Source organism: Cryptomeria japonica, chromosome 11, assembly GCF_030272615.1.
Source record: "Cryptomeria japonica chromosome 11, Sugi_1.0, whole genome shotgun sequence".
In the NCBI taxonomy this organism is placed as follows: Eukaryota; Viridiplantae; Streptophyta; class Pinopsida; order Cupressales; family Cupressaceae; genus Cryptomeria; species Cryptomeria japonica.
Window position 1 is genome coordinate 506,753,511 of NC_081415.1, and position 144,179 is coordinate 506,897,689.

The following is a 144,179-nucleotide window of genomic DNA, read 5'->3' on the forward strand; positions in this document are numbered from 1 at the left end:
ACTTGTACAAACTTCACTCTTTAAAGGCTCCTCCAAGGGCATCAAGGTCTACTTCATCCCATTTTCAACAATAGTGTATATGTTATTTCTCCCATCATGTATTGCCTGTTTATCAAACTGCTAAGGTCTACCCAACAAGATATGACAAATATCCATAGGCATAATATCACAAAATAATTCATCATGATAAGATCCAATTTTCAACTTCATCAAACATTGTTCACTTACTAGTATCTTATGATCATCCTGAATCCATGCTATCTGATAGGATTTGGGGTGCTTCAATCTTTCTAACTTTAGCTTATTCACCATATCTTCCAAAAGAAGATTATCTGGACTACCACTATCAATAATGACTTTACAACACTTACCATATACCTTACATCTGGTCTTGAATAAATTCCTCCTCTGTAAGGGCTCCTCATCATCTTTGGTGTGACACAAAGCTCTCCTCATCACCAACATTTCTCCATCTTTCAGTTTATTAGCTGATCTAATATGCTCTTCTTTCACCAATGTTGTCCTTCCACTATTCTCGGTCTTCTTACATTGAAAAGAACGATGTCCTTCTCCTCCACACTTAAATTAGGTTCATCTAAACAAACATCTTTTCCATAATTCTCATTCCGATAACCATTAGGTTCTCTTCTTCGGTAAATTTTTTTATCATCCTTCCGGTACGAACTTCCATCTCTGCTAGCTTCCTTGTATTTATTCTGATCTGTGCAGGGTCCCTTTCCTCTAGAATAGCTTCTTCATATTTGAAATCTTCCTCTAGAAAACCTTCCACCTTTACCTCTTTGCTTCTTCTCATGTCTTTTGTTCAAATTCTCCTATGCTTTCAGGGCATATTAATAAGCTTCCTCAACACTCTACAAGTTGATTAGACTGAGTTCATCTTTTATAGACATCTGGAACCCATTCAAGAACCTAGCAACTTGTTCAATCTCATTATTAGTATGTCTAGATCTCATATTAACTTGTAGAATGCTTCAGTATAATCCTTCACACTAGTTTCCTTCTGCTTCAGGTTTTGTAACTTCTAGAAAAAATTCACTTGATAATCTGCAGGCATAAACTTCGATTTAAATTTATTGACCATTCGCTCCCAAGATTTGATCTTCTCTTTACCTCTTCTTTGTCTATTTACCTGCAAATGTTCCCACCAAAAAGATGCATGACCTTTCAACTTAGTGCAAGCATATCTTACCTTCTTATCTTCTGCGGTGCCTTCAAAATCAAAATACTTTTCCATCTTCATGATCTAATCTAACAATTCATCCGAGTCAAACTTGCCATCATAATCCAATGGGGTAAAATGTTGTCTAGTATTCGCTCTTGACAATGCTCTTATAAATATCTCTTCAGCTATATCATTCACTGATGGATTTTCTCCTTGCTCTCCAACTACTTCTTCTTCTTCTTCTTCATCACTCACATCTTCAACATGTCAACCTCTTCTTTGGTCTATTTGAACAAATTCCAATCGGGCCGCAATTCCTCTCAACATTTCCATCACAACAAGGTCTACATTCCCATGCACTCCACCACCTCTAACATTTCCTCTTCGCTCCATCTTCACACCAGTCCTTTGTAGTTGCAGGATGGATCCTCAATCCACCACCTACAACAAAATCTTATAGGACTCTGCAATCTCTGGAACAAAAACTTGCTCTAATACCACTTGGTGCAGTCACGATAGGAGGGTCCTTTAAGGGAACAGTCTGAACTGTGCACCAAGAGTTAACACAACAGAAGTGAGACAATGTGATGCAGGCAATGCAAAAAAGACTATATTATATCATGAAATCAATTACAATCTGTCGGTGACATGCGAGCTCACAAGATTCAGCACACAAGCTTGATTACATACATGATCAAGTATAATATCCAGGCTCAAGTAAGGCTGCGAGACAACTCTAGACCTTCTAACCTTATGATTTATCTTCTATGTTCTAAGAAATGCCTTCTACATGCTTGATTACATTGATATATATGATCAATAATGATCTACGTCAACCCAAGATGAAACAATATCAATGAATAAGATGTAACGTGTAAAACAACAAGGTCGGCCTTCGCCAACGAGACCCTTCTGAAAAATCCATAGAATGAAGTGCGGACCTAAGGAAAGGTTGGCCACATGCCAAGGAACATTGGAAACAATGATCTGAAGCTCTACAAGCTACAAAAATGATCCGCAAGATTCACCAATAGTAAATAGGTCCAAGTGGTTCCAGTGGTCCAAGCCAGAAAACTATCTCAAATTCCAGAAGCAATAACTTGCCAGAAAAAGATCCAAACATCCCATGGACTTAGGATAAGATAGATGAACATGTCCATGAACAAAATCTATCTCCACAAGATGCGATGAGAAAATGTAAAGAAACACAGAAAGAAATGTTGAAACTGTAAAACATGAAACAAACTGGAAAGAAAATATTTTTGGTCGATGCAAGGTTTCCATGAACCAGGGATGCTCCTACATCAAATCTCCTTTGAATTTTTGGTAAACCCAACACAAAATCCACGCTGATGGATTCCTATGGTATATTAGGAATGGAAAAAGGCTGATAAAGACCTACATCAGTGCTTGAACCGACTTTTTGACAAACTACATAACTTTCAACAAACTTTCCGATGTCATTTTACATTTTGGGCCAATAGTAGTACCTTCTTACCTGCTCCAATATTTTATCTACATCAAAATGACCACTCAAACTACCACAATGCTTCTCCTTAAGAATATTTGTCCTCATTGATCACTTGGGAATGCATAATTGAGCCCCTTTTAACAACAATCCATCTTGCAACAGAAAAATAGAATCAATACCATGAAAGTGATTGCAAACATCATAGACATCTTTAAAGTCATCATCTTCTGCATACATACCTTTTAAGGAATCAATACCTATGCTTTGGAGTTGTATTTCTTGAACCAACAACATCCTTTGGCTTAGCGCATCTGCCACGTTGTTGGCTTGCCTTTTTTGGTGCTTGATCATGAAGGTGAAGCTTTGTAGATACTCCACCCATTTCACATGCCTATGAATGAGCTTATCCTGGCTGTTAAGAAATTGCAAAGCATGGTTGTTAGTGAAAACAATAAATTCTCTAGGATAGAGATAATGTCTCCATTTCTTACATGCTTGGACCATAACATGCATCTCTAAATCATAAGAAGAGTACTTCTTCTTTGATTCATTAAGTTTCTCACTGAAAAGGGCCACCGATTTGCCCTCTTGGCTCAAAACTACCCCAATGGCATACCCACTTGCATCACACTCAATTGTGAACACCTTGTTGAAATAGGTTAGGACAAATATGGGTTGTTGTGCCACTCTTTGCTTCAGATATTGAAAGATTTTCTCTGCTTCATCAGACCACATAAACCTTTTCCTCTTATCCCCTTTGATGGTATTAATAATTGGAGAGTAGAAATGGAAGAAATTCTTTATAAATTTCTTATTAAAACTAGCCAATCCATGAAAACTTCTTACCTCTGTTGGATATTAGAGTTATTGGAATGTGTTGTTGTTATTGATGTCAACATATTCCTGTGTTATTGCAGAGAATTTATTTGTTGCAAAGAGTTGGTTTGGTTGTAGATATGCTGATGCAGATTAATGGGTTTTGAGATAATTATCTCTAGTTGAATCAGTATGAGTTTCAATGTTCCAAAAGGTGATTTGACTGAGTTATGTGATCTGATGGATGATTGGTTTTTCTGTTCTGTATTGCATTATTGTAATTTTTGGTTTGTATTGCTCTGAAATTGATTCATTATGTTGTGTGAACTTCAGAGATTATTTGGGACATTCATGTATGTCCTCAGTTCGGATGGTTCATTATTTGGAACTTCACAAGCATATCTTTCTGTTTGTTGTTGGTGTTCTTGAGCTCCGATGATGAAATAATGATGATTCTTATTATTCGAGTTTTTGTGGAGGAATTCACGTTGCTTGTTGGTGTTCTTTGATCATGTTCTATGTGTTTTGGTGGTCCGTGTTATTAAAGATTTTATCAGTCCGATGGTATTCTTCGTGTTATACAACTTTCTGGCCGACTCGATGGTTGTTGCGTGTTTGAGGATTTGATTTGCGTCCATGCTATGTCCTTGCTGACATTGTATTGGTCTGCATATTGATTTATGTATCGTGCGATGTAATTTTGTAATGAGGTCTTATGTGTTGAGCTGACCTTGAGGTTAAGGTTGATGATTTTTATAATTAAGTGTTGTAATCATGTAATATGTATGTTTGCGATTGTGTCTGCGATCTTTGAGATGATTGTATGTGCAAATAAGTGAATTGATCTTTCGGTAGTGTGGAGAAGAGAAAATAAGTGTTACAGTGTAGACAATATGCTTAACCGGAACTGTGATCAGGCATTTGGAGATGCTATTCCTTTAGTTCATATAATCTAGATTGTTGTTCGATCTTTGTAAGGCAGTGAGCCTTCCCAGGGTTGTAGCCCTTTGTTTTTTTTGAGGAGTGAGCTCTAGGCAATGTGCCTGAATGCATGTGCATTCCCCACTATAATATTTACACATACTATTGCAGAGTATCATCATATTGTAGGTAGGTTCCCACCGTGGTTTTTCCCTTAACCAGGTTTTCCATGTCAAAAATTTGTGTGTTATGTGTGTTGTTGATGTGGTGTTTATCTTTGTTATGTTATTTTTAATTAGATATTAACTTGAGGTTAATTTGTTTAAGTTTGGTGAAAACTAATTCACCCCCCCCTCTCAATTTTCCTACATTGTTGTTGCCAACAACCTCCCCTACTGATTTTGGAGTAGGCCAATTGAGAATGGCTTCTGCTTTGTTGGGGTCCATCTTCAAAGAGACTTTTGAGATCACAAAACCAAGGTACACTAGTTCCTCCTTCATGAATTCACACTTCTTGAGGTTTATCATCAACTTCTCTTCATGTAGCCTCTTCAAGACAATGTCAAGGTGTTGCAAGTGTTCCTCCTTAGTCTGCTGAAAACAAGTATATCATCCAAGCAAACAACCACAAATTTACCTATGAAGGTTTTCAAGACCTTGTTCATCAACCTCATAAAGGTACTTGATGCATAGGAGAGCCCAAATGGCATAACAAGCCACTCATGTAATCCTTGATGAGATCCATACTGTAACAACTGTGACAAGAGGTATGTTGGTTGGTAAGCTTGGTGCTTTTGAATTGATTAAACTTGGTGAATCACATGGCAAAGATGGAACAACATTTAAAGCTATTGTATCCGAGAAGTAGAAGTATGACCCGGGAGAGAGTTCAACTAAGGTTTCTAGATATGAAAGGGAAATGAGAGAGATGGAAGAACATGAAAGAGAATTGGAAGAGCTTGAAGCACTTATTGCTTGAAGATTGCCTAAGGGAGCCGATAAGTATGAAGGGAAGTTACCTTTGAATTTTTTTTCATGCAATAAGATTGGTCATTTTGCTTCTAGGCGTCCTAAAAGAGCAGAAAGAGTGTCAAAGTATGATAAGCCTTACAAGCTTAATCACAAGTATAGATATAAGAAGAAACATTATTATGCTGCTGATGAAGATGTGACAAATGATGAGTTTGAGAAAGGGAATTCAGAAGATGAATTTGTGTTCATTGCTATCAAGAAAGATGATTTGATATCTCTTGATTCTACAAGCTGCATAGTTGAAAAGAAAGCCTTGGCTTCGAAGATTGAAGAGAAAGATGAATGGGTGATTGACAATGGTTGTTCAAATCACATGATAGGTGATAAAGGTAAATTTATGAATATGGATAAGTATGATGGTGGTGTAGTAAGATTTGGAGACAACAAAGCTTATGTAATTCATGGTAGAGGTTCTATTTCTCTTGATGGTAAGCATAATACTAATGATTTTTAATATGTTGAAGGATTGAAGCATAATCTTTTGAGTGTTGGACAAATGGCTGATAAGGGATATGATTTACAATTCAAGAATGGGAAATTTAAGATCTTGAATAGCTCAGGTATAGAAATTTCATCAAGAACTAAAACTAAAGGTAATATCTTTCATCTAAATGTTAGTGAGAAAAGTTGTTTGATTGCTCAGATTGATGAGAGTTGGTTGAATGAAGATGGAGAAGTTGTTAGAAACAAAGCAAGACTGGTATGTAAGGGATATTCACAAATGGAAGGTATTGATTTTGAGGAGACCTTTGCTCTGGTAGCTAGAATTGAAGTTGTTAGATTATTTCTTGCATATGTTACTCATAAGAAATTCAAGGTATATCAGATGGATGTGAAGTCAACCTATTTGAATGGTGAATTGGAAGAGGAAGTCTACATTGAGCAACCAGATGGATTTTCATTAACAGATGAAGAAGACTGTTGGCATTTTTGATGATGATGTTGTGATTGTCATTGATGGACACACACTTGCTTTGAGATCACTTTTTGTATGTATGAGTTATGCTCAACCGGTATTTGTTCCAACCGGTATTATGTATTATAGTCTTTAGACTATTGGTGTTTTGCAGAAAGTGTTTACTGATCTCAAGCGGTATGAAGACCTCAAGTGGTTTGAGGATCCCAAAGCAGTACGAAGGAACAAAGTAGTTGTTATCATTTTTCCCAGTCTTCATTTTGACAAACCGGCAATTGGTAAAATGTATGAACCGGTAATCAGTTAAATGTACGAACCGATATTACTCTGTGATGAGTTATCATCCACCAACACTTTGGCAGTGATTTTGTGCCATGTTACCAAATGTGTCTAGATGCACTGAACCTAGGAACTTGCAATGTAATCCTATTGGACCGACATGAAATCAGATTCTTTTATAAGGACATCATGTCTAGGGTTTTAGTAGTTGTTAGGGTTTAAGGTGATTGATGAGATTTTTGTATGTGCGATCATAGAAGAGAAGATTAGGTCTGTGTGAAGAAGTAGAGCGTGGAGATATTAAAGACTGAAGTAATGCTGAAATGCATTAACAATGAGCTATCAAGGATCTAACCAAGCATACTGTGCTAGTATTTAGATCACTCACTTGTTGATTACTCACATCTTCGACAAGTCTGAAACCCTTAACCTGGTAGGCCTGGCAAAGCCTTTGTAAATCCTCTAACAAGGTGGTTCACAACTATGTATCTAAAATCCTCTCACAAGATATTCTTTAGCAAGACTTATCTCCTAACAAAGATCTAGATCCCTAACAGGATCTATTCTGGTGAAGAACATTGTATGACCTTAACCGGCCTGGTTACTATTCTACAAATAGTTACTTGTGAGTTTCATCTCACCGTGTTTTTTCCCATTTGGGTTTCCATGTCAAAATCTCATGTTATGGTGATTGTGATCTTGTGGGCGAATGCTTTATTTTCTGTTTGGTTTGCATTTGTCTTAACCGGTTTGTTAGTAAATCTGTTATACCGATTAACTGCTAAACTGTTTAAGTGTTTGAGTTCAGTAATTTTTGGTATACTAATTCACCCCCCCTCTTAGTATTCATCAGAAGACATGGTATGCAGATTGAAGAAAGTGTATGGACTCAAACAAGTCCCTAGAGCTTGGTTTGCCAGATTGGACAGGTATTTGACAAAGTGGGGATTCTGTAAAGGTACTGCTGATAGTAATTTATACTTCAAGATTTATAATGATGATATTTTGATTGTTGAAGTTTTTCTTGATGAAATTATTTTTGGAGGAGATGATGATTTGAGTAAGAATTTTGCTGATGATATGCAAAAAGAATTTGAGATATCTATGATAGGTGAAATGAAATTCTTTTTGGGATTGCAAATTACACAGATTGATAAAGGTATTTTCATATTTCAATCAAAGTATGTGAAGGAATTGCTAAAGAAGTTTTGGTTAGATGATTCCAAACCTGTTGGAACTCCTATGGTGACTGGATGCAAGATGACAAAAGATGATGAATCTTCAAAGGCTAACCAGACCCTATATAGATCTATGATTGATGGACTATTATATTTGACTCAGACTAGACCTGACATTATGAATGTTGTATGTTTTGTTGCAAGATTATATGTTGATCCTAAGGAAAGTCATGTTACTGCTGTGAAGAGGATATTCATATATTTGAAGGAAACAATTGATTATGGTTTGTGGTATATGAAGAGTGATGATTTCACTTTAAATGCTTATACAGATGCTAATTGGGAAGGTGATGTTGATGACCAGAAGAGAACTATCGATAGAGAATTCTTTTGGGAAAAGAAGTTGATTTCTTGGGCAAGTAAGAAGTAATATGCCATCTCTTTATCTACTACAAAAGATGAATACATTACTACTGCTAGCAACTATACTCATGTACTTTGGATGAAGTAGATGTTGAAGGATATTAGAGTTGTTTATAATGAGCCTACTATTATATATTGTGACAATTCAAGTTCTATCAATATTTCTAAGAATCCGGTGTTGCATTCTAAGACAAAACATATATCAATCAAGTTTCATTTCTTGAGAGAGAAGGTGAATGAGAAAGAAGTCAGATTGGAGTATGTATCTACAAAGGAACAAATTGTAGACATCTTCACAAAGCCTTTGCCTGTAGATACATTTGTATAGTTGAGAGAGAAGTTAGGGGTGATTTCCCATCCTAATGTGAACTGATGCATTGAGTTGCATCAATCCGGTGTACTTCATAGTCTTATTCTGATATCTGGATTGATGAGTGGGTGCTGCTACTCAGGGGGAGTAGTCAGCGTGTTATTCAATTGTTCAGATTTGTGAGTGTGTGTCTAAGGGGAGAGATTATATGGTAAGAGAGTGAGAGAATAATGATTTGTATGTGTCTTTGGCATTGTCGTCAAAGGGGGATAAATGCATGTGAAAAATTGTCTTATCTATTTGAGGTAGAAAGTGATGTGTGCATGATCTCTGGGGGAGATTGTTGGAGTTGATTTCTTTCTTTGCATTGATTATTTTTCACATTCATATGTTGCCATCAATGCCAAAGGGGGAGATTGTTGGATATTAGAGTTGTTGGAATGTGTTGTTGTCATTGATGTCAACATATTTCTGTATTATTGCAGGGATTTTGTTTGTTGCAAAGAGTTGGTTTGGTTGCAGATATGTTGATGTGGATTAATGGGTTTTGAGATAATTATCTCTAGTTGATTCAGTATGAGTTCTAGTGTTTCAGAAGGTGATTCGATCGAGTTGTGTGATTCGGTGGATGATTGCTTTTTCTGTTTTGTATTGTAGTGTTGTGATTTCTGGTTTGTATTTTCTCCGGAATTGATTCTTCATGTTGTGTGGATTTTGGAGAGTATTTGGGACATTCATGTGTGTCCTCAGTTTGGATGGTTCATGATTTGGAACTTTACAAGCATATCTTTTAGTTTGTTGTTGGTGTTCTTGAGCTCTGGTGATGAAATAATGATGATTCTTGTTATCCGAGTTGTTGCGGTTGTTGTAGAGTAATTCACGTTGCTTGCTAATGTTCTTTGATCATTTTCTATGTGTTTTGGTGGTCCACGTTGATCATGGTGCACATTATTAAATATTTTATTGGTCCGGTGGTATTCTTTGTGTTATACAACTTTCTGGCCGACCCAATGGTTGTTGTGTGTTGTGGATGATCTTGGTGAAATATTTGGTGGTGTTGGGTGTTTGAGGATTTGATTTGGGTACATGCTATGTCCTTGCCAATATTTTATTGGTCCACATATTGATTTATGTATCATGTGATGTAATTTTGTAATGTGGTCTTATGTGTTGAGCCAACCTTGAGGCTAAGGTTGATGATTTGTATAAATAAGTGTTGTAATCATGTAAGATGTATGTCTGTGGTTGTGTTTGTGATATTTGAGAGTATTGTATGTGCGAACAAGTGAATTGATCTTTTAGTAGTATGAAGAAGAGAAGAGAAGTGTTGCAGTGTAGACAGTGTGCTTAATCAAAACCGTGATCATGCATTTGGAGATGCTATTCCTTCAGTTCATGTAATCTGGATTGTTGTCTGATCTTTGTAAGACAGTGAGCCTTCCCAGGGTTGTAGCCCTTTGTTATTTTTGAGGAGTGAGCTCTAGATAGTGTGCCTGAATGCATGTGCATTCCCCATTGTAATATTTACAAATACTTTGCAGAGTATCATCATATTGTGGGTAGCTTCCCACCGTGGTTTTTCCCTTAACCAGGTTTTCCATGTCAAAAATTTGTGTGTTATGTGTGTTGTTGATGTGGTGTTTATCTTTGTTATTGATATTCTTTATTATATTTGAACTTGAGGTTAATTTGTTTAAGTTTGGTAAAAACTTATTCACCCCCTCTTAGTTTTCCTGCATTGTTGTTGCCAACAACCTCCCCTATTGATTTTGGAGTAGGGCAACTGAGAATGGCTTCTACTTTTCTAGGGTCCATCTTCAAAGAGCCTTTTGAGATCATGAAACCAAGGTACACTAGTTCCTCCTTCATTAATTCACTCTTCTTGAGGTTTATCATCAACTTCTCTTTATGTAGCCTCTTCAAGACCATGTCAAGGTGTTGCAAGTGTTCCTCCTTAGTCCTGCTGAAAACAAGTATATCATCCAAGTAAACAACCACAAATTTACCTATGAAGGGTTTCAAGACCTCATTCATTAACCTCATAAAGGTACTCAATGCATTGGAAAGCCCAAATGGCATAACAAGCCACTCATGTAATCCTTCATTTGTCTTAAAGGCGGTCTTCCACTCATCTCCCTCTCTGATCCTAATATGATGGTAGCCACTTTTTAGGTCTATTTTTGAAAAATAACATGCCCCTCTAATAAAATCCATCAATTCCTCCATTCTAGGTATAGGGAACCGATATCTTATGGTGATTTTGTTAATGGCCCTTGAATTGGTGCATATTCTCCAATCTCCTCCATTTTTAGGTGCCAAAACGGTGGGAACAACACATAGGCTTAAACTCTCCCTTATTAGGCCTTTGTTTAACAACTCTTGGATCTACCTTCTTATCTCTTCATTCTATTTAGGAGTCATCTTATATGAAACTTTGTTGGGTAAGGTTGCACCAGGTATAATATCTACGTGATGGCTTACATCTCTCATAGGTGGCAAAGAGTTACAGAGCTCATCTATTGCAATGTCTTGGTATTTGTTCAAGAAAGCTTGAACCTCACTATGTATCTGATCACCCTTAGTTGTTGTCATGACTAATTTTGGTCTTATTACAATGGCATATCCTTGTCTTTGTTCTTCTTTAATGGGTTTCACAAACTCTTTCTCCCCAACCAACATTACACTAGACCCAATTTTCTTATCTACGACTTCATCTTGCAATGGTGTGAGTGTGAATTAAGTCCCATCCTTATCTATCACATATGTATTATTTTGCCCATCATGTTTAGCCCTCCTATCATACTGCCATGGTCTTGCTAAGAGGAGATGACATACATCCATTGGGATTATGTCACACGAGATTTTGTCTCTATACCCTCCAATGTTGAATTCTACCCATGTTTGATCATTAACTAAGACTTGTTGGCCCTTATTCAACCAGGATACCTTGTAAGGAGTGGAATGTGGGACTCTCTTCATGTTCAACTTTTCTACCATCTCTAAGGAAACCAAAATATCAGTAACATCAGAATCAACAATGACCTTACATACCTTGCCTCAAGATTTGCAAGTGGTTCTGAATAGGCATTTCCTTTGTGGAGGCTCTCTTGTTGTAGGCATTTTGATTAATGTCATCCTCACCATCAAAGACTGATGTACCTCTGGAGCAACATGTTGAGATGGGGAATTGACACTTTCATCGACTTCTTCATTCACCAATTGTGATCTCCTTTCACCCCCATGGGAATTTGTAGATTGTTTCTTTAGGCACTTCCATGCTTGATGAACAAATTGGTTACATTAATAGCATCTACCTGAGAAGGTATTTGATCCTCTTCCTTGTTCACCAAATATGCCTCTTGAGTTTGATTTCCTACCTCTAAAATTGCCTCTTGATTCCCCACTTTGTTCATTATGGTTGATTGTCTCTCGTTGTTGCTTTTGTGACTGTCCTCTTCCTCCAAAGTTGCCTCTACCTCTGAAATTATTCCCTCTACCTTTACCTTTCTTCTCTTGTATCCTTTTATCTTTTCCTCAACCTTGATTTCTAGCTTGTAGCATTATTCCACCATCCTTGGTGTGGTAAGACTTAAATTTTCTTGGATGTTATACCTCAGACCATTAAGATACCTTCCCACCATATCTTCTTTATCCTCTTCATTACCCATCCTTATATGCAACTTATAGAATTCCTCCATGTATGCTTGCACATCCATCTCCTTTTGTTTGAGATTTTGAAGCCTTCTGAACAACTGAATATTGTAATCACTTGGTAGGAACTTCCCTTCGAGTTTTTCCACCATCCTATCCCATGAGGTTATCTTATAATTCCCTCTCTTCCTCCTTTCAGTCTGCACAAAGTCCCACCAAAGTAGAGTATGTCCCTTCAATTTTGATTTTGCAACCTTTACCTTTTGATTTTCTTGTACATCTTCACACTCAAAATGGTTATCCAATTCTCCTATCCAAACTAGGAGTTCCTCTCCATCTCACCTTCCTCCATACATGGAAAAATCCACTTTGGTCTTGTCACCATCTTCTTTGATTGCTTTGAGGAGCCTTTCCATCCCTAGTTCCTTAGGATCCATCTCTTCCTCAGACCCTTCTTGGGAATCTCCCTCTTCCCCTTGGTCACTTATATCTCTCGTGACCTCATCTCTTCTCTGACTTGATTCTAGGGCTTCAAGCCTTGCAACCAACCTCTCTAATTACTCTTTCATTTCCTTAACATGCTTCTACTTCAACTCACTTACTTCCCTTGCAATGACATTTCCCTTTGAAGGCATCTTGTTCCCTTCAAATTGCACTTTTTTCCTCAAATGATCAAAACCTATGCTCTTATACCACTTGATGCAAAGAAGAAGATCAAAGACTTGTTTCCAACACAATTAAACAATTACTATTTTCTAGGAGCATGGATTAAACCTCTTTTCCTAAAAATTATGCCTCTAGCTTAGTAGCCCTCCTGAAGGGGCCAACATAACATCATTCTTAGACCAGGTTCCATATCAACAAATGGATACCACTTTTGGATACACTTTTGGGCACTAAACAACATATCAAGAAATGAGATAGGGTTGTTTCAGAACACATGGCTCAAAAACTGACTGCTACGTAGTGGACTGAGCTTAATTAGGTCACTTTTACAAAGCAAGTATGGGGTAGAATCTCTTCCAACCACCAACCTTTACTCCAAGGCTTCAAATGAGTCACATGAGGTTTGGAACAACTGGTTTCATCAATTGGTACGTCCACAACTCACCTATTCACAAAACCCTCCTTGAACCTAACACTTCTAAGCCTAATACATGAAGATATTAGGGTAAGGTGTCAACAAAAATACACCAAACTCCATCCCCTACTCCTACAAATTCAAAATCATTGAAAGCACATGCAAATCCTCAATTCCACCAATTTTGAGATTTGTTTTTAACGGTGGAATGGGTCAAAATTCATGATTTTGTGTACAAACCCTTAAAGCCCTAGGCTCACTGGTAGTTTTTAGAAAAAATGCTCTAACTTGGTCTGAACTCAATGAAAATAGCTCAAACCACTTGCAAAAGAAAGAATATTGACAACTCTATCCAACAAACTTGGTTTCACATCAGTATCTGATCGAAAACAGTAAAATTTACAGAGAACAAAATTGTTTTATTTGTTTTTCTTCATCCAAGGTGTCCAACCCCTATCTCAGGGTTCACACAACATATATAATACCTTACAGGACACCTACAATGGTTCCAAATTGCATTTCAACCAAATGATTGTTGAACTTCCCAATATGACAACATTTTCAAAATTTGCCAAGCAACTTTTACAACTAATAACAAAACATAACAAAATGTGTCCAAATTGATCCCATGAGACTTGTTACATTGTAAATGGTCTAAATAGACCTTATTACATCAATCAAAACTCAAAACACCCAAAAACCCAACTTGTGACCATATTTACAAAAATTGACTAGGTGCCCCTACACCAGATTTCTAGAAGGTACAAATAACAAGATGAAGATGAAGAAGTTTGGACCTTGCAAGATCATTTGGAAGTTTGACTTTGGAAAAGGCTATGAAGTGGAACTATCAGAAGGTGTTGGCATTTTATCGATCTTCAACATTGTGGATATCTACCGATTTCATGGAGCATAGGCCATGGAGAAGGACACAGAGGCATCATTTCATAATCAACTACCATTATTATCATTGGAGTGAATCAAACAGTTCCTAGACAGAGCCAGACTAGATGCAACACCTAGAGCAAGGAGTATAAAGAATATCTAGCCAAATGGAGGAAAAATCTCATTAAAGATGAAACATGGGCATCAAAGGTTAAACTGGAGCAGTTTGGAGCACACTTAGAAACATGAGGGGTGCACTTTTTAAATAACCCTTGGGGTCTAATGTAGGAGTGTCCCAAAAGTCCACAGATCAGATCCAAAGATGGAAGTGTGAAAGGCTTTCCCAAACCTTGTAGAGTCTATGGAGCATATCACATGATGAATATAAGGCTAGACAATACCCAAAAGGGTCCTCACCCATCTGCATCTTGTTTGGGCCCTCTTAAAGCACCAAATATGACTCACACATTACAATTCGACCTGGATCAAAAAAAAAGTTGACACGGATTGCTCTAGTGTTTAGAGCTGATATATAAACATTGAGAGAGCCTTTGGAAAGTATAATGGTAGCTAGGGAGTAGTTAGGGAGCAGGACATAGGGGAAGGTAGACCTTAAAACAATTGTTTCAATTTTTTCTTTACAATAAGCCCATGGCAAGTTGTGTGCTAGTATATGGGGCCAATGAATTGAATGTCTTGATCACGTGTCTTGTAAGTTTTCTACATTAATCAACAAAATTCATACTTTTGTTTGCATCCAATTTTTGTTGTGTTGTGTGTATAATTTGGTTGCAAGGCTAGACAATCTATTTTAGACCCTCCAACCTTGACTGCATCATCTTTGGAATCAAATTACATATAAATTAAAAATAAAATGGGTCAACCCTCTTTAAAGTGGAATCCTAAATCTATATGCTATGATTTATCTTTTTTTTATAGGGGTTGACCCCTTCATGAGCACCTAAGGGTTAATTTTAAAGGGTGCATATTAAATTGGAGTTGCCTCGCTTGGAGAGGTTGTGTTGTTTTGATGTGACCACCCCCTTTGGAGATAACATATATTTTCATTTGAGAGGTGGAGGAAGTGTGTGTGTTTTGTGCAAGTTTATCATACACCCACCATCCATTTGTGAGGGAAAAAAGAAATAAAAGAAGGATATTGAAACCAAATTTAGGGAATAAGTTATTGTATATTCAAGAGGAGAATATTAGCAATTTTGGAGTAGATTTTTTCTACAATAAATTTGAAGTCGATTTATAAGTATAGTTGGAGCAAGTTATTGAAGAAGATTTATATGCATAATTGGAGCATATTTTGTGAAGAATTAATGAGTAGATTTATAAAGATATTGTAAAGGAGCCGTGAGCAGATTTGTGAAGGATTTTTAATCAAGAGGAAGGATTGAAAGTGAAGTGATACAAGATTAATGAAATATATTATATTGTCTATCATCCATTGTAGAAGAACCATTCATAAGGTGATATTTTTTTTAGAACTTGGTGCTTCCTAAAGGAGAGATTCTCACCTCTCGCTAAGTTGGTGCTTAGCTATGGGGGTTGGTTCCTACGAATTGTGGGGATTGGGGCCTAAAAATCATATAAGAGTGGATTGGTGTCCCTGGTGGGTTGGTGCCTACAAATATTTCAATAGAGATTTATATATAAGCAATATTTTGTTGAGGTTATCTCCTATAAGGGTTTCCATATAAATCATGTGTTCTTGTTATCAATATTGTGCAATTGATATTATTGTGATTGTTAAGTTGAAAAAGTAAAAGATTGTATTGTATTAATTTACCCCCACTTCTAGTAAAGTTGTGTTCTCATCCCTGTTATCTTATTCTTCTTTTTGAGTAAAAGTAATATGATATTTAAAATAGTTTTAATTAGGGACATTTAAGTGCTTTACCTCCAAGAAAAAACTAAGTAATCTCTCGCTCATCTTCCTACCAGTAGTGACGAAACCTTTCAACAAGGGTAGTATATAATGATTTAGAGTAGTGCCTTAATAAACTACAAGATTTAAGTATATGTAATTACAACCAATATCACACGAAATTGGTCATGCAACTCCTAGATACCCTCTAGCTATTAACAAATTTTGAATACCATGCAATCTTGAGATTACAATGAACTAGAAATCTATACAACTATAATATCACTTTGTCCAAAGTGAAATAACAATCAAATTCTTATTATCTAAAAAATGTGGGTAATATATTCACAACGCTACTATCTCTAGTTTGGAAAATCAAAATAATTGTTAAAATATAAGACATAATCTAGAACATATTGTTACCAATAAAATATCATTTTCCAAGCTCCTAACATATCCTTCCCTTGAATGAGAAACTATATTATTGTTATACTATAAAGGTGGGTACATTTAATATGTCTATATAATGGGGTTACAATCTTAGGTAGGTCCATATATACATTCATACATAAATACATGCACACAAACACACACACACACACACACACATAATAGGTAGGTTTTATACTGTAACTATATATAGAAGTCTAAGATAAAAAAATTCTAGGAGATTATAGAGTTAAATACTAAATAATAATTCAAAATTGTGCATGAATAACAATAAACTCAATTATGAAATCAATATACTTATGTTATTGTAGAGCACAATGCTATTACTAAGAGGAGGCGTGAATCAATAGTAGATTAAACTTTCAAATCCCTAAACAATTTAATATTCTTAATAAACTAAACAACTCAAAATTAGAGCTAAAAAGAATGGCACACCAAGTAGAGATCTGTACACAAGAAATATGTGGAAAACCCAGAATGGGAAAAAACACGGTGAGAAGTGCTGCTTGGATCTATTGTCCTAATCCAACCTCACAAATCAATACTATATACAAAGTTTTACGACACCAACCCTAAGGAATCACCAAATTTCCTATTTGAGAGCACCAACTCTTATAAATCCACTTTTATCAATCTGAGCACCAACTTAGTGTCTTTGGGGGCACCAACCATAAAGAAATTACGATAAATTAACTTATTTCTTACTTCAAAACTGAATTATTACAAGTTAAAACATTAGATGTCTATCAACAAGTTATTCGTTGGATTTTGTTATATGATTTCCAATTTGTCAGCATCGATAACCTACAAACATGCTATTAAAATTCAAATTGATTTGAAACCTTGGTCACACCTTGAAACAATTCATTAATCTGAAAGCAAACTATTAGAAAAATGATCATTGTTATCTTGAACCCTGTTCACAACTTAGAGGAATTCATTATTGATAATATGCCATATTGAATTCGATTATACTTTAAATGTAGCAATGTTTAAATTTCTCATCAAGAATTTATTGTATACTCAAAAAAAGATATATCAATCATTCAAAGATATACCTCTACCAATAATTCTACAATTTTCATACCATCAATTCTCTTATCAGAGATATTCTACTGCATTCATAAGCTTTCTCAAAACAACCAATGCCTATTGTGATGCATTTTTGTTACTCACTTCAACATTCTTCTAATAAACAATTTTTCTCATACATACCTCTACATCGGCTTTTAAATCTTCTTAAATATATATCTCTTATGGCTAAACACTTTGGAGGAAGTTAAAACTATTTACAACTGATTGGAGGAAGTTAAAATTGTTTACAACTAATTGGAGGAAGTTAAAATTATATATAACTAATAGCTCAGTTATAAATAATCGTACCAACCACTCATATATTCAACATTTCAAATATTTAGAACATATACAATGATATTTGAACATACAAGTCACAATGAAAGAATTTTGTATGTGATGACATGTACGATGGTTTGCAACACATCTCAACATTAACTTATACCTATAAGTGAGTGTTCTAAAACTCAATGTAAATATGTTCAAAGATGAATATCTATTTTTGACATCAATGATAAAGTTTTCTAACAATCTCCCCCCTTGGCATTGATGTCAAAACTTGAATCTGAAACAAACTTGCCAAGTACCAATCAAACTGAATTTGAAACAAACTTGCCAAGTACCAATCAAATTGAATCCACAACATGTTAAAATCTGAATCAATAGTTTCAGCAACAATTAAAACCTCTGAGAATAATAATCTTCAATAATAAAACATCTGCAACAAACTCCACAACATGTTAAAATCTAAATCAATAGTTTCAACAACAATTAAAGCCTATAAGAATAATAATCTTCAATAATAAAATATCTGCAACAAAAAAATTGCAACAAATTTGCATCAATTTCTCCCCCTTTGACATTAATGACAATGGGTCAAGGGCATCAAATCAGACAAGGAAATACCCCCCCTGAGAAAATTCTTTCTCTTGAACTGAATTAGAGAGAAGAAGCCGAAACCTCGGGCTTCCATCTATGCCAAAACCAACTTGCATCAACTTTCCCTAACAAACAATGTTTACCTTGTACTTGTCTGAGATCATAAACATTGCTTTTTGTTCTTATTCTTTCAACAATTAACTTTCCTAATTTTAGAACCTCGAGCATTAAAATTTACCATGTATCCTTGTCACGCAATTGACTAACATTCAACAAATTATATTTTGATCCTTCAACATACCAAACATTATGCGTTTCTAATGAACCATTTATGCTCAAAGTACCTTTACCACAAATCTTGAATAATGATTTAAATCCAAACTTCATTGATCCACCATTCCAATTTGTGAACTAGATGAACTCTCTATTATCACTAGTCATGCAATTAGAGAAATCACTATATATTATCCAAAGGTTTTGCCTTTTTCCTTGCAAAGTAGTATGAACAATCATGAACTTTACTTCCTTTTTCTTCCACACTTTTTCTGCTTCTTTCTTGAAACTTTCAAGACCACTCAAGAACTTGATTCCATTTTTTCTTTGTTCTACAAAACTCATGTTACACTATCTTGCAATGTGACCAACATTTTGACACTTATAAAAAGTTATATTGAAATCTAGGTTTAAAGAATCAAAATAATTTCTACTAACAAAGTCAGTTCTCCTTCTTGACATAACTCTACAATCAATTGCTTTATGTCCAAAATAATTGCACATGTTACAATAACCATAAAAATAGGGATAAAATTTGTTGCTTGAAATTCTTTTTGCAGGAGGAAACCTTTGCGAATACCTTCTTTGCCTTTGGAATTTAAAAAAACCATCATAAAAAACATTCTTATTGAAAGCATTACTCGTGCCAGAGATTTGACCTTCGTCAAACCCAAACTAGATTAATTTTTTTCTAGCCTCTGATTGGCTAACATTTCATAACATATTAGAACTCTTCACAAATTTTAATCTTCTTTTAGTCTCACTTTTGTATTGTTCAAGATCATTTTGTAAGGCCACTATTTTATCTTCTAATATCAAATATTCTTCAGACTTAGACAAAAATTTAGAATGGATTACCTGTTCCCTTTTCTTAGCTTCTTCAAGTTTAGCTTCCAAAGAAATAATTACTTGATTTCTTTCTTTAAGGTATTTCTACACTGCTTCAATTTCTTCCAATGTAGAAATATTTTGTTGAGAACTCTCCTTCTTCAATCTCATTATTTCATCTAAGGCACATAATAAGATTCTCCTTCAAGATTTATCTCTCCTTCTTCAATATCATGCAAATCTTTATAATTATGAACTGTAGTGAGTGACCCAACTGCCATGAATTAAGTCTCACATTCTTCAACATTTGATACACTCTCATTGTTATCTTCTGAATTGGTGATGTCTTCTTCTTTGATGTACAAAATTTTCTTGTTCTTTCAATGCTTCTTGTGCTTGTAACAAAATTGATTTCTTCTTCTTCTTAAAGTCTTCTTCATCATCTTTGTCATTTCTACCATGAGGATATTTAGTAGCAAAGTGCCCAATCTTCCCACAACTGAAGCACTTAAAAGGAAGTTTTCCTTTATACTTGAGATGCTAAGAACATGGTAAATAGAAAGGCATACACATATAATGAGACAATAAAAAATAATGGAAAGATTAATTGAAAACCAAATTAAATATGCAAACAATAAGCCTTCCTTGAAATCTCCCATTTTCCTCTATTCTTGAGGACCTTGAAGGTGTTGGATTGATTGGCTCTCAGCGGAGTAATTACCTCCAAAGTGGAAACTCAAGAGTTGAGTAGCTACTTGATCATGATTGATTATGCAAATGATATGAAATGCATGATCTAAGAAACTGGATTAACATGCTATGATTAATCCAAAGTGCTAATTACTAGATGATTGAAATGAATGCAAGGGATCCTTATTGCTCCAAAATGGGGGATATTTAAAGGAATTCCAAGGCCAAAGCTGAGGTGGCAGGAATCGATGGTCCAGATTTGATCTAAAGATATCAAGGGCCAATATTGAGGAAGTTGGAGAAGAGGTTGGAGGAAGGGACACTTGTCATCTTTGTGGTGACAAGTGTCAAGGAGCCTTGTTCATGAGAGGGTCCAAGGGAGGATACATGTGGCAAAAGTGCCATGTGTCCCAAGGGGAGAATATCCACACCATAGGAGGCTAGGATGTGCAAGATAGGATAGGGTTAGTTAGACCCTAGGATTAGATAGAATGAGTTAGGTTAGGGGATGGTTAGGCTAGGTGGTTAAAAGTTAGGAGCCATGTGCTCATTTGAATTTAGAAATTCAAATAATTGGAAAATGGTAATTAATCTCGACAAACTTGACTTTGTTAGTTTTAATTAGGGATTAGAAGAATTGATTTAGATGCGGGGGGAAGGATAGGGATATGAAATGAACTATATAAATAAATCATGTAGATTTATTTACTAGTAGATGAATAAGGGAATTAATCAAATTTGCTTGTGAATTCGATTAATTGGGAAGAAGGATTAATTAAATAACTGCATATTTAATTAATTATCTTCTGACCATTTTTAGATGTATACATTTTGCCCCTCTTTGAAGCGATGTGTGACGACGCGTTGGTTCAAAGAAAATTCGATTGATGATGTTGCTGATATTGATTTTGATAGGATGCAGATTTGATCTTGATTTTGATGTGGATTCGATTTCGATATGATATTGATTCGATTTTGAGATGATAAATCTTGATATGATGCGGTTTCAATGTTTGAGATGATAAATCTTGATATGATGCCCCAGATGCTGACTGATAGATATTGATGCAAGGATGCCCCCTTGAGAGATGAATCAGATAATTTTTTCAATGTTTATGAATTTTTTCACGATTTTTTGATATTTTTGATATTTTTTTGAAATTTGTACAATGTTTAGATTTTTAATGATTGTCCGATTTTTAGAGATTTTTAGAGTCGATCCAATTCATTTCCCGATAAGAAAATTGAAAACATTGCCCTGCCAGAATAAATAGTTGATTAGATGAGTGAAAATAAGTGGAATAAAAATCCCACCAAAATGTCCCACTTTGAGTTTAAAAAGGTGAATTCCTTTTACCACTCTTCATTTGTGCATTTCAGTTGTTTGAAAATTTTTCTCTTGAGGAAGAAATGGCAATCCCGTACCACTAGCATAGGTTCGAGCAAGTTCAGCGACACGAGCGTCCTTCGACTTACGGTCCACTGGTACGTACTTCGAGAGAACTCAACTTTGTCAATTTTTAGTTGATTTTTGAAAAATTTAGCTATTTGTAGAAAAAATCATTTTTAGCATTTTCACTATGTGGGTTGTTAAAAAAATTATGTTTCCAAGATGGGTTTTTCGAATTATAAAATGGGTTTTCGGGGTTTTTTGAAAAGTTTTTAACTCACATCCCAAATTTTATTTATTTATTTATTATGTTTGTTGGTTTTTGAAAATTTTCAATTTAAAAAAAAAAATTAAAAATTTGGCTTTTGGGAGGGGGGCAGTGGTGTCATGGTAGCGCCACCACAAGGGCGGCAGATGACATCGATGCCATGAGCGGTGCCTTTGACACCACGGGCGGTGCTGTTGGCGCCACCGCAGGGTCGGGCCTAAAAAGAAATATTATTTATTTATTTTTTTAATTTTGTGATGTTTTTTATTTTTTTATAAATTTTTAAACATGTTTTTCTCAATTTTCGACCATGTTGGCTTGATTTTTCGATTTTTGAGAAAATGATTTGATTTTTCAATTTTTGCCATTTATTGAATTTTTTGATTATTGATGTGATTATTCGGATTTTTTGAGAACTCGATTTCTTGATTATTGATTTGATTTTTTATTTCGCGTTGATTGATTTATTGAATAATTTTTTTGATTGCAGATTAATGAGTTGACTTTTTGGATTGTTTTGATGAATTGATTTGATTTTTGATGTCAACTTTTGATGAGTTGATCATTTAAGTTTTTTGATTGAGATTGAATTTTTGATGAATTTGGATGATTTGATCTACTTTCCGGATGATTGATGTTTGATGATTTCGATAAAATTTTGGTTTTTATTTGATCCCCAACTGTCACAATGTTCGATAAAGAGGCTAGATTGCTGTCAATTCGATTTCTATAGGGTAAGATTTGTAGCTATCTAATTGATAAAATTAGACACTCCTGATTGATGAAACTTGATGATTAGTTCTGATTATCTTGATGTACATGCCAGATGAGATAGGATTGATAATGACCTCATGATAGATGAGCGTCATTGATAGGGGCTCAATGAGATTTGATAAAAATCTCAAGTGATCAAGATAAACTGATAGATAGATGGATTTGATAGATAGATAAATCGAGAGACTGATATGATGAGATGATTTGATTGCAGGAGCACTTTAGTGTCCTCCAGTCTCAAGAGCACTTCTCAAAGACATGGATGTTGATACCCTGCCTTAGCTAGGCAGAGCGAGACCACATTGACAGGTGTGGTTTATCTTCCCTTCTTGACATGCCCCAACCTTTGATTAATCAGGGATTATTGACAACCTTAACAGAGTGTTGGCATAGTGAGCATAATAATTTTCACTTACCGATGGGCGAGATGACGGTGACACCCAAGGATGTATACTGAATACTACGCATCCCTGTGATGGGTTAGCTAGTGTATTACGATCTTAGTGAGCAGGGTGGGATAGATGCACTCTGCCGAGTGTTCGAGGATGATGAGATAGCGGGATATTACATTGCATGGTAGGAGATGCTAGAGTTAGGTTATGCCACATTACCCACTGTTCTTGCTGGATTCATTAGAGGTTTCCTTTGTCCCGATCACAAGTCAAAGGGATTATCTGTTGGATGGGGTCATCTCCTTGAGCAGATGGTGACATAGGGGACCCGATTTGCATGGGGGTCATGCATGCTAGCGCACTTGTATCATTACCTGCACTGAGTTGTGTACCAGAGATCGACTGCATTATCAACAGGGGTTACTGTTCTCCAGATATGGGCCTGGGAGCACCTGCCTATCACACGACTATTGGCTGATAGAGATAGACCTGTAGGCAGGGCTTATGCTAACATGTATCTAGGCATCATTGTCCAACGAAAGATGGGAAAATTGGAGTATTGGAGATGAACACTAGATGATCTGGATACTGTGATATGGAGACCATACAAATATTGTAAGATCTGGCCCGAGGATATAGTGGAGATGTTGTATGTATTCTTGACGTGGTACTTGATCAGATCAACACCCTATGTTATCGAGCGATTCCTTTGTATGAGGGTGTTGAGATACTATGGCAGGATACAGGGGATACCACATGGTGCAACTCATTATGCTTGTAGGAGACTAGATGTGGCGACTTGGGGGCCCTCTATTTCATATGACCAGGCATGTGCAGAGTATCGATCATTGGGGCCATTGGATTTGGATTATCTTTCAGGTATGATAGATAGCGGGATGATAGATGAGTACACCGTATATTTTACTGCACATAGGTTTCCGAGGCTGACATGTCAGAATGAGCTAGAGCCAGTTATAGATGAGGATGATGAGAGGCTACGACACAAAGCTCCTAGACGATCGAGGGATGGTGGGGGGAGTGGAGGTGGGGGTGGATATGATGGCAAAGATGGAGGGGATGACAGAGATGGATATGAAGGAGATGCAGGAGATCATGGTGTTGGAGATGATGATGGGGGAGATGGTCGAGCAATGGCAGTGGCAATGGCATTGACAGTGGCAGGCACACTAGGAGCCAACAGTTCTAGATCTGCTAGAGATGTATATATTGATTGGATGACTTGGGTTGTCAGAAAAAGGAGATCAGGTCCATTGGATCAGGAGCATCAGGTCTCAGAGCAGGAAGTTCCCCAGGTTAAGCAAGTACATATAGGAGTATCACAGGTTGAGAAACCACAAGCAGAGGCACCTCGATGGATCCTCATTAGGATGACGTCTCATCTACAATAGGCTCAGATTATTGATTTGAAGGGTCAGGTTAAATAGCTAGAGAGTCGACTAGCAGAGAGAGACTCTTAGATAGCCTAGCTAGAGGTCCAGATAGCTTATCTCATGATTGAGAGAGATGTAGCTAGGGAAAGGTGTCGTCAGGCCAAGGCGCAGGTATAGATGTCAGGAGAGTCTAGTTCAGGGAAGGTTGCCTTGAAGATGATGTGCTAGACAGTTTGAGAGGCTGAGTATTACAAGACCTTATACTATACTATTGTTCCTACTGATTGAAGGGCTCCAAGATTTTCACAGTTGAGCAGGAGATTGGGACAGAGCCAGTCTAAGAGTCAAGGAGTGACATGACCACTTCAGAGAGATCCCCCAGGTGGGGACCTAGGTATAGGGGTATCAACTAGTGTTACTAGACCTACCGCATCAGGACAGAGTTCCGCTCTACATCTTAGTGGTCACATTGATATGAGACATTGATCCATTCATGCACACACCTTTTGTGATAAGATATTGACGATTCCCACAATGTATATGTGTGATGTATCTCATATATTTTTGTGATGTCATTGTACCTTGGACATTGATCTTTTTGATGATATGATATACAATCGATCCTATTCGCTCTATATGACCTATGAGATGATGGATGCATTCTATTTGACATATGATTATGTTGTGTAGTTACTTTCATGATGTATGTTGTATTTTCTATATACTTATGGATTTTAGATGATGGATGTATGCTTCTTACATGATCATGCAATATTTACATGATGTTATGCAAATGTGAATATGTATGGTGATGCTTATAAGTACTATGTGATGTATGTGCAATGCAATGCTTTCTATGTTTAGGATATTTTTATGATTTTCTCATGAATGTTAATATGATATGGATGCAATGCAATGCAATGATGCGACTTTATATGATTTGAGATAAGATGGATGCAATGCAATGATCTAACTAAATGAATGAATGATTGGATGTTTTATATGAATGATGTCTTAGTATGCAATGGTTATATGAGATGAACTAACTTATCATGTAGGATGAATGAATTGATTATTTTTGTTATTGTCCAATGTACTCAATCACGTAATAAGAGAGATAACACCATGTTGAAGTCTTTGGCCTTGGAAAAGATGAGTGTTGTGGTCCCATGCAAAATTAAATGCAAATCTACTTTAAAAATGCAAATGCAAAAATGAAATACAATGCGGCAATCAAACCGGTCACGTGGTCATTGCTTTGTTTCATCCTTGAGCCTTTAAAATGTGGGAAGTGAGTGAAAACATCAATGGTATAATTGAACCGTGATGACTTGAGCACTACTTTCTTGGATTTTGATATTGCAAGTTAGCACAAGCATCGAGGTATAATTGAACCAAGATGACATGAGTGTTGCTTGCATAAAACAGGTAGTATTAACTATTTCTATATGAAATTCCAAAATGTCTTCTATGATACTCTGATAATCATGTCCCGAGACAACTTTGCACATATTAACGATTAATTTACAGACAACAGACAGGAAAAATATCATGTTCCTTCCTTGTTCCTCTAGTCAAAGACATCTTGGAGTCACTCAAAAATCATGATAGCGAAAAATCAAGATAAAATAGTTGAACCATTATTGTCAAAGTGTTAAAATCATTCGTCAAAAGATACCATCCATTGATATGTGTTTGTCATGTTTAGACTGATATGTGATAGTTGATGGTTGAAAATTTGATCTTATGTTCAACATTGGATGTGTCTCAGTTTTTCGCATGCCAAGTGTTGCCTAACGATTTTTCTACTTGTTTTATTAAGCTCAAAACAATGCAATTTTTTTCCCCCAGCTAGGTTCAGGATTTTGCCCCCAATCTAGAAACAAACTTTATTATGACATATACAATGATCCAAACCATGACAAGAAATCACCTGCGATGCCTGCGTATGTACAAAGGCTTCATTATGGATATGAACAACGCTGGTGGAAAATGAATGCAAGTGAAAGGATGCATGAACCAATAGATGGAAGACCTAGCCGATAGATAGTGCCTGTTTGCCAGGTTTTCACCATCTGTTTTTATTGCACATTTTCTCATATTTGATTTTTTTTGTTTTTCACTATTTTCGTTGTTTTTATATTTTCTGCTTTTTCACTTTTTTGGATTTTTCACTTTTCCATTATTTTTGGAGTTTTTTGCTTTTTCACTGTTTTTGGATTTTCCGCTTTTTCACTATTTTTGGATTTTTCTACTTTTTCAGACATAAAAATTCTTCAGATGCATGCTATTGATGGGTCCCTCAAGCTAATCCCCATCTTGTGTTGATAGCTGATATGCTCCTGATCCACATACTATTGTGACCACAAACTGACCTAACCAGTTTGGTTCAAACTTCCCTTTCTTTTCTCGATCTGTTTGGTTTTGTGGATTTTCCTTTAGTACAAGTTCCCCAACTTGAAAGACACGTGGTTTGACCTTGTGATTATAACTTCGGCACATTCTTTGCTGATATACCTTTAAATGATCAAAGACATTTTGTCTTCATTCATGGATCAATTCTAACTCTTGCAATCTAGATACTTGTTGTTCTTCATTTGGGATATGACCTTTTAATGATACTCGTAGAGAAGGTATCTCTACTTCTATTGGCAGTATTGCTTCTAATCCATAAACAAGAGAGAAAGGTGTGGCACCTGTTGGTGTGCAGATACTGGTATGATAGGCCCATATAGCAGGGTTCAATTGAATATGCCAATCTCTTCCAGCATCATTCACTATCTATTTGAGGATTTTCAAAATAGTTTTGTTTGATGCTTCTGCTTGCCCATTCCCTTGTGGAAAGTAGGGTTTAGAAAATATGTGTTGGATCTTGAGTTTCTCACATAGCTCTTGTACATCCTGATTCTTGAATGGTCACCCATTATTAGTTATAATGGTCATGGGTATTCCATAGCGATAGATGATGTAGTTCAAGATAAATGCAACAATTTGTTTTCCTGTGATATTGATGAGAGGTATTGCCTTAATCCATTTTGTGAAATATTCTGTAGCTACAAGGATGAATTTGTGACCATTGGATGAAGAAGGATTTATCTTTCCTACTAGATCAAGACCCCATTGGCAGAAAGGCTAAGATGTTGTCAAAGCATGAAGTTCTTGTGTTGGTGCATGAATTAAATTTTCATGGATTTGACATTGTTTGTATGTTTTAGCTATCTGAAAAGAATCTCTTTCTATAGCTGGCCAATAATAGCCCAAGCGTATGAGTTTTTTCGAAAGGGTAAGACCACTCGAATGAGTGCCACAAATGTCATTATGAACTTCATTTAAGGCCTTCTCAGATTCTTCTTGCTCGAGACATCTTAAAAGAGTATCGTCCATACCTCGTTTAAAAAGGGTATCCACGACAAGAGTATAATGGGAGGATTGGCAAATAAAGTTTCTCTTTTGATTTTTTGAAAAATCGGGAGGTAGGGTGTTATCTTTCAGGTATGCATAAGTGTGGCCATAGTGGGAAGAATCATGCCCAACAAGGTGACAAATAGTTTGGGATTAGGACAATTATGAGTAGGGTAAAACAACTCTTCCACCAGGAATTCGTAACGCTATTGATTTTTCCATGTCTGAAGTAGAGAAGCAAGTGTTGCCATGACATCTGCTGCTTTGTTGTCATTCCTTGGAATTTTCTCAAAAGTGATTTCTAAAAAATACTTCATGAAATCATCTACCATCTTTTTATAAGGCATGAGTTTGTCATCCTTTGTTTGGTAATTGCCATTAGTTTGATTGATGATGAGTTGAGAGTCTCCAAAGAATTGAAGTTGTGTAATGTTCCATTCTATAGCCATTTGGATACTTGCAACCAAAGCTTCATATTCTGTTGTATTGTTGGTGCATGGAAAACTTAATTTGTACGCTTGCGGAATTGTATGACCTTGTGGCGTAATGAATAGAATACCTGCTCTTGATCCATGCTGTGTATATGAACCATCAAAGTATAATTGCCATGCTTTTGTGGTGACCGTTAGGATATTAGCATCAAGAAATTCAATGTGTAAAGGACGATCATCTTGAAGCGGTGCCTCTGCTAGTTGGTCTGCAATGACTTGCCCCTTAATAGATTTTTTGTCCACATACTCAATATCAAACTCACTCAGGATCATGATCCATTTTGCTAATCTTCCTGTTAATGTTGCCTTGCTGAGCAAATACTTCAATGGATCGATTTTAGCTATCAACTCGATTTTTTTTTAAAGCAATTTTATTCAGCTGATTCTTCAGAATGATAGGAATCCCATTCCCATTCATTAGAATCCGTCTCTTGCAGCTTGTAATCTACAAATTTGTTCATATAGCGTTTGATTGGTTTCTTCTATTTTTCTTGCTATATCTTTTCTTCTTTCATATTCAGCTTCTTCTGGACTGAGATTGAGTTTTGTCAACCTTGCTATGAGCTCTCCTTGATTAGTACTAGGTTCGTGCTTGTTTTGATTGAGAGTTAATGCTGCTTTGGAGGTACCGTTAGTTTTTTTTCCTGTTGATTTGAGGCTTGCTTCTTTTACCATTTCATGTTTGCTTGTGCTTGTTGCTTGGAAAATGCTTCTTCCCTTTCAATTGTAAGTTGTTCTTATATGTTTTCATATTCCTCTTGTTGTTGGCTAGAAGATGTGTCTTTTGGTAGAGTAACTTGTCCATACCCTAAGCCTTGTTTGTATGTAGCGTGCTGAGTATGATGTTGGATAGGTTCTAAGATACCTTCTTTTCTTTTTCCTATAGGACCTATTCCAGTGTATCCCATTTTTTGAAGGATGTTAAATCCTTTTCCATACTTTTCTGTAGGTATCCTGACATTCTTGATCTTTTGTTGGACTTCTTCATCCTTGTATAGCAACTATAACACATCTTTGTCTTCTATTTCCTCTGATAAGGCCCCAACACTAACAAATGCTCAATAAAATATTGGAAGATGTTTCACAATTGGTTGTTGTTTAGAGTGTGATGGTTTTCCATAGGATTTAGGAGAAAGTGGTAATTGGGATAGCGAATATTCCCCGTTCCCTCGATCTCTTAGCTGCATTTGTTTTTCCATACTTGAAAAAATTGAGGCAAATGATTTTTCTTTGGTTTGTGTGTTTGAAGATGATGCCTCCCTATTATGAGGAACAATGACCTCTTGAGCTGGTTTGAGATTACTACAGTACTGAAATGGATTTGAATCTACTGAGATCGTGATTTCCTGCCCATTGTAGGGAAATTTTAGGCACTGGTGATATGTTGATGGAACAAATTGTATGTCATGTATCCAGGGTCTTCCCAAGAGTATGTTGTATGATAAGTCCATGTCTAGAACTTGGCATGCTATGTTTTTCTGCAAAGGTCTCACTCTGATGGGTAATATCACAATTCCTTTAGAGGAACACTCTTCTTCATCATATGCTTTAATGGTGATCTTTTTTCGAGGATCAACTGCATCTTCTGAATAACCTAGAGCACATACAAGACTCAATGAGCAAATGTTTAAGCTAGCTCCACCATCTATTAGGACACGTTTAACACACATCTTGTGAATGAGGACTTCAATATGCAAGGGAGCTTTATGGGGATGTTGCAAGGACATGTTGTCTTCTTTGGTAAATGATAAGCAGTGAGGGGTTGTGAGGTGTCCCACCATGGTTTGGAATTGATCTATATCAAGATCTTTGGACACTATTGTATCTACTAATGCTCTTTCTAGAATTTCTTTGTGTGCAAGTGAAAGCTTTAAATTTTCTAAGATGGATATTTGCATGGGGGTCTTCTGTAGTTGGTCCACTAGACTGTATTGTTTTGTAGTGGATGACGTGTTAGTTGTAGTATCCGACAAAACAACTTTGTCTTTGCTTCTTGTGATAGCATGAGTGGGTTCTTGATGTTGTTTCTCTTTAACCACGATCATATTTACCACATTGTCATATGCATGAGCATAGTTCACCTTTGCTTTGCCTTTACCATTCTACTCTATTGATGATTCACCCTTCTCATAGTTAGGAAGCGAAGTTTTGAAAGTTGTGTGAGATTCATTTGTTGTATGTCCATCCACAATTATTACTCCATTATCAATCAAATCTTGGATGACATGTTTTAATCATTGATAAGCATCTGTTTGGTGTCCTTTGTTTCGATGGAAATCACAATAATGGTTGTCATTCCACCAAGCAGGTTTTACCTTGGGTTCCAAGTTTCTTACTTCTGGCAAGGTAATTAACTTGTTTGCGAGAAGCGTCTTTAATGCTGATCCAATTGGTTCACCAATGTTTGTAAATTTCCTTTGAAAGAAATTGTTGAAAGTTGATTTTTGACAATTGTTGGTTTGTTGAGCCACTGCTGAGTGATTTGACAAATTAAAAACTAGTTGATTTGGTTTTGCATTGTTGTTATCCACTATCCCATCGTTGACAACATTTCGATTTCTATTCCAAAATTTTGGCTTATCATTGTTGTTGTTGTTATTGTTATTAGGAGGATGAACTCCTTCTTTGTATATCTTCAACTCACCCCTTTTTATCATACTTCTTCCATTCTGATTCCGTTATCAATCATTTTTTCAAAATTTTGATGACATTGCATTTTCAGATTATTTCATTTGATCATTTAGGATGTTGATGAATATATCCATTTTCTTGTATTCTGGCACTGTACGAGGATATCATGAATCTAACCATCTCCATCTTTGTAGAAAGTTCATGAAAGGTTCTCCACTCTTTTGTTTAGTATTACATAGGTCGAGCATTGTGACCTCATGTTGAATGTTGTAAGAGTATCGCGAAACAAACTTATCCACCAATTCTGTGAATGATCTAATTCCAGGTGGAAGTTTGGAGAACCATTCCATAGCTAGTCCACTTAAGCTCTTTGGAAATAATCTCATCAGGTATGTATCCTCATGTGAAAAATCCATACTCATCGTGCAAAATTCTTGTATATGATCTTGGGGATCAGTGCTTCCATTATATTTATCATATCTTAGAGTTTCACAACCTGTAGGACAAATTTCCTGAAGCGAATATTTTCTAACAGTTCCTCTCCGTATATCTTGAATTTGTGTTTGCAGCATTTGTATTTGTTGTGTAAGAGATGTGATAGGATTATCAACATGATTTGTTCTTATATAACCATGAGTGTGTGTTCTAGTATGATCTTGATCTCTTCTTGTATCATCTCGACTCTTTCTTGCGTCCTCATTAGATTTAGCTTTGTTGATAATTTATACGTCATCCTTTTTAGGAATGGAAGTTTCCTCATTAGTTCTTGTGTTATCAGGAATTAATGTGTCGTCATTTTTGTGACCAAAAATATCCTCATGTTGTTCGTTATCATGGAAAGAGTCACTTCTCTTTAGTCCTAATTTACTCACATCAAAATCTCGGGGGAGTGTAGCACCAGATTTAGCTAACATTAGGAAATATTTTTCTTTTTCTCCCTCCAATATTTTCACCATTAATTTATCGAATTTAGGATCTTGTTTGATTTCTCTGAGATGTTGTTCTGTTATTTCCCCTTCTTGTATTTCGTTTTCGTGTTCCATGTTACTATAATCTTCAGTTATTTCAAATATTTCAATTTTCGTTTCTACGATCTTCTGTCTCTGCGCTCTAGTTAAAATGGGCATACACATGTTCTGAATGTTTTGCGAGGTTTAATACTTATATAATGTGTAGCAATATGTGATCAATTGTTGAGGTAAATAGTATAGATGGATAGACACGAAATGATCTTTTCAAGTATTTGGTTGTTTGCAAGTTTTTCGATCTTAGTTTTGGAGTGCAAATTTTGTGATTTTTGTTATGACCAAGTTCAATAGGAATGATATATCTTATGATAGAGAACGAGGTTAATCTGATCAAGCATTGTAGTTTCGTGATAAAGGATGATAGATCCTGATGAGAAACTATGTTTGAACGATCAATTTATCAAAGAAAATGTGATGTTGCACTTTAAGATGTTAGATCTTGAACTTGTTTGAGGTGAATACTTGAGAACCTTAGTGTGTCTAGCTTTGAATTTGTTTTGATAGAAGATAACCTGATAGAGTGACCCAAGAAGATGACCTAGTCTCTATGTTTGATTATCTAAGAAATGGGTTATTTTTGTCTTCTGATTTCGATGCAGTTTACCAGAAACGCTGAATAAATGACCAGAAACACTGACAAAATGACCAGAAACACTCCTATACTGACCAGAAACGCTAACAAACTAACAAAAAATGCTATTCTGCAATGCAATGTAGTGACTCTAAAGTCCAAAATAGTGATGTTTAGACTCAACAAATTGAGTGTTTGAACTTAGGAGGTTGTTGTTTTGACCCAACTTTGTGATTTTCAGAATCAGATAATTGATATTTAGACCTAGCAAGTGCAAACTAGGAGATCTAGTGTCGAAACATGAGCAATTTGACATTCAACCCCAAAAGAGTTGTTGATTAGACCAAGGGAGCTGACATTTAGACCAAGAGAGCTACTGTTTAGACTAAGAACTCTGTTGTTTATACCAGGAACTCTATTGTTTAGACCAAGAGAGCTCTTGTTTGAACTAGAAACTCTACTGTTTATACCAGAAACTCTACTATTCAGACCAGGAGAGCTACTATTTGGACTAGAAATTCTGTTGTTTAGACCAAAAACTTTGAAGTTTAACTAGTGATGCTAGAACTTAGACAATGGTTATTTTGACCCCAAGAATGTGTAGACTGAGAAAATTGATGTGTATACCTAGCAAGCTCAACCTTGGAGAGTTAATGTTAAAATATGAGAAAGTTAACATTCATACCAAGAGAGAGGACGTTTGGATCGAAAGTGTGACTGTTTGGACCGAAAGAGCTATTGTTTGGACTGTGAGAGCAACTGTTTGGACCATGAGAGCTATTGTTTGGACTGAAAGTGTGACTGTTTGGACTGCAAGAGCTACTGTTTGGACCAAAAGAGCTACTATTTGGATTGAAAGTGCAACTGTTTGGACCGTACGAGCTACTGTTTGGACTGAAAGTGTGACTTTTTGGACCATAAGAGCTACTGTTTGGACTAAAACAACCAGTCTGCTATGAAACTTGTAAATTTGACAATTTGAAATTTGAGTTTGCAATTTTTGTTGTATTTCAATGGATGATATCTTGACTTGACTTACAAACATAGAATTCAGATTGCAATTTTGTCCCAAAGGACACATAAAGTGTATGTTCAAGAAGCTTTAAAGAAAGCTTGAGTTTTCACGAATTTTGAACAATTGAAAACACATAATTCAGTCTATCCTAAGGAGATTGGCTTCATTATTAGTTCTTAGCTCACACTTGGTACCCTGTTAGCTCACACAACCTTGTCACCCCCTAAAGGGTGCCTGTGTTTTTGCCTTTGTGAGAGCTAGTGGAGTCTCATTATGAGCCTAGCAATAAGGTCTCAAAAGGGGAGTTCACACATACACTCAAGAGGGACATATGGTGAGTGTCTTAAGGAGAGATTCTTCCCCCTCCATGCACTAAGAATTTAATAATGTTTGGAGGTAAACTGGGTAGCTTCTAATTTTAATTGGAATTAGTAAGGGATCCGTTCGACGCATGGTGTATAAACTCAATTAAGAGGTCTCCCAGCCTAGAAAACCAAGGTTTGATATACCCGAAGGTACGAAGGAGAGCTATTCCCGAGCACTGCCGTTAACTCGATTTTCATCAAATCACATTTATTTTATAGTGGGTTGGAGTACTTGGTGTTAGCCGTTCCCACTTGGGTCATTCCCCTCTCACCGACCTTAATGGCTTTGGCCTTATAGGCTCCTTGGGAGGGCAGGCCTGCTAAAGATATGCACTATTGAAAGAAAAAGATGAGTCTAGCTTTCTGATCACCTAAGAAAGTTTGAGAGCATACTCACCTATCATCAAAACACACAAGACATGTTTGTTCATTTCCATTGTAATTAGTCTATGTGCCTAATTTAACAAAAATAAGTGAAAAATACCGTGGTTGCAAACAAAGTTAGTAGTTTATATTGCATTCTTTGATGATGAAATGGTTTATGCCTCCGGTCTCTCACAATGAAATAAGTACCTACAAAACCAATAATCTGCAAATTAGGTTACGGAAAATGACAGTCTAGAAGCAGAAATAAGAAATGCAAAATACCACATGGACCAAGAATGCCATCATATGTGCCAAGAATGCTACCAAATGGACCCAAAATGCCTGTACACCAGAAATGCTGTTGAATTAACCAAAAATTCTATTAAATCGACTAAAAACGCTATCAAATATACTAGAAACGCTACAGGACATACCAAAAACACTAAAGTATAGATTGAAAACACTAAAAACATAAAAACAGAGTCGAGAAATCTCCCATAAACGCCATTTGAGGTGCCAGGACGCTACAATAGAGACCAAGAACGCAATTTGGGAGCCCAAGAGAGATAATCTGCACACCAAAAGAGCTAATCAACCTACCAATGAAATTTCCTTCAAGCAAACTTGTTAAAGATCAAAGGGGCTAGGACCCATAGTGGGTGCCAATTAATGTGATGCTTAAAATGTGGTAAATAGAAAGGCATACACATATAATGAGAATAAAACATAATGGAAAGCTTAATTGAAAACTAAATTAAAGATGCAAGCCATAAGCCTTCCTTGAAATGTCCCATTTTCCTCTGTTCTTGAGGACCTTGAAGGTGTTGGATTGATTGGCTCTCAGTGGAACAATGACCTCCAAAGTGGCAACTCAAGAGTTGAGTAGCTACTTGATCATGATTGATTATGCAAATGATATGAAATGCGTGATCTAAGAAACTAGATTAACATGCTATGATTAATCCAAAATGCAAATTACTAGATGATTGAAATGAAAATGCCTATAGTAATGATGCTAAAACTATGAATGCAAGGGATCCTTATTGCTCCAAAATGGGGGATATTTATAGGAATTCCAAGGCTAAAGATGAGGTGGCAGGAATCGACGATCTAGATCCGATTTGAAGATATCAAGGGCCAATATTGAGGAATTTGGAGAAGAGGTTGGAGGATGGGACACTTGTCATCTTTGTGTGACAAGTGTTAAGGAGCCTTTCTCATGAGAGGGCAAGTGTCGAAGGGAGGATACATGTGGGAAAAGTGCCATGTGTCCCAAGGGGAGATTATCCACACCATAGGAGGTTAGGATAAGGAGGTTAGGGTGTGCAAGATAGGATAGGGTTAGTTAGACCCTAGGATTAGATAGAATGAGTTAGGTTAAGGGATGGCTAGGTTAGGTGGTTAAAAGTTAGGAGCCATGTGCTCATTTGAATTTATAAATTCAAATAATTGGAAAATGGTAATTAATCTTAACAAACTTGAGTTTGTTAATTTAAATTAGGGATTAGAAGAATTGATTTAGATGTGGGGGAAGGATTAATTAATTTAAATTAATTAATCAAAAGGGATATGAAATGAACTATATAAATAAATCATGTAGATTTATTTACTAGTAGATGAATAAGGGAATTAATCAAATTTGCTTGTGAATTCGATTAATTGGGAAGGAGGATTAATTAAATAATTGCATATTTAATTAATTATCTTCAAACCATTTTTAGGTGTATACAATACCTACCAAAACCCCTTTTAAATTTTCTAATAAGATTTACAACTTCATCAGTATCACAATCTGATTCAGAACTTGTCTCCTTTGCTTTCCTTGTAGCCTTGAATGCAACTTCTCTTTTGAGAGTATCTTCATTTACAATTCTCATTTCAAAGGTTGTAAAATACCATATAAGTCATCAATTGTGATTTTAGTAAGATCTCTTGCTTCTTCAATTGCAAAAATCTTAGAATCATACCTTAGAGACAATGATCTCAAAACCTTCTGAACTACAACAATATCTTTTATATCTTCTCCAAGGGCTTTAATGGAACTAACAACCTCATCAACCCTAAGAATATATTTAGCAATTTTCTCCTCTTCTTTCATTTTTAAGCCCTCAAATTTTTCCTTGTGTCTTTGCAAATTTGCTTGTTTCACTTTGTCATCACCTTTGTAGATGATTTTTAATTTATCCCAAATCACATTTGTTGTTTGACAATGCATCACTTTAACAAATTCAGTGTTAGACAAACCACAGAGAATTGTATTTTTTTTATGTAGCATTATTCCCATAATCTCTTATTTGTAGGATTAGTCAAAGGAGATGTAGGCATTGTGTAATTATTTACAACCAACATTCACTAATCAAACCCTAAAGTAGAAATATAAGTTTCCATTTTGATTTTCTAGAAAGCATTGTTGGTACCATCAAACAATGGTGCCTTATTAGAATATGATCCTTCCAAACAAGTCATGCATTCTATTACCAAGATCTACTTAGACTGATTAAGTCTTTCCAAGAACCTATATTTGATACCAATTGTAGAATTCAATGCTAATACTGAAAGGTGGGGGGCATTGAATCGGTAGTAGATTAAACTTTCAAATCTTTAAACAATGAAATATTCTTAATAAATTGAACAACTCAAAATTAAAACTAAAAAGAATACCACAATAAATAGAGACCAGTACATAAAAAATAAGTGGAAAACTTGAATGGGAAAAACCACAATGAGAAGTGCTGCTACGATCTACTATCCTAATTCACCCTCACAAATCAATAGTGTATACAAATTTATTGTTGAATATGAATATCTGGGCAACTGAGAGGGGGGGTGAATCAATTGACATCAAATTTAACAATTTTAACCTTAATGCACAGATCCAGAATATTAAGCAGAATTAACAAAATTAGGAAACACATGCAAAATTCAGATCAGACACTAGTGACACTAGAATTTATGTGAAAAACCCAAGAAGGGAAAAAACATGGAGAATGCTAATTCTCAATATATAAACATCGATTAAGGTGACTTTTACAATGGGTGGCTCATTGCTAATGTGCTCACTGTGGGTGGGCTCATTGCTTTGAAAGGCTCACTGCCAATATGCTTATTATAGATGGGCTCATTACCTTGAAAGGCTCACTAGCGAAGAAGAAAGAAAGATAAAGATAATCCACCACAAGAAAAATATAGTTTGTACTGTTGGAACTACTTCCAGTAAATATCTCACACAATCATTGGACTCCTTCAATCCCGCATGTCTTTATCACAAAAATCCATATGTGAAATCATCAAATTAAAATCCTATATATACAGTCTCTAGAAATCATAATTCTCAATGTTGGCTAAGAGAGGGATCTAAAATAGGTCTCCACTAAACATTTTGGTGGTGGTGAGAAATGAAAAGTAAACCATATCATGTCGTTCCTCCTCGAACAAATCTACACGCTACATACATCTCCAAGGCTAGACCTAAAACGCATCCGCACACTATGCAATCTCAATATTTGGTCCAAGGCCTCGAGCTCCAGATCACGACGGACCCAAATATAATATTGAAAAAAATCTTCTGAGAAACCAAACGCATCCTGGGAAATTGGGGAGCCTTTAAGCACACAATATACCTAAAACAAACACTCCTGCTCATCATGCCACATCTAGACTTAATCCGGACCGAAGGATTTGACATCAATGACAACACATAACACAATGCTAACAATTTCACCAATTTTTTTGTTTGAGAGTGTCAACTCTTACAAATTCACTTTTCAATTTGAGCACCAACTTAGAGTCTTTGTAGCATCAACCATAAAGAAATTACAAGAAAATAACTTATTTATTACTTCAAAAAAAAAGTATTACAAGTTACTACATTAGATGTCTATAAACAAGTTATTCTTTGGATTTTGTTATATAATTTCCAACTTGTCAACACTAATAACTTGCAAACATGTTGTTAAAATTGAGTCCCAATACTATTGATTTGAAACATTGGTCACACCTTGAAAGAGTTCATTAATTTGAAAATAAATTGCTAAAAATCTAATCGTTGTTATCCTAAACCCTATTCACAACTAAGAGGAATTCATTACTAATAATATGCCATATTGAATTTGATTACACTTGAAACATAGAAATGTTTAACTTTCTCATCACAAATTGATTATATACTTTTAAATAGATCTATCAATTATTCAAAGATATACCTCTGGTAATAATTCTGCAATTTTCACAACGATTCTCTCATTAGAGATATTCTATTGCATTCATAAACTTTCTCAAAACAACCAATGTCAAATGTGATGCATTTTTGTTACTCACTTCAACATTTTTCTAATAAACAATTTTACTCACACATACCTCTACATCAGCTTTTAAATCTTCTTAATAGATATCTCTTATGGTTAAATAGTTTGGAGGAAGTTAAAACTGTTTACAACTGATTGGAGGAAGTTAAAACTATATATAATTGATAACTTCATTATAAATAATCATACCAACCACTTAAATCTTCAACATTTGAAATCCTTAGAGCATATACAATTATATTTGAACATACAAGATCACAATGAATGAATTTTGTATGTGATGATATGTACAATGGTCTGTAACTCATCTCAACATTAACTTATGCCTGACATTCATTGAGGATAGAACCTCTAGCTTTGGAGGTTATTTCCAATTATGTTGAGCCATACATCACCTCCCAAATTCTGTTCAAAGTTTTCAAATTCATAAATTTAATATAATATGTCATTACATCTCTTATATATTTTTTAAGGTTTTTTCTAAAGTGTTTATGTTTCTTTTCTACATCATGGTATCTAATTATTTTGCAAAAGAAGCAATATAAGCCACTCTTGGTCACAACACATCTAAACCCTAATTTTGATGTTGTACCCCATATTATTGTTGGGAATTGAACTTGTGGTATGAGAGAAAGATTCTTATCTCAACATTTATAGGCACTTTGTCTTTGTAAGCACAATCATAATATAGGATGTAGATGAAGCTCAATGTAAATCTCTTCAAAGATGAATATTTTCTTTTGACATCACTGACAATGTTTTCTAGTAGTTATTTGGTCATTGCCTATATATTATCTTGGTTATATACCTTGGTGACTCTTGAAACTATGTTAGGGAACATTGAATGTTTGTTAACTTGCCAAAAAAATGTTATGCATGACTATTATATGCATGTATGTATGTAAATGTAAATGTATATATGCATATGAATATATATATACTTGTGTGTGTAGATGCAACGATATGTACATACACACACATATATGCATGAACATAATGACATATATGAAAATAAACTAGATTTATTCCAAATTCATGTTGTAGGTGTTGGAATCAAGGAACACTGAGGGGGGGGGGGTGGGTGAATCAATGTCTTGCAAACTTTTAACTTTGTTAATATGTTCTTTCAACCATTTAATACATTGAACCAAAAGAAAAATCCAAGAACACAAAGCAATCGACCACAACACCATAACACAAATAATTAATACATGGAAAACTCGGTCAAGGGAAAAACCATGGTGGGGTTGAGACCCATAGATGAGTATACTCAAATATAAAATTTTACAATGAGAATGCACATGCATTTAGGCACACTGCCTAGAGCTCACTGCTTAAGAAAGAGAGGTTCACTACCTACAAATGAATTACAATAGATCACTGAAGTATATGAACTAAATAATAGCATCTACAAATGCCTGATTATAGTTCCGGTTAAGCACATTTTACAAACATTTCATATTCTGCCTTACACTGCTCTGATTCAATGTTTTGCAATAATTCGGAGCACAAATCTCTAACCCGCACACGTGAAATTGTGCATGATCAATCACCAAAACCTTTCGCATACCCATCGATATCCAAATGATCATAACAATCGATCTTATATATCGGCAACAAGAAATCACATCCATCGGTAGCCGACTCAAGAACACTTAGAATATTATTGAAATGTGTCCACATAGTCGGCTCACTCTGAACTCAAATACTAATGCAGACAAAAACAATTGTCCACACAATACCTCAAACCTTAGACAAAAAATCTATATCATAAAAACCATCACCAAAATTGATCCACATAATCTGCATAAGGATTATCAACACAAGACTGCCATCCTGTATTGGCAAACTGAAAACCGACACATAGAGGCTTCTAAGTCACAAACCAATCACTACTAGAGGCTAAAACTTTGGAATAGGGTAATATAGACATCCATCTACCTTCCTTGAAATCTACAATACAAAATGATAACCTCAAAAGATGTAAGAGTGAAAATATTGAGCTTTGCCAGATACTCTGTTCAAGCTTGCTGGACTTGAACCAATCTCCAATCTGACTTTTGATAGGATCAAATCACACATTGTGGATGGGATAAGTGACTTGGGTTGCGATCAATGATAACATGAAATAACCTATGTAGTGTCTCTTACGAATAATCGCCCCCTTTGGCATTGATGGAAATACTTAGTGAAAAATGGTTGTGTCAGAATCAGTACCAAAATATACATACACTGCAAAACTCAAAAATCAAAACTCCAAAACTCCCAAAGCTCTCTCAGGATGATTATAACATTTTTCACTACCCTACACTCCCCCTTTGACATCAATGGCAGAGGCAGGGTTCCACATACCAAAACTTGTACAAAAAGCTTATGAATAGACCACATATGTGCAAATAGACTTCATCAACTTACAAAAACTTAAATACATCTGCAAAAATGTTTTTCAATAAGCTCAAATCACTGTCCCAACCTTTCTTGAGACTCTCCAAAATTGAGATGTGACCACTGAAAATATGTCTATTGGAGCATTGACAACCATGGCATCTTGAGCTTCATTCAAAGCACTGAACATTGTCTCCATCTTAGGACCACTTAGACTTCGAAGCTCACCAACCCTATTGACAACCTTGTCCTTATCATGCATTAAACTCTTAATCTTGTCAAGGAAAGAAATGACTTGCCCTTCTTAACTAGCCACTGAGACAGTCAAAGGATCAAAAGATTGAGATATACCTACCAATTGTTTTTCATGCTCCTTAATCTGCTTCTCAATATACTCAATAAATTTAGACAATGGAAAACATGATTTATAGACACTTCCTCCTTTAGATAAGGCATCTTGAATACTCTTAACACAAGTGTCTAACAAAACTCTATCATTTGCAATCATTCCTTTCAAATGATTGAATCTTTTTGCATCAAACTCATTTCGGACCTTGACCTTTGTTGATTTCTCAAGAGATTCAAAATGAGTACTTACAAATTTTATTAGATTCTTCAGCTGGACGGAGGGAGTATCAGATGAATCCTTGACAAATGTAGGCATGATCTTCTCCAAGACACCGGATGCAAGACTCAACAATTCATTATCCTCAATGTGAGATTTCAGCATCTCTTCCCTTTCCTTAGCCTAATAAAATAATGCTAATTGTAGCATCTAAATAGGGGATAGAGTGGCTAAGTTGATAGGGCCTTGAACCACTTCAAGATCAAACAATTCTTGCTGATCCTTCTCCAAGAACTCCTTCACTACCCCTGCAGTGTCTCTTTCTTCTATAATAGGTTCTTTAGCCTCAATCTCCTTCTCCTTAGACACTTTCTCTTCTTCTTCCTTTTCTGGGAATTTATTCTTCATAGATGTCTTAGCTTGCACTACCAAAGGATTCTAAGTATCCTCAACTACATCTTCTTTCACCAATACATTACGACCTTTATTCAACTCTCCTTCTCCCGGAATAGAAGAAACATTTACCTCAACCCGTTCATCTTTTGATTGCATTCCATGAGCTTTTGGAACAAATAACTCACCACCAACATGAGATCCTTCTGAGACAACATTAAATTTGTTCCTAAGTAGGACTGACTTTAATATCTTTTTCGTTTCTTTGATCACTTCCTTAGTCTACCCAATCATAAGCTTGTTAATCCTTGTTTTTCTTCTAAACTCTTTCTTGGCTTCTTTGAATATCTTATTCATTTCTTCCATATATATTACCGAACATAGATTGACTAAGATAAACTCTCTTAGTCTATCATCCTCAACTTAAGCACTAATTCTTCTCATCTCCAAAACATCATAGACTTTTCAGAATTTCTGACATAATCTGAAGAAGAGCTCTGTTGAATGTGTTCAAATAATCAATGGTGGCTTCATTTAGAATTCTTTGACCAACATCATTAAATTTATCATAAAACTCAGAGAGAGGCTTCAGATTACCTTGCACAGTAAGAGATTTTTCTACTTCATTTACTAACATACGAGAATTGTCAGAATCAGTCTTCATTTTCTTACTTGTTTTCTCTCTATCGAAGGGCTTGTCCTTAGAGAATTTTGATGCTTTGGTGCCCTTGGACTTCATCTTCTTCACATATTCATCAGATTCGATCTCTTCATCATCATGAACAACAATATGCACCCTTGTGCCCTTATCTTTCTTCCTCTTCCCTTCTCTACCGAATGATTTGGCTTCAGATTTTGCAGAGCTTGTTGGCTTCTAAGAATCAAAGGAGGGCGTAAATCTTCTGGATTGTCTTGAATTTGTGGAGGAGGCTTCCAGATTAGCTTTCTTAACCTTGACTGGATCCTCTGCAACTAACATATTCCTCTTCCTAGCTTCCCAGACTGCTTCAACAGTAATGCCAATGCTCTATGCATAAAGATCCACTTCCTTCCTCACCTTCCTTACAATGTCCAACTTCTTAAACCGAGCATGCAATTTTAAATCCTTCTCAATGAAAGTGCCAAATCTTTCCTCAAAGGAATCAATGGGTTTTTTCAACAAATGTTGAACATACATTTCCAGAATCTTCTCCTCTATCTCATACCCCATGGGCATGACCCATACTATTCTAGGCTCAACTGCTTCCATTAAGCATTGATCAATTTCAACCATGAAAATTATATCTTGGTATTTCTCCACAACCGATTTAGGTATCCTTTCCCTAGACTACATCATACTTTGGAAATTCTTAAAGTAACCCCAAAGTGCAGTTCTTCGGGCCCTGCTATCTCTAATGCTATACAAAAGATCTCTGATTTGTATTGCTACCGGTCTGTCAGTTGCCCATTTCATATTACCAATACCCAAAATCTCATTCATAAAATAGAAGAATAGGCATAAGATCAAAGTACCATATTTGAATGTCCAAGGGGTTGAGCTTAATTGGTTAAAACACTGGGTTCTCACTGTGGAGACCCAAGTTCAATTCCCAATAAGGACATCTAAAATGAATTCTAAGTTGTGAGTCTTTGCCTTCCATAAAAATGGGGAAGGTCTAGGGTCAATCTAATCAAACATAATAATAATAATTCAAAATACTGCAGCTTCGACCTATTACCTACAAAAAAGAAAAAAGAAAAAAGAAAAAAAAGTACCATATTTGAATGTATTCTTCTTTTCCTTCTTGATTGAAGTGAGATTCTCCATCAACTGGCTTTGGAGTAGCTCACACAGATCATACTCCTTGTTCTTCTTCACCATCTGGTATGCAACATAGATTGCTGTACCGGTTACCGCGTTCTCCCTACAAGAGTGATAAACCTTGTACACAACAACCATAGAAGAAAAATTTACATATGGCTCAATAATATCATTGATCTTCATAGCCCTTTTGTCAAATTTGGAACTGGTTGCATCGGTAACCATTTGATTCTTCATAGACTAGAGCATGGGCAAACCACCAAATGAGCTAAAACCTGTTACAGTTTAGACTGAATCCTTAGTGTTTTTTAATGACTAATTCAACCACATGAATTATTCATGAATTTATCTCTAAACATACCAGATCCACTCATTCTCATCGAACACTAGAAACCTAACGACCTGCATAAAGTTCTTCTCCTTTAAAGCATTGAAATCGGGCTTGATCTTGAAATTCTCTCCCAAAATGTGATTGGAGTACATATTTAGCAACTGGGATCCTCCCAACTCCTCAACATTTGTGTGAATATATACCTTAATATCCTCAACATGAAGAACACCATATGAAACCAATAAAAATATTCCTAGCGGATCATCTTCTATCGATTTGTATGGGTGATTCTTGAACTTCAGGCGTGATCTCTTAGTAATATCAAGTATCAACATGGTATCCTTTTCCAGAAATCAAATTCACAAGCTCTTCAAAAAAAAAAAACCTTCGCCAGATTAGGGTTTCATGCGAAAATATTCTTCACTTTGATCAATGGGAAATTTGCTTGTAGAGCACTCTAAACCTCTTTCTCTTTGAATGCAAAGTGACAAATGAGGGTTAAGTTGTTTTTTATCATTCACATATCTAACTTTTTGGTGTAATAAATGCGCTTGCCCTAAACCTTTTGAATACCCTACTTTCATAGAATTCTCACAAAAATTCTCATGTGGATCATCAATAACACTTAATCTCTTCCAAAACATCTGCAATACCATAATACAACTATTGACAATTTGTTGATCTTCTGACACCAACTGCTAGCAGAGGAGAATAAGATTTTCTTGAAAACTCCCCCTAGGCTAGAGGCCTTAAACTAATTCCTAGAGGAATTCCAGCACCAGATTCAGGTGTGGATCGATTTCTTGCATCAGAATCACTCTTCTTTACCCATTTCTTCTTCATTTGATCCCCAATCTCAACCACTTTCACTTTTCCTTTATCATCTATCTGTACATTCTTGTTCTTGTCTGCCAAACCATTCCTGCCTACATTCTTGCTTCTACAAAATCTTGCAATGTGACCGGATTTGTTGTAGTTATAGCACACAATATTTTTGTCTATAATTCCCTTGATTTCCTCTTGATATGCACTGATTAGCAATATGGCCAAATCTATTTCATGCATAACATCTAACATTCCTTCTATTTGGAAAGTTATTCATCATAATTCTGCATTCACTTGATTTATGACCATACTTATTGCAATTGAAACACTGACCAAAAAAAGATGGACCATTTTGATTCATTCTACTTCTACATAGATCTATGACCAAATTTATTGCAAAAAAAGAAAAACCATTGAACTTTGGAGCATTAGGTTATCTTACCAAAGACCTTTTAGCTTTGTTCTTCTGTTTTGCTAACCTAGGATTGCTTTGACTAGATCCAAAACTTTCACCTTTCTCAAATCCAAGACCTTGCCTATTATCTTCCTTCCTCTGGTTTCCAAACATCTCATCAAGTTTAGTTGAGCTGATCTTGAACTTCTCCTTGTACTCATTTGCAATAGAAAGTTAATCCCTAAAAATGACAATCTTCCTTTCAAGTTCTTCCTCATTGTTTTTGGATTGTTTCAGTTCAAGCTTTAGCCTATCATTCTCACAATTAAGTTTGCAATATTTATCAGATCTATCATTCAAGGATTGAGTAAGATTCTCTTCATTTTTATTTCTTCCCTCAATCTCCTTGGTCAACCCATCACTATAGATTCCATCTCATGCTTCAGGACAACATTGTCTTTTGCAAGCTTCTCACTTTCTTCTGTCTTTTCCTTTAAGGTTTGACTCAAGTGATCATCATCTATGCTTTGGCTTTCTTTTTGCTTTAGTTTATCACAAAGTTCCTTTCTCTTCTCCCTAGACTCATTTAGTTTCTCTTTCAATGACTGAATGAAATTTCCAGCATCCTTAAGATTCATTTTCAATTCCTGGACTTCACCTTTGGATTGATCAAGATCATCAAGTGTAACTAGAAGTTGATCCTCCTCAAGCTGTTAGACTTCTTCCGAGGAACCTGGCTCTGATACCAATTGTTGGAATCAAGGAACATTAAGAGGGGGGGGGGGGGGGGTGAATCAATGTTCTACAAGCTTGAACTTTGTTAGTCTATTCTTTCAACCACTTAATACATTGAATGAAAAGAAAGATGGAAGAACACAAAGAAATCAAACACGACACCATAGCACAATGATTTTATACATGGAAAACCCGGTCAAGGGAAAAACCATGGTGGGGGTGAGATCCACAGATGAGTATACTCAAATATAAAGTTTTACAATGAGAATGCACATGCATTCAACCACACTTCCTAGAGCTCACTGCTCAAGCAAGAGAGGCTCACTGCCTACAAATTAATTACAATAGATCATTGAAGTATATGAACTAAATAATAGCATCTACAAATGCTTGATTATAGTTCTGGTCAAGCACATTTTACAAACATTTCATATTCTATCTTATACTGCTCTGATTCACTGTTTTGCAATAATCCGGAGCACAAATCTCTAACCTACACATGAAACTACGCACAATAGATCACCAACACCTTTTGCATACCCACCAATATCCAAATGATCATAATAATAAATCTTATATATCTGCAACAAGAAATCACATCCATCGCTAGTTGGATCAAGAACACTTACAACATTATTGAAACGTGTCCACATAGTTGGGTCAATCCAAACTCAAATACCAATGCGGACAAAAAAATTGTTCACACGCTACCTCAACCCTCGAAAAAAATACCTAGATCACAAAAACCATCACCAAAATTGATCCACATAATTCACATAAGGATTATCAACACAAGACTTCCATCCTGTATTGCCAAACTGAAAACCGATACAAAGAGGCTTGTAAGTCACTAACCAAGAACTATTGGAGGCTAAAACTTTGGAATAGGGCAATCCAGACATCCATCTACCTTCCCTGAAATCTAAAATACAAAATGATAACCCAAAAACATGTACCTATCAAAATACTGAGCTCTGTCAGATACTTTGTTCAGGCTTGTCGAACTTGAACCAATCTCCAATCTAACTTTTGGTAGAATCAAATCACACAGTGCAGATGGGATAACTGACTTGGGTTGCCATCAATGACAACACTGGATGACCTGTGTAGTATTTCTAAGAATTTGGTGTTTCATTCCAAGACTAAGCATATATCTATCAAGTTTCACATGATATGTTGCCATCAATGCCAAAGGGGGAGATTGTTGGATGTTTGGGGAGATTGCTGGTAGTATGCTGCAAATATGTGCTTTAGTGATCTCTGAGATATGTGTTGTCATTGATGTCAACATATTTCTCTGTCTGTGTAAGTGTTGCAATGAGCTCAGTGAGTTGGTTTGTTTAGTATGTTGATGATCAAAGTTTACAGATTAAATGGTTTGTAGAGGATTGTGTGTAGACGATTCAGTGTAATTTTCAGAGGTCCACATGAAGATTTGAGTGAGTTATGGATATATGTGTTGTGACTATTTTTTCTGTTATTCAGTTGTGACAAAGAGTCAGTACTTTGATCTGCATTGCTTCATATTGTAATATTCTGATTTGCAGATCTGAAGATATGTTTGGGACATTGATGTGTATCTTCAGTTCAGATGGTTCATGGTGTAGAGCTTCACAAGTGATTTTTCCAGGTTGAGAGTCATTGTAGTTAGTGTTTTTGAAGTTCGGTATAATGATGATATGATTCTAGTAATTTGAGTTGTTGCAAATGTTGTGGTGGTAATTCATGGTGCTTGTGGATGTTTCTGGATCATGTGCCTTTTGTGTTGGTGGTTCGCATCGATTGTTGTGTGTGTAATTTCTGATTTTCTCCAATGTGTTAGTGTTCTTCATTGTTTTGGTCGACTAAATGCTTGTAGCGTGTTGCAGATGTTCGGTGCATAATTCTTGGAGGTGTTTTATGTTCGAGGCATGTGATATGAGTCAGTGATATGTCTTAGCCGACATTGCTTGGTCTGCATGTGATATTGTATAATGTGTGATTATATTTTTGTAATTAGGTGGTGAGTGTTGAGCCGACCTTGTGAAGAGTTGATTTCATGTATAAATAAAAAATGTAATATCTTTGTAATTGAGTGTGTATGGATGAGAATCAGAAGTGTATGTGCATTGAATGTATACATCTTTTAGAGGCACTGAAGAAGTGTGAGAAGAATTTATTATATGCTTAACCATAACTGTAACCAGGCATTAGAGATGCTATTTCTTCAGTTCATGATATTTCAAATGTGATTCGAATCTATTTGTAAGACAGTGAGTCTTCCCTAGGCAGTGAGCTCTAGGCAGTGTGCTTGAATGCATGTGCATTCCCCATTGTAATATTTCATATACTTCTAATAGAGTATCATCATATTGTGGGTAGGTTCCCACCATGGTTTTTCCCTTGATCGGGTTTTCCATGTCAAAAATCTTGGTGTTATGTGTGTTCTATATGTGTTGCTAATTTGTGCTTTTATGGTTAATTATCAAATCTGAGATTAAGTTTAATTTGTGTAAGTTTTTGTGACAACTGATTCACAATTTAATAATTATTTTTTATATTAAAAAATAGGTTAAATTCAAATTCAGATAAACAAATATCAATTGATATTTGATATTATCAGCTGTATTTGGCATTGGTATATATTTTTAGTGTATATTTACGCTTAGATTATGTGTTTGTGTGCTTGGTACACAAACATGCATGCGTGCGCGCGCACACACACACACGCACACGCACACATGCACACACACACACACACATGCACACACACGCGTGCACACACACACACACACACATGCATACACAAACACACTTCTCACAATAACATGAAACAAATGATGCTAAAATCCAAGAAAAAACATGTTTCCATAGGAGTTAGTTTCCTCATATTAATACCTACAAAAAATGTCCATATTTTTGGCACTTGTCATGTTCCTATGGAATTCATGGTAGAGTATTCCAAAAAACACAATGTCATGAAAAAAATTGTGATTCCTGTTGTGAATTTGGCCTTGTTAACCACCACAACCCCCTAAATACTACAATGCCCATCATATTTTTCTTGCATGATAACTTCTTGTGATTTTTCCATCACAATGGTTAAGATTTTTCTTCACAAAATCCTAGTTTTCTACTTCACTAACCCAATAAAAAGCCTTGAGAAATTGTTAAATATAATTGAACATGGTGATATTTTTTTATTTGAGTTTATTTTAAAGTATTGAAATATTTTTAGAGCAATTTTTGGTGGTGCTAGGCAATATGAATCCCTTCATCTTTAGTTTCCTCATAATGGTGTAATACTGTTAGGATTTTTTTTTGAAAGATAACTCAACTATGAAACAACATAGAACACCATGTTTAAACAAACAAATACAATGAAATCATGAGATTGAGACTTCAAATGCAACCATATTAAGGAAATAAAATACTTCATACACAATCTCACGACAACACTGAAGTAGACCCCTACATGCCTATAATGCATAAACATATAATTAAGCTATAATTTATGTGAGTGTGTGGGTTCTACAAGTGTAGGGTACACATGTCCCATTATTGAAATATGCATCCCTATCTTGAATTATGTTCTACCTCAACAATAAAGAGAGGTAAAATATAACTTGCATCCACCTCATGCCAAAATATTTAGTTAGTCCATGTCAAGATTAAAAAGTCATAATCACAAACTAGTAATAACAAATAAACAACCACTTGTATATAATTTACAAAAATAATCAATTTCATACTACCACTTGTATATAATTTACAAAAATAATAAATTTCATACTACCACTTGTATATAATTTACAAAAATAATCAATTTTTTTTATATTAGATAGATCATTTAGTAAAAAAATGATAACATATTCAAAACACTTAGATTGATAAGAGACCAATTCAAATCATGGATATTCTATGAAATAGAATACTAATTATCATAAGAACATACAAAGCAAAGAGTCACTACATTTAGTACATCATATCAAAACATTGAACATGCACTCACTTAACTATTTATTTAAACATAAAAAAATATGTCCATAATGCATAAATAAAAACATAGATGTAAAAATGTGTATGCTCTTCCCTTCGAACTTTGACATTACTTCATTAAACAAGGATCCACATTCTCATGCTGGAATGGTACTTCTTCTCAAACATGTAACTATACTTCTCATTTCTCTAAGGCTTTTGATGTTGACTCTCCTTCTCCATTTGATTTAGAGAAATATTACACAATTGGCTTTAAAATTATTTTTTAAGCATGGATACAAAGGAAATGGTCTTGTACACATGGAGCAAGGATTTAATGTCCCCGTGGAATTTACACCATACTTTTTTACAGTGGGCTTAGGTTATCACCTTCTCCTTTGTCTACATCCCCTCCATTATTTAATGTTTGTATGAATTCTTTTGAGAAGATAAATATTTATCCACAAAAGAAACAATTGCTTCCTTTTACGTATCCTCTACTTAACAAGAGAGTATCCTATTGAGGCTTCTCAAATCCCACTTAACCAATCTTCTGTTAGGGTTCCCACAGATATTGAGAGGGGGGGGGGGTGAATCAGTATTTGATCGGTAATGAGATTTTCTTAAAATTGAATATGCAGAACATAAAGTAACAGTATACCGGTATGCAAGAATTAATGTAAGTAACAGAATCAAAAACATCCACATGAAAGGAACACCATAAGACAAGATGTTTAACGAGGAAACCCGGTGTGGGAAAAACCTCGGTGGGATTTGTGACCCACAATATTCACTTACTAGCCAATAAGAGAATATTACTTACAATAGGGGCCTGCACATGCAGGAAGGCCAACTGCCTAGAGCACACTGCTCAATAAGAAGTCACACTGACTTACAATGAGGATTTACACAAATCCAATATTCTGTACTGCTTTACAATAGCATCTTCAATGCCAGATTCAATACCGGTTCTTGCTCTGTTCTTTTGCATATACCCTTGACCTATATTTCGCACATTAGGTCTGCCTTATAATTTTCTTTTTGCTTCCTATCCATATCCTACAAATGTCTACATTGATCTCTTTTATATACAAGAGTCATTTTACAATTTGCCAAGTCGGCTTACAATAAATAAACAAAATATTACATATCAAAAATCTTGTCGGCCTCTGTGCCAGTATACATATTTTCTTCTGTGCCAGTGTACATCTTCTGTGCCCGTGCCAGTGTAGAGTGATCTTGCTGATGCCGGTGCACTGTCTTGCTTGAATAATTTTTTGTCGGTATAATGTCTTGCCGGTGCCATAGGATTGCAAGGTTGCCTGTGTAATGCTTTGCCGGTATAATGTCTTGCCAGTGCCATAGGATTGCAAGGTTGCCATCAATGGCAAAACCTTCAATCACACACAATGTCTCATTGGAGTGTCCATATGCCAACAATCTCCCCCTTTGGCGTTGATGGCAACACTCATGAGAAATTTCAAAAGATATCCAAAAAATGTGTAGACCAAAAATGTTACCAAAAATGTGAGAGCTCCCCCTGAGCATGTGATCCCTGTGTTTTGAATTTTCTCATCCTACTACTCCCCCTTTGGCATCAATGACAAAGGTTAGTAGAGTTTGTAGTTGTACTAGTCCATAACCTCAACCTTGTAGTTGGGTAGTTATTATCTGAAGAATATCTCCCAAAATTAAGTTTATACCATCCATAAACTTCTTATTGTCTTTTATTGCTAACTCAGTTCTGTATACTGTACCGGTGAGATGCTGCAAGTGCTCTGCCAGTGTTTTGCTTCCCTGTGTTAGTGCCTCTGAGATTTCCTTCTGCAGAGATGCTAAATAGTCCAATCTTGGACTTAGTTTAGATCTCAAGAATTTTGCCTTTTTTATTATTTTCTCTTTCTCTCTTTCCAATTTGAGCAATTCTTCCTCAAAATTTGTTATCTTTTCCTCAAAAACTGATAATGTATCGGATGAGTTAACAAAATTATCTGCAAGTTTATTGATCTCTTCCTATACCTTGCTCATCTTTTTGTCTGCATCTATGGTCAAAAATTTTATCTTATAGGTGTCTTTGTACAGAGTTTTATACTCTTTCAATAAATTACACAGTTCCGGTAGAAGTGTGTCAAATTCCCTATTACACTTCTTTATTCCTTCCTCAAAGAATTTCTGTTTCTCTTTTTCTACAATTTCCTTTACAGATTCTACCTTTGTTTGCTCAAAATTTCCAGAAATATATTTACAAAGTGTATCCAACTGGCCTAAAGAATCTTTGTTGTCTATATTACAATTAGGAGCTATTGATTTCAAAAATGGAATTGAATCATCTATCACTTTATAAGCTTGTGAGCTATAATTAGTTATTTTCTTGATAGATTCAAGTAATACCTCAGTCACATTTGATGGTGACCCAACAAACTGAGTACCGGTGGAAGTGACCAAGCTTGTATTGACCTCTGGTAGGTCTGTTTGTGTCTGCATTTCTTTAAGCACTGGTTTTCCTGCTTCATTTCTTACCGGTGGCATCTGTTATGGAGCCTTTAGCTCTGTTGGTTTCTCTGTTTGTGTTCCAGATTCCATCTTTTTCTCTGTATCTGCTGCCGGTTGCTCTGTGTTTCCTGTTGCCGGAGGCTCTTTGGCTATACCTGATTTATCTGGTGTATCCTTATAGACCACTATGTTGATCTTCTAAGTATCAACATTCACAGTGTATAGGACTTCAGGATTAGGATTATTATCCTCTGTATCCATACTCTTAGCTGCCGGTTGATCTTCTGTAGTTGTTGTTTTTACCGGTGGAGTATTTAAAGGAGGTGGGGGTAAGTTGTCTCTAATCTTGATACTTGGTGGTCCACCAACTTTACCTTTCCCTCTGTCCTTCTGATATACCAGAACGGGCTTGGGATTCCTATATTCTTCTTGTTTTTCTTTTTCAACCAAGAATATATCCCAACCATTTTCTGTTTCCTTTGAAACTTCTGTAACTCTACCTACCATTAGTGAAATTTGCTGGTGTGCAGTGGAAAAAATTGTTCGGTTGGCCTGAGCTATCAGATCATCAATTTCCTTAGGTGAGTTAACTGGGTATACTGCAAGTAATTTTTCTATTTTAATTTTCTTATCCAACTCAATTATTCCTTGCCTTCTGGCCTCAAGTCATTTGTATAGATCATCAGGAATTTCATTTAGGACTTGCATCAAAAACTTTTTATACATGTCCATGTGTAATATAACACTCTCCTCAACTTGTACTTTCTCATCATCTGTTAAAGTGTCATACATTTTCTCTATGTTTTTCAATTTACCTTCCTCTGTGATCTCATTCAGTAATATGTCAAGAGGGGCCAAGTCAATGTTTGTCTTCTTCTTCTTTTTGGGGGTCAGCTTCTTCTTAGGTGTGACTTTCTTGACCGGAAATCTCACGGCTTGTTGCTTCTGTCTTGTCCTTCTAGGTGAAGGAGTGGTTGCCGGTGAGGGGTCTCTTTTCCTAACAACTCTTTTGAAGGTTGTTGGCATATCTCCTTCTGAGGAGGTACCTACCCGTGATAGATGAGCTTCAGGTTGTTGAGCTGCCAACTCATCTTTAGTTACGCCAGTTTTCTTTAATATGTCTTCCTTTATGATTTTTACTTGTCTGGATCCTTTCCTCACAAATGCCTCAACTTTCTTCACTCTCTTCTTAGACTGAATATGTCTTTCTATGGTCTCAGCACTACCAAATACTTCTTCCTTTGGTTCCTTGGGTGCTTCCAGAAGTGCTATGGCATAAGTTTCAATAATATGATCATCGGTCTCATAACCCATCTCTGTTACGCAAATTGTTCTTGGGATGACTGCTTCCATCCAGATTTCATCCTTTTTAATTACAAAACATATATCATCCTTGTATTTGTTGACAATTTCCTGTGATAGTTTGATTCTTTTATTCATTCTGACCTTTAGTGCTTGAAAATACTCATTGATATTCTTTTCTTTGTTTTCACTCATGTTGTTGAATAAATCAGATAATTGTTTTCCTACCGGTATGTCAAATCCAAAATCCTTGTTGCCTATACCGGGAGCCTGTTTGGTTATATGTAGCATTAAGCATACAAGTAAATTTCCAAATCTAAAGGTTCCTTTCTTATCCTTCTTGATTTTTGCTAAATTGTCAATTAACTCATCCTTTAACCATTCACAGATATCAATTTTTACATTGTCCTTAACCATGTCATAAGCACTCTTTATGCATAAACTGGAAACTGAGTTAAGCCTATTAGCATGAGTTGCTTTGTAACCTAAAATCATGCTAACAAATCTAACATTTGTATCGGTCACATCATTAACCCTCAATGATCTCTTATCGGATGTTGCACTAGTTAAGTTCATTACTAAGTCATTGGAGACCTTCTTGGTTTTGTCGGGTCTGCTACTGGTGGAGGGTAACCCTGTTACTGCTTTCATAGCTTCCTTTGTAATTTTATGCACTGAGTCAAGCCAAAAGAATGAACCATGTACCCCGCTCAGAACTATCCTAACCACTTCCTTGGGAAATTCAGGAATGCAGAGGATTTTAGTGAATCCTAGGGTTTCAACAATTTTATGCTCAGGTTTCACATTTCTGGAATTGTCACATATGACAGGCTTATACATGTTTTTAATTTCTTCATCACCTAATTCCTCTATGTTGTAATGAATATACATTCTAGGGTCTTCTGCATAAACAACACCTTTTGGAATTTTTGAAAAAGCACCTGTGTTGTCATCTTTCTTAGCTACCTCGGGAACTAGCTGAAACATGGGCCTAGGTCATTTTATAACTTTGACTACTGTAGGGTTTGCTATGAATTTAGGTGTAGAGGAGGATGCCATGATGATAAATACCTTTTTCTGCCTTTGGATGGATTGATTGTTGAAGTGCTTTGCCTCTTTGCTTGGAATGCCTTAGCTCAGAAATCTTCGCGCTCTCTGAAAGTTTGAATTCACGGTGAAATGAAATGGAGCCAAACACCTTATTTTATAAAGTCTTTTCTGCTACCTACCACATTAATTGCTTGCCGGTAATGTATTAGCTTAACTTTATTTGCCGGTAATGAATGATTTTCAACTTCTTTTCTCTAACCGAGGGAATAATAGCACGTGTCATTAGATTGCCAAACCCTCAAGATAATTTTCTTCAATTTGATGAAGAACATCCTGCCGGTGGAGCATTACTCTGTCCTGTCGGTGGAGCATCACATTGTCCTGCCGGTGGAGCATTTGTTGGTTCTATTGGTGGAGAAGTATCCCTAATATTTAGATCACCTTTTCTAATCCATTGCTTTGAGAATTCTTGCTTAACCTCTTCAACCTTTTCTTTACCTTTCAAACTAGTACTTTTGTTATCTACCGGTGTACCTTTACTTCTACAAAATTTAGCAATATGACCAATCTTGTTACATGCATAATAAGTTACATTATTTTTTTGAATAACTTTCCCATAACCTATGCCAGTTTGTGTCCTGCATTGATTTGATAAATGACCAAATCTTCCACATACATAACATCTTACATTCATTCTGTAGTTTTCAGAGTTATGACCAATTTTGTTGCATTTGGAGCATTGATCGGTGGGAGGATTGATATTCTGATAATTCCTAGATCTACATTCATTTGCCCTATGACCATATTTGTTACAATTAAAGCATTTTCCATTGAATTTGTAAGTATTAGAAGGTCTTACCAGTTTTCTGTGATCCTGGGTATTTGCAGTACCAGAGCTTTCTCCAACTTCAAATCCAATTTCAGAAGTGTGACCTTTGGGTTTTTGATTCTTCAATAAGGTACCAAGTTCTTCTGAGCTTTTCTTGAATTTTTCTTTGTGTCGATTTGCAGTTTCTAATTCCCTTTCCAAGATTTCTTTTTGTCTCATTAGTTCATTCGAGTCATTCTGAGTATGCATCAAATCTGTCTTCAACATGTCATTTTCATAGCTAAGTCTTGTGTTCTCATTTGCTGCATCACTTAGTCTTCTGGTCAATTCTTCTTCATTCTTCTTTCTGTCCTCAATCTCTTTGCAAAATCTCATAGTCATATCCTGCATTTCATTTTTTGTTGTCATGATCTCTTGTTTCAATTTGCTTATCATATCATTTAGTGATTCCCTTTCATCATTCTCATTTTGCAATTTTTCACAAAGTTCTCTTCTCTTATTTCTTGTAATAGTAAGATTTTCTTGAAGTGCCTGAATAATGTCCTGAGCTGCTTTTAAATCATCTTCTAATTTGATATTTTTCAATTTTTCTGCATCATAGTCAGTAAGAGCTCCTTCAAGTTGCTTCATCAGATTTTCCATCTTTACCGGTGTCAAGATCTTCCTCAAGCTATTAGGCTTCTGAAAATAGAGGACTAGGCTCTGATACCAATTGTTAGGATTCCCACAGATATTGAGAGGGGGGGGGTGAACTAGTATCTGACCGGTAATGAGATTTTCTTAAACTGAATATGCAGAACATAAAGTAACAGTATACCGGTATGCAAGAATTAATGTAAATAACAGAATCAAAAACATCCACATGAAAGGAACACCATAACACAAGATGTTTAACGAGGAAACCCGGTGTGGGAAAAACCTCAGTGGGATTTGTGACCCACAATATTCACTTACTGGCCAATAAGAGAATATTACTTACAATAGGGGCCTGCACATGCAGGAAGGCCAACTGCCTAGAGCACACTGCTCAATAAGAAGTCACACTGACTTACAATGAGGATTTACACAAATCCAATATTCTGTACTGCTTTACAATAGCATCTTCAATGCCAGATTCAGTACCAGTTCTTGCTCTGTTCTTTTGCATATACCCTTGACCTATATTTCGCACATTAGGTCTGCCTTATAATTTTCTTTTTACTTCCTATCCATATCCTACAAATGTCTACAATGATCTCTTTTATATACAAGAGTCATTTTACAATTTGCCAAGTCGGCTTACAATAAATAAACAAAATATTACATATCAAAAATCCTATCGGCCTCTATGCCGGTATACATATTTTCTTCTGTGCCGGTGTACATCTTCTGTGTCGGTGCTGGTGTAGAGTGATCTTGCTAATGTCAGTGCATTGTCTTGCTTGAATAATGTTTTGCCAGTATAATGTCTTGCCGGTGCCATAGGATTGCAAGGTTGCCATCAATGAAAAAACCTTCAATCACACACAATGTCTCATTGGAGTGTCCATATGCCAACATCTTCGTCCTCCTACACATAATAAATTCATAAATACATACAAATTTTTCTTTCTTTCTATACATATCATCAAGTACTTGGCCATTCCATTGTAGATGTCAAGCATTGCAAGATAAAATCCAGGTGCTCCTTGACTTTGGTGTCATCACTCTTTCTTTTGCTAATGCACCTATTTATCTTTTGCATGATAAGTGACATCAAGATTCATCTTTATCCAATTCATTCTACTTTTGAATAAATATTCAGGATATTTTTCTATTGTGTTTCTACCCACTAAGTGGCACTCATAACTTTCTTTATTTTCTCATTGTCATTCATGGTAGTACAATCTAACATGCAACTATACTTTCTCTATGGTAATAACACAATAATATTTATCATGGTTTTATTCACATATATTTTGGGGGGAAAGGAAAACTTGTTTTGAAGGTGTTCATCCTTTCTAAGGATTCTATCTCTTATTTCTTCCCATTTTTTTACCTTAAAATATCAACATACCATGCGTGCTCATATTTAAAGGCGTGACATATATTATAATTACTTTTGCATCCTTAAATCTACCCTGTCTATCTTTTACCTCTATGACACTCATTTATTTTATCCCCAGTGGCATTGTTTATTTTTACACTCCATGTAGCAATGGTAGCATATGAGCCACCTAACATAATACAACTTTCTATATTGCAAGCCTTCATATGTCATACCTGGATAATCTACAAACCACTTAGCATAATACAAATTTATAGACTATATGCTTCATATGAATTACCTTTTATATCAATGATCACCTAGCATAATGCAACTTACTAAACTACGATCTATTTCTTCATTATCAATTGCATGACCCTTAGCCTTAGTTGAAAAACAAGCTAATGCTGGAGTCATTTATCTCTTATATATTAATTGCTTCATTTTTTATTTGTATGCATTCTCTCCTTGAAACAATCAATCATATAAAACAAATATTTTCATTTAAAAATTCTTCTATATGTTGCATTTTTGGGATGACACATGGTAACGAGACAACCTCCCATATCGAGGTCTCTTTAACTTTCTTGGCTCAAAAATTTCTTATGTTTGTCACAATGGGTTACTATCCATTGTGTATGTATTATATATGTTTTTATATACATGCTATTTGATTATTATGTTCTAATCCAATGGTTTTGTAGATTTTTGTTTTCTAACTATGTTATCTTGTGCAAGTTTTTCCCTATCTAATGTATTTGTTTTATAGGTTATTAGTCTAGGGCATGGTTATTCTACTTGAAGATATTTCATTGTCATCTATATTATCCTTTTGGTTTTCATAATTTTATTTATTTTCAGTTGTAATATTGCAAATTTGGAATTAGGGTTTCAATGATAAAACCACAAACAATCCTAAATTGACCAAAACAATGGGAAAGAGGGGTGAAAATAATAGATCTAGCCTAAATCCAACTAATGAAGGACTCAATTCTAATTAGATTCACCCGATTAGGGTTTGACTCCCTCTTTCCAAGTTGAATTGGAGAAATTGTGAAATTAGGGCAAAATAGACGATTATTAAAGAAATTGTTAGAAATAGTGAGCTACAAATGTCACATAGAGCCACCAATTCGCCACGGTCCTCTGAATCCTTTACCTCCAAAATCTGAACTTGTTTGTCTCTATGAATTATGTTGATCCTCCCGATTACAACTCTATACCTATTCCTGCACACAAAGAAATAGGGAAATATGTTGGAAATAGGGTTTTGCCTAAGTCAAACCTTGGTTTGGAATCAACCTTGAATAAAATAACGCAAATACTGAAATAATTGTTTATCGAAATATACCTCATATTTGCAATTGTTGATGATGATGCAATGCTCTTTGAATGTAATCACAAATGTTGTATGTAACAACATGACAAAAAACTTGATCACACACATTCTTTCATGAAAATTGACATGACTTTGCTCCACAATGCTTGATGATGAATATGCAGCCTTGAAGATCTGTGAAAATGTCATAACCCTAAATTTCACTCACTATTTTAAACATTTCTTTTAAATTAAATTAGAATGATTGTGAATGAATTTATTTACAAATACCAAAGTAAATATATATAGATGCTTTCATCATTGAGGAAGTCCTAGAGAGTGGTGATAAATATGACACTATGATGGTCTTGAGGGATGACATTAGGAGGAACAATATGGAGACCTATGAAAGTGTCATGAATGTAAATGAAAATATGTTTTCTGATGCATAGATTGAGAGGTCTTAGGAGGTGATAGAGGCTATAAGGACCTTGATTCACTCTCTTTGTGTCTAAGTATGTAAATTTGTTTGAATGAATATAATGGTAGCTACCCCTAGGTAGCGATTCACCCAAATATGTGTGTGTGTGTGTACACAAATACACACACACACACACACACACATATACATATATACATGTATATATACATAGATACATACACACACACACACACACACACATATATATATATATACATATATACATATATATACACATATACATATACACATATACATATACACACACACACACATATATGTATACATAAATACATACATACATATATGTACATGTACATATACATATATTTATATGTACATATACATATACATATACATATACATATACATATACATATACATATACATGTATGTATATACATATATACATACATATATGTATATGTATAAATACATATATGTATATGTGTATATATATATATATGTATGTGTATATATATGTATATGTATATATGCATATCTATATATGTGTATGTATATGTATATGTATATGTATATGTATACGTATATGTATATCTATATGTATATATAAACTAGATGTTTTCTTAAAATGTTAATTTTATTATAAACTGATAATAAAGGGATTAAACATGCATGAAATGTATGAAGGGAATAATCACCCATAAAATGCATGAAGGTAGGATTTTTATTTAAAAAGGGGGAGTTTTCACAAATGAAGGAGAGGAGAGAGCATTTAATTATTTTTGGAGCTTTATTTTTTTCTTTTACCAACAAATGAACTTAGGCAAATTTTGGAGAGAAAAGTCATCTTCTCGCTTGATTTTTGGATTTTGAAGAATGAATTGGTTTTCGAGTTTATTTAAATGATGTTTGTTGAATTAGAGTTGGAATTTGGAGGCCTTCAACCTATCCAAGAATTACGCAAATTTGTTTGGTATGTTGGGAGTTCTTTGCATTTTCATTTTCGAGAAAAATAAAGTAAGAATTCACATATCTTCTTCATTTCTTCATATTTTGATTTAAAATTTGTTGCAAATGGATTTTAGTTTGATTTTAAGCATTCTCCCTCTTTTAGGATTTTATTTTGAATGAGTATATTATTTTTATGTTTCAAATTTGGAAAAATATGGGTTTATATGGGGGAATGCTACTAAAATTTCATTGCATTATGGGAAGGGAATTTAGAATGCATTTTTGTGTTGTTGGGTGCATAGAGACCAATGGGTTTTCTCAGATTTTTGTTTTGAGCATTTTGGATTTTTAAGCTCTTTGAGGTCCATCAATGGAGGATGGCCTCTTGGACTGGGTTTTTGTCCAAAAGTGAGTTTTATTCAAAAAGTGGAATTTGAGGGTTTTGATATCATAGTTTAATGTAGAATTCTAGATTTATATTATAGCATTTCTTATTTGGCCCGATTTGAGTTTGTCTTCAATTGATTATGGTCATGATAAGATAAACTTAAAATCAAGGGGAAAGGGTTAATCAAGGTTAGTAAAATGATGTGTAATTTATGTTTTTTAAGTATATAATTTCAATTTGAATGCAATTCAATAAGTCATTAATCTATCTAAAAATTTATGGAATAAGGATTAACGCCAATCTAATCAATTAGCTTCAACGTCATCTACACAATTATTGACATGAAATAGTTGATACAGGAAACTCTATAATATCTTCTTTTGATGTGCACTACTTGTAGTATGGATATTAGGAACAAGGATATATATATATAGAGTTAGGTTGAATTTTATAAAACATGGTAATGGTCATCATCTTTAATAAGGAAATCTTAATTGTATTAGTTTTATTTGTTAGTACATACCTTTTGACTAATATAGGTTGAAATTTATAAAACATGGTAATGACCATCGTATTCATTAAGGAAATCTTAATTGTATCTATATTCATATGTTATAAAATTGGTAAATATATTAGTATTCTTAATATGAAGACTATATTATGAGAAATTTATAAATATTTATTTGAGTATGGTTTATTTTAAGACTAATGTTTTTTTGTGGTGAAAATTTAAATTTAACTTTGTTTTATTCATGCATATTAAACTCTAGGAGTTTATTTGAATTATTTAATTACAAAACACTTTTATTAATAATATTAATTAGTTAGAAGATGAACAAAATTGATGAACCAAAAGATGGGGTAACTTCTAATAGTTAAGGCTTGTTTGAGGCTATGTGGCATGTATATGTCATGATTGAGCTAGTTTTTGGATGATAGATCAATAGACTAAATAGAAATTTATCAATAGTTGTGTGTTTATTTTATTGGAGATGGTATAAGATTAAATATACTTAAGCTTTTTACCTAGATTCAAGTATGGTAATTGGGGGAAAAGTTTAAAGTCTCAAAATATGTTGGGTAGATATAAAAAAATAAATAGGATGATTATTTACAACTTATGGTTTATTGATCTTTATAGCTTAATGTTGAGGGATGTACAAATAAGAATATGTTAGAAGAGTTGGATTGGTTTATCATTGGATGGAAGTACCTATAGAAGATAGAATTCTTGATGTACCCTTAATTTTTCTTTATAAACCATTTTTCGGGTTTAGAAACCTTATCATTGTATTGAGATATTTGTTTTTCCTAATATAACCTTGGTGCAAGAATATTCTCTTGACTAGGATGACATAGCACAAGAATCTATAAGAGTAAAATGGTTTTGTGGTTTACTAAGGGAACGATTAGGTTCTTGTGTACTATGGATCTAGTGTAGATTGATACGTATGCCTAATTGTGTTTTCTAGTCCTTAATTAAGAATATTATTATGTGACCAATGTTAATAATATTTAAACATAATGATGATAGGTGATTTGGTCATTGAAATTCTGTAAATCAATGATGTTTAGCATAGTTGACTTATTGAAGAGTAGGATAAGGCACAAATTATCCATAACAAAACAAGTTAAGAAATACATTATCCCCATATTTAAAAGAGGTTACGAAAAAATATTCGTTGAACTTGTGTGATTGAATTATGCTAGATATGCAATGTTATTTCCTTGTGAGCTTCTAATTACAATTTTGTGTTCTTGAAAGCTCTTGATTGTTCTTGTATACTCTCATATGACTATGCATACTCATTTATATTGTTGCAAGCTTTTATATGCATTGTTTGCATGTTCAATGTATATTGTTTGCGAGTATAGATGGGTGTTGAATATGGGTAAACAAAGAAGGGTAGATCTCCACTTAGATCTATCTATCGATAGTCGGCCTAAAAATATGCTTTGGCCAGATCTTATTAAAATCATCTTGTGAAAAATTGTGTTTCTTTTATTCTCTACCATATCATGATGATAGATGCATATATTTTCCTATGTGTGTGGAAATGTATATTAGATGCATCATGCTACACCACATTCCATCACCCTGCCAATTTTGAGTTGCTAGGAATCCTCGTGCAGGGTCGGGTATTCTTCATGTCAGGAAGAATTTCGAGGAAGCATAGTGCTCCATGGTTGGGTGGAAAAGCGCTGTTCTCGCCCATGGTGTGCTCGAGGGAGATAGATGTCGGGATTATCATCAGTTATGTACTTTATGTATTCATTGTATTCGACCTTATGGTCTATTGTAAAGGAACTTATATACTTATGTTTTGCTTATGATTGAGTTTATGTACTTTGATATTTTGTTAAAAAAAATTATAATGTTTCTATTCTTATATATAAGCGGATTTTCATAACAAAGTGCTTAATTATGTGCGAGATTAAGTGTAATTATGTAATTTAATATTTTAATAATATGGAGGTCTTTACATATGGTATCAGAGCTTTGGGTTCTGCACTAGGGCCTTGAGTTCACTATGTTAAGTTGTGAGACTTGATCACATGAATCTCTAGACAAATAGTGCTTAGTGCACACATGCGTAACTACTTAGAGATTGAGTCAAAAGTTGAATCAATGTGGATAAACTTGAGTAGTGAGGGAGAGAGCCTACTACATGTTATACCTGATAGGGAGGGAAGTTGTCCCTTTCTTGAAACCCTTTAAAAGTGAAAATAACCGCTTTCAAGTTAATACCCTTTTTGCATATACATTATTGCTAAGACTTTATGCATAATGTGACTACTTGATTTCCCTTGCCCGATTTAAGTTGCTAAAGTTAGATAGAGCCTTGAAGTGCTTGTATATGCTTTTTCACTCTATTGATTTGTGTAACTGTGTGACTTTTTCTAGAAACTTCATATCCATAAATTTTGAATGAAACATATGAACTATATTGTGCGAGTGATGCATTTGAATTCAAGGTTGATGACTGTTCCTTTGCATGACATGAGAGTTAAGATGTTTCAATTGATACTTGTATTAATCCTAATAGAGATGCATTTTGCATGTGTGATGCAAGAAAAAAAAAAGAGTTTTTTTGATATATCTTTTGAGAAAGTGACATGATTCTAAATCTGCATTAGTTTCTTTGGAAAATAACTTAGTATGCTATATCCATTGAATGAAAAATCATTGGGATATTGTAAACATGTTTCATATTGCATGACAAGTTGCATGAAATTGTCTAATATGAATGGGAATTGATGGTCTTATCAAGGTTTATATTGCATGACTAATTGATGGTTGATTCTTGCATAGTAATATTATCATAATGCACTAAGGCAAAAATATGTTTGCAAGTTGAGTTTGAATTCTTGATTAAGGATGACTAATGTTTGCCATATGTTTGGGCATGTTCTCTAATGTACCTTGGATGTGGTACCCCCAAGGTGTCATGTAGTTTTTACTCCCTCAATATGACTAGTGTTAATCACATGGTTTATATGAAATTATTTTTCAAGTTTGATGATTCTTTTCAAGTTTTGATGAAATTTTGAATTGTGGTAAGGGCTAGCTTTCAAACTTCAAAAATCTTATGATGAACTAGTAACCAAATCTTTATCATTTATTTATCTCATGATTCTTGAACAAACTTTATTGATTTTCACATTTTTATGACTTTAAGTTGGAGATTTGTTACTTTTTATTTGAGATTTCTCTTACATTCTTGTGGTGGCTAGGCTATGTGTTTTATGTTGCTAGTCTTGTGATGTGATATTGATGTACTTTATCAAGTTCATGATGAACATTGATAAAATGTTGAAGGTAGTAGACAAAAGAGAACATACCAATCCTGGACTTGTATTAGTATCCTACTTGAACAAAACAAATTATTTTATGAAATGTAAGAGATGTAGTACATTGCATTCATGTTGATGTGAATGTCAAATATTGTAAGATGCATTGCATGGATATTCATAAGATTATGTAAATTATCTACATGATTGATATTGAATGAAGTGAGTATATATAATTCTACTCTAGTATATTGGAGTTTCTAATTGTATTTGAGTCTTTACATGAATATGATGTCAATATTGAAATTTTTATGCTATAAGCATAATGTGATTAGATGGGCATAATGCCTAGGTTGCATGATTATATAGTGACGAGATGGGCATAATGCCTATGTCACATGATTAAATAGTGATGAGATGGACATGATGCCTACGTCACATGATTAGATAGTGACGAGATGGGCATGATGCCTAAGTTACATGATTAGATAGTGATGAGATGGGACTAATTCCTAGGTCACACGAGTTAGGTAGGTGGATCTATTAACTTTCTATATGGTTTGGGAGTATGCATGGATGATATGTGAACACACCTTTAACTATCACATTTAAAAGGGTATGTATGGATAATTTATTCATTATTCTTTATATATGATCAAGTTGCAATCTAGCTTATTGTAGTTCTCATTTGAATTGTTATAGGCTTTATATGAACAGTTTTACATTGAAATATTGAACCTTGAAATGATCTTGCTATAAGCTATTGATATTTACGAATGAGCTCAAGATAGTTCAATTGTGTATAGATATAAGGACATGGTAGGAGTGGTGTTAAAGAATACCTAGCAACTTAAACAACATATTGAAATACAAGGGTATGGTAAGTACATGTATCTATGATAGGAAGAATTTAAATCTTATTGGATAAGTAGCATTTTTTTTAAAGTCTTTAATTTGATTTGGAATTTTGGGACACTAACAAGGTTTAATGTGTAAGTGTTGTTTCTATAAGTGCGACAATTATGTTGACACATCATAAGGGAGAGAACATTGTTAGAGAGAGGTTGTTTAAATGCATGAAACTAAATGGTAGTGATGAAACTCACACACACTTAGGATTTGTCTTTGAAAATTATTGTTTGATGATTATGCATTCTTGTTTTATCTAAAATATTTTCAAATGATATCATTGCATTTTGTTGGAAAAAATACTAATCGATATAAATCATTCTAACCTTGTTTTGGTATGATGATAAAACTTTGAGTGATGCATTGGGATGATGCATGTTTTTAGGGGGGAAGTATGCCATAACCCTAAATATCACTCACTACTTAAAAAAATTCTTTTAAATTGAATTAGAATGATTGGGAATGTATTTCTTTACAAATACTAAAGTAAATTGTTTTCTTTATAAAAAGTTACGTTTAAAACTATATGTTAAAAATGTTTATTATAACTATTATATTTCAAAAATCAAATGTTTGCTTTAGATGTATAAAAATAAATAAATAAATAGAACAATAATAATAAAATGTACATATTTTTTTTATATATAGATGTTTTCTTAAAATGTTAATTTTATTATAAAGTGATAATAAAAGAGAATAATTATGCATGGAATGTATGAAGGGAATAATCACACATAAATTGCATGAAGGGAATAATCACACATAAATTGCATGAACAGAATAATCATAAAATGCATGAAGGGAATAATCATGCATAAAATGCATGAAGAGAATAATCATAAATGCATGAAGGGAATAATCATGAAATGCATAAAGGGAATAATCATAAAATGCATGAAGGTAGAATTTTTAATTTAAAAGGGGGAGTTTTCACAAATGAAGGAGGGGAGGGAGCATTTCTTTATTTTTGGAACTTTATTTTTTCCTTTTACCAACAAATGAACTTAGCCAAAATTTGGAGAGAAAAGTCCTCTTCTTGCTTGATTTTTGGATTTTGAAGAATGAATTGGTTTGTGAGTTGATTTAAATGATATTAATTGAATTGGAGTTGGAATTGGGAGGCCTTCAAGCTGTCCAAAAATTGTGCAAATTTGTTTGGTATGTTGGGAGTTGTTTGCATTTTCATTTTGGAGAAAAATGAGGTAAGACTTCACATATCTTCTTCATTTCTTCCTATTTTGATTTAAAATTTGCTTCAAATATATCTTAGTGTGATTTTTAAGAATTCTCCCTCTTTTAAGATTTTCATTTGAATGAGTATATTCTTTGTATGCTCCAAATTTGGAAAAATACGAGTTTATAAGGGGAAATGTTGCTAAAATTTTATTGGATTATGCAAAGAAAATTTTGAATGCATTTTTATGTTAAGTGCTATTAGGTTTCCACAATCCATGCTAATGTTAAATAATTGCTTCTAGATTTGATTGTGTATGCATATTTTTATCATCAACGTTTTGAATCATACTCCATGATTCATCATCAAGATGAACAAGAATACCAAGGAGATAAAAGATGGTGAGTTATCAGATCTGCAACTCACTATCTTTCATCTCCTTGGTATTTTTGTTCATCCTGACGATGAATCACAAAGTGTGGTTTGAAACGTTGATGATAAAAATTGGCACACCCAATCAAATCTAGAAGCGATTATTGAACATTTTTATGTTGTCGGGTGCATGGAGACCAATGGTTTTTCTCAAATTTTTGTTTTAAATTTTTTGGATTTTTAAACTTTTTGAGGTCCATCAATGGAGGATGGCCTCTTGGACTAGGTTTTTGTCCAAAAGTGAGTTTTATTCTAAAAGTGGAGTTTGATGTTGTTAAGTTTGATGATTAGAGATGTAAGCAATTGAGCATGTTAATTGGGTGCTTGTTTAACCATGGGCAACGACTCAGATCATTGTTTCCCTCCCACCCATAGATGATAAATTGCTATCGTCACCCCTGAGCACATTTCCTCTGAATAGACCTACTTGTCTTGGTATACAAACTGCTCTTCCATTATTCGATTATGCTCTACTATCAATGATGAAGTGAATGAGGTCTCACCTCATATATACATGGATGGTACCCTTTCACAAAGGGTCGACCTTCATGCCTCATGCATTAATTAATTAATTTGATTTCATATTTAATATATGAATTGCTCCATCAAGGTCGGATCACCTAGCAAATATAAAACAAAGTGTATTAATAGCTTTGGGATATCTCACACTGCTAACCACATACATCAACACTCCCTCTTTAGATAGGGAGATATCTTCTTAGGTACTCATGTCAGTGATATCCACCATGGCTACTCCCAGAGGGTGGATCTATCATGGCTACTCCCATGCAGAAAAATGAATATGCACACAAGTGTCCATCACATAGTCACTCAACGTGATGTTGTCATCATGACATTCACCATGGCTACTCCCAAAGGGTGAATAAGCACATGTCATGGAATCATGAAATCCACCATGGCTACTCCCAGAGGGTGGAAAATCAAATGAACACAAGTGCCCATCACAAAATCCTCAACGTGATGTCGTTATCTCATCATGACGTTCACCATGGCTACTCCCATAGGGTGAATAAACACAAGTGCTAAGTCATGGAGTCTCTCACATGACATCCACCATGGCTACTTCTAGAGGGTGGATCCACCATACCTACTCATAGAGGGTGGAACAAGGGATTTTACCTCAAACTTCTCTTGCAGAGAAGAATGAACTAACAAGGGCTTGCACCTCAAACTTCTCTCACAGAAAAGAATGCACTAACAAGGGCTTGCACCTGAAACTTCTCTCGTAGAGAAGAATACATTAACCAAATCTTCATGATGATGCAACTCGCTTTGAAACTGATATCAACCTTCTGACCTCCTTGTCCAAGGTTGCATATGATGAAATGTTAGACTCCCCTTAAATGTTAATTCCTCCTCTTCGAAGAAACATCTCCAGCCACCAACTCAATCTCATTGCAGCAATTATCAAGGTCTTCCTTCCTTGAATGCAATCTCTTGTGCTTCTTGAGCCATCCAGAAAGAATTTTTAGAAAGAGATTACAAATAGAATCAACTTATCCTGAATAGAAACACCAATTCTAGAAGCATACATCATTTACTATTCAATTGTATAGAAAATTCATGAAATACTTATCTCATTCAAATCAAAATCTCTTCAAGTGCTACATTTAACTGCTTTTTAGATCTGCTCGTCTGAATTCACTGATGATGTTGACAACCATCTGTATGAATCAATATATCCCACATATTGCACCTAAGGATTTCCATCCCCCAGAAGCAGTTTTGCACATGAAGTGTATTGTCTCTAATGTTCTAGTTGCTGTAGCAATGCCACTACATTGAAATGAGAGTTCAATGTTTGTTCATACTACATTTAAAGGAGAGTTCAATGTTTGTTCATTTTCCAAAAGTATCTTTTATTCTGCTACTTTATAATCCCAGCTTCATCAATCATTGGCAATTGGTCCTCAATTAGTGGCATATGACGGATAAGTTACTTCTTCAACCAATGATAGTTAACTGAGTTACTCCCTTCTTAATCATTGACAATTCCAAATAGTTAAACCCTTAATTGATGGGAGTTACAATAGTTAACTGATTACATATCCACCTTATTCCAGTTATAACTAAACAAAGAAGTGGGGCAGATAGGTGTGATGACAACATACACAATGCCTTATTCTAATATGCAACCATCTTAACTGACGGACCCAATGGCTACACAACTGGACGACAGAAAGATGTAGTTGATTCAAACTGAAGACTAGATCCTATGTAATTGCAGATAGAGCACTTCACCCTCATAACTGATTGTAGGAGAAGATAAAAGGCTCAACAACACTATTTGATTCATGTTCATATCTCTCAATGACTAATGTTGGAAAGGAGGAGGCGGATGAGATAGCTCGATAGAACAATTAGAATGTATATTAAATTCAATCCCACCGATTATACAACTTGAAGACTCCCGATCATTTTTAAGAATTAAATGCCAACTCAAATGGCCCGATATCGAGACTTAGAAGTATAATCCTTCCATCCACTGGAAAACGCCTCATGAAATAGTTATGCCCAAATGACCATAGACGTCAACATGAGGTAACACCATTAGCAACAGGGTAAGATGACCAGAGGCCTACATAGTCAATGTGGAATGCTCAACAAATGATCATACAATCGTTGCCGTCAAATGGTAACATGGCACTGCAAATAAATATTCATCCATCTATCTATCTATCTATCTATCTTTGTTATTTGTGGAAGCCAAAATACCAAAACAAGACTTTGATTAAGGCAAGCCTATAAACAACTCCAAACAATTTTTCGTGTTTCATTATAGCTACCAGGATTTTGAAAGCACTCAGCCACATAGAGGTTTGCAAGTTCTTTGTCATTTGTAGATTTATTTTTATTATTTATTTAATCATTAAATCTTAGTTTATTATATTGTATAGTATTTGTTAGTGCATTTTTGCTTTTGGTCTTATAGATTAATTGAGCAAAAAGGCCAAACCTTTAAGTTTTTTGGGTATCACTTTGTATGTTGTTTGTAATGAGAACAATGCTACATGTGGATGTCCATGCAACACATTGGCATCCTTGATCAAGATTCTTAGATTTTCAGTACAAGTTCCTCATTGCCTATACTTTTTTTTTTTTTTCAACTTAAAAATATTTTCTCTCTTTTGTTGTGTATATTTTCACCAGTCTACTTTTAAGATTTCCCTTACAAAAGTTTATTTTTTCATCCAGTATATAGAGACATAATATCAACTTTGAACCAATAAAATGGTGTTTTTGCTAAGGAAATTGTTGGCGTAAATTATGTCTCATAATTACACTTTACTTAAGTTGACTTAGGGTAATGCATTTCATAGTAGTTTGGACATGAGACACTTAGGGAAGTGTGCACATAGGGAAGTTGCTTGTAGAAGAAATTCCACCTTTTGTGGTCTTATCTTGTTGTTACATTCCACCTTTGGTGGGTGATCCACCTGTTGTGGAATATTTTATTACTTCTCCTACCTACCCTCACCTACCCTTGTTCTCATTGAGGCACATGCCTTGATTGTGTGCTCACATATCTATATGGTCTTGCCTTTATAAGTAGGCTCATCTACATTGTATGTAATAATCCAGTTGATGGTATTTTGCATCTTGATGAGAATACAGTTTGTTCTTATCAATAAGATAAATGCTATTTGTCAAATTATGTCAAAGACATTATATTCATATATGAATGCAAAAAATGTTCGTCAATAAAAAATGGAAGTATTTAATTTGAGGTGTTTGTGACACTTAAATGCATGAAAAGTTAAAAAAAATATTATTTATTAATTTTATTTAATTTATTTTCTCTTCCAATGCACTCAATTAACTAATTTTTACTTATTTAATGCTAATTATATCTTCACTTCCATCTCTCAACTACCACTCAGTGTGGGTTTAACTAATCAATCAATTTGTCTATCTCCATTATGCAATCAATTAACTTTGTAATTATCTTAATCTAATATTATTAATTGTGGGATTAAAGGCACCCCTACATAAAAACCATTTTTTTTCTCAAGGATAAGGATGTGAAGGAAATAAAATAAAAATATAATAATAATAATTTGATAATATAAAAATAATAATATAATAATATCTTAATAATAATTTGATATTAATTAGAATATAATAATATAATAATAATATAACATTAATTATAACATAATAATATAATAAAATTTTAAATGAAAAATTGATCAAATATTTAAATTAGAGTGCAAATTAATTCATCTTTTTTGTCTAAAGTGTGTCAATTACCTCATTTGAGATGCGTTGTTGCAAAGACAATTTTAAGGGATGCAAAGGAAAATTGATAGTTAAGGATAAGTTAGAAACATTTATTAATGAATTTGATACAAAATTATTGATGAATTTGATAACAATTTCAATGTGAGTGAAACAATATGTAGTGAATATGATATGACAAAGAAGCAATACGAGGAACTAGTTTATTCAATTAGATACTAACCATTCAAATTTGAAACTAACATTCATAATGGTGATATGGATTACATGGGTGATTCAAATGAATGTGAATATACCTATTCTAATGTAACCACTAATACTAATCATTCCAAAGATGCTAAATCTAATGTTTGTAAAATATGAGTGAGGTATTCAAATTATTAAGTGTTTCATAATCCATCATAAACACTTGAGTATAAGGATTTTTGTGACATGGGTATCATTGTTGAAATTAAGTTGAAATATCAAAGTTTCTTGATGAATAATAATTTATCAAAGATGAAGTTTTGAATCTTAAACTTTCTAAGTGATAAATAAGCATTTATAAAAGATACAATTTTGAGTGACAAATTAAAATATTGGGAAAGATGTATTAGCCTTAAAATGCAAAATTTGGCTCAAAAAATTTATTAACCAAAGAAAGTTGGTTATAGGGGCATGAAGCTCTCCAAGACCTTCATTTTAGAATAAGATAGGTTCGATTATCTTCTGAAGCAAAATTTATGGCCTTTAGAAGTGAAGCCCCAATATCAAAACTACAAGAGCATCTATTACACATAATACTTGTATGAGTGAGTTGAATTGTTGACCAACTTATAATGTATGATGATGCACATGAAAGGGGACACAAGCCGAAAACCAACCTCAAGAGTTAATAAGTTAGTCTCAACCAAAAATACCAAAATAAATGAACTAAAATCCTTCAAATGCATATCAAAAGAGATTAAAAAGCACACAAAATAAGCAATAACAAATGAAAAGAAGGGAGAAGAGACTCCCTAAGATGCTTCCATGATGCTCTTGTTGCCTCTCCCTTGTTCTTCTCCTCTCCAAGATCCGAAACTTGCTTGAGTGTAGCTCTCAGTTTTTAGCATGAAGCCATGGATACCAAATGAAGGATTGAATGTGGTTGAAGATGTAGTTCTAATGCTAAGCAAATGCACGAACTAGTATTGCTATGCTATGAAAAAACTAAGTGTGAATGCTCATGTAAATATAGTAACAATGCTCAAAATGTTTTTTTTGTTTGAGAAATGAGGCTCCTTTTATAGGCAAAATGGTTGATTGGAGGGTCAAGATTGATCTGGATTAGCAATGGCTAGGATTGCATGATCCTCAATCCATGTTTGCAACTTCCACCAATGCAATGGTGACAAGTGGCACCATGAGAGGGCTTGCTAGGAGAGGGAAGAAGCAATAAATGCTTGAGAAGACATGAGGGTAACCTCATGTGGTTGGGCTATTGGATAAAGGCTTTATCCAATGGGTAAACTTTTGTGCAAAGTTTACCCATGGTTAGGCCTTGAACAAAGGGACAAGACCAATGGGGGGTTAGCTTGTTGAAGAAGTCTATGTAAGAACCTTAACTGGGTGAGATGATGGGTTGGGGGTTGATTTGGGTTTAGGATTGTGCAAATGATTAGAAGAGGGTTTAGGCTAATTTAGAAGGGCTCAGAAGAATCTAGAAGAAGGTTAGGCATGCAACTTGCATTTTCTAGAAAGTGCAAGTGGGATGAATTTAGGATTTTTAAATAAATAATTATTTATTTAAAATAGTTGGTGCAACTTGCATTTGTAGGAGAATACAAGTGGATGAGGGATTTTAAATAAATAATCATTTATTTTAATATGGATTTTGGCTAGGCATTTTAAATAAATGTTTAATTTATTTAAATGAGAGGAAAGGGGATTTAAATAAATTTATTAATTTATTTAATATTTGGACTATAGTTAGTATTTTAAATAAATTTATGAAATTTATTTAATTAGATTAGAAGAATAGGTTGAAATGCATTAATTAAATGTAAATTTAATTAATAGAAGAAAATTAGTGCATTAAATAAATATTAAATATTTATTTAATTAGTGGACAGATTTATGTGTCTACACTTGCCCCTCTTTGAGATGGTGCAATTTATCGCATTATTTTAAAGAAAAAAAATAGGCATGAGAAAATGCCCCAGGGATGTTAATTTAGTGGGTTGCATGCCCCCTCGAGAGATGGGCCAAAAATTTCAAAAAATCGGGCGATCCATCGAGAAATAGAAAGAAGCAGGGGAAGGAAAGATTAGAAGAATTTGGGTTAAATGGCGAAAGAACAGAGGAAAACAGGGTTAAAATAGAGAAATGGCAAAAGAACAGAGGAAAACAGGGTTAAAACAGAGAAATGGCGAGCCTCGGAAGTTCCTAGGGTCCACAACGGTGAGCGGGTTGAAGAAGGGCTAGGGTTGGCTAGGGTATACTTGGGCAAGAAGGGGTAATTTAACCTCATTTTTAGATTCCTCCACAGTGATTTTGTGCTCTGACAGTGACCCTTTTGTGAGCAGCCTATAGCAGAAAAGATGGTGATTCCCATAGTAGCTCATCATTTTGAACAGATCCAGAGGTACTAGCAGCCAGCTGACTATGGACCCTCGGTAAGTCTAGTTCTGATCTTTGTGATTTTAGCTCATTTAATGTCTTTTTTAGCCAATTGAAGTTTACCAAAGACAAAGGCGCTAAAACTTTGTTGTAGCGTTTTTGTCGCCCTTTTTAGCGCTATTGTGCCAAAATGGCACTTTTGTAGGGTAGTTTTAGCACTATTGGCAGTGTAGAGCTATTGCATATGTGTTGTAGCACTATTATTTTTGTAATTTTGACACTTTTGATTTTTTGAGTTTTAGCACTATTGACATGGTGATTTAGCGCTTTTGCACTATTGTAGCACCAACGCTTTTGCACTATTGTAGCACTAGCGCTTTTGCACTATTGTAGCACTAGCGCTTTTGCACTATTGTAGCACTTGAGATAGTTAAATGAGCGCTTTTGTATTTGGTTATGTTGGTTTAGCGCTGTTGTTGGTTTTTTGGTTTTTTTAGCACTATTGTCATTGTTTCTAGCACGATTGTTGTCGATTGCCCTAGTTGGGTTTGAGATGATGACAGTTGATGTCAGTTTGCTATTTAGGTTTATTTGTTGCATTTTTCAAGACTCAATGTACTTGTTGAGACTAGGCAAGTAATGTAAATGCTTGTTGTAGTCTAGGTGTGTGTGAGTCGAGTTACATGTTGAGACTGAAGATACTTGATAAAAAAGTATCTGATGAAGTCTAAGTATTAGCTGATTATGTGAGCAAAGCATTCTGACGTTGTCATCATATTGTGTTTTCAGGATGACCTACACATACTGCAGGGCCGAGAGAGACATCCTTCTCCTCAGCGTCTGCGGGATCAGTTGTCCGACCTTGAGATTGATTGTGTATGCTTAATTGGTTTGTTTGACATGATGCATTTACCCATGATTCGTACGAATCACAAATGATTGATTGCACTGGCTGAGTGATGGCACGAGACCTACTCCTTCCATCTGTTGATGGGAGAGATGATTGACATTGGAGGACGTGTGGAGGATCCTGCACATCCCGATTATAGAGGAGTTGGTGACCTATGACAGAGCGATAGGGGAGGTGACGTGTCTTCCCATATCCTGAGCAGAGGTGTATGATGGGTTAGTGCCATGGGAGGATATCATAGATATGTACGAGCCACTTCTTGTGGGGCTGTCGAGGATTGTTAGTGAGTTACTATGCCCTGATCGGAGATCAGATGGCCTTGCCATTGGTTGGGGATAGGTGATTGAGAGGATGGTGAGTGATGGGACCCGTTTTACCTGGGGTCCATGTGTCTTGGACCATCTATACAGTAATCTTCATGACGTTGTATATCATGACATTACTTCATTGGGTGTCGAGATTACATTGCTTCACATCTGGGCATGGGAGCACTTGCTAGTCTTTCGACCAGTGTGTATGAGATTTAAGGCGATTGACTAGCCCTATGTATACATGTATGGAGGTATGATGACTCAGCCTCAACTGGGTAAGCTGGAGTATTGGTGTTGGGATTTAGATGGCATGGATACAGTGATTTGGCATCCCTATTTAGACTATGAGTCATGGGAGGAGGATGCAGAGGCCATGCCATACATTTATGCTACTCGATTTTTGATTGGGAGGACCTTGTACATTATTGAGAGACATCTCTCTGACTAGGTCATGAGACAGTTCGGGTAGGCACAAGGTAGGCCTCGAGGCTTAGGAGAGTACGCCCATGTGGTTAGAGAGAGATATCAGTGGGGACCAGTGCTACCCTATGATCAGGTCCTAATAGAGTTTCAAATTTTACAATTGAGGCCATGGGCTTACAAAGCAGATGTTGCAGATGCGGGGGTTACTGAGGAGTATTCATAGTTTTTGGCAGCACACCCCTTTCCATGGATTTCAGATCCTGCAGAGCCGGTGCCACAATTTGAGAATGAGTGGGCTCTGAGACAAGGTAGGAGGAGGAGGAGACTAGATGGAGGAGGGAATGGAGGTGGTGGAGGTGGAGGAGGTGGTGTGGGTGGACTCAAGGGTAGGAGAGGCAGGGGTGGTTGACCATTATGGTTTTTACAGGGTCCACCAGTATAGGGTGCACCAATATAGGTTGTAGCAGCCCTAGGGGCACATGGGGGAGGGATGGTAGGGGGAGAGGCAGGTGGAGGAGGAGAGGGAGCAACAGGACAGGGGGACCTCTGGGAGGTTATGTTGTCTCGGTTACAGGCTTGTTTGACGAATGCCAAGGATCAGATACATGCCTTGGAGGAAACACTTGATGATAGAGACGCAAAGATAGCAATCCCCAATATCAAAACTACAAGAGCATCTATTGTTAGATTTTTCAAATAACTAGAAGACAACTGAGAGGGGGGTGAATCAATTGTCATCAGATTATCAGAACCTTAAGCAATTAAAACTTAATACCAGAACCTAAAAAGATTAATACTGGAATGCATAAACCAATTACCAAAATAGTAGATAAACCAATTAAGCATAAGCAATAATCGGAGAATAAATACCATCCACATGACACCAAGATTTATATGTGGAAAACTCGATAAAGGGAAAAACCATGGTGGGAAGCCTACCCACAGTCAGATAATACTTCTACAGTAAGTATGCGAATTATAATTGAGAGGCTTGCACTTGCAGGAAGGCCAACAACCTAGAGCGCACTACTCATCATAAAATGAGTCTCACTGACTACATAAAACTCTAGACTACAAGCCAGAGAAATGAATGAACTGCAAAGATAGCATCTACTATGCCTGAATACAGTTCCGGTTAAGCTCAATACCGGAGAACTAAATCCTCTTACATAAACCCAACTCTATCACCAATGATAAACCAAATCCTCTGCCTGAATGATTATTACATTATTTGCTCTTTACATCCCATGATATATCTATGCCATATGTTCTATAATGAGATCTTACATCATATATATACAAACCCTCGACCATAAACAATAAGGTCGACCACTAGACAATAAAACAATTACATAATTACAAAACATGTCGGCTAGAGACCAAACAAATAATATCCAACCAATAAGACATCCCAAAAACACATCGAGAGGTCCAATCCACACGTTACATTAAGCTGATTCATAACCTAGACAATATCGGGAGCCAATATAGGTCCATACATGCCAAACCAATAATCCCAATCAACCAAGTCTCGAACATGATCACCATCAGCATCCTGAATCTCCACCAGAAGCCGCACCAACACCACTTATGCATATCATCAAAGATCTTCAACAAAGCTCTGTCGGTGAAACCCTCGTTGGAACAACAAACCAAGATTTCTAGCAAATAGGATAGCATCCAATCACCAGATCAAAACCAACTGACTAAACATGAACATGAATAAGCCAATTCTATAACCCAAACATATCGGAGCATACCAGATCATAATGATCTAATCCAACCAGAAACCAAACAACCTACCAGGACCAGAAGGATACTGGTAAACAACCAAAACAACTAGCGTTGACATCAATGACAAAACATCAATGCAAAACATAATCAATTCCTCCAAATGGCCAACAATCTCCCCCTTTGGCATTGATGGCAACACTAGATGTGAAAAACATCCAAGTGCCAAGAAATGCCAAAACAAGTCTCCTCCAATGGACGACAACCAAAAATCTCCCATACCAAGATATAACAATGAAGTTATGAAACAAAGACCAAACTCCCATTGTGAATGATATCTTTGTAAAACTCTATTTTTCACATATATCTCTCCCCCTTTGATATCAATTCCATAAATCTAACATAAATATCAAAGCAAAAACATAAACCACTAAAACACAAGGCTAACTACTCCCCCTGAGTAGTAGCATCCCCACATCAATGCCAGATGAATGATATCTCTGATAATGCATACCAGACTGATGCCAAATAACATCAATCAGTTCTCTACTAGAGGGGCAAAAACCCCTAATCTATCTTTCAAGTACTCAAATGATTCTTTAGGCAAAGGTTAGTGAAAATATCTACAATCTGCTTTTTAGTGTTCACATAAACCAGTCTAACTTCATTTTCTTCCACCTTCTCCTTCAAAAAGTTATACTTGATAGATATGTGCTTTGTCTTAGAGTGAAATACCGGATTCTTTGATATGTCTATAGCAGCAGAGTTATCACAATGAATAACTACTAGTCCAATGCAATGCACTTTAATGTCCTTCAACATTTGCTTCATCCATAAAACCTGTGTACAGTTAGTAGCGGCAACAACATACTCAACTTCAATAGTAGATAAAGAAGTACATGATTGTTTCTTGTTGATCCATGAAACCAAATTCTTTCCAAGAAAGAAAGCTCCACCGGAAGTACTTTTCTGGTCATCAACATCTCCTGCCCAATCTGCATCTGTATATGCACATAAAGTAAAGCCACCATCCTTAGGGTACCATAAACTATATTCAGATGTACCTTGCAAGTATCTAAAAATTCTTTTCACTGCACTCTCATAATTTTCTCTAGGATCACTCTAAAATCAAGATGCAATACAAAAAACATTCATTATGTCAGGCCTAGTCTGAGTCAAATATAGCAGACCTCCAATCATAGACTTGTATCTTGTAGGATTTATTGGTGCATAAACATCTTTCCTTGTCAATTTATCACTTCTAACCATAGGAGTACTTACCGGTTTAGAAGCTACCATGCCAAATTTCTTCAACAAATCCCTAGCATACTTAGTTTGACAGATGAAAATACCTTTATCAGTCTGAGTAATCTGCAAACCTAAGAAAAAATTCATTTCCCCAATCATAGACATTTCAAATTCTTTCTCCATATTTTTTAGAAAATTCCATGTACAATTTATCTTCACCTCCAAAAATGATGTCATCAACAAAAACTTCAATAATCAATATATCATCATCAGTGACTTTATAATATAGATTACTATCAACATTACCTTTAGTGAAACCAAGCTTCAAAAGATATCTATCTAACCTTGCATACCAAGCTTTAGGTGTCTGTTTCAATCCATATAAATCTTTCCTTAACCTGAAAACCATGTTTTTATCATCTGAAAGTGAAAAACCATCAGGTTTATCAATATAAACTTCCTCATCAAGATCCCCATTTAAAAATGCACACTTAACATCCATCTAATAAACCTTGTAGTTTTTATGTGCAACATAGGCAAGAAATAATCTTACAACTTCAATCTTAGCTACAGGTGCAAAAGTTTCACCATAATCAATTCTTTCCTTCTGAGAACATCCTTTACAAACCAATCTATCTTTATTCCTTACAACTTGTCCATCTTCATTCAATTTATTCCTAAAAACCCATTTAGTTCCAATCACATTCTTATTTTTAGGCCGGGGAACTAAAGTCCATGTGTTATTTTTCTCAATCTAATCTAATTCTTTTTCCATAGCTTTCATCCAACATTCATCTTTACATGCTTCAATTACTAATACCGGTTCAACTTGAGAAATTAAACATACCTCATTAGATGCCAATCTCCTTCTTGTCATCACTCCATTGTTCTTATCCCCAATGATCTGATCTTCTGAATGATTCAAGCTCACATACCTAGGAGTCTTTTGACTCTCTGTTCCTCTTCCTGATTCTTCAGTTACTGTTGATTTTTTTGATACTGCTGGAGTAACTGGTTCAACATTATGTTCCGGTAAAGGTGTTACCGGTTCAGTTATGATCATTTCCACTATTAGTTCTTGCTCATAAACTTTGATTTGACTTCTATTTAGCTCATCCACCTTGACATTAGCACTCTCCACAATTCTCTACAATCTCTTGTTATAACATCTATATGCTTTGCTTTCATTAGAATAACAAAGAAAAATTCCTTCATCACATATAGGATCAAATTTGCCAATGAAATCATCTCTCCTAATATAACATTTACTACCAAAGACTCTGAAATACTTAATTGTAGGTGTATTGCCAAACCATAATTCTTAAGGTTTCTCCTTTGATATGTACTTTGTTGAATGTATAAATTGTTGTGCTCACTGCTTCTCTCCAGTAGACTAGCTTCCATCATCATTGTTCTAGCAACATCCAAGATAGTTCTGTTCTTCCTTTCCACAACTCCATTTTGCCGAGGTTTCCGGGGAGTAGAAAATTGTCTCCTTATACCATGCTTCTCACAAAAGTTAGTAAACTCACCGGATGTGAATTCTCCACCATGATCTGACCTTAAACGTTTAATCTTCAATCCTGTCTTTGTCTCAACTTTAGCTTTAAAAATTTTAAAATTTTCAAAAGCCTCAGATTTCTCCCTTAGAAAAGTAACCCACATTATTCTAGAATAATCATCAATGATTAGCATAAAATATCTATCACCTTGAAATTTTTTAACTCTAGCAGGGCCACACAAATCAGTATGAATAAGATCAAGAACATCATTAGATTTGTCTTGTATAATCTTAAAAGAGGTTCTAACCTATTTTCCCATTTGACATTCTTTACATACCAGATTATGGGGCTTCACAATATTAGGTATGTCTCTAACTGCCTTAGTTGAACCGATCTTTACAATGCAATCAAAATTCACATGACATAGCCTTTTATGCCATAGCCAACTCTCATCAATTTGTGCAATCAAACATGTCTTCTCACCGGAATTCAAATGAAATATATTACCTTTTGTCTGTGTACCGGTTGCAATCTCCAAACCAGATCTATTAATGATTTTGCATTTTCCATCCTTGAACTGCAATTGAAATCCCTTATCCACCAATTGACCTACACTCAAAAGATTATGCCTTAAACCTTCAACATAATAAACATTATCAGTATTGTGCTTACCATCCAATGATATAGTTTCTTTTCCCTTATTCATACATGCTTTGTCATCTCCAAATCTAACCAGACCGCCATCAAATTCTTGCAAAGATAGAAACTTCCCTTTATCTCCAGTCATATAATGTGAACATCCACTGTCAATTACCCATTCATCCTTGTATTTAATTTTAGTAGCAAGTGCCTTCTCTTCATGTACATTCTCTTTCAGTGCCAAAACATCTTCCTTGATAGCCAGGAACTGTAGTACCCCTTTCTCGATCAGACTTTTAGACTCATGTTTGACTTCAATTGACTTTTTCAGTGGATACATTATTGTGATATTTTACTTAGACATTATGCAGTATGGTGATATGTTTTAATTTGATTTGTAGTGTATGTTTTTCATGTAGTATTTCCTTATAGATATTAAATGTAATTTTTATTGGGTTACTGACATGGACTGACACATTTACTTTATACGTGCAATGCGTTATATACATGTTTCGTGTTTGTAAGTGTATGGGGTGCGAGGGGATGATTTTCCTTCACTCACTCCGGTGAGACAGGGAACGTCATGATTACCCTTCATCGGTGTGTGTGTCGTGTCTTTTATATATGTCTATATGCACGTGTGGTTCGTTGATGCAGGGCATTGCAGGTACAAGTATCGGCTAGGTACGGGGTATAGATTCCACTTGGTTTCACAGGTCTGAGCGTACCTTATTTGTCTGATGGGAGTGAAGGAGATAGTTGGTAGACCCTAAAATTGACCCACAGTTACACTCATGTGAGTGTCGTCAATCAGTTGTCAATTCCCGTTCGACCGGTATGCGAGTCTTGGTTCTTTGACATTTTTGTTTTGTGAGTCGTTGTGTGGTTATTTCTCATTTTCAGTGCTTCTAGTTAGTTTGAGTGAATAGTGTTAATTCATGTTGGTGTATTTGAATTAAATTAATATGCCTTTGTGATTATTAATTTAAGTAAATAAATTGAGTTATTGAATTTAAATTGATAAAGTGCATGTTATATTTAAAAAGTAATTGTATTTAATTAAAAAAAGGAAATAAAGTTAAATAGTATGCTATTGGAATTTTTAGATTATATGTTGAGTTAATTTCAAAATAAGGAAAAGAAAAAGGAAAATAAAATATCCCCATTGACTTTTTAAGAGGAGATTAGATTTTTACCTTTTATGGAAAATTGCTATTGGTTGAATGAAAACTTTAACCTAAAAGTTTTTAGGTTAAATTTTTTCATATATTTACCTGAGAGTTCACGGGAAGAGAGGAGAGGAAATTTTTGGAAGCTAAGTTTGGAAACAAAAAAATTGGAGATTGGAATCTGGATTGAAGATTTGGTGTGCAGGTTGAGGCTCATCTAAAATTTTTCTTCCAGGAGTGCATTTACAGGTTGGATAGACTTTATGTTTCCTTTTGTTAAAAAAAAAATTAAATGGTTTGAAAAATTCTTGTGTGTGTTTGGAAATCATGAAAATTTTATTGGAAGCTTTAAATTGAATATAAGCTGTGGGAATTGAGTGATTTATATTTGAAATAATCTTTTCCCAAATCAGATTTGTTAATTGTGAAGAAATTGAATTTCAGAACCAAGAATTTAGTTTCTCTGTGTGTGTTTTCAAGTTGAGCAATTTGTTTTAAATATTTTTATTTCAAGATTGGGAGTTAAAGATTTATTTTTCTGTGAGAATGGAGGTTTTCAGATTGTTAAAACCAAGGGATATGCTGGCCAAATTTTTGTAATTTGACCTCCCTGTGTGTGTTCATGATATTCCATGTGAGTGAGAGCAATACAAATTTGAATTTGATCCCCTCTATATTGTTTAAATTTCACTTGGTGTTTGCCCAAAATCAATTAATTTGGGTCTTTTATGAGTTTGGTAGTATACAAAAAAAATTTATCAAAGAAAATTTTCATAAAAAAAAAATCTGTTTATACTCTATTTTAGCAGAGTTATTTTTGTGCAGGAAAGAAAATTCTACAAGAAAATTAAAAAAATAAAAAAAATAAAAAAAAACCACGTGGCAAGGGACCCACCTCCCCCCACCACGTGGAAGGTAGTTGCGCTACCATATGGTAGTCGCTACTACCATATGGTAGGCGCTCCTACCATATGGTAGCAGTGCTAACATCTGGTAGTCACTACTACCATATGGTAGCAGCGCTACCATGTGGTAGCAATGCTACCATAAGGTAGTAGACCGCTTGTTTTATTCTCCCAACGCTGTAAAATGATTTTGCTAGTTCTTTTTCCTAGCACTGTTAAAATGGTTTTGCTAGTAAATTTTTGTTATGAGGATTTAATAATATATATAAATATATACATATATAGATACATATACATATATGTATATATACATACATACATATATATATATATACATACATACATATATATATATATATACATACATACATATATATATATATACATACATACATACATACATATATATATATATATATATATATATATATATATATATACATATATATATATAAATGTATTTTTTTGTTATGATTGCTTTTGAATTTTGATTTATCCATGAATTGAGTTAAAATTTAGATGTGGTATATATATACATAATATGGTATGTGTATATAAGTATATATTCGATGAATATATAATTATACATATATATATATATATTGTGATTTTTATTATTTTATGGAAATTATTTTATTTGAGATATTAATTAAAATGATGATTATGTGAAAGATGTATTATTTTAATGTGGATTGATTTATTTCATTAAGTTATTATGATTTTACTTGTTAAAATAAAAATAAAAAGGGGCAATTAGTTATTTGAGGATAGTTCAAATTCTAGCCTTATTAGACTAATGACGGCTTCAAATTTCCTTAAAAAGGGGTGGTTGTGTTTTCTTAAATCTTTAATATTGAATTGCAAGTATATAATGATTTAATTATTTTTAAAAGATTGTTTGAATTATGATCTTTAGCGATTTCGGTATTTCTTAGCAAAGAGCTTGATTTCATTGCAATTCTTGTAAATGTTTAGTCATCATGTTGTAGTGGTTGTTGTACCCTCTCGATTAGGTTTTGTCCTTATAACCTTGTCGATGTAAACCATGTTGTGTTATGTTCCAAATGTTTAACCAAGGGTTAATAAGATTATGTTTTCATCACCTGTGTTTTGTCATGGTTATATGGCTGTCAGTATCGCCATAGGGTTCTCATAGAGACACCGTGATTGTGTAGTGTCCTATGGGAGAGTGGCTTTTGAGTGGGGGCTACACCCTAAGTGGATGGTTGGATAACCCCTCAAAAGTGAGTTAATAAGTGATAACCTAATAATTGATTAGGGGGTGGGTAGTTATAAACATTAAGATATTGTACCCCGCGCATGGTTGAGTGCTCGTATAGACTCAAGATGCAGTGGGAAGGCCTGGAATGGAAAACCAACCACCTTGTCTTCACGAAGGGTTGGTAGGGTCCGCATGAGTCTTGGATGGAACCGGGGGTTCAGGAAAGGTTACCAGGATAAAATCTAGGTTGGGGGCCGGGACCTATGGAGGCCTACCTAGGGTAACCATCACAAGCTATGCGATGACACTCTCTCCTTAGGGTCACTAGTGTATTGTGATGTTGAGTTCACCTGGAGTATTGTAGAGTCACACTTGTATTGTCGACCATGTTTTTCTTGTGCTTGCTTGAGGGTCTTCTACTATCTCCTAGCACAGTGGGGTGGTTCCATTTTGGGATCACATGGTCGGGTGGTAGTGCCACTTCCCATCAGATGTTTATGTTCATGCCTTCATGCGAGGATTGGCTTCACAGATATTCCTGTGGTTCATGATTTTTTTTGGATCATCTCATGTTGGAGATTTTTGTACCTTTGAGACATACGTGGTCATTTGTATCAGTGAATTATGTTACCTTGGCAATTGGTAAAGGTGTATTTTCATATGTATTATTGGAAGCCATGCAATAGTTGATTAATGTAATTTTAGTTTATTTGGATGTTTATTAAATTCGTTACCTTTATTCATTGTGCAAATGCTTTCTTGAAGAGAAATATATTATAATACTTTCAATCTTCCAAATGATGAAATCTGTTGTATGAATATGATTTATTTGTGTTCAATAGGTAATGTTGGCAATTGTATGTATTTGAGTATCCTAGGATGGATAATTGGATTAACCTTAATAATGAAATTTAACCTTTCAAATAATATTTCGTTGGTAACCCTTTAGGAAATATTTGTGTTAGACTTCTGCTTGTGTAATAAACGTGCAATGTAGTAATTAAAGTACTTCTTGTGGATTAAACTTTAAAAAAATAAAATTATTTCACCCCTAGTTGGTTAGTTTGTCTGATTTTCCTTTAGGGTTCTTGGTGGGGCATTATAGGAACACCCATTCCTTTCCATTGCCGGAACCACTAGTAGAGTCTTGTGTCGGTTCATCATCAGAATCAGTCACACCTTCCTCATCCGCTATGTAGCATGATTTGTCTTTGTTTTTCCTGTACATATACTTGTTCTAATATCTAGGGTTAGGCTTAAAAGATCTTCTATCTCTCTCTTCAAATCTTGAATTTCTTTTAGGACATATAGATACAAAATGACCAATCTTATTACATGCAAAACATTTAAAAGGTGTTTTTCCTTCATACTTACTTCCTACCGGTCCTTTAGGTACTCTTCTAGCAAATAGGGTTTTAAGTTGCTCAAATTATTCACCTTCTCTCTTCATATCATCCAATTCCTTTGCATATAACGCTTTCCAATCTTGCTTGTCGGTTGATGATGCAGATGCATGAAAAGTAGGTTCAGACTTCACAGCTCTAGAAGGTCTAGATTCTTCAAGCTTAGAAGCAGATAATTTCCCAACCAAGGCATCTCTATTGACAAAATTATTAGCCATTGTTCTCAATTCATTAATTGCAGTAGCCTTCATCTTGTAAGCCGGAGGTAAATCTCTCAGAACTTTAGAAACCATTTCATCTTCATTGAGAGTTCCACCACAACATTGAATTCCCATAACAATCTCATTTACCCTTTCCATGAATGCAGTAATCCTTTCATCTTCTTCCATCTTCACGTTTTCATATCTAACCCAGTAACCATCAAGTTTAGCAATCTTCATAGTAGGGCCACCTTCATTAAGAGTCTCCAACTTGTCCCATATAGCCTTTGCAGATAATTTGTCAGTTAATCCCATTATTTGCTGATCAGAAAGTGCACACAAGAGGGCTTCTCTTGCTCTACAATAATTCTCAAGATCCTTATCCAAGTTTGTCGAAGGAGGATTGCCAGATGCCGGATTATGAGGTGTAACACCATTCTCTGTGATCTCCCAAATCTCCTTACCAAGACATCTCAAATGAGTCTCCATATGAATCTTCCATACTCTATAATTTGTTCCATCAAGCCTAGGAATATCTCTCCAAAAGATAGCTCCAGATAAACTAGATGAACTTGAATTGTTCATCGCCATAGGATCTTCCTCAAGTGGTTAAGCTTCTGCAGAGAGGACCAAAGCTCTGATACTAATTATTAGATAGTTCAAATAACCAGAAGACAACTGAGGGGGGGGGGGGGTGGGGTGAATCAGTTGTCACCAGATTACCGGAACCTTAAGCAATTAAAACTTAATACCGGAACCCAAAAATATTAATACCGGAATGCATAAACCAATTACCAAAATAGTAGATAAACCAATTAAGCATAAGAAATAATAAGAGAATAAATACCATCCACATGACACCAAGATTTATACATGAAAAACCCGGTAAAGGGAAAAACCACGGTGGGAAGCCTACCCACAGTCAGATAATACTTCTACAGTAAGTATGTGAATTACAATTGATGGGCCTGCACTTGCAGGAAGGCCAACAACCTAGAGCACACTACTCATCACAAAAGGAGTCTCACTGACTACATAGAAATCCAGACTACAATCCGGAGAAATGAATGAACTGCAAAGATAACATCTTCTATGCCTGAATACAGTTCTGATTAATCTCAATACCAGAGGAATAAATCCTCTTACATAAACCTAGCTCGATCACCAATGCTCAACCAAATCCTCTACTTGAATGATTATTACATTATTCACTCCTTACATCCCATGATATATCTATGCCATATATTCTATAATGAGATCTTACATCATATATATACAATTCCTTGACCACAAAGAATAAGGTCGGCCACCAGACAATAAAACAATTACATAATTACAAAACATGTCGTCCAGAGACCAAACAAATAATATCCAACCCATAAGACATCCCGGAAACACATCGAGAGCTCCAATCCACACATTACATTAAGTCGGTCCATAACCTAGACAATACCGGGACCCAATATAGGTCCATACATGCCAAAGCAATAATCCCAATCAACCAAGTCTCGAACATGATCACCATCAACATCCTAAATATCCACTAGAAGACGCACCAACACCACTTATGCATATCATCAAATATATTCAACAAAGCTCTATCGGTGAAACCCTCGCCGGAACAACAAACCAAGCTTTCTAGCAAACATGATAGCATCCGATCACCTGATCAAAACCAACTGACTAGACATGAACATGAATAAGACAATTCCATAACCCAAACATACCAGAGCATACAAGATCATAATGATCCAATCCAACGAGAAACCAAACAACCTACCGGGACTAGAAGAATATCGATAAACAACCAAAACAACTAGTGTTGACATCAATGATAAAACATCAATGCAACACATAATCAATTCCTCCAAATGGCCAACATCTATTACCCATTAGATTTGTATGAGTGAGTTTAATTGTTGACCAACTTATAATGCATGATGATGCACATGAAAGGGGACACAAGCCAAAAACTAATCTCAAGAGTTAATATGTTAGTCTCAACCAAAAACACCAAAAAAAGGAACTAAAATCCTTCAAATTCATATCAAAAGAGATTAAAAAGCACACAAAAGAAGCAATAACAAATGAAAAGAAGGGAGAAGAGACTCCCTAAGAATCTTCCATGATGCTCTTCTTGCCTCCCCCTTGTTCTTCTCCTCTCCAAGATCCAAAGCTTGCTTGAGTGTAGCTTTCAATTTTTAACATGAAGCCATGGATTCCAAATGAAGGATTGAATGTGGTTGAAGATGTAGTTCTAATGCTATGCAAATGCACAAACTAGTATTGCTATGCTATGAAAAATCTAAGTGTGAATGCTCATGTAACTATAGTAACAATGCTCAAAATGCTTTTTTTTTTGTTTGAGAAATGAGGCTTCTTTTTTAGGCAAAATGGTTGATTGGAGGGTCAAGATTGATCTGGCTTAGCAATGGCTAGGATTTCATAATCCTCAATCCATGTTTGCAACTTCCACCAATGCAATGGTAACAAGTGGAACCATGAGAGGGCTTGAGAGGAGAGGGAAGAAGCAATAAATGCTTGAGAAGACACGAGGGTAACCTCATGTGGTTGGGTTATTAGATAAAGGCTTTATCCAATGGAAAAACTCTTGTGCAAATTTTACCCATGGTTAGGCCTTGACCAAAGGGACAAGACCCATGTGGGTTAGCTTGTTGAAGAAGGGAAGCATTTAAGAGATGATGGGTTGAGGGTTAATTTTGATTTAGGATTGTGCATATGATTAGAAGAGGGTTTAGGCTAATTTAGAAGGGCTTAGAAGAATCTAGAAGAAGGTTAGGCATGCAACTTGCATATTCTAGAAAGTGCAAGTGGGATGAATTTAGGATTTTTAAATAAATAATTATTTATTTAAAATAGTTGGTGCAACTTGCATTTGTAGGAGAATGGAAGTGGATGAGGGATTTTAAATAAATAATTTATTTAAATAGGGATTTTGGTTAGGCATTTTAAATAAATGTTTAATTTATTTAAATGAGAGGAAAGGGGAATTAAATAAATTTATTATTTATTTAATATTTGGACTAAAGTTAGTATTTTAAATAAATTTATGAAGTTTATTTAATTAGATTAGAAGAATAGGTTGAAATGAATCAATTAAATGTAAATCTAGTTAATAGAAGAACATTAGTGCATTAAATAAATATTAAATATTTATTGAATTAGTGGACAGATTTATGTGTCTACACATGATATAACATATTATAAAGAATCTTTATATAGAGATAAATGAACTAAAATTAAGTGCCCAAATTGGTAAGTGGATAATGATGAGCTTCTAATAGATGTAACAAATACATAATTTTTATTGTAGAGTCATCTTAAGATTTGGTTGTTGGATTTTGACTCCAGAGGCATCTAAGCACTACATTTTGGGTGGTTTTAGGCAATAGTTTCTTAATTACCATAAACTTGCAAACAAGTCTTTTGCAATACAACTTTCAACACTAGTCTCTATATCTCTCCCAATTTCTCCACAATCAACAAAAGAAAGATATCAACAAGCCTCCATCCTATCACCAAAGAAAAATAAACAACATATGACCAAAAACATAGTGTTCACCATAGATCAACATAAACCTCAAATCCAATCTCATGTGAATACGAACATCTAGGAAGAAAAAAGACCAAAGAGAGAACCTACAAATCAAAGCATGTATCATGTCCTTGTACACACACCTCTAAGTGCTACGCTATGTCAAGCAAGATATCCTTCGCAACCCTAAATGAAATTTCTCAACAACACCCAACCAATCAATTGTATAGATAAAATGAAACATTTGTATCTCATATATCCAGCATGGATGTAAACATCTCTAACCAAGGAAGATCAAACTCAAATCCAATCTCATATAATAAAATCAACCCAATAACATATCCTAAAACTCCTCATTAATGAATGACATCATAAATGAACTCATATACACAAGGATATAAACATGAAATACATCCCTCAAATGAACCCTCAATAACTAAATAACCATGACTTGAGATCCATATCCATGAGAAGAAAAGTCATGAAACATAATGCATCTAAGATGGTAAATACCTCTCAAATAATTATCTATTAAGTACATCAAGGAAGATCAAACTCAAAATTATTTCCAAATTATGAAATCAACCCAATATAATATCCTAAACTCCTCATCAATGGATGGCATCATAAACTAACACATTGGTGCAGCCATGGTAGAAAAGTCCTCAAAGAGAACAGTCTGGATCGTACAAAAAGAGTTACACAACATAAAAAACTCAATGTGATGGAGGCAATACAGAAACACACTGTATTATATCATGAAAATCAATTACAAACTATCGGCAACATGCAAGCTTACAAGATTCGACACACTGGCCTGATTACATACATGCTCAAGTACAATATCTAGGCTCAGGCCAGAATATGAGGCAACTATGAACCTCCTAACCTTAAGATTTATCTTCTATATTCTATTTATATGATTAAGGATGATCTACGTCGACCCAAGATGGAACAATAGCCAATGAAGAAGATGTAACATGTAAAACAACAAGGTTAGCCTCCGCCAAAGAGATCCCTCTGGAAAATCAATAGAATGAAGTGCGGACCTATGAGAAGGTCGACCACAAGCCAAGGAACATTGGAAACAACAAATTGAAGCTCCACAAGCTACATAAATGATCCGCAAGATTCACCAATAACAAATAGGTCCAAGTGGTTCCGATGCTCCAAGCCAGAAAACTATCTCAGAATCTGGAAGTGATAACTTGCTAAAAAAAAGATCCAAACATACCACAGACTTAGGATAAGGTAGATGAACATGTTCACAATCAAAATCTAGCTCTGCAAGATCTGGTGAGAAAATGCAAAGAAATTCAGAAAGAAATGTTGAAACTACAAAACAGGAAACAAACTGAAAGAAAATGTTTTTTTTGGTTGATGCAAGATTGCCAAGAACCAGAGATGCTCCTACATCAGACATCCAGAGTTGTTGAAAAAGTGAGTCCCTCACTTAGCTAGGGTCATAGGAAAACCAAGACGGTCAACCTTTGCCGAAGAAATCCATGATGAATCTTCAACTAGTCTGCCTTTCCACTTCACAAGATACTCTCTATACTGGTTGCTTTGAGTGCTACGCCCAATCCTACTATCCAAAATGTCTTCAATCTGGTTCGATTCCCTCCAGGGTATTTGTTTCTCCAAGTCTTCTACATTGTCCTCACTGAATTTTATCCCATGATACTAATGTAGGTCTGCAATGTTGAATATAGGTGAAATTTCCAAAGTATCAGGTAACTCCACTTCATATGCATTTCTGGAACTGAATTTCTTCAAGATATTACAAGGTTCAAACTTCCTCATCTTCAACTTGTTATAGGTTCCAATTGGAAATCTCTCTTTTCTCAGATACACCATCACTTCATCTCCAACTTCAAATTCCTTATGCCTCCTCTTTTCATTTGCTTTCTCCTTATACTTGTTTTTCATGTCTTCCAAATGTTGTTTGTCTTTAGGATTTTGATATGCCTCTAGGGTGTGCTCCGATAATGATCTCAAAAGGTGTTGTTTTGGTACTCCTGTTCACCGAATTATTGTAGGCAAATTCTGCTTGTGCAAGAATCAAGTCCCAACTTTCGGTTTTGTCTCCAACTAAGCATCTCAACAAATTTCTCAAACTCCTATTCACTACTTATGTCTGTCCATTGGTTTGTGGGTGAAAATCAGAACTAAATTTCAAGTTTGTCTTCATCTTCTTCCAAAGTGTTCTCCAAAAATATCCAATAAACTTAGTATCTCTATCAAAAACTATGCTCTTAGGTAAATCATGCAATCTCACCACTTCCTTGAAAAATAGGTCAGCAACATGTACTGCATTTGTTGTCTTCTTACAGGGTATGAAATGTGTCATTTTTGAGAATCTATCTACCACCACAAATATATAATCATTTCCTCTCTGTGTCTTAGATAATCCCAGTATAAAATTCATGCATATGTCCTCCCAATGTCTCTCCAAAACTGTCAAAGGCTTATACAATCCAACATCCTAACTACTACCTTTTGCAAGTTGACAAATTCTACAGCTATGCACAAATTTCTTGACATCCTTATGAATCTAAGGCCAAAAGTAATTCTCACTAATCAATTCCATTGTCTTGTCAACACTAAAGTGTCTGGCTAATCCTCCACTATGCTTCTCCTTTATTAGATTCTCTCTCATAGAACCCCTAGGTATACACAACTGAACTTTTCTGAACAAAATCTCATCTTGAATGAAATAATCTAACCACTTACTTTTGTCCACCATAACAGGTTCCTTACAAGCTTTCCAAGGTTATTCAAAATATGGGTCTTCGTCATACAAGTTCTTCAATTCTTCAAAACCTAATACCTCCTTGTACTCAATGCATCAACAACTCTATTTGACTTTCAACTTTTATGCTTCAAAACAAAGGTATAACTCTGCAAGAACTCTACCCATTTCATGTGTCTCTAATTCAACTTACTCTGGCTGTTAAAATACTGCAAAGATTGATGATTAGTATACAACACAAACTCCTTAGGCAACAAATAATGTCTCCATTTCTTCAATGCTTGAACTATGGCATAGAATTCATGATCATACAGTGAATATCTCCTTGCATCATTCAACTTTTCACTAAAATAAGCTACCTATCTTCCTTCCTGACTTGACACTGCTCCAATTGCATTCCCACTTGCATCATAGTCCACTTGAAATACTTTGCTAAAACCTGGTAAAGCCAACATAGGCTACTCTGTCACCTTCCACTTCAACAATTCAAAGCTCCTATTTGCTATGGTTGTCCACTTTAAATCCTTTATATCGCCTCTCATTTCTTCTATCATAGGGCTACAAACTGAAATGAAATTTCTGATAAACTTATGGTAGAAGCTAGCCAATCCATGAAATGATCTTACCCCTCCAATGCTTTCCGGTGTAGGCCATTCAACAATTGCTCTTACCTTCTCAGGATCCATCTTCAATCCATCCGCAGATATCACAAATCCCAAATAGACTAACTCTTCCTTCATGAAATTTCACTTCTTAATGTTTATCAACAACTTCTCTTCTCTCAACCTCTGCAAAACTTGTCTCAAATGCAACATACGTTCTTCCTTTCTCTTGTTGAAAATCAAAATTTCATCCAAATACACAATAACAAACTTACCCAAGAATTTATTCAATACCTCATTCATCAACCTCATGAAATTACTTGGTGCATTAGTCAATCCAAAAGGCATCACCAACCATTCAAACATTCCTTCATTTGTCTTGAATGTTGTCTTTCACTCATCTCCTTCTCTGATTCTAATATGATGGTATCCACTTTTCAAGTCTATATTTGTGTAGTATTTGGCTCCACTCAAATAATCCATTATCTCATCCATCCTAGGCAAGGGAAATTTGTACTTCACTATGATCTTATTTATTGCTCTGGAATCAATACACATCCTCCATTGTCTGTCCTTCTTAGGTGCTAATAGTGTTGGCACTGCACAAGTACTCAAACTTTCCTTGATCAAACATATACTCAACAAATCCCGCACTTGTCTATTTAGCTCCTAATACTCTGTCTATGCCATCCAGTATGTTGCTTTATTAGGAAAACTAGCTCTGAGAATCAGGTCCATGCAATGACCGATACTCCTCACATAGGGGTAATCCATTAGGTGCATTATCTATAATGGTGTCTCCATACTCTATTAGCAAATCCTTTATTTCTTCCTATTGTTCTCCTTCATGCTCCATATTATCAGTCTTCTTAGGAACTAAGGCAAAACACACATTCTCATGTCTCATCCCATCCAAGAATTTCCTTCCATCTACCAAACAAATTCTAGCACTTATACAAACTTCAGTTTTCAGAGGCTCCTCCAAGGGTAACAAGGTCTGCTTCATCCCATTTCCAACAATAGTGTATATGTTCTTCGTCCCATCATGTATTACCTGTCTATCAAACTGCCAAGGTCTATCCAACAAGATATGACATATATCCATAGGCATAATATCACACCAAACTTCATCATGATAAGATCCAATCTTCAATTTCACCAAACATTGTTCACTTACTAGTATCTTATGATCATTCTAAATCCATGCTATCTTATAAGGCTTAAGGTGCTTCAATCTCTCCAAATTTAGCTTATTCACCATCTCCTCCGAAACAAGATTATCTGAACTACCACTATCAATAATAACTTTACAACACTTACCAGATACTTTACATCTGATTTGAACAAATTTCTCCTCTGCAAGGGCTCTTCATCCTCTCCATTATGACACAAAGCTCTCCTCATCACCAAAAATTCTCCATCTTTCGGTCCATTAGCTGATCCAGTATGGTCTTCTTCTACCAATGTTTCTCTCCCACTGCTCTCTGCCTTCCTACATTCAAAATCGTGATGTCCTTCTCCTCCGCACTTAAAGTAGGTTCCTCTAAACACTCTTTTATCTTGTCTTCTGCCTTCTTTTCTATAACCCTCATTTCAGTATCCATCAATTTCTCTTCTTCGGTAAAAATTTCTACCATCCTTCCGATATGAACTACCATCTCTACTAACTTTTGTTGTCTTTTCTCTGACCTGTACAGGTTCCTCTTCCTCTAGAATAGCTTCTTCCTCCTTGAAATCTTCCACATCTACCTCTTTTCTTCTTCTCATTTATTTTGTTCAACTTCTCTTCTTCTTTCAAGGCATATTGGTAAGCTTCTTCAACACTCTGCAACTTGATTAGACTGAGTTCATCTTGTATAGACATCTGCAACCCATTCAAATACCTAGCAACTTGTTCGATCTCATCATCAGTATGTCTGGATCTAATATTCAACTCGTAGAATGCTTCGGTATACTCCTTCACACTAGATTCCTTCTGCTTCAGATTCTGCAACTTCTGGAACAAATTCACTTGATAATCAACAGGCATAAACTTTGATTTCAATTTGTTAACCATCTGCTCCAAAGTTTTAATCTTCTCCTTACCTCTTCTCTATCTATCTACCTGCAAATGTTCCCACCAAAGGGATGCATGTCCTTTCAACTTAGTGTAAGCATATCTTACCTTCCTATCTTCAGTGGTGCCTTCAAAATCAAAATACTTTTCCATCTTTGTGATCCAATCTAGCGATTCATCTGAATCCAACTTGCCATCAAAATCTGATGGGTTGAAATGTGGTCTCGTATTTGCTCTAGACAATGCTCTTATAAACCTTTCTTCATCCAAGTCATTTGCTGGTGGATTTTCTCCTTGTTCTCTAGCTACTCCTTCTTCCTCATCATCACTCACATCTTCAACATGTCAACCTCTTCTCTGGGCCATTTCAACAACTTCCAATTGGGCTGCAATTCCTCTCAACTTTTCCATCACAATAGGGTCTGCATTTCAGTGCGCTCCACCATCTGTAACATTTCCTCTTTGTGCCATCTTCACGCTAGTCCTCTACAGTTGCAGGCTGGATCCTTAATCCGCCACCCTACAACCAAAATCTTACAGGACAACACAATCTCTAGAATGAAATCTCGCTCTGATACCACTTGGTGCAGTCACGGCAGGAAAGTCCTCAAAGAGAACAGTCTGGACCGTGCAACAAGAGTTACACAACAGAAACAACTCAGTGTGATGGAGGCAATGCAGAAACATAATGTATTATATCATGAAAATCAATTACAAATTGTCGACAACATGCGGGCTTACAAGATTTGGCACACTAGCCTGATTACATACATACTCAAGTACAATATCCAAGCTCAAGAAAGAATGTGACCCAAATCCAGACCTCCTAACCTTTAGATTTATCTTTTATGTTCTAATGACTCCGTCTACATGCTTGATTACATTGCTTTATATGATTAAGGATGATCTGCGTTTTCCCAAGATGGAACAATAGCCGATGAAGAAGATGTAACGTGTAAAACAACAAGGTCGGCCTCCGCTAAAGAGATCCCTTTGAAAAATCCATAGAATGAAGTGTGGACCTACGAGAAGGTCGGCCACAAGCCAAGGAACATTGGAAACAACAAACTGAAGCTCCACAAGCTACAAAAATGATCCGCAAGATTCACCAATAGAAAATAGGTCCACAAGGTTCTAGTACTCTAAGCCAGAAAACTATCTCAGATTTTGGAAGCGTTAACTTGCCGGAAAAAAGATCCAAATGTCTTGCAGACTTAGGATAAGGTAGATGAACATGTCCACAATCAAAATCCAACTCCACAAGATCTGGTGAGAAAATGCAAAGAAACACATAAAGAAATGTTGAAATTGCAAAACATGAAACAAACTGAAAGAAAATGTTTTTTTTTGTTGATGCCAGATTGCCAAGAACTAGGGATGCTCCTGCATCACCCATATGCATAGGGAGATAAACATTCCAAAAATCCCTCGAATGAACCCCCCAAAAGTAGTAAACCATAGATCGATATCTATATGAATGAGAAGACAAAGAAAAAACCATAATGCATCTAAAAATAGGCAATGAAATACCTCTCAAATGATTATCCCCCAAGTAGATTGAGAGTATGGAATGAGAGTGTTCCTCTAAGATAATAAATTCATCATAACTCTCTCTTCAAGCATAATATCATCTATATATTGATCATGAAATCATGTCCATATCCAAGTGAAGGCTCCTTATACTTCTTATTGAAACCACCAAAGAGTGATTGTTTCAAAAAATGCCCCACTTAAGTCTCCAAGTATTTGTGATCACCTACAATTGATCAACACATGCTAAGATCCAAATGCAACATAACTCTCTCCTGAAGCTCCCAAGAAAATAAAAAATATACTCAGTACAAAGAGAAATAAGAAGACCAATATCAAAGCTCCAATTGCAAAACGAAGAATCCAATCATGATCTAACATCTCCTCAAAACAATATCATATGCTCCAATGAACATGTCATGCTCCCAAGATCACTGATATCATACCAAAACTCTATTGCACAATCAATAGTAAACCAAGACACAATACCGAACCATCCTATGAAACAATGATCACTTATTAAAACCAACATGTCATAAACTAACACCTCAACTAAAGACTCCAAGCTACCAAAGATGTCAACATCTCTAGTCACATAAAGATAACCATCTCCTATCAATGAAATATTTTTTTCTAATCCAAGAGCTCCTCCATGACATCAATAACCATTGCAGAAGATCATCCATTGTCAAGTGATGAATATGCATCACAACCAAATATCACATTGAAATATGATTCAAACATATTTAGGAAATCATGATAATCATCTCTCTAAATGAATATTACCTATGGTCCACACACACTCAATTGCATTAGGAATAGCTCTAGAGAAGAAATTAGAGCCAAGATCTCCAAGCCAAGAAGATACAATCACTACCAAAAAATTATTGTCAAAACCTCCAATCAAAATATGTAGCAAAATTATTCATGACATAATTATAAACAACATGCTACAAATCCCAATAACTAACTACTTGTAAATTATACATCATCCATATCTCATAACAATGCATAAATGACCACAAACAAGTTCAACTAACAAAACATGCATCAACATTGAATAAATCTCATGGATATAGATAGTCCACATTTGAGTCATCCCACTATAGCATCCAATAAATAAGAACATGCACCCAAAATTAAAACACAACACCATCAATCAACCAAATACATGATAATGGTATTCCAATGCTCAATTGCACATGAACATCCATGATAGTATAGTCATTATCAACACTATACCTATACTTAATTCTCACTAAACCAAGACTCCACATCTCCACACATGTCAATATACATCCTCAAACAATAAGACAACTTGTGCTCATGTCTCCATTAAAGACCAAACTTTTAAAACACTTGTAAACCTATACAAGAAACACACAATTCAAAATTTTATAGTAACATAATCTAGATCTCATAAAAGCATGCACTTCCTCAAGTTTTTTCTTCTTGACTCATTTAAATGCTCACAAAATCACACCCTAATTCTCAAGCTTCTACAAGTGATCGAACAAGTGCAATCCTCTCTTTGTTTATCCAAGTAAAAACCATGTGATCCACTATGTAGTATACTACAAATTCTCTCTGTCAACTATTTGAAAATGAAAATTTAATTTTATCCATGAAATTTATGACAAAATAAAACACTTAGATTCATGGCACCAAAAGATAACAAAATAAAATAAAATTTGGTAACCAAACCTGTACCCCTACATAGTGCTCTGAGAGAGAATATCGATGACTATCAGAAGTTGAAAATTTGACACCACATGTAAAAGTTATGGACTCTAAAAAATAATTGCTCGATTAGACTATTCAAAGATAGGCAATCATATGGTAATCATCTAACTCCATACAATTATGATGTCATGCAATGGTGGTGCTCCTTAAGTGATAGTGGTGCTGGACAACACTCCTTAGGTGGTGGTGGCATGTGCATAGGGTTATGGTAGCAAATTTCAAGCAAAATTAAATTTTGTTTTGATTTTAATTTTAGAGGTTGAAACTAGAATCAATGTCAATTTTAGATTGCAATTTTTTTTTTGGGGTATCAGATTGTTTGTGTAATAAAAGGGGATTGTGTTTGACTTATGTGACCAAAGGTTGATGGCCCACTATCTTGGAATCCTATGATGTTGGCAAGGCTTGTCATCCCTGCATGATTCATACTCCTATTGATTGCTATTGTAGGTATTTATTTTTGGTTCTATAGACAGATGTGCGGCCATACAACACTATGATTAGGCCAAGGGGCATAAAAACACATTTTTTCAAGTGACCAAATTTTACCAATCTTCATTTCTTAGGCCTTCGAATCCAATGGTAAAGTCTATTTTATTACAAGGGGTCATCTATGAAACTTATCCCTTCAAAACCCTCATGGTGAACACCCCAAAAAAACCATTTTCCAAACTCAAAATTGAACCCCAAATCTACAAAGCATAACTAAAAATCTATAAAAATGCTCATAAAATGTATATTATACCTTTAAATATCTCAAATATTTTGTTAGATGTACGGTTGTCGTTACACCAAAAGATCGACCTGTTAATGCCTGATACAACCACTATACTTATAGAACCCTTAGGAGGTGGTTAAGCCATGTCACAAACCCAAGCATTGAGCTGCACAACACAAGGAGACCAAGGGCACACACCTTGCAACAATCCCTCCAGCGCAAGTGAGGGGGTTTGAATTTGTGACCCAAGCTCACCCCAGACTCTAATACCACTTGTTAGAAATGCAATTGTCATTGCACCAAAAGATCGACTTGTTAATGCCCAATGCAACCACTAGACATAAAATCCATTTGAGGCAGTTAAGCCATGTCACAAACTTGAGCACTGCATTGCACAACACAAGTAGACAAAGGGTGCACAAATTGAAACATATTTATTGCCTTGTCATGGTTTGAACTTTGCATCAAAATTAATCAAACAAGGGTTATACCCAAACAAGGATCTCTAACACCCCTCAAATGAAACCATGCCTCTAATACCACTTGTTAGGAAAATCATGCATGTTGATTGATTCATTTCCTACACAACCCTATGATAGAAAAGAATACCAACAAGTTTACATAATAACTATATGAAAAGATTAAATACATAGCACAAGATAACATAAGATATACCACAAAAAACCCTCAAGTGGGAAAAACCCAATCTCCAAAAGCATCCACAATCAAGGTATTATTCAAGAATTAAAATACACTTAAAAATTCTCCATTAATACTATTGAAACATCAAGCTCATCCAAAGCATTCTACATGTATCCACACATCTCATGACATGTTTCACATATGTACTGCTTAGAAAAATTTCTATACAATGACAAACAAGCCAAAACCACCAACAACCAACCTTAACCACTAAACATGTGCGTGATTTTTTGTTCTAAGTTTTCCAAATATTAAATATTTTTCCTTGTGTATCCCACACATAAATATCTAGCTAATTTTACATACAACTTTAGGAGTGGACCCAATAAATATTTAATGGCTAAACACATCATCTAATATCTAGCATGAACAAATATTTATCTTACATAATTAAAATAATCAATGTTATGCAAGGTGTACAATGCCTATTCCTAACATTTAAGAGAATAATTAAGAAAAAATGGTGTCCCATATGTATATTGATCCTCATGACTATTCAAGGAGGATGGTTCCTAATTCTATGAATCACCAACTATATTCTAATGATAATTGTTGTAGTCACATGGATGGATTAAAATATTAAGTGTAACAATGTTATCATCTATTGGATTAATTAGGACATTATCTTAATTACATACTTAGGTCCTTATTAATTTATTCACTTAAACTAAACTTAGGTTCTTTATTCTTTTATTAGATTAGGCTAATAATAACTTAAGTTGTCTTATTCATTATGATTGTGATACTCGACACTAACTAATTTAATCTTCTTTTTAGGGTTTATATATAGGGTTTTATTGATCCTTTTCATAAGGATACTTTCATTCATTGTAATCTTAATCTTTCATGCATCAATATACAATTCTCAGGTTGTTGAGCAAATTATTCTTGCTTGATCTCTATTTGTGACAAGTGTTGTGCTTGTAGATGATTCATGGGCTTGTTGGGTTGAACAAATAAATCCAACATGGTATCAGAGATTCAGATCTGCTAAGCTATTGTCCAATTTTTGAGAGGGATATAATGTTGAGATAATTTTTGGTGAACTTTGGGGTCAAATGAAGGTTGTCATCACGTACATAGCATCCCAAAACCTATAGATTCAGTTGTTGTTTCATCAAAATCTAAGCTATTGAAGTTTTGGATAATTTTTACTAAGGGCATAAAAATCGAGGTAAAGTTTGAAAGCTGAAAAATATGGGCAATTCAAGGCCAAACAGACCTCACCATCACACTTAAAGCGGCCAAAAACCCTAAGATTGATAGTTCAAATGTTGAAATCCAAGTCTACAATTTTTTTGAGGCATTTTGTTTGGATCTAACTATATATGCATAAAAATCTATACACCAATATAAATCTATATGAATCCATATAGCATACTGTTCCTTTGCAAAGTTGGTAGCAAAAAAAATTGTTCACAAGTTTTTTTTCTAATTGGCAAAATTTTATCATATTTTTAGTCAATTTTTTTTAAAGAAAGGAAGTGATTTTTTTTAAATAACGGGAATATTATAGGAATCTTCATTGATGTTAGCATTATGTTGTGTTGACATCAACTGGACAAATGCCACATAAGCACTCTTTAAATCCCTCTACTTTTTTTTACTACCTTCCATAACTTGAGCATACAAAGTCAAAATTGTGCAAAAGAGATATTGTTGAAAGCATACTTCCAAGCCAAATCTAGTGGTGCTAGTATTTTTTTTCAAATTATACTACAATTTTTTGTTATAGGTTGTTGAAGTTAGATCCTCTTTTTTACACTTACAGAGCCATATCTTACTCATTAGGACTCAATTTTTCGTGGTTCTTGCAACATTTGAAAGTTGGCTTAGTTATCTACATAGATCCCAAGTCTATTATTCCTACAAATTTGTTAGTTATTTATTATTTTTATCAATTCTTAGAGCTATTCTTTTGGGTTCCTTTCTTAAACATGCAAATCAGGGGATTGTTTTGAGATCCAAGTGATTTTTTTTAGTGGAACTATACTATTGTATGCGTCTATTTTATACTTTTTTCACTCATTTTCCATGGATCCAAATCATGCTACTCCCCTCACTCCATTCAATTTCTATGTTTGGAATCATGATATGGAGATTATTTTGAGGAAACATGGGTTATACAGAGTAACCATGGGTACAAAAATTGAGCCTATAGGTGTTGTTGAGAAGAGAAAATGATTTAATAAGTGTGATGAGACTTTCAAGATATTATACATGTTCATCTCTCTAGATATTCTCTTATATGTTGACTCTTGCACCATTTCTAATCAGATATAGACTACATTGGAGTCCTTGTTTGGGAAGCAGGATGAATTGAGGGGATTTCAGTTCGAGAATTAGCTTATTGGATTGAATCCTACAAGTTTTGACAACATCTAGGACTTCTTCAACAAAATCAAGTCTCTCAGATTGTAGCTGCAATAGTGTGGTATTCAAAATCAAGACTTTCGGTTGATTATCTCTATACTTACCAAACATGGTCTTGACTATTTAGTTTTTATTTCTAACTTTTATGCCACTAGAGATGCACTCGGTACCAGGTTCACCATGCCTGCTCTTGATTATTTTTCTTCATCCCTCACTCAAAAGAAAGAAAAGTTGGTTTAGATGGGTTGCTTGTAGTCTACCAAACCACATGCTCTTATTATATTCTAGGATACTTGAGATCAAAAGGTTTCTAGTAGAAAAGGAAAGAACTATAAACACAAGGATTCCAAGTCATATGAGCATCCCAAGGAAACACAATCACAAGATTCTTTGAATTCTTCTTCCTCTTCTAAGAGGTCTTCATCTAAGAAGGATAAAGTGAAATGTGCATATTATGCTAAGACATGACATGATGAGCATCAATGTCATGCAAATAAGATTGATGAGATACCAAACCTTCTCCTTAAGTGTAATATTGAGCCACCTTCATCTATTTCATATTCTTCTCTACTTCACGACCTATAGATTCTCGGTCAGCTTCTATGGAATGTGGTGAAGATAAGTTGAAGGGCCACACTTTATTTGCATCCACACATCTTCAATCCAACAATTGGCTTCTTGATTCAGTAACTTCTCATCATACTGCTTCATCTATGGGTATGTTCTTTTCATATGAACCTTGCACTTTACCACACATTTTGATGGTTAAGAACACTTATATGAGTGTAACTGGGAGTGGGAGAGGTTCTATAGAGGTTGATGATGACACATTCAATGATGTAATTTGACTCCCTTAATTATCATCCAATCTCCTTTCCATATATTAGCTTACTCATAATGGGTAGGGTAAGGCAGTAGAGTTCACACTCAATTCAGTTTAACAAGTTGATTGTTCCCTTCCAATTTCAATAATATGGGATGAGTACTTATCAAACGTTGCAAGGTTATTAGATACATCACACACTCTAGACATTAGTAACATGATTGAGGATATTCCAATCCTCTTCATGACAACTTAAGCAATCCTATCATCTCATCTTTAGTAGTTCCTTCTAAGGATGTTCATTAGGTGTCTTCACAATTGTTTAGATTCTTTTCATTTGATTTGGCATCTTTTGATTCAAACTTGTGGATAGTTGAGCAGTCTTCAATGGCACACATCTTGAGGATTTTCTTCTCATATCCATTCATGGAGTTTATTCTACCTTGGTCATTGGATTTATTTCTTCTCAAGGGGGGATAGTATTTTTCAACTCTTGCATCTTCATCAACATTTATCCTTGAACCTTTGTCTTCATTATTGGAGCTTCTCTCTTATGGGGGGATACATTACCTATTTCTCTCTCTCTCTCTCTCTCTCTCTCTCTCTCTCTCTTGTGGGGGGATATTGATTGTACAAATGTGACCGATTCAATACTTGGGGTATATCTTGATTCCTTCATGCTAATCACAGATGCTCTTTTTTATTTATTTTCTCTCTTTTAGAGAGGGGTTTTCTCCCATTGAGTTTTTCTCATTTTCTCTGTTTGTGAGAGTTGCATTGGTTTCTACATGGGTATCTAATAAGGCCTTTGTTTTTTAGGACCCATTCATGCTTGCATTTTACATTATATTATCTCTTTATCTTATCCATAAGTTAATCCTAAGGGGGATGCTAGAGTAATTAGGACATTGTCTAATTAGTTACAACATTTAATACCCAAAACAATTTCATTAACTCTTTCCATAAAAGCAGAAATCCTTTCATCTTCTTCCATTTTCAGATTTTCATACTGACCTGGAAGCTTTCAAGTTTTGCAATTTTGACTGTGGAGTCTCCTTCATTCAGTGTTTCCAAATGATCTCAAATAGCTTTAACAGTTGATCTATCTGATAATCCCATGATTTGTTGATCTGTTAATGCGCTCAAAAGTGCTTCTCTAACTTTGCAATCATTTTCCTCGTCTTTAGCCAAGTTTGGTGGATTAGGCTGACTGGTTGTAGGAGTTGTATAGCCATTCATTGTAACATCCAAGATGTCCTTTCCAATGCAATTTAGATGTGTCTCCATTCTGATCTTCCATATTCCATAGTTGGTTCCATCAAGCTTATGACTATCCTTCCTAAAATAGTTAGTAGACATTGGATCTCCTCAAGTTGTTAAACTTCTGCAAAAGAGGACTAGGCTCTGATACCAATTGTTAGGTCCTGGAGACAATTGAGAGGGGGGGGGGGGGTGAATCAGTTGTCAAAATAAATTCAAACCAAACAACTTAACCAACTTTAATGCATAATATCGGTAAACTAGACTTGTATGCTGGTAGACAGTTTTATCAATTAATTACAGTACCAGTAAAGATTAATGCATGAAACAGAAAGATAATAACATCCACAACACATAACACCAATATTTGTACATGGAAACCGTGTAAGGGGAAAAGCCACGATGGGAAACCTTACCCACAATCAGATGATACTACTACAGATAGTATGTGTATACAAATGGGGTCTGTACATGCAAAAAGGCCAAGCGCCTAGAGCTCACTGCTCAAATCCAAATGGGAGTCACACTGAATACAATTGGATGGTTAAATCCAATAAGGATGTACTGCTCAAAATAGCATCTTACTATGTTGGATTCAATACTGATGTAGTTCTAACTGTCTTCACAAAACCCTTCTTCAACCTTCAAATGATGTCTACGTGTATAGCTCTACTTATTCTCGCATATACCTTCACACAATTTATTTTTTGTATTCCACATTGATCTTACATTTATATCACAACCTAAGACCAATTTTAGTAGGTCGGCTCTAAAGGATATTACAATAAAATCATTTTACAAATAAAACAATGTCCGATGGAATAATCGATTCAACATGTTGGCTCAATGCAATTACAACATTAATAAAACATCTCCATAGCATGTCGTGTTGATTTGGAATAGATAAGCCTGTCGGTGAATGATCTGGACCTATTTGCCGGTAACAACAAATATGCAAATACAAATATGCCAATGAACAAATCTCCAAGACAAAGTGTCCAAACAATTTCTTCGACATAACCAGGTGTTTTCCATGCCATTTCAGGTGCCGGTGAACATTATATCCTGCCAGTGTACCAGATACCGGTGACTGTGCATAAGTCACTTGCTTGCCGGTGAACATTGCCAATTCTTCAAAGTGCCAGAGTTGATAAGTGATATTAGGTGCTGACATCAATGACAAAACCATACCAAAATATGAACAAGTATCACCAACAAGAGATTTGAAGCAATCTTGGAACATAATAATACTTGAAAAAATTGCTATGAAACCTTGCTATGAAACCTCCATCTCAGCACCCAATAAATAGAAGTAATAAATGAGACCATCAAATTCGTGGATATGTTCCTTGGTATCACATGATATTGGTTACAACTTCTATGTGATGCTATTAGTGAACTTAATATTCCATAATTTATTTTCAAATTTGACAATACCCTGGCAATGGGAGTTCTTGGATGTGTGTTTTTATTGATGGTTTTGAAATGTGGAGATTGTACATTATTGGAATAAGCTCTATTGATGTTTGATACCTTTGAGGTATAGATGACTTGATAGATTAGAATTTGGTGTGATTTCTATTTCTAGTCATGTGGTTTTTTCTTCATTTGATAGTAGCTTGGAGCCTTTGTTATCACAAATTTGATGCTTGTTTTGTATATGTTGGTTCATCTTCACCTTGTTTTGTTCCTTTTCTTCCATATGTGTATTATTTTTGGGAGTATCTTGAAGGAGCATGAGAGAATGCTAGAGATTCATGTGGTTTCATGTATGGATATGATGATGTATTTCATTGATTGGACCTTATGCAATGCATACAACAAGTGGAAATGTTAGGAATAGGTGTTGCACATATTTCATAAAACATTAATTATTTAATTATGTAAAATAAATATTTATTTGTGGTGCACCCTAAATGATGTATTTAGACACATTAAATATTTATTTGGGTTCACTTGTAAAGTTGTACGTAACATTGGGTTAGATATTTTATGTGTAGATTGCACATGGGAAACACATTTAATATTTGGTAAATTTAGTACCAAAAAGTAAATGTGGGGTTAATGGTTTTGTGTGCTCATGGTTTTGAGGCACATGGTTTTACGTTACCACTTGGTTATTTTATGTAAGATTAATCTATACAAGCAAGCACATGTTTAGTGTTTGAGGTTGGTTGTTGGTGTTTTAACTTGGTTTTCATTGTATTGAGATTTTTTAGAAGTGCGTATGTGAAGTGTAGGATGGGACGTATGGATACATGCTTGGACACATGGTGGATGCATTGGAGGAGATTGATATTTCTTCATTATTGAGTAATACATTAAGCGTGGATTCTTTTAACGGTTGTATTTTTTCCTATTGTGGTTTTTAACAAGGTATATCTAGTGTTATCTTTTGTATGTCTTTGATATTTGCATATGATTATTCTATAAACCTTCTTACATGTGTTTGTTTCATGGGGTCATATAGGAAATGCTTTGATAAAATTTTATGATTACCCAACATTCAATGAGTCCAAGGAAAAAATTCCCAATAGGAAGGATGGAGGAGAAGCCATTGTATCCAAGAAAAACCCTTAAAAATACTTTTCCACTAATGGGTCATCTACTTAGTTGGAGGTCACCGTGGCAATCCAAACTAAAGATGTAATATTTATTGAACAAGATATTGGGGCCATGAAGGAAAGAAATGTTGTTAAGAAGTTTTATAGGCTTGTTGGGAGATCAACCAAGAGAGTATTAATGTGGGCTAGAAAAATCTTAGTTTAAAAAAGGAGGATGGGAGAAGAGTGTAAGAAATATTTCTAAATAAAATTGTTGGAAACAAGGGAGTAAAAGGTCTCTCATATGGAGATATTGTGGGCTTAAAAATAAGAGAATATAAAAAATAAGGTTTTAAAAAGAAGGACATCATAGATTAGAGCCAAGGTTGTGAAAACCACAAGTCTAGGGTTGATAGAGGAGGTGCATGTAAATATTACCCCTTAGATTACTACTTTTTTTTCTAATTCACTTCAAATAAACTACCAACTCAATCAACAAAGAATATTCCATCTAATTAAGAAGTGATGACTTCATAACTTCTCTAACCAAAATCATTGTGATGACTATATGCCACCACTCATATGATTACACTAGAAGGTGGTAATCTCTCAATGCTAGGGTCATTCTTAGACCTAGAACTTAAAATCCTCAAGGGTTAATTCATGATGACCCTACCTACATATACCTTTTGGGAAACAAAGGCTTCATAGTTCATACACCGAATATCCTCTTGTATAAGATCTTTGATATCAATTCTAAATCACAACTATTCATTAATCCTTTTCCAATTATAATAGATGGATATTAAACACATTCCAAAAAAGTATTGATTCCATGCCAACGTTGATATACAAACACATAAACCACCTAGTGACCATGTCACCCCAACATCACATGTCACATATAGTGATTGGCTCAAGAATATATTATTTATACACACAATGGCTAACTACCACTTGTGTCATATACACATAAGTGATTATCTCACACCTACATCACAGGTTCACACATTGACTAGCCTAGGAATACATCACACACACACGCACACACACACACACAATGCGAATAAGTCACTCTTATATCACATATACACATTGTGACTAGCTCAAGAACCCAATGCATATGCACAATGTAGATAACTCAACAACCTCAAATTTACACATAAAGGCTGGGTAGAAAATAGAATTAGTTGCAACCTTACATCAACCCGCAATTAGATCCCATCTTGAAAATGAATGTCTAAGAATCTCATACCACATTATGGATCCCAACCTTTTCTGAATACATTTTCATATATGATAAAAAATAAAGCATCCCATACTACTTGGCATCAGTAGTAAGGGCATAAATATAACATGCATAATACCTAAGACTATTTTTACACAAGTACATAATGATTAAATTACATATACATAGTGACAAACTAGTAACAAGAAGTGACAAACTAGTAATGAGAAGTGGATTTGATAGTGATGCTCTGCAAAATGGACAAGGTTAGCAAATGACAAACAACACAAGACACAAGAAATCGTTAGTGTTATTTAACCAAAAAACTAATCTAAATAGGCATATCAAAAGAGATGCTAAGAACATGAAAGAATATTTAACTAAAGAAGCAAATATGATGAGGCATCTCCAAATGCCTCCTAACATGCCCTTGGCTCCTTCTCCTTTCTTCCTCTCCTCTCCAAGTTCCAAAATAGTGTAACTCTCAGCAGCTTTTTGCACTATGGATGCTTATGGAGGATTGAGATTTAAGTATTTGCTCCAAATGTAGAATGAAAAGCTAAAATACTAGATGCTATGAAAAATGATTGATTTTAACTAAAATAAAAATATATTATATTGCTATGCTAAATGCTCTCTTAAAATGCCTATAGGTTAAATGCATACAAGTTTTCAGGATCTGGATTATGAAGAAATTGGCTCTATTTATAGGAAAAATGGATGGTTGAGATTGAGCAATCTCAACAAGGGTCAAGATTGAATGGTTTGAGATCCATGTGAGGGCTTTCAACCCAATCCTAGGATGATAAGTGCCAATGTGAGATAGGTTGAGAGGAGAGGGAATAAACATTAAATGCTTGACATGACTTTGGGAGTTAAGGTCAAGGTTAGGTTGAGTGAAATAAATTCTTTATTCAAAGAATAAAGCTTTTATCCAATGGATAAACTCTTGTGCAAAGGCAAAAGGGATAAACATGGTCAAAACATTAAATTCTTGAGGAGACACATTAGTGCAAGATGAAATAACCATAAATGGTTATGTAAGAGCCATTAATGGTCATGTAAGAGCCATTAGTGGTTTTGGAAGACTTTGGAGGTTAAATTGTTGAACACACAAAGGATTAAATGCTTTTCAAAGACTTTGAAGTCTTTGAGAAGTGACTCCAAGTTGCTTAGGAATGTGACAATAATTAGGGGATGGATTAGGCTAGTTAGGAAGGGTTTAGAAGAATCTAGAAGGGGGTTTAAGAATGCAAGTGGATTTGGTGGGTGAGGGAAAATAGGATTTTATTTAAAATAAATTTTATTTATTTCAATAAATGTGTGCAAGTTGCATTTGTAAGAAAATGCAAGTGGAGGGGGATAATGATTTAAATAAATGTTTAATTTAATTTATTTAAAAGAGGAATAGGGGGATTTAATTAAATAAATAGATTTTATTCATTTAATTGATTGGAATTTGATTTAATGAATTAATTAAAATAAATTAAATAATTTATTTAATTAATAGGAGAATGTTTGAAGATGAATTAATTAAATATTAATTTAATTAACTGATGGTTAATGGATTTTTAATCAAATAAATAGCAAAAATTCATTTAATTAAACTGGACAGATTTATGTGACTACATTTGCCCCTCTTTGAGACGGTGCGGTTTATCGCGTCTTTTCAAAGAAAGAAAAAAATAGGTGTGAAGAAAATGCCCCATTAAATGTAAATTTAATGGGTGGTATGCCCCCTCGAGAGATGGGCTGAAAAATTTCAAAAAATTGGGCAATCTCTCGAAAAAGAATGAAAATTGGCAAGGTGGTAGAAGAGAAGAAGTTAGTAACGCAGGTGAAAAATAGAGAGAATCGGGGGTAAAGTGAAGAAATGGGAGGCTCGGGAAGGTTATGGGGACTACGGCGGCGAGCGGGGGAAAATTATGGTGACTGTGAAGGGTTTAAATAGGGAAAAAGGAGTGAAAACAAGATCATTTGTGACCGCGACCATTGTGAATCCAGAGCTCTGAGAGTGACTTTTGAGAGGAGCAAGCAGTAGTCAGGATGCCAGTACCAGTTGCCGAGCACCGGTTTGAGCGAGTCCGTCGGTTCCAGCGGCCAGATGACTACGGACCAGTGGTACGCAAATTTGAAATTTTAATTTTTAGGCATTTTTGATACGTTTTTTGCTGAGTCCAAGTTGAGTTGGAGCAATAGCACTGAAACTATGTTTTGGCGCTATTGTCCAATTAATTAGCGCTACTGTGCCGCAATGGCGCTATTGAGGTGCTTTTTGAGCGCTTTTGTAATTTTCAGCGCTATTGTAGGCTAGTTTAGGCGCTTTTGAGGTTTTAGCGCTATGGAGTGCTTAATTGAGCGCTGTTGTGCTTAATTAAGCACAACAACGCTGTTGTAGCGCTGTTGTCATGTTGTTGTAGCGCTTTTGTATTTTTAGCTGATTGAGCGCTTTTGTTAGGGGTTTAGTGCTATTGTTTAGAAACTAGCGCTTTTGTTTGCAAAATAACGCTTTTGCTGTAGGATAAAATAGATGCCCCAATTTACGTGAATAAAAATCTCCCGATGCCAATGATGGATGGATAGGGAGGCGAAGTGGGAGTTGTTTTAAACCATAGCAACCTGATGAGACTTAGGTCATTAGGATAAATGTCTGTTGAAGTCTAGGTGTGTCATGATTGCTTACCTGTTGAGACCAGAAGATACTTGATCAAAGTATCTGTTGATAGTCTTAGGTTTAAACTTAAGAAAGTTTGAAAACAAAACAACTGATGAGGAGTGATTGATGCCTATGTGTAGGAGGATCTATGCGTGGTGCATTTATGTGAGAGACATCCGACGACACAGGGGTTGCGGGATCGACTGATAGAGGTCGAGATTGATTGTATTGCTGCTACGGGATTATATGATGTGATGCACATGCTTGTGATTCGGATGAATCACAGATTGATTATAGCATTAGCAGAGCAGTGGCACAGCGAGACGTGCACTTTTCACCTGACACAGGGGGAGATGACAGTGACCCTGGAGGATGTGTGGCGCATTCTGCACATTCCGATTCGGGGGGAGCTGGGGACATATGACAGATCCTGGGGGACCCTTGCAGTACAAAGGTTTTTTGAGGAGGATGTTTTTATTGATGATGGCTCCATTGCTTGGGAGGAGATAGCTACTTTATATGAGTCGTTACCAGCAGTCGTATCTGGAATTGTGGGAGGACTACTGTGTCCTGATAGGCGCTCTCATGGTCTAGCTGTTGGATTGGGATAGGTGATAGAGTAGATGATCACAGAGGGGACCCGATTCGCCTAGGGACTGTGCATGCTAGTGCACCTGTATCAGGAGTTGCATGAGATGGTATACTGTGGGAGGGGCTCCTTAGCAGTGGGAGTGACACTGCTACATATTTGGGTGTGGGAGCATCTACCAGTGACTCGACTAGTGAGTCTGAGGTTCTGCGCAGTGGATCAGCCGTATATGTTAATGTATAGCGGTATGATGAGTCAGCCCCACCTGGGGAAGTTAGAGTGGTGGCGGAGGGCATTAGATGATATAGATGAAGTGATATGGAGACCGTACCTGGAGTGCGAGCCCTAGGAGGATGATGCGGAGGCATTGCCTTATGAGTTTATGACCCGATTCCTCATTGGGAGGACCTCGTACCATGTGGAGAGACAGGTGCCCGAGAGAGTTTTGAGACAGTTTGGGCGGTGACAGGGAGTACCGAGTGGTTCAGGGGAGTATGCTCAAGTGATACAGGAGAGGTATGCATGGGGGCTAGTGCTGCCGTATGACTAGGCACTGGCAGAGTTTTGGATGCTAAAAGCGAGACCTTGGGACATACAACCAAGGGTCACAGATGCAGGGGTTTCAGAGGAGTACACGCAGTACCTGGCAGTGCATCCGATTCTACGGCTATCTGATCTAGCAGAGTTGGTGCCTGAGTTTGAGGATGAGAGGGGACGAAGATGGAGGAGGGGAGGAGGGCGAGGACCGATAGCAAGTCTTGGAGGGAGAGGAGACGGTGGAGACGAAGGAGGAAGTGGTGGGTTGGGGAGTCAGATTCAGTGGAGAGGGAGAGGCGGATTGCCACTGCGGATATCGTAGGGACTGTTGATACAGGGAGGAGTGAGATTGGGCGGGAGAGGGACAGAGAGGGAGATACCAATGGAGAGAGGGGAGGGAGCCACTAGAGAGGGGCATACTAGTGAGGCAGCGATGGAGATAGGAGAGGGATCAGGTGGAGATATGCGAGAGCGATTGATAGTTCATTTGCAGTCTCATCTTGAGGCATCTGATGCACAGGTGGAGGAGTTGGAGGTGGAGGTGGCAGCCAGGGATGTGCAACTATTTTCATGGGAGGCAGAGCTGACTGTAGTGCTGCAGGAGAGGGATAGTGTAGTGGATAGATTAGTAGAGCTACAGGAGAGAGTCCGGATTGGAGTAAGAGCATAGGGGCCTACGGGGGAGGTGATGAGGGAGATGCAACGAGCATAGGTTGAGATAGAGTACTAGTGGGGGTTATATGAGCAGGTGGTACCATCCAGTCAGCGAGCACTGAGCTATTCGCAGATGCGATAGGCTAGATCAGAGCGATCACAGAGGATGCAGAGCAGTGGTGGTGTGATGGGTCCTCTATGGAGAGATAGGTCAGGGGGTACAGGAGCTAGTGGGGGATTGATGGGGCCTCCATGGAGAGATGGATCAGATGGTGCAGGGACCAGTGGGGGAGCAGGTGGCGATGGTGGTACAACATCTGGTCAGAGTGGCATTTGAGAGAGCATTTTTGCATATATGTATTGTATCAGTGTTATTTTTGGACTGTATCTTGGATGGCTCTTGGTAGCCAATTTTGTAGACTTCATTGTACTCTGATATATGATATATATGAGGAGATCCCATTTTTGATGATATGCATTTGATATGTATGGATGTTTATGTAGGATGGTGATTGTATGATTTTATTGCTTTAGATGGATATGTGTATATGTTATGCATTGATGAGATGATTCCTATATGCAGGTTTTTATGATGATTTATGATGTTTGATACTGATATTTAAATGCAGGTTTATACATGTATGCATGTTTGATTTGATGTGATGTTTTATGTATGTAATGCCATGATGATAATGTATGCTTATGATGAGTTATGAACAAGATTTTGGTGTTTCCTTTTTTGATATAATGATGAGATAATGATATGTAATGATGGTAATGCAATGAGTGAATGATTTATGTATGAAGATATGCATCTAGATGTTTTTAGATGAATGCAATATGGATAAACAAAATGTAAAGTACAAATATTTATATGATGTGGTCTAAATGAATGCATATGTGTAATGGATATATAAATTGATATGAACTAATGTTTGGAGACAAATGGATTTATGATTTCTAAATGCCTTAATATGTTTAAGTAAAAAATGATAATGCGATGATACTACAACTTATGGTTTAATAACTGCACCTTAATGCAATTAAAAAGGGATAATGAATGCAATGTAAAATGAAATCTAAAATGAGCATAATAAGACACTAAATAATGGATGAATGAATGCACCTGTTAACTAATGAAATAGATAAATGAATGTATGCAATGATAAATGAAAAATGATAATGGATAACTGACACTAAATGAATGCATAGTACATGGTTTAATACAATCAAGGATAATTTGATCCCATGAATGAATCTAATCATTATGATTATGCAATGATGCAAATGATTTTAATGAAGATTAATGTCAATAAACTAAATGAACTATATGCAATTGAATTAAAAATGACATGAATGTACTTAATGCAAAATGCAACTAAATGTAATGATGATATGATCATGATGAATGCAAGGTTTTTTAGACTTTGCATGATGCATTGATGATGTATTAGAGTACTCGGTCGCGATTGTATCCAAGACCAACTCAATTCTTACATAACTGTCCATATTAACCTTGTTCATATTTGCGTATAAATCATACATATTAATGAGTGAATGGATGAGTGATATGCAATGGAATGCAATATTTAATGAGATGAAATGACGATCCATAGTGCTCTATTTTCATCATTGAGCTTTAAAATGTTGGAAGAGAATACAAGCATCTTGACATAATGGTTCAAGATGACCAGAGTATTTCTTACATGGATTTGATATAGCAAGTTAATACAAACGACTTGATATAAGGGTCAAGTCAACTAGAGTATTGCTTATGGAACAGACAAGGATCATCTCCGTTCATGCATGACTTGGATCATCCTCCTTGATTTGGAATTGATCATATCCTGAGACAAGTGCATACCTTAATAAGAGACAGAAACCTTTATCCAATTGGATGAGGATGAACCAAAGAAGGAGCATTTGTTCTTGTAAGCAATCAGTATGTGCATAAAGAATAAAGAATATGGATCCTTGGTAATGGTTCATGCTCATATGGTCGAGGTATACGCTGTAGTCAGCAAGCCATAGTGATCTATAACTGCATTTTGCATAAGATCACGTAGCTTAGTGAACTTCCCACGTAGACACCATTAGTACATGCCCCATAACTTCATCAGAATAATGCACCGAAGATACACAAATAATGCTGTAAGAACTTGATACATATAAATGAATGAATTACTCACAAATCAACCAAGTATTTGATAGCTTAACACAATTTTTCTTGTCAAAGAAAATGTCATTTTGTCTTTGTTTTGGTAAGGAAGGATGCATCCTTGTTGAAGACAGTTTGATTGTTGATGTCGATTGTTTTGGTCAATTTGAGAAGTGATCATTGTGCAAGGATTTTTTCAATGCTTGTTTGGTATATGTGCGGACGAGTATGTACAATGTGTTGCCATGTTTTTGTGTGATTTTCGATGTTTTTTGATGTTTTTGGATTTTGAATTGTTTTGAATGGTTTTGGATTTTGAAGTGTTTTGGATGTTTTTGGATTTTGAATTGTTTTGAATGTTTGTGGATTTTGTGAGATAGTTTTAAATGAAGAACTTTAATGAATCACAAGACAATGTAGAATCCACTTCCATCAATAGTTTAAGGGAATTTCCCCCAGTTTAGACATGACTATAAAAAAGCGGGATGTAGGATGCATGTAGTACTTTGTTGGATTTGTAGATTTATAACAAGCCATGGTTGATGGATGGATGGATGTATGCATGAAGTAGATGTGATCACAACAAGTTTGAAAGAAAATGGAGCCATAGCCTTTTACGAGTGGCGCTTGTTTGCTAAGTTTTCACCATTGCACTTACCCAAGGTGCCACCAGAGTGGTTGTTCATCGTTTGGATGCATGATTTTTCTTTACTCTTTGATGTTTTTGTATTTTCTTTAGGTCATTTATCTGGATGTTTTTGGTATTTTTGCCAGTATATATGGGAGCCTGATGCTCTGTGCAGCTTGTATATGGTGAAAATGGATAACAATAATAACAATATTGAAAGGCTAAATGAATTCAACCACAACACCCTAGCCTAACAATCAACAAAGATCCACCATAACATATGAAGATTACCTAAGACAATGCAAATCACATGAAATCACAAAGATTATACCATCACATGTCCAATAGGGTTTTGATCTCCATTCTTCCTATCTCCATTGATCTTGCTTGATATATTTGCTCTCAGATTTTATATGCACAAGAGCTCAACAAAGAACGGAATGTGGCTGCAAGTAGGATCGTAGTGTAGTCAATTGATCAAGTAGTTAGCTCATTAGGGTTTGATAATGAAGGAAGCATCTCCTTATATAGAAGACACTATATGAAATGGAGGGATAAGATTGAGAGGTGTAAAAGGAGGTCGGCTATGATTAGAGGGTAGGTAAAAGAAATAATAAAATAATGAGAGGGGTAGGTAGTGTATGAATTAAGAAATGAATGACACGTGTCATAGGTAGAAAAGGCTAATGAATTAATTACATAAATAAATATTTATTTAATTAATAGAAGAAGTGGGATCAATTAAATAAATAAGAATATTTATTTAATTTAGGAAAAGGATAATTTAAATAAATAAATGTATTTATTTAAATGAGAAATAAGGCTAGAAGAGGATAAATGAATTAATTAAATAAATAAAGATTTATTTAATTAATAGAAGAATTAAGCTTAGATAATTAAATAAATAAAATATTTATTTAATTAGATTGGACAATTTTAGGTGTCTACATTTTGCCCCTCTTTGAGACAATGCGGCTTGTCGCGTTGTTTCAAAGAAGATAAGATGAACTGATACAGAGTTGCCCCAGGATGGAAATGATATGCCCCCTCGAGAGATTGGATGAAAATGGCTGAAAAGATTGCAAACAATCTCTCGATAAGAAAGAAAGGCTAGAATGGATTGACCGGATAAAGTGACAAAGTCACGAGATAAGGAAGACTGACTCGGGAAATGAATGCGAGGGCTAGGGTAGGCTATACGATAGACCACGGGGGAAAATACATCCTCATTGTCATCTACACATTCACAAGAGCATATTGCAGAGCGAAAATAGAGCAGGAGCAGTCAGCAGCGATGACTTTCACTCACAGATTTGACCGCGTTCGCCGATTTCAGAGACCAGCAGAGGCAGGAGAGCCGGTAAGTACCACCAAACCTCCTCGTACTTTGACGCATTTAATTTTGTCATTAATGCATGTCGAATAGGGTAATAAATGCGCTTAGACTAGGGTCCAAAAGTGTCAAAAAACGTCCAGGGGCGTCTGCGTTGGTGCCAAGCGCGTCTGTGTCAAGAAGGTGCGTCTATGTCTGGACCCGCGTCTGTGTTGTTCAGGCGCGTTTGTGCCAAGAAGGCACATCTATGTCAACTAGGCGCGTCTGTGCAAAGCATAGGCACGTTTGTGTCAGGCAGGTGCGTCTGTGTTGTTCAGGCGCGTCTATGCAGTCTTTGAGCGCGTTTATGTCATGTAAGGGCATTTGCATTTGAAAAGTATGAATTTGCATCTTCTAGGTCAAATCGGCAGTTCTGTGATGAACATACGCTGTCGATTGGATAAGCTGCTGAGAGGATACACTCAAGCAGGTCCTCTAGGAAGACTAGGATAGATCAAGGCACTTTGTGATGAATAGTGAGTACCAAGATAGAGTACTTTGTGATGAACAAGGAGTACTAAAATATGAGTAGCACTTTGTGATGAACAAGGAGTGCAAATGTGAGTAACACTTTGTGATGAACAGGGAGTGTCACACACGTAGTACTTTGTAATGAACAGTGAGTACTACTAGGATAAAAAGCAACACCTTGTGATGAACAATGAGTGTCACTAGGGTAGATAGCCATATGCATTTAGATAGCGAGTAGCATTTTGTGATAAACAGTGAATGCCACTATAACTGGCATGATTGAGTTGTTTGACTGCAGGAGTATTTGCCGATGCTAGAGTCACAGGAGAGATTCCCGTCGACTTAGAGGTTGTGACCTGAGTTGATAGCCGAGGACAGAGCTGCTATTGATGAGATGGGTCTGAGACGTGCTGTATGTGCCTGAGTTTCAGACAAACATGGGTTTGCTGACTGCGCTAGCTGAGAGATGGCACTCTGAGATGTGCACATTTCATCTGCCGATGGGTGAGATGATAGTCACCCTGGAGGATGTATATAGGATTATGCGGATACCAATTGATGGGGAGTTGATTCCGTACGATCGAGATGGAGACAGGGATGCCCTTAGACGAGTGTTCTAGGATCCAAGACTGGAGATGAGGGTGGGACATGTGGCATGGGATACCATGACATGGATAGGATTAGCACTACCAATAGTGTTGGCAGGAGTGATCAGTGAGTTCCTCTGTATCAGTTTTGTACCATTTTGTATAATGATGTAGACACCTGCGGGTGATTGTAGCCATATGATTTTGACATCATTGTATCATGACACTTTATATATATATATGAGATGATTCATCTTTGTGGTAGCTATATGCATGTGTACCTATGTGATGAGATGTTCTTATGTGATGCTTATGATATGGATGCAAATATGTATATGATGCAATGCAATATTTTTTTTTTTGTTCGTTTATGTTTTATATGTGTATGCATGATGCAAATGTGAATGTAAGTAATGCAGATGAATATGATAATGCAAATGTAAATTGTGCTAACAGGTGTTGTGTGCAGGATGTGATGTAGTTGTGATATCTATATGTATGTATGAAATGCTTATATGTGGTAATGTAGGTGTAGCTACATGAAATGCAAATATTTTTTGTGTGTCATTATACTTAGTCATGTGATAGCAGGCTACGCGGACTCGAGAAGGATGATGGAAGTCAATCAAGAAAGGGGGATGGAAGACAAAAGATATGAAAGTGAAAGAGCTTCTTGTGCGTTATCATCATTGAGCTTTATTATGGCAAGTAGGTTATGACAATCGAGGCATATGTTTGACCCAGAAAGTCATTGTACCTGTTTGCATGGAGATAAGACAGTCACAAACAAGGAATGCCCCAGTTCACACTAGACTCACAGTGTCCTCATATCCTTGGACAAGTCATAGCATTACTAAGAGACAATCCACAGACAACAAATAAAAATAGGTGACGATACCCCATCCTTGCCTTTCTAGTCAAAGACATCCTGGAGATAGAATCTCTAGTCAAAGACATCCCGGAAAAGCTAAAAGACATGTCACCAAAAAAGAGGAAATCAAAAGAAAACCAAGACTCGACACCAACATCCACTGTAGTCCTCAAGTTTAGTGTCTCTTGTCACTTGTATAAGTCTTATTTGATTGTGGTCACAATATTTACTTTCACAAAAAGGATAGATAGCACTGAACCATAATGTTGTCTGAGTCTGTTGAAAGATTTGATTTGTTGAAGCCCATTGTTGCTGCTGTGTCTCATCTAAAACTGACTGAATCCATGAAACTGATACTTTATTGCGGAGAAGATGAAACTTTATTATGGATCTGTGATGCAAATGTTGCTTTATTGCGGATTGTGCGCGGATAAACTGAAGGAAGCTAGAAGAAACTGTACTCCTCGAAACATGTGATGTTCTCAGTTCCACACCCATTACTAGACGTAGGATTTGCCTTAGCCACAGATAGGATCTGATTTATTATGGATGGAAAGGGATGAAAAGGGAGGTTTTATTATGAATGGCTAACCAATCTTGGGTAGATCAATAACAAGCCATGATGGGAATGGGTAAGTTTATTATGAATGAATAGGTTGTGAGTGTGTGCAAAGTGAAAGGATGAAAGTGAATCCTGAAGGAGGGAGGAGCAATATCTCTATGCATGGCACTGGTGACCCAATTTTCACCATGGTACTTGCCTAGGGCGCCACCGAAGTGGTTTTCACCATTGGACGAAATTATTTCTCTTTACTTTTTTGATTTTTCAATGTTTTTTGTGTCACAAGGTGCCTGTTTGCCAGGTTTTCACCAAGTAACGATTTTTTTGTTTTATAATTTTTTTGTATTTTTGAATTAGGATACTCTGAAGAGCTATGTGTAGAACCTGCGAAGGTGCATGCTGTTGAGAGGATCCTCCAAAGGTTCACCTTCTGTAGTTGAGAGCTGATATGCACCAGATCCATATGCTGTTGTAATGATGTAAGGACCAAGCCAATTTGGTTCAAACTTGCCCTTCTTCTCTTTGTCTTGTTGATTTTTAGGATTTTCTCTGAGAACTGAGTCACCTACCTCAAATGTGCGAGGCTTGACCTTGTGATTGTAGCTGCGACTCATTCGTTGTTGGTAAGCCTTGAGATGATTAAAAGTAGTTTGTCTTCGTTCATCCAATAGTTCCAGCTCTTGTAAGCGAGAGACCCTGTAGTCTTCATCACTGATGATGTTTTGCAAAGAGACCCGTAAAGAGGGTAGCTCAACCTCAATAGGCAAGATGGCTTCAGAACCATAGACTAGTGAATAGGGTGTAGCTCCTGTAGGTGTACGGACACTTGTGCGGTAGGCCCAAAGTGTAGGATTAAGTTGGATATGCCAATTACGACCAGCATCGTCGACTATCTTCTTTAGGATTTTAAGGATTGTTTTGTTAGATGCCTCAGCTTGGCCATTACCTTGGGGGTAATATGGTGTGGAGAAACGATGGGAGATATGGAAGCAGTCACAGAGTTCGCGAACATCCTGATTTTTGAAGGGATGCCCGTTATCAGTGATAATGGAAACAAGAATACCGTATCGGCAAATGATATAGTTAAGGATGAATGTAGCAATCTGTTTTCCAGTAACTTGTGTGAGAGGCATGGCTTCAATCCATTTTGTAAAATACTCTGTGGCAGTGATAATGAATTTATGACCATTGGAAGAAGGAGGGTGAATCTTGCCTATGAGATCGAGTCCCCATTGACAAAAGGGCCAAGGAGATGCAAGTGGTTGAATTTCTTATGCTGGCACATGTATGAGGTCTCCATGAATTTGACATTGCTTACATTTCTTGACAAACTGATATGAGTCTTTCTCCATATTAGGCCAGTAATATCCAGTCCTGATGAGTTTCTTGGCCAAGGTCGGACAAGTAGCATGTGGACCACATATCCCTTCATGCACTTCTCGTAATGCAATCTGAGCTTCTCGCTTTCTAAACATCTAAGAAGAGTGCCATCTAGACCTCGCCAGTATAGGATATCAGCTAAAATGACATATCGAGAGGATTGGCGAATGAAAGTGCGACGTTGGTTATTTGATAGATTAGGAGGTAAAGTATTGTCATGTAGGTATGTGAAAATGGAACCATATAACTGGGATTCAGGACCGATAATGCATAGCGTCTCAGTAGGCATGATCTCATATGAAGGGACCAAAAGGTTATCCACCAAGAACTCATAGCGGGTCTCGTTTGGAGGTAGATCGATCAGTGAAGCAATTGTAGCCATGGCATCTGAGGCGCGATTCTGCTCTCTTGGTATCTGCTCAAAGTCTATCTTTGTGAAATGTTGTTTCAGACCATCCACCATTTGTTTATAAGGCATTAAATTTTCATCTTTTGTTTGGTAATCACCAGTTGCTTGATGGATAACAAGTTGGGAGTCCCCAAAAACACGAAGTTCTTGGATCTTCCATTGAACTGCAATTCGTAATCCTGTTGTTAATGCCTCATATTCCGCTATATTGTTAGTGCAAGGAAATGATAAGCGGTATGATTTTGGTATAGAATCCCCTTGAGGAGTTATAAAGAGGATGCCAGCTCCTGCCCCATGCTGTGTATATGAGCCATCAAAGTATAGTTGCCATGGCTTTGCATGTGACATTGTCAAAATGGATTCATCTGAAAATTCTGAACTTAGAGGAACATCATCGATCATGGGAACATCTGCTAATTGATCTGCAATGGCTTGTCCTTTTATTGCTTTTCTATCCACATACTCGATGTTGAATTCACTCAGTATCATTACCCATTTGGCCAGTCGCCCAGTAAGTGTTGCCTTATTGAGAAGGTATTTCAATGGATCTATCCTTGCAACTAACTTTGTCTTATGAGTAAGCATGTAATGTCGTAATTTTTGTGAAGCAAAGACCACAGCAAGGCATGCGTGCTCAATTGGTGTGTAGTTTAGCTCATACCCCACCAATGTGCGACTGATATAATATACTGCTTTTTCCTTGCCTTCAACAATTTATTGCGCTAAGAGTGCCCCCAATGCTGTTGGAGTAGCTGAAATGTATAATAACAGTGGTTGATCTGGAACTGGTGGCATCAGAACTAGCGGATTTAGAAGATAATCTTTGAGCGTCTAGAAAGCCTGTTGACAGTTGTCATCCCATTTGAATTTGATGTTTTTATGTAGCAGGTGCTGAAAAGGATTACACTTATCTGCCAGTTGTGCTATAAATCTTCGGATGGACTGGAGTCTGCCTTGTAAGGATCGAAGTTGACTGATATTTCTTGGTTGTTGCATTTCCAAGATAGCTTTGACTTTTGCTGGATCCGCTTCAATTCCTCTTTTGGATACAATGAATCCTAGGAGCTTCCCAGAGGTTACTCCAAAGACACATTTCTTAGGGTTTAATCTTACTTTGTATTTTTTCAACCGATCAAAGGCAACTGAAAGTATGTCCAAATGTGTATTTCTATCTATTGATTTGACCAAGAGGTCGTCAACATAATCTTCCACAATTATATGCATGAGATCATGAAAGATAGTAGTCATAGCTCTTTGATATGTAGCACATGCATTCTTTAACCCGAAAGGCATGACATTCCAGCAGAAAGTTCCCCATGGACAAGTAAATGATGTTTTGTGTTGATCCTCGGAAGCGATTCTTATCTAATTATAACCAGAGAATCCATCCATTAATGATAGCATTTCATGACCTGCTGTTGGATCAACAATCAAGTCAATGTTTGGTAATGGGAAGTCATCCTTTGGACAAGCTTTGTTGATGTCTCTGAAATCTGTGCAAATTCTGATGCTGCGATCTGGTTTATTGACAGGTACCAAGTTGGAGATCCATTCAGGATAATCAATTGGGCATATGAATTTGACATCGAGTAATTTCTCAAGTTCTGCTTTGACTAGTAATGCCACTTGTGGATGCATTTTTCTTAATTTCTGTTTTACTAGTTTTGCCCCCGGTTTGACTGTCAGATGATGCATTTTCAAATCCGGATCCAATCCAGGCATATAAGCGTATGACCAGGCGAAGTTGATTTGTCACTTTTTGAAGAAACTTATGAATTTTGACCTTTCAGGCTCTGTCAGTGATTGAGCTAGGAATATGTTGTGTGGAACCTCTTCTGTACCGATGTTTGTTTTGATAGTCTCCTCTACCAACATGGATGATTTTTCCTCGTATGATGTTGGGAGAATGTCGAGCCTTCCATCTTCGGGTGCCTCAGAGAGGTTTTCACCCTCAGATACGTCCTTTCTTTTTACTTTTTTGGGGTCAGATAGCGCCACAGTGTGGTTTTCGCCATAAGACCCTTGATTTGTTCTTATTTTCACATTTTTGTGACTGAAAGGTCTGACACCCTCACCAAAATATGCCATGCTATTGAGTTCTATAGTGTATCCTACTTTATGGTCTCCAGGGGGAAGATCATCTCGTATGCCTAGATAGTCAATAAAAGCTTCATCGTTTTGAAACGTGTCCAACTATGCAGGTCCTTCATGATCCCAGTCAATGAGTTGGTGGTGAACAAGGGGAAGGCTGTTAATGTCTTCGAAGTTAGCGGGGCTAAGAGTGAAGATGTGGTTATATTCAGGTATGTGAAGGTAATTATCGAGGTCATCGATGACACTCTCCTCATCAGTCTCGATCGTGAACGAATCCAAATTATCATCACTAGTAGCGCATTTCGGAACAGGTGTTCTCATCCTATGTGATTTCAACCTAGAACCTTGAGACAAGGACTGTGTAGACTCCTCATGGGTTGTTTCTTGACCAACTTTGAATTTGTTATAAAACTCCTCCTCTTCTGTGGGTTCACCTAGCTCTCTGAATGTCTCGGTGAGCTCGTAGTCACTGGAAGACTTGTCGGAACCCCATTCCCATTCGTTGGAATCTGTGGAATAGCGATTCTCTTGTTGAATTTTGGTAGATTTGATTTGTAAGGCTTCTTCTGTCCTTTGGGTGTGGACCTTGGAAGTTAAGAAACCAAGTCCTTTCAAGCGTTCCTTCTTGAAATCCAATTCAGGTTATAAAGGTTCAATGATGCCTTCCTTTCGTAACCCCAGAGGGCTTTTTCCATCATACCCGAATTTTTGTAGAATTTTGAAGCCTTTGCCATATTTCTCACATGGTAGATTGATGTGATCTTGTGTTTCCTCTTCATTGTCTCTGAAAAGCATTTGGTATAAATCTTCCTCTTCTAGTTCACCCCATCTTTGAAAGGTAGTAGGGTCCCATTTGAGCGTCATGATGGAGATTTGCTTGTTAGGATGTGGTCTTCCATATTCTTTTGGGGAACTCATGACTTGTCGTAAGTACATGGTCTGATTCAAAGTATATTCCCCCATGCCTTTGTCCTGAAACTCGCCTTTAAGCTCACCTTGTTTTGATGTCGAAGGTATTAATGACTCTGGATCAATATATGCCGATGAAGGAACAACCTCACGATTACTGGGAATGATGGTCTCTGTCTTTGATTTCAGGTTATTGCAGTATATGAATGGATTAGGATCGCTGTTAACTGTTACTTCCACTCCATTACGAGGAAACTTAATGCATTGGTGATATGTGGATGGAACTGCCCTCATTTCATGGATCCAAGGATGTCCTAACAATATGTTATAAGTGAGATTTGAATCCAAGACTTGACAGACCACATCCTTCGTAACTGGCCCAACTCTGAGAGGTAAGATGACTGTACCCTTGGATGAACGCTCTTCATCATCATATGCCTTAATGGTGATCTTGTTTGTAGAATTCACAGCTTTATCAGAATATCCCAATTGTGTGATAGTGCTTAATGTGCAAATGTTCAGACCTACCCCTCCATCTATCAGGACTCTTTTTATTCGATGTTTGTGTATGAAGGCTTCAATGTGCAATGGCGCATTATGCGGCTGACTTACAGAGGCGTCATCAGCTTCTTTGAAAGTAAGTGAATGTGGAATGGAAAGGTATCCCACCATGGCTTGAAACTAGTCCACGTTTAGATCAGTAGGGACAGTAGTATCTCTCAAGATTTTGTCAAGAATGGCTCTATGTGCGGGAGATATGCGTAATAGTTCAAGAATGGAGATGAGCGCGGGTGTCTTCCCTAGCTGTTCTACAAGGTCATACTCAGGTTTGGTTGATGAAGAAGTGGTGTTTTTAGTTGGAGCACCTTGCAAAGTTATTTTACCTCGGTGGGTTGTAACATGACATTCAGAGGTAGGTTCAGAAGAAGATCCAACACCTTTTAGGACAATCTTGGGTCTCTGGGTAGAATTCTCAGACGCTTTGTCCTTGATGATAATAGTAGAGACATAATTGTCCATCGATATGTGATTGATAGTTGAATCATAGTTATAGGATGCTCTGGTATAGTTGGTTTGATCCTCTGTGGCTTTAGCTTTTCCCTTGTCATGTTTTGGGAATGGTTCCTTAAACATCTCATGTTCTTGATTGGAGGAATGTCCCTCAATCTCAATGTCACCTCTATCAATGAGATCTTGTATGATGTTCTTCAATCGATGACAATTTCCTATCTTATGACCCTTGCTCTTATGAAATTCACAATACTCATCATCATTCCACCAATTTGGTTTGACCTTTGGTTCATATGGCGGGAAATCTAGAATTGTGATCACCTTGTTTGCCACTAACTTCTTGAAAACTGACTCAAGTGGTTCTCCCAACGGAGTGTACTTCCTTCGTGATCTGGAAGTTGTTTGAGTATTCACTTGATTGTTTGTAGAACTTGATCCCGAAAAGATGACTTTGGGTTGCACTGTGTTAGCATCAACAACACCATCATTGACCGTGTTCTTGTTTTTATTCCAAAATCTTGGCTTGTCTTTTCCTTTAAAGTCATCTTTGTTTTCCTTGAATATCTTGACAACTCCTTGTTCAATTAGGACCTTTTCTGTCGCTAAGCCTTTTTCAATGACGTCCTTGAAGGTGGACAAACAAGCTTTCCTTAGATCATAGCCAATGTCTTTGTTAATATTTTGTGTGAACATTTCTACCATTTGTTTTTGTGGAATTTCACAAGAGCATCTGCTGGCTAGATTTCTCCATCTTTGTAAAAATGATGCAAAAGATTCTCCCTCTTTTTGCTTGGTGTTGCACAAAGTAGTGACTGATATGTCTGTCTCTATATTGTAGGAGAAATGTTGAATAAATGTCTCTGCTAAGTCACCCCATGACTTAATTCCAGGTGGAAGTTGGGAGAACCATTCCATAGCTTGATCACCTAAGCTTTGTGGGAATAATCTCATCAGATATGTCTCTTCTGCTGCTACCTCAATGCAAGCTATGAAAAATTGTCTTATGTGTGCCTTAGGATCCCCTTTTCCTCTATACTTATCAAATTTAGGCATCACAAAGTGTGTAGGAAAAGGAGGCATTGGAATGCTCTTGTCAAATGGATAAGGACATATGTCTCTCACTGTGTATGTTGGCTTCGGTGTATTTATGTCCTCCATTTTCTTTTGTAAGTCCCTTATTTGTTGCTCCAAACTGCTCTTAGGTGGAGATCCACTTCTTGGACCATATCCTATGTTTGAGGTACCCATTGGAGGAGGTGCATGTTGCATGTATGGATGATATTGATCATACACATGTTCATATGGAGGAGGTCTATAGTGATGCTGCGTATATGGACCACTTGGTATAGATTCATGTTGAGGAACACCATATCTATTTTGCGCATATATACCATATTCTACAGGCATGTCATGTTCCATTGTGTTGCCCCCAAATTTGACATGAGGTTTCCTTGTGTCCAAATTTTGAGCATGCCTTTGAACATCCAATTGTTTTGGTGGTTGATCCTTAGCATTAGTATGTGATTGAGCATATTTGTCTGCATAAGACTTCCATAATGGTCTACGAAGGTAAGTATCATTTGTTTGACCATGTGTATGTGGGACCTCTGGTTTTTGAAGCAAAGCTGATGGTGATTCTGATACCATGTGTGGTCCTCTATTTCCTCCACTATTAGGTCTCCTTTGATCCATATTGGAGTGAGGTTGTTGCAAAGGTCTATGTTCCATTATTTGAGACATGTCAAAATCATGATGTATCTTGGCTCCACTTTGTGCCATCATTTGTAAGAAGTATTGTCTATCCCTCCTCATTATTTCCTCAACCAATCGATTGAAATGGGGATTCATAATGGATTCTTCCACATCTGCTGAATGTACTGAAAAGTTGTCCACATTGTCATTGTGTGTAGCATTGTTGTTTATAGTGTCCATGTTCTCAACATTTGGAATGTTTCTATAGACATCCATGTCAGGTAATGTATTATGATCAGAATTGAAAAAGATATCATTGTCATACTCATAAGAACTCATGTTTGCGGACTCTTGAGCCTCTTTAGTTTCTCTCCTCGATTTTTGAAGACGGGTTTCAACCATGAACTAGGTATTGACCAAGATGTGTGAGACTAGATGAAAAATGGAAAGAGTATGGAAGACCAAGAGTTGAATGGAATGTAAATGAGTTTGAAGTGTACTTGCAATGTCCAAAGTGTAAGACCAAGTATGTATGTAGTAGAGTAGGTGTGACTTCCAAAGAGAGGATAGTTTCTCTTGATGAGGTAAGTTGACCTTGACTCTAAGTAAAACCAAATGAGACCCAAAGGTAAGAAACCTTGATGAGGGACCACTTAGCGAAGTGTTGTTGTATGTAGTGTGTTGACAAAGTATGATGAGGACAAGAAAGTGACCTTTTGACTCAAGTTTAGACAATTGTGAATGTAAAGTAAGATGTGAAGCAATGATAGACTTTGTGAGACCCAAGGACAGGTTGACTGCTAAATGAAACCCTGGAGAAATGACCTAGGAAGCTCAAGAATTCCAAAACTAACTGTGTTTGCTTGCTGGACTGTAACAGTTTTTCAATTCTGGACACAGACGCGCCTGTATACTTCACAGACGCGGTTTCCCGATATAGACACGATTTTGTTTAACACAGACGCGCTTCTGAGATTTTCTTGTTTTATGTTTGCTAGACTGTAACAGTTTTTCAATTCTGGACACAGACGTGCCTGTATACTTCACAGACGTGATTTCCCGACACAGGTGCTTCTCTATATAACACAGATGCGCTTATGAGATTTTTTGTTTGACAAATGCAATGTTGACTATTGGAACACAGACACGATTCTGTCCTTCACAGACGCGGCTAGACAACACAAACGCTATTATGCCAGACACAGACGCATTTCTGCAAATTTTGTGCAATTTTTCCAATCTATGAAGTTGTTTTGTTGTGACCAAATCTGACTGTTTGACTGATTTTCGTGACAAGAGGACACAGTGTTGATGAAGACCCAATGTTTGCAAGTGTCTAGACTCAAAATGACTCCAAGAAAAGTGTGTTGTTTGATGTAAAAATGTTTTGCATACACTTGAAGACACAAAAGACACAATGTTTTTTCTGTTTGGTCTTGAATGTTTTGAATGTTTAAAATAAGTCAAGCACAATTCTTATGGCTGGCCAAGACAATAGTTGTTGATCCCACATGGGGTTTTATCCCCGAGGCTACGCTATTCAGAGCGGATACTTAGATGCTTGACCTCACTGGCTCCACCCTTGGCACTCACTTCTCGGGTCAGCCAAGCATCAGTCCCCACGAAAACTCCCCGTGGTGAACTTTGTATCTCTACTAAGAACCGTATGTGTGTGGGCCGCTACCAGAGGTCTGACCTCCTGCCCCAACAACTAGAAGGATTTGGGCTTCTAAAACAAAAAGGTGCTAGTAAGGGCATCCACTTGTGTGGCCATACATGCGGCACTTTTAGCTCTGTAAATACAGAAGGCTCCCAGCCGGTAGGGGTTACGCCCTACAAATGATCAAATAAATTTGATCAAATGGGTTTATGGGGAGACACAGTGTTGATATGAACTAATCAGCACACGTTATTCATAGTTTTCACCATGAATACATTTATTTATAGTGATTTGAAAGAAGATGGCTTTTCTTTTGCTACCACTTGGGTCGTTCTCTTCTCACTGGTAGTCCTAATGACCACACGGGAAGACAGGCCCTCTAAAGATTAAACAAAAAGAGCCTATTGCTCAAGACACAAAAGACAATGATTCAATTTTAGTGCACCAATGGAAGTGTTTGCTAGTCTATGAAAACAAGGCACACAATAAAAATCTAAAAACCCTCGCCAAGGACCTGCACCAAAGATTTGTTAGTAGTTTGGGTTGTTTCAAATGATCACCCCTTCCTGCAAGCACACAAGTTAGGTAAATTTTAAAACCCAAAAGACTTTGTGAAAATAGGGGCCTTCAACCAAACGATTTTGCTTCCAAGACAAGCTGCACCCATTTTGTTAGCTAGATCTGAAAATGTTAGTCCAAAAATAAACCAGATCTGAAACCTTAAATGCAAAATCCGAAACTGAATCAATAAAACTTCAAAATTTTGAAACAGGCGATACACGGACGCGGTTACCCTCGACACAGATGCAACTCTGCGACACAAATGTGGTTCTGCGAGACACAGACGTGGATATAAACCACAGATGCACTTCCTAGACATAGACGTGGATAAAAATGACACAGACGCGCCTTTCAGAAACCTGCAAAATAAAATTTTGTCGAAAACACGGACATGATTCCAGATGTCGCAGACGCGCCAGAAAATAAAAAACGTGATCCGAAATTATGCAGACGCGAATATGTCAAAAATGTTGTCGGAAATGCCAGATCTGCAACTTCAAACACAAAATCTGCAACCAAAGGTTAAATGCAAAAGGGACAAGAGTCCCACCGGGCGTGCCAAAATGTATATGGTGAAAATGGATAACAATAATAACAATATTGAAAGGCTAAATGAATTCAACCACAAAACCCTAGCCTAACAATCAACAAAGATCCACCATAACATATGAAGATTACCTAAGGCAATGCAAATCACATGAAATCACAAAGATTATACCATCACATGTCCAATAGGGTTTTGATCTCCATTCTTCCTATCTCCATTGATCTTGCTTGATATATTTGCTCTCAGATTTTATATGCACAAGAGCTCAACAAAGAATGGAATGTGGCTGCAAGTAGGATCGTAGTGTAGTCAATTGATCAAGTAGTTAGCTCATTAGGGTTTGATAATGAAGGAAGCATCTCCTTATATAGAAGACACTAAATGAAATGGAGGGACAAGATTGAGAGGTGTAAAAGGAGGTCGGCTATGATTAGAGGGTAGGTAAAAGAAATAATAAAATAATGAGAGGGGTAGGTAGTGTATGAATTAAGAAATGAATGACATGTGTCATAGGTAGAAAAGGCTAATGAATTAATTAAATAAATAAATAAATATTTATTTAATTAATAGAAGAAGTGGGATTTCTTATTTATTTAATTTAGGAAAAGGATAATTTAAATAAATAAATGTATTTATTTAAATGAGAAATAAGGCTAGAAGAGGATAAATGAATTAATTAAATAAATAAAGATTTATTTAATTAATAGAAGAATTAAGCTTAGATAATTAAATAAATAAAATATTTATTTAATTAGACTGGACAATTTTAGGTGTCTACACAGCTTATGTGTAAAACCGTTTGAGGTACATGCTGTTGATCGGATCTGCTAGTGGTTCTCCTTCTGAAGTAGCCAACTGATATGCCCTGAACCCAAATACAGCAGTGAGAACATATGGTCCTAGCCAATTTGATTCAAACTTTCCCTGATGTTCTCGGTTGGGCTGGTTATGAGGATTTTCTCGAAGAACAAGATCACCCACCTCGAAGGTATGAGGCTTAACTCGATGATTGTAGCTTCGGCTCATGTGCTGCTGATAGGCTTTGAGGTGGTTGTATGCAACTTGTCACTTCTCATCAAGTAGCTCTAAGTCCTGAAGGCGTGAGACTCTGTATGCTTCATCATCTATCAGATTATGCAAGGAAACCCGTAGTGATGGTATCTCGACCTCAATAGGTAGAATAGCTTCGACATCATAGACCAATGAGTAGGGAGTTGCGCTTGTAGGGGTTCAAATGCTAGTTCGATAGGCCCATAGTGCTGGATTCAATTAAACATGCCAATCACGATTGGCATCATTGACTATCTTCTTTAGGATCCACAATATGTTTTTATTCGATGCTTCGGCCTAACCATTGCCTTGTGGGTAATAAGGAGTGGAAAAGCGGTGTTGGATGTGAAATTTCTCACAGAGTTCGCGGACATCTTGATTTTTGAAAGGAAGACCGTTATCTGTGATGATGGACATGGGGACACCATACAGGCAGATGATGTAATTGAGGATGAATGAGGCGATCTGCTTGCCGGTAACTTGGGTAAGTTGAACAACTTCGATCCACTTTGTGAAATATTCGGTGGCGGTAATAATGAATTTGTGGCTGTTAGATGAAGATGGATGGATTTTACCCACAAGGTCAAGGCCCCATTGACAAAAAGGCCATGGTGTTGTGATTGGTTGCAATTCCTATGTCGGTGCATGTATCAGGTCTCCATGAACTTGGCATTTCTTGCACTTCCTGACAAAGTAGTAGGAGTCTTTTTCCATAGATGGCCAATAGTATCCATTGCGCAGGAGTTTCTTGGCTAGTGACGGACCACTTGAGCAAGTCCCACAAATTCCTTCATGTATCTCTTCCAAGGCCTTTGTTATCTCATCTTGTTCCAGACATCAAAGAAGAGTACCATCAAGACTGCATCGGTATAGGGTTTCAACAATAATGGTATATCAAGCGGTTTGGCGAATGAAGGTTTTTTGTTGGTTATTTGATTGGTCGGGAGGGAGTGTGTGATCACGAAGATTGGTGTAGAAGTCACCGTACCATGGGGATTTGGAACCGACAAGGTGACATATCATCTTGGATTTGAGGATATCATAAGCAGGGATCCAAAGCTGTTCTACCAAGAACTCGTAGCGTGTTGAATTCTGTGGAAGATCTATGAGAGATGCGATGGTAGCCATAGTGTCAGCAGCTCGATTCTGATCTCTTGGTATCTGTTCAAAGGTAATTGTAGTAAATGATGCCTTTAGATTGTCCACCATTTGCTTATATGGCATGAGTTTATCATCCTTGGTCTGATATTCATCTGTTGCTTGTCGAATGACCAGTTGTGAGTCGCCATATACTTGTAATTCTTGTAATTTCCATTGTACGGCTAGCCTGAGTCCTGTGATCAAGGCCTCATACTCGACTATGTTATTGGTGCATGGAAATGTGAGCCTGTAAGACTTCGAGATGCTGTCACCTTGAGGTGTGATGAATAGAATGCCTACCCCCGAGCCATGCCTAGTGTATGAACCATCAAAGTATAGTTTCCATGGTTGTGTTGTTGTGATCATGAATATCTCTTCATCTGGAAAATTGGAAATGAGAGGATGATCGCCGATGAGTGGTGCATCGACCAACTAATCTGCAATAACTTGACCTTTGATAGCTTTACGGTCGACATACTCGATGTCAAATTCACTTAGAATCATCACCCATTTGGCCAAGCAGCCTGTCAATGCTGCTTTGCTGAGTAAATACTTGAGTGGATCAATCTTTGCAATGAGTTGTACCTTGTGTGTTAACAGATAGTGCCTCAATTTAGTGGCTGCCAAGATTACTGCTAGGCAAGCTCGCTCAATAGGTGTGTAATTAAGTTCATAGCCAACTAGTGTGTGAGAAATGTACTAAACCGCACACTCTTTCCCTTCTGCATTATGTTGTGCCAATAGTACTCCCAATGTTGTACTTGTTGCTAAGATATAGAGTAATAACGGTCTACTTGGATCTGGTGAGATCAGCAATGGTGTATTCATAAGATAGTCTTTAAGCATTTGGAATGCTTGCTGGCATTTGGCGTCCCACTGAAAGCGGATGTTCTTGTGTAACAGGTGTGTAAAAGGATGACACTTATCTGCCAATTGTGCAATGAATCTTCAGATGGATTGTAGCCGTCCTTGTAATGTCCTTAGCTGACTGATGTTCTTTGGTGGTGGCATCTCCATGATTTCTTTTACCTTTGTTGGGTCAACCTCAATACCTTTGCTTGAGACAATGTAGCCTAGAAGCTTCCTGGAGGTTACTCCAAAGATACATTTCTTTGGGTTGAGTCGAACATGATATTGTTCCAGTCTATCAAATATTTTATATAATATGTTGAGATGACCTTCTCTAGTGTGTGATTTTGCTAGTAAGTCATCAACATAATCTTCCATCATAGTATGCATCATGTCATGGAAGATGGTGGTCATTGCTCATTGATAGGTCGCTCCTGCATTCTTTAGACCAAAAGGCATTACATTCCAGCAATATGTGCCCCATGGACATGTGAAGGCCGTCTTATGTTGGTCCTCTGGTGCGATCTTTATTTGATTATATCCTGAAAAGCCATCCATGAGTGAAAGCATGGCATGTCCTGCTGTTAGGTCTACTATGATGTCGATATTTGGTAGGGGGAAGTCATCCTTAGGACATGCCTTATTTAGATCTCTGAAGTCAGTACAAATGCGGATGCCCCCTTTTGGTTTGCCGATAGGCACAATGTTGGAGATCCAATCTACATAATCAATTGGTCTAATGAAACCAACATCTAGGAGTTTCTTGAGTTCTGTTTTGACTAGCACTGCAATTTGAGGATGCATCTTACGGAGCTTCTGCTTGACCTATTTGGCTCCTTCTGCTACTGTGAGGCGATGCATGACTAAATCAAGATAAGGTCCAGGCATGTCTGCATATGACCATGCGAAATTGATCTGGTGCTTTTGAAAGAACTCTATAAATTTAGGCTATTCCTCTGGAGTGAGAAAAGATGCCAGATGTATGAGGTGAGGATTTTCAGGAGTCCCCACATTGTATTCTTTGGTTCCTTGATGAGAATCATTGATCGTTCCTGTTGTGTACTAGCAGGGAGAATGTCAAACCCTTCATCCTCAGGTGCCTCAAAGAGGTTTTCACCGTTGGATACACTCTTTCTTTTTTCTTTTGTTGAATCAAACAGTGCCATGGTGTGGTTTTCACTGGAAGATCCATGTTTTATTGTTATATTTTTGCAGCTGAAAGGTTTGGCATCCACCCCAAAGTATGCTATGCTATTACGTTCTATGGCGAATCTAGCTTTGTGATCCCCACTTGGTAGGTTATCCCTTAATTCCAAAAAGTCAATGATCGCCTCATCGTTTTGGAAATGGTCAAGACATGGGGGATTTGGTTGGTTCCATTCGATGAGTTCAGGATGGATAATGAGAATTACTTCATCGATTAGGTTAAGTTCGTTAGATGTATCAGTGAGGGTTAAGACAGTGTGGTGAAGGTCATTGAAGGTACTCTCCCTGTCAGAATCAAGCGTAGGATGAGATGTAGGGTCTATGGAAGATGTTTCCAGCTCAGGAACCCAATAAGTCTTTATATGTGCTTCTCCGTAAATAGGGATGTCTTTGCGTGGTGGAGGTAGTGATGTGTCTTCCTCATCTGAAGTATTAAGTTGGATGGAATCAAATTCCCATTCATGTGAGTCGGTCTCCGAATCACTTTCCAGCATCCGATTACTATACCATACTGGGATGTCCTTTGAGTTAAACATTGCAGGTGTGATCGGTTGATGTACCTTTGTAGATGAAATGATCGGTGCTGCAGGAAGGATGATGGGGATCAATGAATCCGATACGAGGAGTATCGGTAATGTTGACTTAGTTGCTTCTTCTAGAATCGCGGGTGTTGTAGATACTGATATGGGTTCTGATACAATTGTTGTTGCTAATGGTGCTATTGATGCTATTGTTGTTGTTGATGGGATTACTAGTTTGATTGGTGGGATGGTTGGTATTGTAGATGCTTGTGTTGGGATTTTGAGCCTGGATGGGGCAGTTGTGATGGTGTTTGATGTTGCTCTGATAATAAAAGGTGTCCTCTTTGCAATAGGCTGATATAGTGGTTTGTTGGGTTTTCCTTTGAATCTGAGCTTAGGAAAGATCTCCTTTTCAAAGCCTAGGCCTGCATTATCCTTGGGCTTTAATTCTGGTAGCAATGGTTCATGTCATCCTTGTTTGCAATATCTCAAAGCACTCTGACCATCATACCCCATTCTTTGCATAATGAGGAGGCCTTTGCCATATTGATCCATAGGAAGCATAGCTTGCGGTATATCAGTGGTGATGGGATCTTTATAGATCCATTCCGCTAAGTCCTCATCTTGGGTTTCTTCTTCTTGACTTTTTCCAAGGATGAAAGGTGTCAAAGCAGATGCTGGTGTGATCAGTGGTTGCTGGAGTAACTGCTGTGGTTTACCATGTGTTCTAGGAGAAATGGGCATTTGTCCCACACAAAAGAGTTGACTCAAGTTCTATTCCCCAGGACCTTCCTCTGCTATTTTCATCTTAAGCTTTTCTTGCTTGGGTATAGTGGTGTTCGAACTGGCAAGAGAGGCGGGACTTATATATGATGTGGAGGAAATGGCTTCTCTATTATTAGGAATAGTAATCTTTGGTTGATGGCTGATATTATGATAGTATGCAAAGGGATTTGTATCGCCCAGGATTGTGATCTCTACACCGTTATGTGGGAACTTGATACATTGATGGTAGGTAGATGGAACGGCTTGCATGGCATGTATCCAAGGTCTTCCTAATAATAGATTATATGGCAGAGGAAGGTCCAGAACCTGAAAGATGATGTGCTTTACCACAACTCCTTTGGAGGAATGCTCTGCATCGTCATAGGCTTTGATTGTGATCTTCTTGCGAGGATCCACTAATTCGATTGCGTATCCCAAAGCTGTGACTAACTGTAGTGTACAAATATTTAAGCCTACTCCATTATCAATCAAGACTCGCTTGATCCTATGCTGGTTGATAAAGCCTTCAATGTGTAGCGAAACGTTATAAGGTTGCTGGAAGGAAGAGTTGTCACTTTCGGAAAAAGTGAGACAAGGTGATGACTTTAGACTTCCAACCATGGCTTGAAATTGGTTTGTATTCAGGTTTGCAGTGACTGACGCCTCTTAGAGTGCCTGATCCAAGATTGTTTTATGAGATGGCGATAGGCGCAATAGCTCTAAAATGGATATAAGCGCGAGGGTTTTGTCTAATTGTTCCACAAGATTGTACTACTTTGGTATGGAGGTGGTGCCTTGTGGAGCTGCCTTGATGGTAACCTTGCCGCGACGTGTAACAACATTGCAATTGGAGTTGGGATTTTTGATGGTTATAGTTGGAACTTGTTCACTGGCATCATACAGGTGATTTACAGTATAATTATACTCAGCCTACGTATAATCAGTGGTATCAGTGCCTCTCCTGGAAGTGGAAGGACCCCTTTGATCTTGTGATCGAAGTGGATTTTTGAACATCAGATGATCATTGTTTGTTGTTTTTGGGTCATGTCCTTCAATTTCAATTTCTCCTTGGTCAATAAGATCTTGAATAAGATCTTTTAATCTATGACAATTACTGGTCTTATGTCCTCTTCCTTGATGGAAATCACAGTGCTCAGTATCTCTCCACCATGCGGGTTTGACTTGAGGTTCATAATTTGACGTTCTGGGTAAAGTGACCAGATTCTGAGAAATTAACTGACGTAACACAGTTTCGATGGGTTCCCCTAAGGGAGTGTATGTTCTCTTGGGTTTTTGTTGACGCTGTCTAGGTTCATCTTGAGATGTAATGCATCCTCGATTTGGAGGAGCCACTGTGTTAGTTTGGGGTGGGGGATTTTGTCCTACAAACTGAACCACATGTTGTGCACTTTTGATAGTTCTTGCATCCACAACCTTGTTGATGACGACATTCTTGTTTTTGTTCTAGAAGTTTGGTTTGTCACTATTGAAGCGTGGATGAGGGGCATCTTTTGGCTCATTGTAGATTTTGATGAGCCCTTTCTTGATGAGAACCCACTCAAACTTTAAACCTTTTGTGATCATGTCATTGAAGGAATCTGTGTCTTTGAGGTCCAGGTGAAATTCCATTTCATCATTTAAGTTGGAATTAAAAATTTCCACTAATTCTCATTTTGGTAATTGAAGTGAACATCTTCTAGACATTTGACGCCATCGTTGCAGAGAAACTGAGAATAGTTCACCTGGTTTTTGTTTAGCGTTACACAGATTTGCCATTGTGACATCCCTTTCAATGTTGTGTGAGTAATGTGATAGGAACTTCTAGATTAGTTCCTCAAAGGTTCTAATGCCACTTGGTAATCGAGAAAACCATGATGTGGTTGTTCCTCCCAAGCTTTGGGGAAAAAGTCGCATTAGGTATGTATCCTCGTATGCCACTTCTAGGCACGCTGAATGGAATTCTCGAACATGATCACGAGGATCTCCCTTTCCTCTATATTTTTCAAATTTGGGTGTTTCGAATCCTCGTGGAAAGGGTGGCATATAAATATTCCTATCAAAGGGGTAGGGACAAATGTCATTAAGTGAGAATTGGTTAGTCTTGACACCACTATGAAGTTGTTGGGCAAGATTCTCGACTTGTTGCCGCAACATTTCCATTTCATTTCAAGGAGGAGGTGGTGGGTTACCTCGAGGAATGTTATATCTGATGGGATCTCTACCTCTTTCCTCTTCATGGTGACTTTGTCATTCTGATGCTTGTCTTAATTGGGCAAGATCAAAGTCAAAGGGGAGTTTTGCTCCTTCTTGAGTGAGCTTTAAAAAGTGAGCATCCGCATTGCTCCTGAGTATTTCATCAAAAAGTTTGTTAAAGAGAGGGTTATGTTGGGCGCTTTCTATTGTTGCAGGAGTGGGAGTACTTGGGTTTTTGTCATTCGCATTTCCTCCAAGTGCTTCTTGGAATTCATTGAGATTTTCCTCCTCTTCTTCTTCAATTTCTGCTTCTCGTTGCCTTGAGTGTGATCAGGTGTGAGCCATTTTGTTTACAAGTTTTTGTTGAAGTTGAGTGAAAATGATGATGAGTTGTTGATGAAATGAAAGATTGATAGTTGGTGATTTGTGTTGTATGTGGATCTCTAGCACTTTAAGGTAGATGTAACCGAAATTCCTTTTTTGAATTGCTTGTTTGTTTTTTATAAGGTGTGATGTGATAAGGTGTAGAGAAATCTGAGATGTGTTACGGATTTAACTACCTAGTAATGAGAGGATTCACTCATGAACTAGTTTTAACCTGCGTAGATTTGTCTCTTAGGATGAGCTTCTCCTAGATGTAGAAACAATCTAAAGAGTGATGTGATGTTTTTGATTCAAACAATATCTAAAAAGAGAACTTGGGACAAGAACCTCTTAATTTTTTGAGAGTTGGATTGATGATGAAGTGATGATGTATGAGTGAGATAATGGATGAAATGTTTTAACTTCAATAAAAGCTTTGTGTTACAAATGGAACAAACTCCACCTCTTCCCTTTCAGGTGTTGGTGGTATTTCTCGAGCTATGTTGTAATTGATACAATTGTTTGGGAAGAAGTTGGGATTTATCTCACCTCCTTGGTTTTTGTGATAACTCAAAGCTCTATATTGCATAAAATCTCTGTGGTTTAATGACTCTGAATCAAATTCATTTGTTTTGCCTTGAAGGTAGAGATGCATGTGACATAGAAAAACTCTATGGGAGACAAAGATTTGTCTATTTAGATAGAAGAATTTCCTCCTTTTGATCAAAGCCTTTGAGCTCAATGGTCTTCTTTTCAAGTTGATATTCTAACAACGATTCTTCTTTCGCGAGATGTGAAGAATGGTCATAAATTTTGATACTTTTCTTTGTTTTTGATCTTTTGTTTTGAAAAATGTTTGGTTGGATGAATACTTGTTTGGTTGGATTTGAAAAATGTTTGGTTGGATGAATACTTGTTTTGATTTTTGGATTTTATGATGTTTATTTGACAAGAAAATAAAGCAAGCACACAAACACAAGAATGTTACCTCAAAGGCACAAATGAGTATGGGTCTAGATCAACCCAATCCTTGGACTTTTTATGACCCTTTCCTTTAAGTGTATTTTAGGTGTTTTTCTTTCCAAAGCCTGAAGTCGGCTCAATTTGTACTTTGGTCTTTGACTAACACAAAGACATTTCAAACACTTTGTATCCCCAAGGTCCAATGGCCAGTTGCGATAAATTCAGCCCACATCTTGATATTTCTTTGACTTTGGTACTACATACCTTATGAATCCCGTCATGGCAGGTAAGGATGTGATATACTAAGTCTTGCACAAGCATAACAAATATATTATCCCTATGATGGGAGAGTCACCACTTTCATCAAGCCACAAGTGACTTTTCAAAAAGCTATGTTTCTACTCAAGGAAATATGTATGGTGAGTATCTTGGGAGCAAAACCATCTATGCTGTTGCACTGAATTATATCACAAATATCCTCAATCAATAGAACGGGTGGGCTACTACTTAAAGGTGTTTAGTCATTTTTGATGTCTTTGGACATAAGTTCATTCTGCAATGACTCACTTAAGAGCCTTGTAACTTGTGGTGGGGCCCATTTGTCCTTTCGGCAAGTTACACTGTAGGAACAGCTATACCCAAGGCTACAACTTTCGCTCTCACCTGATTTCTATAGCGGCTCGAAGGATTTACCGCGCGAGGTCGTTCCCAAGAGTGATGTGTCTCTTGGCAAGCCTCTCTTAAAAAGATAAAATTTTTGAGTGTTACTAACACTTTTCTCTTGCACCTAGGACCACGAGAGCCAAGGGAGAGGATAGTGTGTGTTAGAAGTAGGACCACTCGACCACCTTTTTTCACAAGTGTGCCAAGCATGAAATTCACTTGTTCTTTTTAATCCATCATCGCAATGTGTTCTAACTATTTGGAGATGTTGCTCCAACATTCATGGTGTTCTTTTTAACTTCAAATGCAAATTTTTGAGTAAACTAGAATTTTGAAAATCCTGGTCAACTGAAATTGAAGCACGTATGCATGAAGGAAAATTGCTTTGCAAAATTTTAAACAAGTTGATTGTGTATTTTATGTGCACCAAAAATTTGAAGTGTGGATTGTAAATTCTTTAGTTTGATGCAAGAAAATTGAAGTGTTGATTTTAAGCACCAAATAAAGTGTGTTTCCAAACTTGCAAGAAAACAAAAATTTTGTTTTGTTCAGTTTTAAGGCACCAAAAACAAGTGATCCTAACTGGAAAGCAAGGGAAAGTTTGTTTGTTCAATTTTTAAAACACCAAAATAAAGTTTTTGATTTTAAAGAGGTGAGTTTTTAAACCTGCACAAACAATAACCAGTTAGTAAAATCCATATCTAAGGGGGGCTTCCACAAGCCTAAAAATTTTCACTTTTTCGGTTACAAGGTCTTTTTTACAACGTTCTGTTACAATAGCGCTAGTCTATGTTTAAACAGAAGCGTTGTTTAACACAAACGCGCTAAAAGAATAGAATGCCCAAGAATTCAAAAGCGCTCAAACATGTTTAATAGCACCAGAACGAGGTCAAAAGCGCTCAAACAATGTCAATAGCGCTAAACTTGATACAATAGCGCTATTGTAAGAACAATAGCGCTGGAACAACAAGTTTCAATAGCGCTATAATGTGATCAATAGCGCTAAAGCGCAACCTGTGTGACAATTTCAACATTCAAACATGTTATTGGTAAAAAAAAAATGATCTTTTTGGTGTTTGGATTCACGTCAGGTTCACCAAATGATGCTCTGCAAAATGGACAAGGTTAACAAATGACAAACAACACAAGACACAAGAAATCGTTAGTGTTATTTAACCAAAAACTAATCTAAACAGACATATCAAAAGAGATGCTAAGAACATGAAAGAATATTTAACTAAAGAAGAAAATATGATGAGGCATCTCCAAATGCCTCCTAACATGCCCTTGGCTCTTCTCCTTTGTTCCTCTCCTCTCCAAGTTCCAAAATAGTGTAACTCTTAGCAGCTTTTTGTACTATGGATGCTTATGGAAGATTAAGATTTAAGTATTTGCTCCAAATGTAGAATGAAAAGCTAAAATACTAGATGCTATTAAACATGATTGATTTTAACCAAAATAACAAGCTATTATATTGCTATGCTAAATGCTCTCTTAAAATGCCTATAGGTTAAATGCATACAAGTTTTCAAGATCTAGATTATGAAGAAATGAGCTCTATTTATAGGAAAAATGGAGCAATGGATGGTTGAGATTGAGCAATCTCAACAAGGGTCAGGATTGAATGGTTTGAGATCCATGTGAGGGCTTTCAACCCAATCCTAGGATGACAAGTGTCAATGTGAGATAGGTTGAGAGGAGAGGGAATAAGCATTAAATGCTTGACATGACTTTGGGAGTTAAGGTCAAGGTTAGGTTGAATGAAATAAATTCTTTATTCAAAGAATAAAGCTTTTATCCAATGGATAAACTCTTGTGCAAAGGCAAAAGAGATAAACATGGTCAAAGCATTAAATGCTTGAGGAGACACATGAGTGCAAGTTGAAATAACCATTAATGGTCATGTAAGAGCCATTAGTGGTCTTGGAAGACTTTAGAGGTTAAATTGTTGAACACACAAAGCATTAAATACTTTTCAAAGACTTTGAAGTCTTTGAGAAGTGACTCCAAGTTGCTTAGGAATGTGACAATAATTAGGGGATGGATTAGGCTAATTAGGAAGGGTTTAGAAGAATCTAGAAGGGGGTTTAGGAATGCAAGTGGATTTGGTGGGTGAGGGAAAATAGGATTTTATTTAAAATAAATTTCATTTATTTCAATAAATGTGTGCAAGTTGCATTTGTAGGAAAATGCAAGTGGGGGGGATAATGATTTAAATAAATGTTTAATTTAATTTATTTAAAAGAGGAATAGGGGGATTTATTAAATAAATAGATTTTATTCATGTAATTGATTGGAATTTGATTTAATGAATTAATTAAAATAAATTAAATAATTTATTTAATTAATAGGAGAATGTTTGAAGATGAATTAATTAAATATTAATTTAATTAACTGATGGCTAGTGGATTTTTAATCAAATAAGTAACAAATATTCATTTAATTAAACTGGACAGATTTACGTGACTACAGTTAGTACTACGTGCATCCTCCCTTTACTCAGTTTACTAACACTTACCCTAAGTTAATTGCATCCCAACTAGAAAAGGGGATGCTAATGCATCTCATACTACATCATGAGTCTAATACTTTTCCCTAATTCCCTACACCATTTTTGATAAAAAGAAAGCATTTCATATACTTGTGATAATTACTAGATAATGTGTAAATTTAATAACACACATCATATAATTCTATTAATAATATTTCTACAGCTCGCTGAGAATTTTGAATTAGTGAGATATTGACAATTATCACCTCCATGCCACTACAAAAAGTTGGTTTGACCTGGTACATGGGGTACTTCTAAGATCTATCACTTGCATGTTAATGGTGAAAGTTTTCTAAGACCTATCATACCATTGGAATCTCTTGACTTTCATCACTTGCACGATTTTGGTGATATTTGACTAGACTATGCTTGTAACATATTATGGATATCTCCTAACAACATTCACCTCCCTCCTACTAGTGAAAGATGTTTAATCTATAAGATATAAAGAATAACACTTAGCATATGTCACCTACACAATACTAGTGGCATTCAACTATCTACACCTATATCAGACTCAATGACAACATGTGGGGTCATCGTAGAGCTAAGTACACATAATCCACATATCACAATGTTCAAAATAACTAGTCAAGTTGAGAAAGTTATATGCCACTTAAGTGATCCATAAACCTACACATTGAGTCTTATCTAGACATCTTGGGTCAAATTTTACAAATATATAAGAATCACATTGAACTCACATGAGTTGGTTCTATATAAGAACACAAAAATAAATAATACTACTAATAAGTAATTGACTTACATTCACTTTATTTAGTTGTTAGCTAGAAACATATTATTTATTATAAATTAAACACACATAAACAATATTGAACATTATCTCTCTTCTGAGTACATAACATTTTGTATGGTGTCGATCATTTCATTTCATACATTTATCCACCAAATAGATTCAAAGAAAAATACCCCACTATATTTATTAATACTTATAGTTCACTTCCCACAATTGGAAAATGCAGTCACAAGGAATTCCCTCATGAGATCAACACAAAATCAAGTATGCCATTCATAATTGATAAGAAGTTCTCAAAACATTAGATTTAATAGATTAATTATGTATCATATTTAAATGCAAGTGATTAGGTTTCCATAATTCATTCATAGTCATTTCATGGTTTTAGTTTATCATACACTTCTTTCTTGGAAGCACAGACCTTAGGTCAAGTCTTAAGGCTAACATATACCCTCCTACATTGTTCAATGATCCAAGAGACAAGACCATAGGGTTAGACACAAACTTCAATTATTTTGGTTTAAATATGTTTGACAACATTTTCACACGTTCACATCAAAACATGCCATGATGATAATGAATCTAAAATTTTATTCAAGATTGGAGTATATTTGGGAAATATGAACATAAAAACCTCAAAGTATATAGGCTTGATGATGATAGGTTTCTTTTCATTGGATAAAGTCTATATACTAAGGACATATTAATTGGAAAGGTGGGCTTACATTCATTTGATGCATAACTTAGCCTCTCACTGAAGCATATTAACAAAGAAGGGTTAATCAAGTTTAGGAACACCCCAAGCCTTAAAAAATTTCCCAAACCCCTCCCTAGATGGGTCACAAGGGTAAGCCAAAGTACCTCCTACGTACCCACTTTCAAATAGGATTGAAGTCCCATCTAGTTCTCCTATAATTTTAACTATAAAAATTATAACTTACATTTTCCAAGTGAATATAACTTATGCAAATATTAAATGAAACCATTTATCACATACAATGATAAGGTATATACCTTGATAATTCCTAGCCTTATAAATAATTTTCCCAAGGTATCCAAGAACTATCTTAACCAAGGAAAATAATGTAACTAAAAACCAAACACACACACACATAAAAATTTACTCTAATGACTCAATTCAATTTGCTAAGATGGAACATTACTAAGAACAAGGATCTTGAACTAATTATACATGCAAAAATATCAATTATCAACCCTCTTTATACTTATTTGAGAATTAAAATACCATCCAACTTGCATGAGACACCTTAGACAATAGTGTCATTTGAGGGAAAAAAATGAATCAAATCCAAACACAAAAATTCTGCATAACATAGTTGATATATAATAAATACAACCATATCATAGCAAAGAATAGCAACAATAAAAATATATTTATAATGTGATGATCATGTGAAGCATTGATGTGGATCCAAGTGATGTCCTACTAATATGATCAAGCATTGTGACCATACTAAATTGTGACATCAGTCTCAATTAGAACACATCATGCCTTTATAAGGCATACACAATTTTCTAAACATGGTAAATACTCAAGTCATATTCAAGAGAATTGAAAATACTGTATCCAATAGAGAATTATAGGGAAATATGTAATTAATGTAGGAGCATCCCCGGTCAATGAGCAATCTTGCATCAACCAAAAATATTTCCTTTCATTTTTGTTCTTGTTTAGTTCTTTATGCAGTTTTTTGTGTTCTTACTAGTTGGCACTGGTGGTTCCTTGTTCTTTGTGGAAAATCTTATTTTCAGTTTCCAAGCGGGTTCATGTGCTCAATTCCATATTTTCAATTCATTTGGGTTCTTTTCCGGTTAGTAATCGCCTCTGGTTGACTGCTTTTGGGTTCCGGGACAGTTCTTGTGCTTACCAGTTGGTTTTCCTTCATTACCGGTGCGATTCTTGGCATGTGGATCTATCTTGGGTCTTGTCCAATGTTCTTTGGCATGTGGCCGACCTTCCTGCTGAACCACATTTCTTGGTTGTTATTTTCCAGAAAGATTTCTTTAATTCTTAAGGCCGACCTAATTACACATTTAATTTTCCTACATTTGTAAATGTAATCTTATGAGGCTGACCCAAATATGTTCCGCTGGGTATAAATATATTATTATGTAATCATTTGTAGGGGCAGAGGAAGAATAATTGAGAATAAGGATTGAGATTCGCATATTGTGATCTGGTTGATTCTAAGAGTCTCGGGTTGGATTGTATCTGGTTGATAGCCTACATGTAACTGGTTAATTGTCGGATGTTCTTTGATGAGTATATGATGATTGCCGGAAGTTCTAAGGCATTAATATGATCTATTTATGTAATATTCT